Source organism: Vigna angularis, chromosome 1, assembly GCF_016808095.1.
Source record: "Vigna angularis cultivar LongXiaoDou No.4 chromosome 1, ASM1680809v1, whole genome shotgun sequence".
In the NCBI taxonomy this organism is placed as follows: domain Eukaryota; kingdom Viridiplantae; phylum Streptophyta; class Magnoliopsida; order Fabales; family Fabaceae; genus Vigna; species Vigna angularis.
In genome coordinates, this window is record NC_068970.1 from 4536912 (window position 1) to 4681090 (window position 144179).

Sequence of the window (144179 nt, forward strand, 5' to 3'; positions counted from 1 at the left end):
GGAAGCGTGGGGGTGTGTCAAATGGAGGGGACAAAATCAAAGGACACATTACGGCCTTCTAATTAAGGGTTTTTTTTTTTTTTATATAAATAATTTTATGCAGATTTGTTAATTTCTAAGGACATTTAAAAAGGGAAGGTTCCCTCCAACAGTTGTTCGTGCCGTGAATCTGGCTTCGTGCTAGCTTGGAAGGGCTCCATAACTGAAAATTTTTATTCCATGTTCACTTTAATTACAATTTTATGCTATCTTGCATAGATTTTTTTGCTTAACGAGGTGAAGTTGCCGGGAAGGATTTTCTTAATAAATGTTAATTGTGTGTGTTATTATTTGTTGTAGAGTAGGGTTTTAAAGATAGAATGGTGTTAGTTTATTATGGAGAGAGGTAGGGTGTGACATAAGAAGAAGAGATGCAAATGGATGAATTTGGAGAGATTAATGGCATTGAAATGTAGTGTTTATCTTGGAGTTGTTGGATGTTAGGGAAAGGAAATTGATTGATTGAACCCCACTTTTCTCATGGTGCCATTAAAGTGGCTACTCAAATTGGACCTACAATGGACAAAAATATTGTGTGCTTACTCTTTCCTATGTATCATGATTAAAACCCAAACCATTTACTTCACTCTGGAGTTTAATCACATGGATATCATGTTAGAAATATATAAGATTAAAAAGGTTTAAAATTTCATGAGGTGTTATACTAAAAAAATTCAAGTTTTTTTGAAAAGGAGTACCAAGTTAATTTTTTTTAATATTTTTCTTAAAAAGAGTTAAAAGTATCAAAAATATAATTAATTATAAGTAAGGTTATGTTTACTTTTATGATTAAGATTTATATCTAGTTACATATTATAAATGTAAGATTTCTAATCACTTCTTTATATAGTTTGTACGTGAGATAATAATAAGTAATCTGACAGTTAATAAAATAATTGATTCAATAAATAATATTTTTATTAGGATAATCTTTAATTTATGATTTTAATATTATATTAAGAAGTGATTTTAAGTTTAATTTAACTTTATATAAAATTAATTGAAAAAAAAAAGATTTGTAAAGTGTGAATGAATCTTATATATATATATATATTTGATATACGACTTTCAAAACAGTATTTAATGTAAAACTGTAATTTTTATTATAGATTTATTATTGTTAATTGTGTTCTAAAAGTATCAGGTTACAATAGATGTGAAAATCTATAATCACGACTAATGGATTTATTTGAAAACGTAACAATTTTTGTGAAAACAAAAAATAACGTTGTAATTTGTTTGATGCGTCTGTGTTGTATTGACATTCATTGGTGAAAATACTAGAAAGCTTATTTAATTTTACTAGATGAAGGCGCAGTGATGCACTGAGTCTCATTGAGTCGATACAAGTCATAGAATACGTTACGTAGTTTTCAACAATGACCTAACATTAACTATTATCCCATTGATGTTGGCCATCCAAAAAAGTCTTATCTTTTCACATTTTATTTTATTTTATTATAAAATCATACCAAATAAATCCTATATGATATTATAAAAAATCTTAACTAAATAAATTGATGAAAAAAATACTTTTTATAGACATCGATAAAAAAAATAAAAAATTTGGTGTTGAGGGTGGATAAGGGAGTGTATCCATCAAAGAGATATGGATGTCATGTCATTGTCTACGCAAATGCTAACATCTCATGCATCTCTTCATGAGAAAATCGTATTCATACAATAGTGTAATGAAAAGAAGTAAATAAAAACAAAATAGCATATAGATTATATTATAGGCTTCTTTTTTATCTTGTTTTTTTAGTGGTGTTGTGAAAAGACTTGGTGCTTGTCAATCTAGTTTAATTAGACTGATAAAAAAAACGTCTAATTATTTGAATTTTGAAAAAACAAATTTTTAATTCATCAAGCAATTTACAATATTTAACACACTTGTGTGGCCACAGCCATTAGAATCATTCCATTTGCTTTTCATTGCTAAATCTTTAAAGGCTTAATTATTTAATTAAAGACTTTGTTTTGCATGCCCAAGCTTCCATTTTTATATGCAACCAAAATATGCATAGGTTTAATTTAATTTATAAAATAATTTGTAAAATAAAATTTATATTAACTTTATTTTTTTAAGTTGATGTTAGATTCTCAACTTATAATTATCTCATACATAAAACTAAATATTATTTAATGGTATGATATTAATTTTGTGGTATGATATTTCATTTATTGGAAAAAGAAACTGTGAATTCTGGAGTATTAAAGAACACTGGTGATATTTAAAGTGGTACAAATTGAATTTATTGTGCTTCAAGTACATATTCCTGAATTGAAAAGGATATAAATTAAGTTCATGAATTTGGAAGAGTTTCTTGCATGCACGTGAATTATTTTTTCCTTTCTTCTTTCTCTTTCATTTTTTTTTTTGTATTCATATAATCTTATTATTATCTTGAATGTGGATAGATTAGATTCTTACTTTTTGTCATTCTACCAGTCATATTTGAATCCGATCTGAATTGTGTCCCAAACTAGATAATCATAAATCCATTATTTCAACTGGAATCAGATTCTTGCTTGTCGTTTATAATCAGATTTGATATAAGAAATTAAGGACAAATTCTGATGAATAAATTTTACTTAAGAAATTTAAAATGTTTAAATACATTGGACTAATGGAAAAATATCTAACTGGTATAGTTATTAGTTATTCTCAGGAATTATTGTTTAGTCATTATATTATTAGTGAAAAATATTTAGTAATTTCATTATTGATAAATAATTTTCTTTACAAAACACGAGTCAATTCTTTTAATGAATTTTTTATTTCAAATAAGATCAATACATATTGTTTTGAACATTGACATCTTAATAATTTAGTGAGATTTCAAAATCCATTAATATTTTATTGTCGTATGAAAATTTATTAAAAATTAAATAAAATAAAAGAATATAAAGATACTAAGACCGTACCTGTAACATCCCAATAATTATAGCATCAAACTATAATAGAGTTCTTACATTATTGATACAATAGAACAGTTGATAGAAGGAGGAATAAGAGTTTTCCTCATTATTATACAAACCTTCACTGATAATTCAAACTAATTAGACTCCACACCTTAAAACAGAAATAAAAACATAGGTTTCATTATTAAAACTATTCTTCAGTCGATCCTCCATCTAAGGCTTGCTCCACCGGCATATCACCGACTTCTGCTCCCATCCACCGGATGATCATCGCCAATCAAAATACATAACACAAAATAACAACCAAACAACAGACAAAGCAAGGGTGAGCTAATGCAATACAAAACATCATAGTAAATTAAATTAATAACCAAACTTCCATCTTATAAGTTAAATTACTCAATAATATAATAAACATACCATTATCATTCGTAAACTCCACTCATTCGGATAATCGTATGAATATTGAACTCTTAGCTAGTTCTCCACTTACAGTGGTACTTTACTCAGCTACATCCTATCCTACTCTGTCCCCAAACTGGATCTTCGGACATGGATGTACTTATTCGCTAGCTCAATTATTCTATCCTACTCTGTCCTCCAAACTGGATCTTCGGATATGAATATCACCACTGAAGCTACATCCTTCCTACTCTGTCCACTCACATTGTGGATCTTCGGTAAGGATTTTCCACTCTCCACCACATAGCTTTCTCTCTAAGTGAGATCGAGACTATTGAGAGCATAAGAATGAACCCCTAAGTCGGAGTTCCTATATTCATACGTACAGTACTTGACACAAAATCAATAAGGAGTTCCTCCTTGGAACTCTATTATACACTTTCCATTCATAAATACACATGTCAACATATTATCATCTTTAGTCATATCTCAAGAAACTAATTTTCACATACTCAGACATTCCACATCCTCACAGAAACATCACTTATTAACACATAACTCTTTATGGTCTATTAATTCGAACCCTTAAGTAGTTCAAACAGTTTAAATACCCTCACCAATGGCTCTGGAAGGGTCAAAAACCCCCATATCGACCTAAAGAACGTCTAAAACGGACATCCAAAACTCTCAAAACGTCAAAAATATCAAAACACTAAATTTGTTACGCATAACTCGCTTCAGCGAGTTAACTCATTCACTCAAGCGAATTTACTATTCCAAAATTACGAAAATTCACTTCCCGGACTATAACGACTATTTCTTCCATCATACAGATTTTCTAGACATCCAAAAACTTATCTCCCATCAACAACCCATATTCATCCAAATCTTATAAACATCTAAACTAAACATATAATTAAAAAGGCAGCGGATAATTAGTACAATCCAAAATTTCCGATCAAGACCTAGTCTCCTTTTAAATCCATAAACAGATTCAAAATCTTCGATCTATACGTATACCTAAAAACTTCCACCGATTCAAAATGCTTAATATGAACAAGATCTCTTCAAAACCATCAAAACAGAAACATATCCAAATTCCAAACCGTACATCAATTCAAAAGATACAATAGAAGTAGAATTTCATTCTAAAATCATAAAGAGAATCAAGATCCTAAACATATACCAAATTTAGATCATACAGAAACAAAAAGACTCAAGGTTAGCTCCCCTTACAGTTTTCTCCTAAGCTTGCTTTCAAACGGTTCCCCGACGTTCCTCTGCCTTAGAATTCCTTCTCGTGGCTCCAAACTTAGCTCTAAAACTTCTCTGGTCCAATGCTTTTAGGTAACAATTCTCAGATTCAACTTAGGAATTCTCTCAGCCCCAAAACCCTCTTAAATAACCAGAAAAACGTGTTTAAATAGTAAAACGCGTTTACTGAGTCAAAACGCGTCCAAAACGCGTACAGCGAGTGAGTCTGATTTTGACAACTTTGCCAGTCCGGTTGAACCCCTTCCCGATGTCGGAATTACGCGTATAAGTACTCGAATCGAAACTATTCGAGTCTACTTTCTAATGGAAAAAGAATCAACTTAATATCTAATTTGTACAATTAAATATAATTAAAATACCAAACCATGTCAAAGTTGACAGCATTGTATTTTGCATATAAACTTTAACTTTTGTTACAACTTGATACATTTTTGGTTTCTACTCTACTAATGACCCGAGATTCACATTTTCCTTTAATTTTTCAGGGTCTTACAGTACCAAACCCATTAAATAGAAAGTTTTTGTTTTAAACTAATATGTTTTATTTATGAATATTAAATGATTTTTTTAATTGAAGTGAACTATAAAATAAAAACAATATTAAAACTGCTGGAGAAACAAGTACACTAAAATTAAACAAATACGTATAAATTACAAAGTAAATACATTTAGGTTAAAAAGAATGCTTTTTTAAGAAGTTTTAAAGTATATTAAATGTATAAGTAATCCAGGTTACTTTTTCTCAACCCAAAAAAGTAATCAAGAGATTAAAATTTACTTAATTAGAGTTGATATTTGAAGAAATAACAACAACTTTATGCATTTCAACAAAAAAGAATTATGCAAAGGATTTTTTAAAAGAGTAAATAATACTTAAAAAATATAAATAATTAACAGTGTTAAATTATAGGAAAATAGCATGACATAAAGAGATATAAAATACAATATGTTATTACAATCAATAATTATATTTAAAATATAAGGGTACAATACAAAGCTAAGTTGATGTCACCAACATCGAATGGTGGATCTTCTAAGGGACGGGTGTCATGGCCCCCAATTTTTTTTAAATATTTAAAATTTATATATTCAATTTTTTAAAGTTTTTTTTTTTAAATTACATTATATGTAGTACGTATTGGTGATGGATGAAAATTAAATTAAGTATCTTTGTATTTCTTTATAAAATATAACATTTAATATTAATAAATGATAAAGTATAATAAATAATAAAGATATTTATTAAGATATATATGTTGGATTTCAAGTCCGTCAAGTGATATCGTTAAGGTCAATCACTCATTATCTAAAATATTGTTCATTTTGGAAGAATTCTATTACGATTTTGTCTTTAAAAGACATTTCAGAGAAATAAATATTTAAATTGTTTTATAGGTTTCAACTCCTAAGCGATGTAATACTATTGACCTAGTAGGAACATAAGCTCCCAATCGAGGTCTATGGAAAATGGTAGTGCATCCCCAATAAATGACTTAAGGGACCAGTGGTTCGGGTTAGAACTTCATTATCAGCTCCATGGTGAACGTTAAATGATCTTATCAGGATCTTAAGCGTAGATCTATACTGATGTCAATGCTCTTGATGACCGGAATGAAATTTCTTACTGCTTAGAGGGAAAATATTCACTTACAAAAGACTATCCGACGCTCATGTTAATATAAGAAGTTTGAATATTTATAAATAATAGTAAGTACGAGTGATTATTAAGTAAGTATTGATTCAAAAATAATAGTTGTATTTATATGATCAACGCAGGTCGTTGACCTATGTTACCAATTAGAATAATAATTATTTCAAGTATATAATGACAGAGTAATTAATAACAATATAATCCTATCTTATCATAAACAATAATTATAATACCAAACTATTAATATTAGTTATGATATGTGAATATTTTTCTAATAAATGAAAAATTGGACTGTTCAATAAAGAAACTTAATGGACTTTGTTGCATCATGGTTTTTAATATATCTATTAAGTCGAGTATAAACAAATATTTGTTTCTTTTCTTTCATATTTGTCTTTTAACTTTCACATATATCATTTTCCTACTACTCTCTTTTTTTTGTCTTACTTAATAGTAAAATATTAGTTTAATAATTAACATTTTTTATTATTATCTCATGAGTCTTTCTATATTATTTTTTATGAATATAAAATAAAATATAATGCACTGTATCTTTTTCATAATCATCTTTAACTGTGACTAAATTATTATATATATAATTATGTGATTTCTTTCTATAGTTTCAAATATACTAAACTATATATTAATATTTATTATATTAATGACACTAATTAAATATATAAATTTTAAATATATTATGTTGACTTTCTCAAAATTATCAATTAAAATATATTGTTGTCAGCATCGTATAGGAACAAATCTTTAAATAAGATTATATAGACACTCTAATTAGAAATTAAGACATCTTATTAAATCTATCTACAACCTAGATTACTTAGGTAAAGATCCATTTGAATATTATAAATAAGGTTTGTTTACAAAGTAGAGATTGTTAATTGATTATCATATTTATTGAGTATGTTATACCTTTGTTTACTTAAATATAAGAGTATATCACCTCCCCTTGCAACACGGTTAGAAGAGAATGAATATCTAAAGAAATTAACACCTTAGACATGTAGTGAATTAACAAGGAAGACAGAGATTTTATAAGGATACAGACCCTATCAAGAAGAGTTATAAAATATAAATATAATGTTGTTGGATGAGTAATTTTAAATTTTGAAATTTTTTAAATTTAGATTATTCTGTTTATATTTTCAATATCTTTAAAAGTTCTATTTGGATAAAACTATTTTTTAAAAAAATTCAAATTAATTCTTAGCTATAAATATGTTTTTATGCATGCGTACATATAAAGTGAGAAGTCTTTGTTGTGATAATGAGAGAATTATATAAAAACAAATTAAGAGCATATCAAATTCTAAACCCTTTTTCTATAAAACGGTATTATTTGCATTTTAGATGCAAAGAAAAGCACATTGGAAAAGCCAAACCTAACTCATGGAATCACTGTAATACAATATAGCAAGAAATGTGCACCATTCATTATGCATGAAGTAATAGACATGCTTAAGACTATAATAACAAACCAACCCAAATTTTGCAATTTTCCTATGCAAAATTGGTCTCTCCTCAACTTTAATATATTTTAGTCTCTAAAAAATAAAAATGAATATATATTTATTTTAATTTAGTTATGTTAATTTTAGTTTTTATTATCTTTTAAAATTGAATTAAAATTGTATTTATAAATATGATTTTAGTTTTCTTTTTAACATAAAAAAATCATATTAAATAAGAAAATTGTATTTGTAATGTGTTCAGTTTGAAATCACATTTGAGGATTTAAGTTTTTAATTTTATTTTTAATTTAAATTTAAAGAAGGCGAATCGAATGGGGAATGTGAAAGGGGTTAAGGGTGCTAAAAATAGAAGTTGGGTATTGGAGTGAAAAATGAGAAGTATGATGATTACATTATGGAAGAAAATATTATTGATGGAGACCTTTGTGTAAACAAATTGTGACATGTGTTTCACATTGTCGAAACTTTGAAAAACTTTGGAAAGAAAATCAGTTCAAAGGCCATTGAGTATAAATTGTAGAAAAGTTGAAATAAGATATACAGAACAAATAACATCACTTTTATTTCCTCTGTTTTTTCTTTCAGATAACTTCAATTCAATGTATACCATTTCGAATAATCTTTTTAGAGAGATTGATTGCATCTCTATTTTAAGATCAAACTTGCTTCATATCCTTTCTTACTTCAACAAATAACCACATTCATTCATCGTACAAGTAAAGTAATATTATTTTTTGGAGGATTCGTTTCAATCTGTTTTTGATGAACTAAATCAAATCATATATTGAGAATTTTAGTTTAACGAGCTTCATATTTTTATACTATATTCATGTACTAACTATTTTCACAGTCAATCTAACTCTTATTTCAAACTTCTAACGTAAAGGTACGTATGACATCCTTGTTTAATCAAACGCAGTGGAAGAAACGAGTTAATAGGTGTTTTTCGATCTGCGTCATGAAACAGTAAACGTGTGTTAAAGTTGAAGCAACCATCACTAACTTTTGTTTTTTTGATGAAATTAACATGAAATTTGACTTCAAACATTAAAGATTAGACACATCCCAACTTAAAATGGCTTACATTCGAAGTTGGAATTCAGCCTAAAGGCACATCCCACTGCAAATAGAGAAATTTTCGTCTGTGTTACTTAATAATAATAATAATTTTTTTTTTTTAAAGAAAGAGTTTGAATTTGTTTTCTTCATTTAAGTTTGGGGAGATTCATGCTATAAAAGAAGAAGACATAAACTATGAAAGCATTTAGGGTATCCTATTTTTTCTCAAAACTCATGAAATGTTAACGTTTTGGACAATTAAGGTATATGAAAAAGGATTAATTAAGGTAATACGATTTTTGAAGCAGGAATCAAGCTTTGACATGTGAATCTCCAGCTTTTTGGATCAGTGGCTGCCGTAGTCTTGCATATAATAATCTTCTTTCCATTTTCTTTTTTCGATACTTTTTCATTTGCCAAGAATCAAATACTAATCATGAATGGCATGAAGCAAGATCGAAAGCCTTTCCAATTGAGTTTTGAATACTCGAAGAAAGTAATTTTAAAAGAAAACATTACCATAATAATAAAAGTAGTAAATTTTGTTCTTAAATTTGATCGAAAGATAATCCCAATTTATTTCTGTTAGTCAAAAGTGTAGAGTAGAGGTATTTCGTAAATGACTTTTTTGGCCTCGTAGGACCAAGCATCCACCAAGAATCTAAAAAAGGGGCGATGCAATAATATTAAAATATTCCATAATTAAGGAAATTAAAACCTGAACAGTGTTACAAGTTCTTGTAGCTGTTCACAGAAAATGTTGATAAAAACGTTAATTCCTCCTCACATGGACCCCAACTTTTTTTTCTAAGATCAGTCGCTTTACCAGTTCAACCTCCAACCATTAAAAATACTAATATTTTTCACTCAAAATTTACCCTCACAATTTACTTCAACCATGGTAGCCAAAAGGAAAAGGCACCACACGCTGGAATCTGAACTCTGCACTGAATATTGGGCCCAAGTTTTCTAATCACGAGGAGTAATTTCACAGAAATGGGAAAAAACAAACGGAAGAAAACGTCTTACGATAAATTTGTTATTTTTATAATAATTATATACTAATAAGTTGTATTAGTAGTTAATGCCTACTTGATAAATGTGTATCTGTGATTGGTTAAATTGGTTTAAGTTATAGGGTAAGTTTAGAGGTGGAAGATGTTGTTTTCACCTTATCCGATAGCATTAGAATGTGTTACTGTTATGGGAGTTTTTGGCATAAAAGAAGAAGATTGTTTTATGTATCGTAATTGAGGAGCGTAAATACGTGTGTCTGCGTTTATTGCAAAGCCTTACTTAGCTTTAGCTTAGTTGTTTAACCATGTCTGTCTGTGATTGACTGCTTTGGTCTATATTTGATGTCGGCTTGTTCAGTTCACATACACAGAAATAAAGCTGTCTTGCTTTTCCTTGCCCTCTGCTTTCTCTTTCTCTCTCTCTCTCTCTCTCTCTCTCTCTCTCTCTCTCTCTCTCTCTCTCTCTCTCTCTCTCTACTTTGATCTCTGCTGCATCACCTGTTGTGCCACCTCAATCCCCAGAAACAACAGTGCATACCCATTTCGTGCTTTTCCATTTTGGTCACTTCTTCTCTATGTTCTTTTGTCCACCCTCATGAATATGCCGCCTGCAAGTGCAAGGTGATTCTTTACGTCATACTCGGACATAACTGGGGCTTCATCACTCTTTTTTCTTTTGCCCCTTCTTTTCTTTACTTTCAAACTGCCCTTTTCTGCTGTTTCTTTTTTTCTTCTTTTGTTGTTTGGTGGGGTTGTTGAGTTCACTTCTTTCGGTTGCACAGGTTTTGGCTTCTTCGAAATCATCACCTTCACTTCTTTTCCATTCTCTGCTGATGCTTACGGTTTCGGCCGAGAGTGCTGGTTTTAGAGTTTTGATTTCTTTGAGATTTGGCGCTGACATGTGTGGCTGGAATCCTCGGATGTTAAGCTGTTGAATTTGGAGTGCTTGAGCTTTGTGGAAATTGGAGCTAGCAATTAGTTGCATTTGAGGGAAAGGGGTCAGCTTTTTTCTGTTGATCCTTGTGTTCGTTTCTGGGGCAGTGCTGGATGAATTGAAGTTAGGATTGCCTTGTTATGGAAAAGCTTTGGAACAGGGGCGAATCTTGGTGCTAGAAAAGGCCATGTTGTGAATTTGTTTTGGGTCATTTTTTATAGGTCGCAATGAAGGTTCCATCCAATGGTTTCTTGCCTAATTCTGGCGAAGGTGGATTTTTCGAACCTTACCGCTTCACCATTCATCTTTCTCTCTCTTTCTCTGCTTGTGTTTTCCTATTTCATGATTCATCAAAGCATAATCCTCTTCAGAGGCTCCTAGGATGATTTTTTTTTTCTTTGAGAATACTACTTTTGTGCTGTTAAATTAAACAAATGGCATTTTCGATGAAATATGTATGAGCATTTGAGTTCAAAAGTTGGGTGACTGTCAAATGGCTTTCTTACATATGCAATAAATAACTGACCATTTTTTCTCCTGAAAAATCAAGAGAACCGTTTTCATCTTGCGGTGTATCCTTTAGCTTTATAGAGTTGTTTACTTAGTTTGGTTTGTTATCGGGTGTAGAAATAATACGGCAAAAATTGAGCAAAAGGGTCACTTGTTGCTTCTGCAGTTTCATTACAAGTAGAGAAACGGTGAATATGTTTGCGTGACAATCTTCAGAGAGAATACGATTCCTGTGTAATAAAATATTTAAGAAAAGAAAAGGGTTTCGATTTTATTTATTTACCTTCTCTGTATATTCTCACGAGAGGAATATGCAAGATCTGTTCCTTTGCTTTTTGCACTAAAACTGCTTTTTGGCAATTGTAAATACATGTTAAAGCTGCTGCCTCCTCAGAAATATTGATTATTAAAGAATTTTGTATGTCTTTATTCTATAATAATATATCCTTTTCAAATCTGCATTTCTTGTTCAATATCAGGCTTGAAGAAATTGTACATAAATGGATTCAACAGATTTCAGTATTTTTCTCTGTTTCAGACAAAAAAAAAAGGCATTTAAGAAAACAAAGAGTTATAATAATGTCTGTTAAAAGGTTTGTTTGTTTTGTTAGCAGGGGAAAGGAAGCCGATCAATTCAGAGTTATGGCATGCTTGTGCTGGACCTCTGGTGTCTTTGCCTCCTGTTGGAAGTCTTGTGGTGTACTTCCCCCAAGGACACAGCGAACAAGTATACTTCATATATCATGATTCTATTCTAAGAGCTTCGTATTTCTGTATTTTGAATTCTGCTTTACGTTCTTTGTGATACTGTAACTTGCAGGTTGCAGCTTCCATGCAAAAGGAGACTGACTTCATTCCCAGTTACCCTAACCTTCCCTCCAAGTTGATTTGCATGCTTCACAATGTTGCATTGCATGTACGTGAACTTCCCACATGTGACTTGCTGATTCGACACAATGTAAATTTGTCTGATTTAAAATGGTTTTGTTGTGTATTTTTTCCAGGCTGATCCTGAAACTGATGAGGTCTATGCACAGATGACTCTTCAACCTGTAAACAAAGTATGTTTAACTCTTCAATCTTTGTTTATTGCATGTGGGATTTAGTTCCCAATAAATATTGTTTGAATTGGCTGGCTCTTACAGTATGAGAAAGAAGCAATACTGGCATCAGACATGGGTCTCAAACAAAACCGGCAGCCTACTGAGTTCTTCTGCAAAACACTTACAGCTAGTGACACCAGCACTCATGGTGGATTTTCTGTGCCACGTAGAGCAGCTGAGAAAATATTCCCGACTTTGGTACGTGCATGACATTTCCGTTTTCTGTTTATCCTTTGGAGCTAGAGCTATAATAATCAGAAGAAGTTTGCATGCTGATCATAACTGTGTTTGTTTGATAGGATTATTCAATGCAGCCTCCAGCTCAGGAGCTTGTAGCCAAGGATTTGCATGATAGTACATGGCCATTTAGACATATTTATAGAGGTATTATCTATGTGACATGTTTTACACTTATTGCCATCTTTCTTAGATATATGTCACCATTGAAATCTAGTGCTTTGTAAAATAAACTGCTATGGCTTATATTATCGCTTTACTGGTGCAAATCATTTTGTTTAAACTAGAAAACCTTCTTAATGTGGTTTTACCTTATTGAGAACATAGAAAGTGTGTAATTGATTTTTACAGAGTTTGAATGCTAATTGCTAAACTTGGTTGCACATGGGCTACAGGACAACCAAAGAGGCATCTATTAACTACTGGTTGGAGTGTATTTGTCAGCACAAAAAGACTGCTTGCAGGAGATTCTGTTCTTTTTATCAGGTTAAGTATATATTTTGTTTTGCACAGAAATTTCTGGAATATTTTTGACCCTTGTCGCTGAGGAAATTGTTTTGGGTTATTTTTAGAGATGAAAAGAAGCATCTTCTTTTAGGTATAAGGCGTGCTAACAGACAGCAACCAGCACTCTCTTCATCAGTAATATCCAGTGACAGCATGCATATTGGCATCCTTGCTGCTGCTGCTCATGCTGCTGCAAACAACAGCCCTTTTACTATATTTTACAATCCAAGGTACTATTTGGCATGTGTGTTGTCATGTCATAACATGGCATGGAATGCATCCATTGAATAATGGTCCTCTGAATTTGACAGGGCTAGCCCCTCTGAATTTGTTGTTCCACTGGCCAAGTACAACAAAGCCATGTACACTCAAGTTTCTCTTGGAATGAGATTTAGAATGATGTTTGAAACTGAGGAATCTGGAGTACGCAGATATATGGGGACAATAACTGGGATCAGCGACTTGGATCCTGTACGATGGAAGAACTCACAATGGCGAAACATTCAGGTATTGTTAAAATGTTTGTATAACATTGTTATTTATTTTGTGGAATTGGTTAAGTGCCTTATAACATCCATTATGCAAACCTCTTCATTGGCTTAATGAGATGGTGATGCTTTGAATTATTTATAGGTTGGATGGGATGAATCAACAGCTGGTGAGCGCCCCAGTAGAGTTTCAATTTGGGAAATTGAACCAGTAGTTACTCCTTTCTATATTTGTCCACCTCCTTTTTTTAGGCCCAAGTTCCCCAGGCAACCAGGAATGCCAGGTAGCAACTAGTTTCAGCTTTCCTGTAAAGAATTCCTTCCTTGTTTGTTTCTCTGGTTCATTCATTACATTCAGAGAAACTTTCCTTAATTTAATTATTTTCATCTTCACATTAACAGAAGTATCATTTTAGCAGTAATTTTCTGTAAAAAAAGCTGGCAATGACTGTGTTAATGAATTGTTGCTTAGTATCTTGGTAGTCTACTGTTCATAGAGTCAGGCTTATTTCTGTTCTGAATGTACAGTCTCGTTTGTAATATCCTTTTTCAATAGTATCACTCATAAAACCTGCATTTTGTTCTTATTCCCATCTTTGCAATTGATTTTACAGATGAAGAATCGGATATGGAAAATGCTTTCAAGAGAGGTATGCCCTGGCTTGGAGAGGAGTTTGGCATGAAGGATGCCTCTAGTTCAATCTTTCCTGGTTTTAGTTTAGTTCAGTGGATGAGCATGCAACCGAATAATCAGCTCTCAGCGACTCAATCAGGATGTTTCCCATCCATGCTTCCATCTAATACTCTTCAGGGTAACCTTGGCACCGAAGACCCATCCAAGTTATTGAGCTTTCAACCTCCTGTTCTCTCTTCCCCAACTCTTCAATTAAACAAACCCAATCTGCCAAATCAAATCAACCAGTTGCAACAGTCCCCAGTGTCATGGCCTCAGCAGCAACAGTTGCAGCAGCAACAGCAGCAGCTACAGCAACAACAACAGCTGCAGCAGCAGCAACTACAGTCATTGTTGCAAATACCAATGAACCATCTCCAGCAACAGAGGCAACAGCAGCTGCCTGAGCCACAAAACCTGCCATTGCTGCAGCAAATGCCTCAACAGCTAGGACAGCAGCCCCAGAAACCGCAACAGCCAAGTCAGCATGCTACTCTTATGAATAATGGGGTAGTTTCTTCTAACCAGATTACAGGTCAGTTTGTACAACCACCAATGGCATATGGTCAGCTTCAGCAGCAACAATTACTCTCAGGAGGTATCCAAACCCAGCAAGGTATCCAATCAGCTAGTAAGAATACGTTCCCATTGACATCCTTACCACATGACTCGCAATTTCAGCAACAGTTAGACCAGCAAGCTAACCTACTGAGGCAACAACAACAACAGACACAATTGCAACAATCTCCACTGCAGTTGTTGCAACAAAACCTGCCACAGATTGCATCACAACAACAACCGCCTGCTACTCAAATGTTACAGCAAAATCCCTCAGAGCAACAACTCCACCTACAGTTGCTACAGAAATTGCAGCACCAACAACAGCAACTTCTTTCTACGTCCACCCCACTATTGCAGTCTCAGCTTCTACCGCAACAAAATCCTCACCAACAAAACCAGCAATTACCACTGCCCCCACCACCTATATCACATCATCAGCCTCAACAGCTTGCCAATAATGTATGTTCAACAGAGAAGCTTCTCAACAGCAACAACTTCTCTTCTTCATCTCTTATGCAATCACAACAGAATCCTATGAGCCAATCCCAGAATACACAGAAATCACTTACCACCACCAGAGCTCCCTCTACACTAACAGATGGAGATGCCCCATCATGCTCAACTTCTCCATCTACTAATAACTGCCAGGTGTCTCCTCCAAACCTCCTGAAAAGAAATCAGCAACTACCGGCCCCATTAGGGGGGAGTTTGATGGTTGAGCCCACTAGTAATCTGTTACAGGATCTTCACAGTAAGCCTGACATGCAGAACAAACATGAGTTGCTCAATCTAAAAGGACCTGACCAGTTGAAGTATAAAGGGGCAATCACCGATCAGCTGGAAGCTTCTTCTTCTGGAACATCTTACTGCCTTGATCCTGGAAATGTCCAACAGAACTTGCCACTTTCGAACTTCTGCATGGAAGGGGATGCCCAATCACACCCAAGAAACAGTTTACCATTTGACACTAATCTGGATGATCTAACCCCTGATACCATGCTTTTAAGGGGATATGACTCTTCAAAAGATCTTCAAAATTTGTTGTCTAACTATGGTGGTGCTCCTAGAGACATTGAAACTGAGCTGTCAACTGCTGACATCAGCTCACAGTCGTTTGGAGTGCCAAACATGCCTTTCAAGCCCGGTTGCTCAAGTGATGTTGTCATCAACGAAACTGGTGTTCTGAATAATAGTGGCTTGCGGGGCAACCAACCTCCACGAATGCGAACATATACTAAGGTCTGTCGTTTTGTAACAATAGCAATTTCGTGTAACAATAGCAATTTCGTATATCTATAGCTTGAATTGTGGGTGTGTGCCTTCGTTAAAATTTTTATTAAATTAGATGATGAATTGATATTCAGATGATGTGCAAATTTTGCAGGTTCAAAAGCGTGGCTCTGTTGGAAGATGCATTGATGTTACCCGTTACAGGGGATATGATGAACTTCGGCATGATTTGGCTAAAATGTTTGGGATTGAAGGGCAGCTAGATCCTCAAAGGACTGACTGGAAATTAGTATATGTGGATCATGAAAATGACATCCTTCTTGTTGGTGATGACCCTTGGGAGTAAGTAGCTAACTCCTTAATGATTTGTAAGCCTACTTACTACAATTCTGGTTTATTTTTCTTGACCACCAACCTGTAATTCCTTGCAGTGAATTCGTAAGCTGTGTGCAGAGCATAAAGATATTGTCTCATTCAGAAGTGCAGCAAATGAGCTTGGATGGGGATTTAGGTGGTAATGTTCCAATCCCTAATCAAGCTTGCAGTGGGACAGAGAGTGGCAATGCATGGAGGGGACAATATGAAGATAACTCAGCTGCCTCTTTTAATAGGTAAGGATTGGTGGAGAACCAATAAAACATGAAACTTTGGTTGGTTTGGTGCTTTCTCAAATGGAAACTAGACATTCATTACAAGTTTAGATCCTTAAAGGAAGCACCACCACATTCCCTTACTATTGGAGTCGGCTTTTCTTGCGGATGTTGGATTAGAATTTTTTTTTTTTCTTTTCGATTTTTGCCAGGTACAGCAGAATAGCCAGCTAGTTTATAAATAGTGTAAACATTAGTTTTTACTTATCTCTTGTAAATCTTGTTATGGTTAAAGTTTTATACGGAAGTTTGATGTCTAAGTGATGGCTCAGAATTGTGAATGCGTGCCAATTCTAGCTCTTCGTGCTGGCTGATTCCACGGTGGCCATTATGGATGAAGAAAATTCAGTCTCATTTTTAACTATTCAAGAGTGTAATTTATTGTTAGTGATAACTACTTTACACTCTTGAGGCTACGGAGGATTGCGTTTACAGGAAATATCCCCTAAAATATGTGCTGTCTTTGTTCATCCGTGTTCTTGATTTTTCCTGTCTTCTGTTCATTTAAACCTTTTAAAAATATTTTCTTTAATTTTTTTCTTAAATATTACGTATAGATTTCTATAGAATAACAATGAAATTTCGTTTTAGGATATGGGGTATAATGCTGCATCTACTTTAGCTTAATCTTCTATGTCTGCTTGGTCTACCATCACCATCTTAGTATATCTGAGTTCTTTCCCTGCCTCACTCCATTTATATCAATTGCCTCTTGGCTTTTTTTTCCCTAAGGGTGTTTTCATTTTAAAAGATTGATTTGAGAAAGAGTTAGTGGATGTATTTGAAAAAATTTAAAAATGAATTGATTGATGTTTTTTTTTTTATTATTATTATTATTAAAGATTTATAATTTTATTTCTCATTCCTCAAATTCTTTCATACGAGGAAAATTTGTTTTTAATTCTCATCCTTGAAATCATCACTCACAAATCTACACAGATAAGATGAAATGAACATCCTGAATCTTTCTTTTCCTTCTCCTCACAAAGTGAATTCTCCAAACTGAACACAACATTAGTATGTGGTCCGTTGAAAATAAATAACATATCAAGCCTTGCAATTTTAATTCAAATAGTCTAAAGGAACTGGGTTGCAACCACCTACATTTCATGTAGTCATGGCACAAATATCCATTTCCTTCAACATTAAGACAAATTTGTGGTTGCAAAATTTGTTACTATGACAAGATAGCCATGACTTCTGAAGCCCTCAAAGCAATGTAGTTAGAATCATCTTTGCCCTTGAAGTCATTCCCCGCATATTTGGAGTACAGAACAGTATTCCCAGGTATGATGGACAATGGTTTTCTGTTACCTTCCTCGTCCAGAGGTCCCGGACCAACTGCTATCACCTGTTGTAACATCAAAGACAGAGTACAAAAATAAAAAGAGTAAATATATACTGACAAAATAAGATTTGTTTTGTATTGTCGCCATATATGGAAAATTTGTTGACTTTCATAATAACTCATACTAAAAACTACCCTGGCAGAGTATAGACTGACTCCATACCAAAGGCAACTATTTAGGACAAGGAAATACAACACTGGCAAGAATCAATTAAATTGTTCTCAACGTATTCATCTGACAACAACATTTTTTTCAAAATTAATATTTTCTATAACTATACAAACTTTTCAACGCGAGGTCAAGAACAACATGAAAGCTCACCGTTCCAATAGATGGTTTATCCTTGGTTGCCTCCGTAAGCAACAAACCTCCAGCAGTTTTTTCCTCAGCATCAGCAACCTGCAGTATATATTTACACAAATCAGCACAGATAACTTCATTAATTAATTTTTAAAGGCACGTAAAATAAGCAGAAATCATATTTGCAGTCTTAAAGCAAAATATTGCACAAATAAGTTACTAAATGGGCAGAACAATACACCTAGAGTGTTAAAAGTTAAAAACATATAGTACATATTAGTTTAGGGAACTTATTTGAGCTTATGATTCTCTTAAGCCTTTTTAGCTTATTTCCCAAAAACTATTTAATGTAACTCATCAAAATAAAAATCTTTGTAAATTATTCAAACAATCTTTATGGTATAAATCCTAACGTCATAAAGACTAATAAATACTTCATTAATTTGTTTAGTGAAAACGCACCATAAATATGTGATTGACAGATCATCCGATGCCATTCTGGGCCTAACATCCAATATCAGAATAAACAAAAACTCAAAAGGGTAACACACCTTTATCAAGACTCTATCATTCAAGGGTTTAAGATCCTTGACCTCGTCAGTTTCAAGGATACCAATGATGTCATCGTCCTTCAGTATAAGATGCTTAGAACCATTGAACTCCACCTCAGTCCCTGCATACTTTGAATACATAACTTGTGCACCAGTCTGTATAAAGGAAATGAATCACATAAGTTCAAATTTCAAAATTAAGAAGAAAACACTCCTTTCTTCCAATCTCCTGCAGTAAAATTTAGAAGTGCAAAAATTAAATGTCAATGATTTCCTAACATAGAAAGTAAACATCACCTTTACACTAATATCCACTTTGTTCTTCCCAACCGACTTTCCTTCTCCAACAGCAACCACTTCACCCCCTTGAGGTTTGCTTTGAGCAGTTGCTGGCAGTAAAATCCCACCTGCAGTCTTCTCCTCAGCATCCTTAATTTTTACCAGTACTCTGTCACCCAGAGGGCTAACAGTGGTGTGCTGAATCGTGAAATAAAATCAGAAACACGTGGCATTGATCAGAAAAACCCAATGCAAAAACCGAAACACTGAAAACAATCCGAGGATCGGGCACAAAACTTATATCTATGTCAACAATCAATAACATGGCAACGAGAATAAAGACCTTGGGGGCGACAACGGTGGCAGCTTTGACAACGAGAGAGGGAAACGAGTTTTGCCTGAGAGTGCCAATTCTCACGTGCCCGACAGAAGGAAATCGAAGCGTTGAGGGTTGAATCCTTTCAAATGTAGACAAATTCCTCAATGATGCAGTGACTTGTGAGGTTGCCATCGGAGCTGCTCAGAAAATGAGACTCAAATTAAACTAAGGAACCTTCGACAACACAACATGTACCTCAAACAATGCTGTTAGAATCGTGCATTGCATTTTTGTGTTAGGATTTTCGTTCAGATCTTCCAATTCAGTTTTTTAAATCTTATACAGACACGGTAGTTTTCTAGAAAGAAGATTAAATAGGAGATTAGAGAGTGTACCTTATCAAAACTATGCCACGCAGCTTGGAGGTAAGAGAACAGTGAAAAGAAAGATAAATATAAACCCTAAGCAAATACTATTTTTTTTTTTTTGGATAATAATAGAAAGTTATCAGAAGTTTCTGGAATTCTATGGTGCAGTGCACGGTGCACCTCTCCACAATTTTTTACTATTTTCTCAACATTTTACAAAAGAAAATTACATAAAAAGTATTTTATATTTTCAAATGTTAATATTTATGATAAGAAATGTCATTAAACTAATTACCAACTTATAAGTAAGTCTTATTAATATAAAATTTGGTAAATTATTTTAGAATTTTTTGATTTATAAGTTAAAAGGATTTATGGATCATTTTTTCTACGCCTATTTCATTTCATATATGCACCAGTTAAAGACAAAACTGGGTGGTTTAGCTATTGCAAATCAGCGTTGCACTCCAAATTGTAGAATTAAGATGTTGAATCATGTGGTTTTATATGTACAGAGAATATAAATTAAGTGGATCAAAATAAATATGTTTATAAGTAAAAATGATGGAGAAATTATATTAACTTTAAGTTTTGGTTTAACTAACTTGATTTCTTGAGTTATTATTTTGGTGTATTTCTTATTATCACTTATGAGTGATATTTAGTAGTGGTGAAATCATTTGTTTGTTTTCGTTTTGAAGTGCCATGAAAAAAGTTGGAGAAATTAGACAAGTATCAAAACTAGTAATTACAAATTTAATACCATTATGATGCAAAATGATAGAAGTTACTTAATGAAATTAGCTATTAATTTATTTGATTAACTTAGACCTCAAATCCATATTACCTCAATGTAACTTACTTTAAGAGCTTTTACTTTATAAATCATCTTTTAAAATAATTGTATTAATTATAACCCACTTACTTTAAAATTTCATATAAATATTTATTTTAAAAAACTGTAATTATAATTAGATATTGTTATATATGTATACATATGTGTCTTGATAAAATTTGGTTCCTACATTTTTATATATTAAACATCTATCATCTACAATACATAATAAAATACTAATTAAATTAAAGTTGGTGACTTATTCACTTGAAATGGGTTGTGATTTGTCTGTTTAATATATTGGAGTGATCCTTAAAAGTTAATAAAATAATAAGGTAGGATCATATAAAAGAAAGGGATATATGTAAGTATGTCACTATTGTTATGGATCTGATTAGATTTGTTTTGGTTTTAAAAATCAGCATTTGCGCATACTTTAATGCCAAAAAGAAAAGCAAATGATAAATTATAATGTCAATGCTATGAATAAATGAAGCACTTGGTTCAAAAAGCCCATGAACTCAAAATCTTATTGCATATAATCTTATAAAAGCAAATATAGTTCCTATCAAGTTGGATTCCCAGATAATTTATTTTGCTGTCATACCCATTGCTGTGATTCCAAGATAATTATGTTAAATGGTTTAGGTTGAACTAGTTGCAAAAAAGGAATCTAAAATAAATACAAAAGCTACTAATTATGAGAAAATGTTATATTATATTAAATTCAACTATTAATATTCAATAACATAAGACCAGACCAGTTACATATATATACTAGTTATGAACGAAATTACTTAACGATAAAATAGATATTGGTTAACGATAAAAGTAACTGTTTCAAAAATAAACTATCGTGTTTGGTATGCGGACGTATGTTTATTTTCTTTTTATGATAACAAAACTAATAAAAGTATTATTATTATTATTATTATAATTATAAATATTTATCAGTCAAAAAGTTATGTAGACTGTGCACTTATTAGACAATATAATCACCAAACAAGCTATCATTCACTTAACGAAAACGAAAAATTTAAATTCCACAAAAAAATTGTTGGACAAGTCATAACTCACTAAGCTACCTAGCAAATTAATTCTAAAATTAATTATTCAATAAATAATAACTCACGCCTACCATCAAAATATACTTTAAAATATAAATCCTTATAATATATTTTTTCATAGCAATAATATTTGTGTACAACATAATAACTTGCTTCTGCATAAAAAGATATAGCTGTTACATAAACAATTTTTATTTTTGGTGAATAGCATAATAACTTATTTCATGAAATGAAAAAGGAATGGAATAAAGGGCTTACGAGAAAGTGATTTGACTTTAATATCATTGAACGCGTTGCGACTATTTTTTCATCATAATTATTCGTAACATTTAAACACCGTGTTTTTTGAGTTATGTTTATTATTATATTAAATATTTAAAGGAAATTTTTAATAGTTTATTAATGTGGACTATCTGCAATAAAAAAAGAGATCTGATTTGTGATTATCTTATAAACAATAGTCAGTGGTTGTATTTACTCTACGTTTGGGAAGTTAAGATATTTAATACGTCATGTCACCAACTTATTAAAATAATTATACACATCAATTATTTAGTATTATTATTAAGATTTAGAGAATATATTTAATATTATGTAAAGCATCCAGTAGAAGAAGCACGCGCATCTAGTGACACGTGTCGAGGGGCCCAGCTATTATTAGTTTTGTAATGTTTGTGACAAAATTGTTTCCTTTCTTTTGTTTGTTTTGTGAAGAAAAGGTCCTTTATTCATCTGCCTCTCTGTATGTGGGTCACCCTCTTTATTGCTTCCACCTCATTCATATTCCATAACACTTCAATTACCAAACTACCCTTTTCAGTAATTTTTATTTTCTATTTTCATCAAAGCTTTAGTTGCATGTCCTTTACAATTTATACTCATTCTTCATCCATATGTTTTAACCAATTTAGTAAATTTCATATAATTAGCTCACACTAATGGCAAACTAAAAAAACCTTCTTGTAAATTCTTTTTACAGTTAAAAATAATGATACCAATCATTTCTAAAACATGTGTTGTAAAATGGCTATCATCTCTCACTGCATTATATAGACAATAAAAAAAATATAATAAATAATTAAAAGCATGAAATTTTTTATTTGGTACTTAATTGAAAAATCTAAAATTTATTGAAAATTTAACACTTATTCAAACTTTAAAAAGTTACATGTTTTGAAAATAAAAACTATTAAATATTTTAATTTTTAAATATATAAGAGCTAATATTGTCTGGTTGAATGAAATGAAATAATAATGATGAAATAATTGAATCGAACTAAATTAGTATTAAATTGAATTATATTAAAAGTTGAATTATATAAAAAAATAACTAAGTGTTATATTTAATTTAATTCATACAAATTAAAAATTTAAGTTATCTATTACCTATATAAAATCGATAAAATATTCATAAACAATAATTCAAACCATTAAAATATTTGAAATAATTTGATAACACTTAATAATAGTTATATTTAATTTAGTTTATTTAAATTAAATAAAAATTAAGTTAATTTTATTTAAAATGACTATACAGTTGAGTTTACTTTTATTGAATTAAATTCCATTTCATTTATTATTTAGTTTATTTAATTTATTTTGTTTACCCTTAAGAATAATGATGATAACATTATGAAAGTACATTCTAGGATTGTAAAAGTAAACTTTTGCATCACTTTTGTATACTTTAAGTAATGCACTTTCCTATTGTGTCTAAGCATGAAAGACATAAATTAGGTGAGATATGATCATTCATACCATTCAACTAACTACCACTTACTATTCTTTTACCATTTTTGCAGCTACACATTAAATACTAAGGTTGCATATTATTAAATTATACTAAAAAAAAGACTCTTCTGTGTAATTTGACTAACTACTATAGCCATTTCTTTAAGACACGTTGTTTCTAATCACACAAAGTATAAGAAATAATTTATAAAAGATTGGTCACATTATCATTATTAAGGAACAAGTATATCTATATTTGTATTTGTATCTATATTTTTATTGTTAAAAATTTTAATTAAATTTTTTTATAAAAATAAATATTATATCATTTAATATTAAATATCAAAGATATACCTTTATTAAATATCAGATCGCACAAAGATTAAATAATTAAAAAAATAAAAACATCACATGTATATCTTTCAAAAATATGTTATAAAACTAAAAACAATAGAAAAGTTTATATAAACTTTTTAATTGTATAATAAATTAAAAATGTTTTAATAATTTAATATAGGACAAGTATGGTAACATGCAGGATATTGAAATAGATATAAGTGTGTACATTACCTATAAACATTGGGATGGATTCTAAAATTTATTTGTCCTGTTTTTTACGAAGAGATGTTTTTTAAATATTTGTTATAAATTAATTTTTTTGAATAATATTTAATTACAAGTAATTATTGTATTTAAATTGAATAAATATTTAATTCATCAGGAAGTCATTTTATAATTACCAGCTTATTATAATTTAATAGAAAAAAAAGAAGATAAAATTGATTAGGAACAAAAATATTACACCAGAATGAAACAATAACAATTTAAAAAAAAAAACAATGACAGGAATGATTTTTATGGGGTTAAATGAATACTTCTTCAAATTTATAAGTTCCTTCTTCTCATGTCTAATATGTAGGTTTATATTACAACTTCCATTCAAGATTATGCACATGAATAATTAAGTCGCATAAAGAAGTATAACGAGAAAATAATATGGTGTTAAAATCACTCTTCGTATTAAAAGATAACAAAGCACAAATAATTCATTAAAATTAAGAAAAGATACACCTAATTAAAAATAGGAATATCCAAATATGTCAAAATCCTAAATAAGAAAAAACATTATAAGATGACAAAATTAAAAAACTAAAGATAAATAAATATAATTCACTTATGTTAAATTATTTTGATATCTCAATCTATATTTCAGACTAAAGTTTGAGTTGTTTACGTTGACACATTTCAAATTCAACATTAACTTAAAACGTCATTTGACAAATAATTTCTTTTAATATAATTAAGTTAATAAAATTATATTAATTCACTTTCAAAACATCAAAATATATCAAACGAATTTAAATTTCAAGTATAAATTAAGAATTATGAACACGTTTAATCGTTATCTAAAATCTATTATAATAAAATTTATTATTTATTAAATCTAATATATTATTTCCTATTATACTATTCATTAATATATACACCATTCATTAATATTTAAAATTAACGAGTTTCAACATTATAATTTATAAATAAATATAAATTTTATCTTAATAAATTAATCTTATACGATAATTAGATTCAAAATTAACTCCATATAATATTTCTCCAATCCTCTTAATCAAAATACTAATTTCAATTGTAGTTTCTTTCCAAGTCCACAGTTTGTTTAAGTTTTTCTAAAATACACCATTCCTTTAGTGAGAACATCAGAGTCAAAGTTATTATTGTTCCAATGCCTCTTCCTGTGCATTTCACAAGCGATATTTTATAACATAATACAATGAAACCTTAACACGTGATGAAACGAGGAAATATAAAATTATATCACCATCTCATTATTTCTTTATATTTTCTTTCTTTTTATTAGTTAATAAATTGCTTAATATGTAGAAATTTCTATAAAAAAAATCATCCAAATTTTTATTAAAGTGCTTTTATTTGGAACTTTTTTTATGTTGAGTTCTTTTTTTTTTTTTTACTTCGGTTTAATATTTTAGTATTTATGTCATTAAACGGACCAGTATCATTTAATTTACTTGTAAGTAATGTTTGTGCAAAAAAATGGTAAACGATGCCTAAAAATTGGAAATAAAAATCATGAAAAGTAGGTTACTTGTGGGTCCATTATGTGTATGCTTCCAAAGTTAATTTTTCTCCACCATAGCTGTTCTATGTAGTATTTATCTCCATGCAAAATCTTACTAATAGTGATTAAAAGTTAAAAAAAAATGATCTAATTGAATAATTACGATCTAATAATACATGGAAGATATGAGCTACACTATTCTTTCAATGGTCTAAGCTTAATGATAGAATATTTTTGGCATGTTTGTTTTAGTGTAGCGTGTGATGATACAATTAATATCGATCGATTTTGTTTTCTATTATTCATTCTTAGTTATAAAAACATGATTTAATTAACATATAGACACGCAATTTTCTATAGATAAATGTAACCATTACAATTCGCAATTAATGGAAAATGGCACATGTTAGAACATGAGTAAATATAGTAATAAGTAAAAATAAATAAATGTAATAACATTAAAAATTGTATCCACCCATAAAAAAATATTTATCCATAAAAACTAATTAATAATTCATAAAATATTACTCACACACACACACACACACACACACACACACACACACACACACACACACACACACACACACACACACACACACACACACACACACACACACACACACACACACACACACACACACACACACACACACACACACACACACACACACACACACACACACACACACACACACACACACACACACACACACACACACACACACACACACACACACACACACACACACACACACACACACACACACACACACACACACACACACACACACACACACACACACACACACACACACACACACACACACACACACACACACACACACACACACACACACACACACACACACACACACACACACACACACACACACACACACACACACACACACACACACACACACACACACACACACACACACACACACACACACACACACACACACACACACACACACACACACACACACACACACACACACACACACACACACACACACACACACACACACACACACACACACACACACACACACACACACACACACACACACACACACACACACACACACACACACACACACACACACACACACACACACACACACACACACACACACACACACACACACACACACACACACACACACACACACACACACACACACACACACACACACACACACACACACACACACACACACACACACACACACACACACACACACACACACACACACACACACACACACACACACACACACACACACACACACACACACACACACACACACACACACACACACACACACACACACACACACACACACACACACACACACACACACACACACACACACACACACACACACACACACACACACACACACACACACACACACACACACACACACACACACACACACACACACACACACACACACACACACACACACACACACACACACACACACACACACACACACACACACACACACACACACACACACACACACACACACACACAACATATATACTTTAACATAAAGAATCGAGATTGAATTTTATACTCAGTGTTTAAACTTTTAGGTTTAAAACTAATCTATATAAACTTTCGTTTAGAAAGATGTAAAGTTACATTTCTTTAATTGAATTTTATTAAATAATAGATACAATATTAATATTGATTTCATGTTCTAATAAATGTTTATACGTTATACTCTTACGTATGTATTTTATTTTATTGATATCACTTATCGACTCACAAATGTTCAAGAATGATGGTCTTATCATTACACTCATTAGTTAAATTTTCAAATAATTTATATGTGACTCACATCTTTACAATTATTGAATTTATTAAGATGTATTTTAAGAAATAAACATAACTTTGCAATACCTTTAATTCTATTATATTTGCATGTGTATCTCAGGGTAAGAATGAAACATAACATTTATTCAAATTAATTGATATACTTTAATTAATAACAATTTTATTTTACTTTTGTTACTCAATGAATTTCATTCCATAATATCACTATTTTTTTTCGTGAAGACAATACTTTTATTACAACTAATTTATGAAATTTAACATATTCATAATATTTCTTTACCAATATAATCAAAAGAAATAATATCACAATTAATTAGGTTTTTAAAAAAATTGCATCTAACTCTTAAATATTCTTTAATTAAATTTTTTGTTAAAATTTTTAGATATAACAACTTTACTATCAACAATGAAATATGAAATACGAGATATAAACTAATTTAATAATGATAAACACATGATTAATGACAACTAAGATCTTTTATGCTTTGTTCACATGTGAGGATTTGTGGGAGATGATTTGGAAGAGAGTGATTGAATGGATTTAAGGAAATTTGAAGATAAATTTTTTGTTATTTGTTTGAGTGGATTTTGAGGTAATTGAGAATGAATTTGGAGGTAAAATTTATGAGAATTAGTGTATAATTTGACCGATGTGACAAATAAAAAAAATGATTTAATTGGTAGAAATTGAAGATTATCAAAATACCCTTAGTAATAAAAATATTATATAAAATAATAATAATAATGATAATAATAAATAATAATATTATTATTATTATTATTAGAAGAAAAAGAAGAAAAATATAAAAATTATAAACTATAAAACAAGAATAAATATGAAAATTGATTTAAATCCTTGCAAATCTTCTTATTCATACGAAGATTGAAAATCACATACATCCTGCAATCTCCTCCATTTTCATCCGTGCTAATTCTTGAAAACATAACAACTTCTTATTTTTTATATGGGCGAATTCACGTAAATAAGATTTTCTTTTCAAACGATAATGTTAAAAGTACTATTGTTTTAAAAATAATATAAAACAAAAAGACAAAAACATTTTTATATAAATTTTATATGTAAATAAGTTATATTTATATATAAAAGAGAAAATAAATAATATTAATCATTGTGGAAAATGAAATAGTTAGTATGAGAACTTTTTTTTTCACTTGTAGAAAATAACATCCACTAAAAACAAAAGCAGTTGGATTCATATTAGCAATAAGTGTTTTCTTTTTTTTTTCTATTTGGGAACAGTGAGGGTCTATTTAAAAGGAGAGTGAGTATGTCTCATTTTTGGGCTTGAATTGTTTTGTACAGTGTCTTGGTGACGGTAATATTGATAAGAAAACGACATATTATTTTTGGGATATAAATGTAATTTGACTGCAATAAGTACACTTGTGATGAAGTGGGTCCACCTGGTCACTTTCACACGTCAAATCAGTGGGCCCGTTGATGTTGTTGCAGTGATAGCTGTCCCAAAACATCTTGCATATCGCTTCAATCCAACGGTCAAAATATCATCAAATCCTTTTCAACCAGAGAGGTAACGACACTCAAACTTTTCTTTGGTCGGAGCAAACTCTCGTACGAAATATTAATGAAAAGAATAATGTCAAATTTCATTACATCGGTAGAGTAAAGATAAAAATATAATTAAAATAATATGTTTTTGCTTTACTTATACTTTTATATTCTTTTAAGAAAGATTTAGTTTTCATTATTAAAAAGATCATGATTTGATATTTACTTATATAACTTTTCATATTTTGTTATATTTTTATTGTTTAGTTTTAGGAGTAAAATGAAAAAAATTATATTAACGTTAATTAAATAAGATATTATATGAAATCATTTTTAAAAATATATATTGAATAAAAAATATTAATCATTGAGGAAAATAGAAAAACAAAAAATGTTAGTAAACCTAAAGATTATTTAATTCTATTATATATATTTTTTATTAAAACAAAATTATTATTTTTATTACATAAATAATGAAAACTTTCTTAATTGAGAAGGAATTGTTCTGGTATAGGTTTGAGCAATTTGTTTTTTAGTCTTACTTTAATAATATAAACATGACAGCAATTTTTTTTGTATAATTTATGTAGGAAGTCATTTTACTTTATTTATAGCAAAATAACTACATCTTCCCATTCTCTCTGTGCATATGATTCCATTCATTATATATATAATAAATTCTGTGAAATATCTTTGTTGCTTCATGATTTTTGCCAACTGATAATGTGTATGAGAACAATAATAATATTGAGATGAAAGCATTCACGTGATTATTGAATTAAGTAGTGTATTACGAGGAGTGGTTACTGATATAGGGAACCTAACATCATAGAGGGTGTTAAACAAATGTATGTATTCCCTGTAGTGTATCTGAATAATTGAACATGACAAAATTTTCAGAGAGTGGGACCCACAGAGAAGTGAATAGAGACATAATTAAGGTTAAATAATAGATTATTGAATAAAATAATAAAGCATGAAATATAAAAAATGAATTGTTGGGTATTTCTCTAGCAACGATGAGAGGCATAATTCCAAAGAAAAGCAGGGGCTTAGGCCCAACCACTCCATGAATTAAAAATCATAACTTTCTCTACCTCCTCTTATAAACACACCAACCCCTCATACTTTCTCTCTATTCCAACCCTCCCACTTTCCCAACCAAATTCTCATCATGTTGGGGAAGAGGCCCCGACCCATGATCGGAAAGTTGTCGGAGTTGTTGGTCTCAAGGGGTCGTGCGGTCACGCTTCCGGACGCCGCCACCACCACCGTCGGAAGTCCAAGAACTCCATCAGGCCCCGTGATGCAGTCTCCAAGAGGCTTCAAGAACTACCACCCTGGTGGCGTTGGTCTTGGAATTGTGGTGGCTCTTGATAAACAATCCAACGAGGTTTTGCCCAAACACGCAGTTTGCACCTCCAATTTGAAAATCCAAGAGGAGTTTGATGTGGAGGAATACACCTATGTCACACGCCATGTACCTAACGAAACATTCACCAAGGTATACTACGATGGGGGTCAAGGCGAAATTCAGAGACATGACTATTCTAACAACAACAACAACATCAATAAGAACAACCTCGGTGTGTTCAGAAGAGCCGCACCACAACCTTTATTTGAGTCTGAATCATCATATCCCACATCGAATTTTCTCAGTTCGTGCAACCTGTGCGGAAAGAAACTCCACGGCAAGGACATATACATGTACAGGTATATATATATATATATTTATATATGAGAGCTTCATCCCGACAAAACTTTGATTAATCAAAGGTTGGTGTTTTAGGTTATGATAATAATTGGGTGTGGTTTTGTGATGCAGAGGAGAGAAAGCGTTTTGTAGTCCAGAGTGTCGTTCGAGTCAAATAATGATGGATGAACGCAAAGAGAGGTGTGGATCGGAAGCATCGAGGTCTGTTGAGATGTCAAGTTCGCCTTATACCAGGGAACAGATATTTTCAACTGGGATTCTTGCACTTTAAGGTTTGGTGGTGACAAACAAGAAATCGATGATGCTACCACTCTACGATGACTCTATGAATAAGCAATACTACGTACATAAAAATAATATATATACGAGTATACTGTTATTGACCATGATCTGGAATTAATAAATATGATTACGAGAGTTAACCAAGACAGCTTGATCTGAAACAAAAACAAAAGTTTTGATCGGCTAAAGGGTAAAGGGTAGATAGAAACTGTGATGTATTTTTGTCCTATCAAGAACAAGGCAAGAGTTATGGAATTTTCAGATCTCAGTTCCTCAGATTAAGTTTCTTTCTGTTTCTGAGTTCTGCCTCTAAGATGAAATAACTCATCCTGTTTCTGAGATTTCCTTCTTCTTCTTTTTCCTGTTGAAACATCGAATAAAGCTTCAATTTTGTAACATCGTAGAAGTATGTGGGTATTGTATCAGACCATCCAGAATTTGGACCACAAGCTTAGAAATTTTAATTCATAGTTCTTCTTTCCTATGAACTCAGTCTCCTATAATTTAGCATTTTTTTATTGTGAGATTATATTCTCCTAAAATAAATTTCATGATAATTTCTTTTAAGGATTATTCTGAATACCATATAAAATACAGTTTTGGACCTGTGAATATATATATATATATACATATACAGAGAGAGAGAGCGAGAGAAAGAGAGAAAATAAGGATTTGTATCTTTATAATCAGACTGCCTGTCTTAATATTTTATTTAAAAATCACGTTTGTTGAACTTTTAAACCGAAAAAATCAGAATCTGAAAAAGAAAACAAGACTGAGATTTTAAATAATTTAAAATTAATTATTTACATAAGGTTAAAACTAAAATAAAATTTAAAAATTTGGAAAGAAAGGAAACACGTGTTTTTAAAGTTTAAACCATTATTGCAATAGAAAAGAAGAAGAGTTGAATAAGAAGACGTATATGAAGCAAATTCGAAGCGTGACACGTATAGAATAACTTTTTCGATGTGGGATGAGATGAGTATGAGAAGGAATCCAACCATCCCCACTAAGAAAATAATGAAAAGGAAAAAAAGAAAATAATGAAAAAAGTTAGGATCTTTTGAGGGAATCAAATAATGGTTCCCAGCTACTTTTTTTATGCCTTCGAATCCCTTTTATTATTCCTCACCATATGCCCCATTTTCTCTATTTCTCCTCCGGAAACTTATTTAATCTTATAAATTTTAATCAAATTAAAACCTTCTCATCAACCTACTTTTTTAAATATTTGTTAAACATTTGAAAATGCTCAAGGCTCTCTTCAAACAGACTCCATCACCGCCAATTTTAATCCATAAATCAAAATAATATATTCAGAATTTTTCATTGTCACTGTTACTATGAAAAATAATATATAATTTAGTATAATTATAATCAAATCTTCAAAAATATTTTCGGGTGTTAAAATATTTGAGAGGTAAAATATAATAAAATTAAAAAAAAAACTTATTTTTATATTAACTTTTATGCATGTAAAAATTTATTCTGAAGGAGCCAAAGTCCTCTTCAAGGAGCATTAAATTCTGACACATATTATAACTAAACAAAAAAGTACTTTTATTTTTTCAACTAGAATTGAAATTTGTTTATATTTAAAACTACAATGTATTTTGAGATTGAAGTAAAAGTCATAACACATTTTAGTTGGTTTATCACCTAAAAAAAACATTAATATAATTGGGTTAAAGAAATTATTTTCATTCAAAGTTTGGGTTAAAAGAACTATTTTCACTTATTTTTTAAGTTCGAGAATTAAATATATTAAAGTTTTAAACATGAACAAATTTTAATTTTATATCTAAGTTCAAGGACTAAAAATATATTTAACTTTAAAAAAATTACACATATCTAAATGATTGTTTTTCTTTTCTTCAAATTATTGTACTCATTAATAATTGGATGAAAACTAAAATTTTAGGTATTTTTTTAATGTAACTAACCATATTGTTTATAAGAAAATTATATTTCATTTTATTTTACAATCTTGTTTTGATCATTTTTATTATAGAAAATTATCTTTTTGAGGGACTGATTAGTATCTAGTTTGTACAAGATTAGTGAAAATGTCAAGACTTACTTAAGTTGGGTGAACTTCTCTTAACATCAATCATTCCAAATAAACTTAGTGGACTTATTCAGTAACTTTATCACAGGTCAAATTTTGTCTGTTAACTGAGGAAGGAATTAGGAAGTAGTTGTCAACCTTAACATTTTGGACTTGATTATAATCCTTTGAATTATTTTTTTTAATTTTGAAAATTTCAATAAAAATCAATGACCATTATGGATGTAAAAGAAATAAAAATAAAATTGGTCAATCCCATAACCATGGTTGTTATTGAAAAGAAGAACCTAAAGTTAATCATTTTCAATAAAATAGTTGTTATTTAAGAGAACAACTGAATTCGACTATTTCCACCAGAAAGATCGAAATCTAAAAGAAAAACCTGAATCCAATATTTTTTTAAGATTTGTCATCTAAAAGATCAAATTACCATAATTAGAAGATCTCAAATTGAGCTTGAACTTCAATATATAAATTTAATAATAAATAATAATAATAAAATCTATTTAAAGACCTTATTAAAAATGAGGACATACTGAGACGTTTTTAAAATGGTTCCATTATACTTATAAAGAAAAAAAAAAAAAAGCACAAAAGACATGACATGAATACCTCAAACTTAAATAAAGTATTTTTGTTTGATTAGTAAATTGGCTTATTAGTTTACGTAAAAATAATCGGTCTATTTAAAATTGGGTCGTTGACCTAATCATAGGTAACAAAACACGTATTTAATTCTTCTAAAAAGTCAAACCAAACTGTAGGAAATTCATATTAAGTAAAAAGATATATTTATTTTATATGAATTAGAGATTAAAGATGTTTATTATAAACTTGAAGGTAGGAATTTTCTCTAACGAGTTTGAATAAATTAAGGTTTTGAATACTTATTTTGTCAAAAGTTTGTTAGTTTGTTTTGTTAGTGAAGAGTTGTTCCCGATTCTCCTCACTTTCCTATATTCACAGACTTAATGTTTTCCCTCTGCTTTAGCACTTTTCCATTAAATTTATGCTCTTCAACTTAATTTGTTTCAGAATATCCATAGAGTTAAGTTTAATCTAATTTTTAATTTAACGTGATTAAATTTATTTAACGACTAAATCAATCATTAATTTTTTTTTTAAAATTAATGTTTAATTTAGTGACTAAATTTTCAGCCACAAAGTCACTTAATTATTTCATAATTTAATTAATATATTAAAAATATTTTCCTCTCTTTATTTTTTTTATTCCGTTAAATTTCCTCAATATCTTTTCCTAAGTCTAGTCCTAAATTTTCTTCTAATTGTTTCTAAAGTTATTGTTCATGTGTAGTTTAGAAAATGCGTGAATGGATTAGTGTTTATTTTCTCAATATTGTAGTTTTTTTTTGTTTGCAAGTATTGTCAATCTCTATTTAAGTGACAGATTAAAAAATTTACTTCCAAATCTATCATCATTCACCTCCAGATTCACTCAAATAAACAACAAAAAAATTTATATTCAAATTCTCTCAAATCTTTTCAATTACTCTCCTCCAAATCATTCAAGTAAACAAGACCTTAAAATTTACTATTCTAATAATAAGTGAAACAATAAATTATGTATCATATCATGTCATATAATATATATATATATATATATATATATATATATATATATATATATATATATATATATATATATATATATGATCCAACAAAGATTACCCACAAAAACTACTCAGAAAAAAACCAAACGTGATGCATAACCTAATCATACAGAAAAAAATTGTTAGAATAATTTATTCAGTATATAACTATATTTTTAAACCTAATCATGCAGTAAAAACATATATTAGAATAATTTGTTCATGTTTCAAGTTTGTAAATGAATGTTTATTCTACTATTAGAAGCAAATTGAATGATGAAATTATCTTTTTAGATATCAATGATTAGTTTACTTTTTAACTTTATAAATAACCTTCTAAGTAATCAAATGAAGTAAAAATCATTAAATATAATTGAATTAATGTTTTAGGGTATAATAATTTTTTTAGTTAAAATTTGCTGATAAAAAGATTAAAATTTTGTTTTATTTAGTTCAAAATAAATTAACATGTAATTTGTTTCAAGATATAAACTTAATCTACTTCACTTCGTGTATCAAGTCGTTCATAAAATTAAATAAATAAAAAAACATATGTTTAAAATATTGAAGAAAAAAAAATACTAACCAACCATATAATTGCTATTGATTATAGTTCAGCTAATTCGGTGAATGGAATGAAACTATAAGAGGAGGCACAGTTCCTTGATAAACACTTAAGTTTGAAATAATGTGTAATAATTCTGTAGTCTCTAACATTGGTACCTATCTCAAAATCACCCATAGTATATAGTTTACAACAATTTCAAAACCAGATACCAAAGTCTTTCTAATAGAAGCATGCATTTTTTACTTCCTTCAACAAAAATAAGGACAAAGGAACTAAAATGTAAATTAACATGAACTTTAATATTCTAAATTTGTAGATAAATTTATTGAACAATGTTAAGAAAAGTGAATTTAAAATTTTATAAAATTTGTAAATTGAAATTTGCACTAATTTATATATTATAAATTTAAACTATAATTATGATATGATGTTAAAAAATAAATTTTAAACATAATTCAATCTTATAAAATCAATTTATAAATAAATAAAATATTTGTATTTATTTATATATATAAGTTATAGATTTTATTTCTATCTATGTGAAGCTTGTTAGAAACCTCTTCATTCTCAAAAAACTATATAAAAGAAAAAAAATATATCAGGAGAATGAACCATGTGTTAATGAGGAAGACAGTGTATTTATACTTTTCAAAAACAAGTTGAAAACTCGCCCAATAATTATAAAATTAAACTATGTATGCAAATAGTACTTTTTCTGCATTTAATATTCTCGACATACAATTTAAACTTCTAAAAATGAGGAAACTAAACATGCATTGAGAATAACTTTTTGAAGTTCTCATGAATGTGATATGAAAAACTTTCTTGTAATGGGTTTTTATAGATATTATGTCTGAGCAAAACAAAATTCTCGAAATCAATATTTTTTTTTATAATTCTTATACTAGTTCTAATACATATAATACAGATATAAAATAATAAGCAAAATAATATCATAAGTCTGTTTTACAAAGGAAATCAAGGAAGTTTCATTAAAATATTAATATTTATTTATAATAACACATGTAAAATATTTATTTAAAATACTTATAGAACATTATTTATGTAATAAAAACATTGTTTTAAGAATAAACAGTATTCTTTTTAAAAATACTTATAAATTTAATCAAATACATTGGACTTTAAAACTATTAGAATTCGATCAAAATATATTCCATACTTAACAGATTACACTAAAATAAACACGATCTAATCTGGCAAATGAATATAACGAGCTATTTTCTTTTGCTTGGTTGACGTACAAACTAGAAAAACATTACACTGTAAATTCTAATAACGTTATCTGGAAGTTTGATAAAAATCAATGTACATTGTAACCTAAATGCCAAGTATACATATATACTTTATTTAAATTATTGTTCTTTCGTGCCCATATCGTTAATTTTTCATGCTTTAGAGAGATGACTAGCTTACTTTTGTGAACAAATGCAAAGGGCATCATTTCCTCTCTCCGAAATATGAAAGATAGACAATCTGATCCTAACTTTCAAGAAAAAATTGCACAACTAAAATTGTAAAAAATAAAAATTATCTGCGTATTGATAAAGTTAAATAAACAATTAGCAAGTCTTAAATTCTCTGGTACTTCAGAAAGAGGAAAGGATACTAAAAAGACAGAAATACATAACTACGCAAAGTTTAATATCCCAAACCGCAAAGGTTAACGAACAATACAACCATCGAATGATCGTCATTAGAAAATACAAGACACACCATTCATGCACGCAGCGGTAGCATTAAAATTGTACGGACCATAAATAAGAACATAAGAAAATTTTGGAGGCTAAAGATAGAAAAGCAGACAAGGAAGAGGAAGACATAAACGGGTATTGTAGAAATATTCTTACGGTTTTAACCCTCCCTTTTTTATCGCAGGAAGATTACACAACACATTTTACTGATAGTACATTAGGTGCTGGGTGGTAGCAACATTCTGAAACCTTGCATCATAACCAGCCCCTGGAGCACCCATTCCCATGGCTACCTGTTTTAGGGCATGCTGTCCTTGCTGATGCAGAAGGGCGTGTGCACCACCCATTTTACTCAAAGCCATTTGGCGTTCATATGCTGCAAGACTAGCAAGAGAGAAACCAGGCACATTTGCAGAAGTAGGAGGCGGAAGAGGAGTAGAGGCAGTTCCTGGAGGAGTAGGTTTGCTACCCCATGAACACTGTAAAATATCAATTGACATGAGTGGATACATTTCCAGAGCCTTCTGATAGGAGTTCGAAGATCAAATTATGTATGGTTGAGAATCTTAGGGAACAAGGGATTCTGTTCTGACTTCTGAGAAATATAAATAAATTGTAGGCTTTTTACATAATTTAAAAAAATAAATAAAAAATCACAGATGACATCAAATACGAGTTCAATTATGCCGACACTACTTTTTTCCATTGGAACCCCCAACAAAGAATATTTGCCGTACGAAAAGCCATTAATAATACACGGCTAACATACTAGAATTCAATATACAAATATCCTGCTAATTAGCAACATACCTTTATAGGTTTGCCAAAGAGAATTCGAGCATTACCCATCTGTATAGCAAGAGCTGCTTCAGCATGGGTACTGTATCTCACAAACCCAAAACCTTTGTCTCGTTGCACCCTAACATCTTCAATAGTTCCGGCACCAAGAGAATGAAAATGGTGATGGAGATCAACAGAAGTGACCTGCAGTTTCACATCCTAAAATTGAGAGCTACCACAGCCATTTTACAACAAACAGAATTTACAGGACTAAGTTATACATACACACACACACACACACACACACACACACACACACACACATATATATATATATTAATGTAGTACGGAAACATTTTCCATCTATGCACAAAGCTATAAAATTGGCAATACAAAAAGGTAAAAAGTCTCAAAAATATATCCTTGCCTCCGGAGCAAGATTGCCAACATAAACCGTGGTATATTGAGGATTCTTCTCGGGGGGGTCATCATTGGTTATTTCCTGGCCTTCTTCTACAATATATAAATAAATAAAAACGCAACCATAAGCATAGATCATTCCCGAAACAATCTACAATCACATCATTATGATCAATAGATGGAAAAGTATCAATATAACTGCAAAAGATACATATATTTGAAAAAAGGTCAATCATGATGCACGTATACCACTGCTTGAAAAAATATAATATTTGAAATAAACTCATGAGTTTAAAATTTACTTTCAATTCAAATAACATCAACCAATGAATTGGTAACTTTTTACAACAGAAAATATTATAGATTTCATATTTACATGATAAAAACATTGGAATTCGATTGACTCCAAAAGAACAGCAAACCACAAAAAGTAAAGGGTAAATGAGGAGTCACTCTAAAAGGAAGTGTATTTCGGTAAACTTATATACTCACCTGATGTTCCATTAGTCAACTCCACGATACTTTTGGAATCCGAACTCTGCTTTTCATCACTTGCACTGGCCCCTTTTGTTGCCCAATTACAACGAATCTGTCTGCTTCCAAGCCATTTTCCTGAAGAGTAAAGGGGGAATTAGAACTTAAGAAACTATTGAAGCACCAAATCTTATACAGTTAACAACAAAAAACTTAAATACAATTGACGCGTCTAATGCAATTAACAAGGTTATCAATGACAGAAGACCAAAATCTTGCAATATAAACACATCACTGCAGCCTATGGCACCACCATTGCAGAAATTTCAATACCAGTGGGGCCAAAAAGTGCTTTATGTAGGCATTATGGTGGGGAGCAAGAACAAAATTATTAAGCAACAATAATTGGTGAACACAAATTGATGAAACGGCAATATAATGGGTCAAATAGCCCAAGGAAATTTATGTTCAAGGATTTTATACCAAAAATGGTTATTTGATCGGTAGAAATCATAACACCCCATTACTACATCCCGTTATGAGATCCCCACATATCATGTTTTTATTACATCATAGGAATCATGCACATACTAGATTAGTATGTAATTGTATATATAAAAAAGAAATGAACTGTGAGATATGGTTATTGCAAGCTTTAAACAATTTTTAGATTAAACAAGACAGAAAAAACATAATATAGTAACAAAGATTTGATTGCCATACACAACACTTCGCAACATTCATCCATACATCATGTGAAGAAAGGTAAAAAAGGAAAAACTAGCATTTACATAACGAAATGATCTTACCAGTCAAATCATTTATAGCACTTTGAGCATCCTGAAAAATTGAATCGTAGAACCAATACATCCTAACATTAGAATAAAAACACAAAAACACCCAAGGCTGAAAGATAAGAAACGTAGAAATAAGGAGATGATTTCATGCCTGCTGATTCCGAAAAGAAACAAATCCAAATCCCCTGGAACGGCCTGTCTTTTGATCCCACATTACCCTTGCATCACTGTAATAAAAATACCAAAATTATCATCATCATACTACAAATATGAATTTACATATACATTCACGTAAATGCACTTCTCAAAAAATATCCCTAGTAAACCACAAAACAGTCAAGCAATGAGAAGGAAAATAGAAGGGTACATAAAAACTTACGAACAACTAGGATATACAGAGAAGCAAGCATACAAAGTCGCATCTGTGACCTCAGGACTAAGGTCACCAACAAAAATATTGAAGTGACCTGAATCCAAATGAAGAGAAAAAGTTCAATTTTCTTTTCCACAAAACAGAGCACAATAAAATCACCTCAGAGTACATGATCAGCAAGAACATAACCTGAGGTATCCTCTCTCTGGCTGCTAGCATAAGCCCAGTTAACCTTAATAGGCTGCCCAAAACTGCAGGCCAAGGGTTTGTGTTAAATTACAAAATTAATAACATTTGCACCATAACTCAAAATTAGGATCCCACATACATATTCCTCCCATTGAGAGTTACAATAGCAAATGCAGCAGAACTGCGATCGAAGTAGTCCACAAAACCATAGGATGACTGCAGAAGACAAAATCATGCAGAGATCATCATCACTGAAAATTGAAATGAGACAAGAAAAGCAGATAACGTACAAAAACATATGCCTATCATCTAGCCAAATACCTTTTGGTGAATATACTACTCGTCATGCACTACAAGAAGCTAACGGGAATCATGAACTCTATCATACACTATCAATCCTTCACTTTATCCTCTATTTAAAGATAACATTATAGAACAAAGCTGACCTTCTCTTTCCTGATAAGCTTGCATCCTTCAAGGGCACCTGCAGCCGAAAAAAGCTCTTGAAGAAGTGGTTCTGTAACCTGGGGATGAATGTTGCCGACATAACTGCATATCCTCAAAAGTGGTTAGATGTATAAATGAAACATACAAACCAAAAGCTTAAGTCATTAAGCTCCGAGGACACAACGAATTGGATTCACTAACTACAGAAAACAGAGACCAACAGATGAAATTAAAATAAAAAATAAAAAATTCAAGCTAGGCATAATCTCTTAGAGGCAATGAAGTCAACAAGTTACATAAGGCAACCTAAAGTGGAAAAAATGACTAAACCAAAATAAACAAACAGTTGAAGATATTAATTTAAAAAAAAAATAAAATGTCTATTAACACTCACACACTGCGGCATGTACTCGAATCAAAGCCAGGTGGCAGATTTCCACTCAAGATAGGCTCTATCTGCAAAATAAAAATGTAAAAAGACAAAGAAAAAAAAAGAAAAAAGGAGTTCCTAAAAGCAAAATTATACACTCACCTCTCAACTAATCTAAGCAAAAAAAAAAACATTTACAAACCAAAGAAATACCAAATGTCTCAACGAGTAAACAAACACCAAATCGACAAAAAAAAAGTTTGCACCACAAAAATTACATGCATATATCTAGCAAAAAAACTGCAAGTTTATCATTAGTGGGAAATTGAAGAACAATCATTAATCAGGGATATAAAACGATAAATACTGAGGAGAATTAAGCTGAAAAATGTTAAGAATAAGTACTAAAGGAAAATGAGAAAATTAAAGGAAGAGTGGAACCTGAGGAGGAGTAAGGAGAGCGGGGTGGTGGTAGAGAGAGGGTTGCATCATGGCATGCTGTCTTAACCTCTGTTGCTGCATCTTAAATTCTAGGGTTAGGGTTGCAGAGGAAGAAGAAATGGGATTGAAAGAAAATGGAAGGAAAACTGAGAAAGAAGAGAAAGAGAAAAAAGAAAATAAAAGGAAAAATTAAAGGGAAAAAAGAAAAGAAAAAGAAAAACCCTCGAAAGAGAGGGGAAAGGAAAGAAGAGAGACCAGCGAAAAACGAAGAAAGATGGAATACTGGATTTGGAGGGACCTAGTCTCACACACACTTCCCCTTTAAAACTTAAGTTTAAAGCCTCTTTCTAAAATATTAATTAAAAAACATTAATTAGGACACACCAAGATAAGCTATTCAGAGGACCACCATTCATTTTGTTTCCCAAATTAGCTTATGGGCTTCTCTCCCTAAGCCCATACCTCACAAAGCCCTATTAAATACATTTTCTTCCTGCACCCACCATTAACTCACCCTACACACTCATGTCACCGTTATTTCTTTTTTATAACCCTTTGTGAATCGTTTCCGCCGTCGACGACCATGCCCACTGCCGTTTATGATATCATCGTGCACCCCTCAGTTATTATACCTTGCACTGACTATACTAGAGAAGTTATTTGTTTAAATTTTTTTAGTGTGATTTGAAATGTTGAGGTACTTATGTTAATGATTAACATATTATATATGGTAAGAAGAGAAATACACAGCTAGTGCAACAAGTATCATCATTTGTCCTTGTAAGACGCACAAAATAATATCTATTAAATAATAACCATTTGTTTGATTGGTTGGCTTTTTTATTCATTTACTTTGTTAATACAATATTTTGAAAATCTAACCCATACCTCAAGTGGTAATTATAAATACAACACACCTACTTCATTAACCATACTGCTTTCTTCTTTATAGTGTTCTTTGGAGTATAAAAGAATAATGTTAACTTATTTTGTAATCACAACCCTTATGTTTTATAAGTATTTTTATTATGTATTCCATGTTGTTTGTATGTGTAACCTAAAAATAATAATAACAAATCCAAGTAAAAGATAATTTAAGTTATAAACATTCAACACATACAATCAGTATGACGATGTTAATTTTATATATATTAAAAAAACACTCATGAGGTTGTGAAAATATAATTATAACTCTAAATCAATTTTAATATATAAAAAAAAAAATCATTTCTCCACCATCATCCATGTTATGTCAATATTCTATGATTAGAAACATGTTTATTTCATCTAATATCTTATTCGCATAATTCTTATCCAAAACAATTTCTAAAAAATTAGTTTATTCACAAATAAAGGAAAAGGTTAGGTGTATGCATAATTATGATTTTTTTACTCGATATCTTTTAATCTTTCAAAATGCATAATTTGAAAGGAGTTTCTAATTAGTTAGAAATATACATTCCAGAATAATTATGTTTTTTACTCCATATATTTATTAAATATTTTAAATAATAAAAACATAAAATTATTGATAATTTAAAATAAAATGATGAAAAAGAAACATACTGACGGTGAAGGAGGTTACACTTGTGACCTAAAAGGGTAACACAAAACTTTTAGGAGTACACTATGAAAATGTGGGGTGTAGAATATAAAAATGACATCAAAATCCAAATGAAAAATGATGTTATACTTTATATTATATACCACGGGCAACATCCTTAGAAAAACAATATTTTATTGTAACTTCAGAAATTAGAGTAAATATTTTTATACAACTATCGAATCACATATTCTATAATTAATATAACTTTTTTGATTCATTGATCTCATATAAAAAATTTCATGCTAATAATATATGTTTTTAATTTTTATATAACTTAACACATATTATTAAAATCAACCAATGACACATATAAATATAATGATCATGGAGAGTAAACCTTGACTTTGTTAACACTGCTATACCATATTGAAAGTAGGTCTCACCAATAAACCTACCCTAAAGTTTTAAATGTACCAAAAAGAAAAACTACTTAGAACTTTTAATACATAAGAGAATTTTGAAAATGGTGTTAATATTAAAAAAGAGAGTTTATTCTGCTAAATATCACCTTGGTTTGTTAGTTTAATAAAAAAAATGTATAAATTATAGTCAAAATGTTTACAATATTTTAGAAATCATGCACTAAAAACCTTAAGTTATATAGTCAATAGATATGCTGTTTACAACTCCCACGTTTTCCTTTTTTTTAAACATTAGGATGATAAACAATTAAAAGTAGTAACTAACACCTTAGCAATAGTTTTTTATAATTAATTAAAGTAAAAAAAGAAGAGTGTTTTTAGTTGGGTTGTTAGACGTGTGCTAATTATTAATTTTTATATGAGAGACGTGTTCACTCCGTCAAACTCCATCTAAACAGAGATTATGCAAGTTAAGCGCTACACGGTTAGCAATATATTTAATATTAAAACAGTGTTAAGTGTAAACATGCCTTTTACTTTCAATCTTTTTCTAATTAAATAAAGTTTAGGGAGTTGTTTTCATTACGTAGTATGAGAAAACAGTTTGGCATACGCGTTTTCAGTCATTCTTTTATGTTGATTGTTTGTTTTTTTCAAATCAGATATGACGGAAATTTGTTTGCAAGAATTTCGACGAAGCTAATTTTAAATGAAATCAATTCTGCAAAAATAGTGATGAATAAAACTGATTTTTCTTTTGGATATTTTTATAACAATAATGTAAGTTAATGTTAAAACTTAGTATAATTTTTAATGTAATTAAGATTGTGTTACTTTAATTCAATTATAACGTTTAATATGTTTTTTTTCTCTAAAATTATTATAGTCAGAACTTGATCTTTATATTTATCTTAAGTCTCGTCGTTATTGATCGCTTGATTGGTTATATTCTTTTGTCTAATCTTAGTTATAATACCATTTTATTTAATTCCAGCAATAGCTAGTTTTTATAATTTTTTTATTAATTTTGTTTGATTGATTCTTTTGTCTAAACTTTTTTTTTATTAAAAAAGTTTATGAATTGATTTCGAAATCACATATTTCGGTGTAAATAAAAATGGAATTTTTCAAAAAAATTAGAGGTGTAAGGTAAGATATTGGAGATGTAAGATGAAACACCAAAAAAGGAAGATTCATACATTTTAGGTTTTTTTACATAGTATTAGAATAAATTAGTAGGATGCTTTAATGCATACATAATAATATTTTTTTTTATTTGTTGTGTTGTGTTATCTTGTGTTGTGTTCCCTTTCTATGTGCATATCATCTCAGTACAAAATTGATAACAACCACGTTTAAAATAATTTATATTTTATTGTGGCTATTTTGATTATATTTAAATTTTAGCTATAATAATAAAAATAGTACATCTATATAATTATTCCTCTTGTAAAGGAAATGTATATATTAGTCAATGAAAATTTAATTGATGATAATATTTTAAGAAAGCACAAATTAGGAAGTTACAAGCAATGTGGCTAAGAGACGTGGAATATAGTATCCAATTATAGTTGTGAAGTTAAGTAGGTAAGAAATACTCCAAGTTTTGGATGTGGGATTCCAACATCTCTAGCTGTATAAAAGAATGCACAAAGAAAGAAACTACTCAATGCAAAAACCACGTTGTAGGCACTAATTTTATTTCTGCTTGCTTTTTAGACGTGTTGATATCTACTGATACAAATTTATGCTGTAATACTATAAATAATTTAATTAAATGGGCTCGACATTTTTTTTTATCAAATAACTCATTCATAAGTTTGATGGTGAAAGATACTTATTTTGCAAGTATGATTAAGTTTTTTTATGATAAAATAAATAATTTTATTTTACACCACCCTACTTTATTTCTCATCAATATTTATTTATGGCTGTAAATTTCCATCCTGAAATACGGGCTAAGAGATTGTTACAACTAGAACATTTATCAAAATATTACTTAAAAATCAAGTACGATGAAATAATAAAATTACAATAATGAACACAATAATTAGAAACGCTACTCAGGGCAAATAATTTAGAATTGTAAATCAAAACCTTCATCTAATACTGTACTATTGTTACTAATGTTTAGATTTGCCACGGTCAAAGCAATGTGAAACTAACACCACAAAGAGCTAGCAAATCAAACAAAGAAGAAAAAAATGGTTAAAACTACTTAAAATTACAATTTTCCTCATATTTGTTTTGATGGAACACCAAATCCAAGCCATGGAATGGATTCTGCGGCATGCTTATTTGCAACAGAGTTGAGATTGTTTATTTGATATGGCGCATTGGCAGCAATTCTGCAAAACACAGTAAAAAAGAAGATTAATGGATCAGACCAAAACAACTTTTACATTATCAATTGCAGTATGAAAAGAGGAAATTCAATCTGCACAAGGAACTGGATTAATTTATTCTTTGTCATGAGACTGTTTCAGATTCAAATAACCAATCTCCAATAGAAAGCTTAAAAGTTTAGTTTTGAATTCCAAAAGAAATGAAACATGCACATGGCAAAAGTTTAGTTTAGTTTTAAATTTTGGATCAATTCATTTTCATTTCTTATTTTTATGGAAAAGAGCACATGGCCTAAACCAAACAAAATTTGCTTATTTCAAGAGTCTTACCTGTGTTTTCTCTTCTCGAAGAACCGATGAAGTGAAACTTTCCTCGCAATTGGAAGATCTATATAGAGATAAAATTATGATCAGAACAAAAAAATTTATATACAACTGATTAACTTTGTCCATCTCACAATAGTGGAGATCAAAAGAAAAAGAGAAAGTACCTCGAACAGTTGGTATGGGAGATGGTTGAGGGACATTAGCAACAAAGGAAGTATGATTTCCTTGCTGGTTTCTAGTGTGAGCATATGCCTGGTAGTTTGGGCTTTGGGGCATTCCCTTGCTTGCCAGTGCCATTATCTCCTCCATCTTTTCAGGGGGAAAATCATTAAACACAATCACTTGTCCAGCATAAAAGATTGTCAAAGGAGCAGATTTGGGCTCCTTCTCCACAGACTTGAAACCACTGTAGATGATTACAAAAAACAGGAACACTTATTAAGTATGCAGTCATGATGGTTCATTGCTTTGTTGCACACAAAAAGGGACTTGACTTGAGAATTACTTAAACAAACACAACAACACACCTTGACATATTCACAAAAGTTGGAAGCTCTGATTGGTGAAGATAAGCAGGCTCCGGAGAGAAGAAATCCACAACAGAAAGGTTCCTTTGGGTCAAGATGGTGGGAAACAACTCCATGGTTGTTGGAGGGTGACACGATGCTTCAGAAGAAGAACCTGTGAAACACGGAGGATCAACAACTCGTGTATAAAACATACAAGGAACACACATGCTACAGTTCTGTTATATATAGCCATTTCTACACCATTTATCCATTCTTATTTCTTTCAATTTTATCAGAGAAATATCCGTAACATTTCAAGGAGAAAAATCCGCACAGTTAGAATTTCTATCCAACAGCAAAACACAATTGTTTCACGTTTTTTTTATTCGCATCTTCCCTCTTACGATATTTTTGTCCTCTCCGGAAAAGAAGGGAAATTTGGAATCCATGAGTTATAACAGTTCCGTTTTTTACAAGTATCTAATACATTTTGAGAAATTGAATACGGTAGCAAACCCAGCAAAGATTTAAATTTAAAAAAATAAAATCCTAACCCACGGTTTCACCAAAAACGGAATTAATAATTAACAATTAAAAATATTGAACAAATTAGGGTTAATGGGAAATAAAATGAAATGCATCATACCGTTTGCTTCGACGGTGCGTGTCATCCCGAGAGTAAGGTCTCCGAATGTACCCTTGTCCTTGAGGTATTGACTCAATAGACTGCAAGTCTGAGAGAACGTGGACTTCTCCGGCGTCGTCTTCACCGGCCGGTTACCGGAAAATCCTGAATACTCCGAGGAGGTGGACATTTCAGGCGAGAAAACTAAAATGAAGGCAGCAGAGAAAAGAAAGGCGGTATAGGAAGAGTCAGAATTGGTGGGTCGGACAGCAGCAGAAGATGAAGAGAAAAACTACAGGAAGCTGATGCGTTGTAAGTTGTTAATGTTGGTGCGGAAGGGTTTGCTGTGTTATATATAGTGATAAGAATTTTTAATTGAAGGAGGAGGGAAAAGGAAATTGAAGCACGAGGAATAAATGGGTGTTTTTCTTTTTAATTTTTAATTTTTAATTTTTAAATTTTAAATTTTCGTAATGCTTTGGTTCTTTACTTGGTTGCCTCCTATGACCTACCATACAACCTTGCGTTGTTGCATAATGTAGGAGTGGACTTTGACGTTGCTTTATTGTAATATTCCTCGCCAGTTGCGTTTGTTTTATTTATTTAAGAGTGGTCTGAACCACGTGTTGATATGTAAAGTACGTGGTTGGGTTCCTCTGGGCTGGGCTGGGTCCGGGCTTTGTTTGAAGACTGCGTTGCGTGGGTCAGTGTCATTAATGTCGATACCTTACTTTATTGTTTTCTGACATTGTGAAACAGCTCACACAAGCGGCAAGGATCATATGAACAAACCGTGTCATCAATTATTATATACCCACATTTTATATTTATATTTATATTATATATGATATAACTTAAATAGTTCGAAATTACAGTGAAAAAATTGTCTTAGATAATAGGATTTTGTTTGGATAGTTTTCTTTTCATGAAGTGATGTTTGTCGGTATGAATTTAAATTATTATTAATTTTTTTAATGATGTTGTATTTACCTATACAATTTTAATTTATTATTTTTTAACGAAATCGTGTTGGAGGGATTTATGTGTTGCTGGTGTCAATTTTAATATGATTGGTAACACTCTTTACAAGAACAAGTTTTTGACGTATACAGTTTGAATAAGATGGATAACTTTTGCTAATTCAAGAAACAAAATTTAAGTTGTACATCTAAAGACAAATTCATTAAAAAAATGATAATAAACTAATATCGGATATGTAACCACAATTTAATTAAAACATAATTAATAAACTAAAATTGTATATGCAAATGCGATTTCATTAGAGAAAAGAGAGATAAATAAATACTAAAATAGAAGTAGTGCTATCTAGAAGATTTAAATTATCTATTTGAAAAAAAAAACTTGGTAACTTGATACCTTAATATAAGTAAGGAATATAGTATAACGTAAACGTTTTTTTTAAATGATATAAATTAAGTAAATAAATACATTTGTGAACATAAGAAACTAAAATACAATAAAAATTAACAGTTAATCAGTAACTGAATCAGATAAACTTTATACTTGAAAAATAATTCTAGCATTTATTATTACAATACAATGAACATGCGAAATTTTAATTTGAGATCGATTTCAAATTTTAAACTTTAAATCATAGTTTATGTGTTTTTAAAAATAAATTTATCTTAGTTCTAAGAGATAAAGTTAAATTGATTTAATTTAAAAAAAATATATATCAAAACTTTAATTCGTATATACTTGGGTGTATATATAAGTAAGAAAATGTGAAGTAAAAAAATTGTCCCGTAGCTAAGGTTACTTTTGTTACTATATATTAAATAAATAAATAATTTAATAAACATAAGAATTTAAGCAACAGTAAAGTACTGATAATTAATTAATAATTAAAATAAGTAAAAATGTAGCGTTGAGACGTTTACATAAGTTGGAAATAAGAAGAGAAAATTTAAATTGAAGTTATTTTCAGATTTTAAATTATAATTGTCCGTTTTTAAGAATAAACTTATGTTAGTTTGAGCATTTATTATAATACTAGATTAATTAAATTTTAAGGAACAAAAAAATGTCAAAAATATTAATTTAGTGCAATTTATTATTTCAATTTCAATCAAACTAATTTGATAACAAAAATGTATAATTTTTAAAAGATATCATATTGAAAAAGTTAATAATTAACCTTCGTTCAAGAAAATATCTTGATTTGTCTTTTCACAACATTAAAAAACATCAAATCTTTGTATTTACTCATAAACTTATGATAAAAAAACAATTTTAAAATTTAAAGTTGGAATTCATGAACCTACCTATTATAGGTATAAAAGAAGTGTCACGTGTGAAGAGTGATTGTTAAGGGACTGCTTAGGTTCTTGTTCCTTTCTATTTGACACCTACTTTTCCACCACACATTCATTGTTTTTACTTGTACACATCCACGTGATATTCGTGTTCATCACCATCACGCAGACTATAAACCATTTCCTATAATCTATTAATGCCACCTTAAAAAAGACTCTTGCTTTTTTCAACAATTATTGGAACCTGATTAATTTGTTTATATTACTTATATTACATGTAGGGACACGTTATAACATTAATTTCTCTAGTATTTATTTGTAAAGAGGAGTCAAAAGAAATGAAAATGGAAGACGGGTAAACATTCTCTTGTCAATGATTAAAGTTTAAACACGCCTTATTATGAGAATTAGTTACAGAAGTAGTTCAATTTACACACTGATTATCGACATGCTATCATGTTTGTCATATTTTCATAGGGTAGTTGGCCTATCCTACCCTCAAAATATCTTCCAACTATTACTGACAGCGATATTAGAGGAGAGATCAACTTGAGTTGTTCTGATATTTTAACTCCGCCTTTTACTTCTTGCAGCCCTACAATTGCTTTGCGCACTTCCAAACTTTTAAAATGATATTCTACCTTTTGCAAATATGATTTTCAAATTATATATTTTAAAAATTTTCCAGAAAAAAATTAATGTAGTGGAATTTTCAGAATGCATGAAATATATTTTGAAACAAAATTTTCAAAATAAAATTTTCGGAACAAACTTTTCAACAAATATATAATATTTTTATTTTTTAAACATCTCTACATAAAATGCGGCTCAGAGAGAGTTTTCTAGAACACAAAATATATTTCCGTTTTTTTTTCTCATTTTCTCTCTTCTCCTTGCTTTCACGTGTTTTTCCTTCTCTTTTCTTTATCTGCAGAAGGGTTGATAATGGAAACATCAGTGATAAAGACAGTGACAGTGTTAAGAGCTTTTGAGTATTTTCTCGTTAACGTGGGAGCGCAGGAAGCAATGATTTCACCTTTAAAGTCACCGTTAAAATATATGTATATATACACACGGTAATATACGTTAGATGTAAAATACATGAAAATATATTTTTTACTATATTTATACTGTTGTTTAGTTTTGACACAAATAACTAAGAGTATGTATGTTAAATTGAAAAAGATACATTCTATATAAAATTATCTAATAAAGTGACATATGATTGAAGCTTGAAACAGGACTGCACTAATCTTCCTCGGCAGATAAAATGAGAGCACAATGAGAAATAAGTGTAAAGATCTAGCTTGCAATAAACTGGCCAAAGCACAAGGACTACGCAATCGTGTAATCTAGTAAACTTAGGTAAGCATATGAAAATTTTCTGTATTTACAACTCCACTTCAGAAAAGAAAAAAAGTGGGACTTGACTTCTCCAACCTCCTAAAAAATCATGTAATACAGACATAAATTGAGGCCTACGTAAAAGGAACAAGGCCGAGATTTAATGAAGATGAGACCTCAAAAATCATAATCTATATCTGTGACATTCTGAGACGAAGAACGCTTAAACAGATGTCCATGCTCATTGTACCGATCAAGGTTCTCACAGGGAGCAGGAAAGATGGTCCCTATTACACGGCCTTCAACAAAAGCACACTGAAAGATATGCTTCTTCTTGTAGGTTAGACCAACTGACATGTCCTGAAAAGTCACATTTTTCACAGGAATTTCTTCACTGCCGTGTATACGTACTGGCACGCGAACCCCATGGCCATGGATCGTGGTAAAGCTTATGTCTGTCAGAATTGGGAGTGCCGTGGGTTCATACCCATCATCAGGGTGTTCATTGTAATCTGTCTTCATCACAATCCCAACACGGACATTCTCAAACGTCAGATTCCGATAAGTTATTTGGCGCACGTATCCTCCTCGTCCAGGGGCTGTCTTGATCCTCACACCACGTCTAGAATCCCATACAACAACATTCTCCACCGTGATATTGGATACTCCGCCAGACATCTCACTGCCTATTGAGATGCCAGCACTGTTTCATTTCATAACAAAATTATGAAGATATGAAGAACTCAATACAAGTTATTATAGACAGACAGACACAGACTAGCAACCAGTTCTCCTCAACATTAACTGAGATTGATTTATGCACAATGGGAAAAGTTGTCATCAGTTTGACAGCCGTTAACTAATCCGGAGCTTATGAACAACATATTATAGAGATCCTGTGAGTGAGGTGATTTCAAACCAATCACAAATTACACACGGTTTCATGCTGGTGGAAGAATAAACAAATCTTAAAACTAAATCAGGTATGCCACAATGGCAAACATGTAAATGCTGGTTGGTTGATAATTAGTAGAATTGCATAGCTTGGCATACACTGTACTGCTATACGTTCAGGTGATTGATAAAGCCAGATAAGACATGAAACCCGAGATCCTAGGGTATTTATATTACAACAGTATGCAGAGATGAGAAAAAACAAGTTGCATTCTATCACAGACCAGCAGCTATACATGGAATTCATTTGCACTTAGGTTCTTAAATTTATGCAGGCATATAAGAGCAGTTTATTTTTATACGTTTGGAAAAGCTCTCTCAGGAAGCTTCCTGAAGTAGGTGATTATTTTCCCAAATAAAAAGACGCTGAAAGGTTAGCAGATTATTTTCATACGAATTGGCCTTGCTAGGGTTTTACCTGACCATAGAGCGAAGAACAAGGTTTCGGATTATTATATTCATGGAAGGCCTTCCATATGAAATTCCATACTGATCCCAGCCACTTTTTATTGCAATTGCATCATCTCCCACACTTATGTAACAGTCCTCTATCAACATGTCCTCACAAGAGTCTGTTCATATCATAGAAAGTAGGGATTACTAAAATTCTTCACACAAACAATAAAATTAGATGAACATTACAATTAAATTTAGATTCCTCAGTTTGATAATTGAAACACTAACCAAATAAAGTATAACCAGTGCCAGATAAATTGTGAATCATGTTTGTGCACAACCAAACATCTCACATATGTTATGCAAAACTAAGTTCTAAAATTAATCACCCACATGTTTGAAACACAATTCCCAAAAATCCGACATCTCACACAAGCTTACCCAAAAAAGAAGAAAAAAGATCAATTAACCTATTCCTGCCAGTATAATAATTTTCCCACTGAATCAATCCGAGTACATATTCATACTTTGAATGGTTCAGTTAGACATAAAAATCAAAATATTTCCAGGATTAAGCTTCCACCCTTTTTTCCACCATACATAATAATACTAATTCCCTTCTATGCAACTTCCTAAACATGACGTCTCTTCAGGTTGGTTTCTTTGTTATTTCCAACTATCAAGATGAAGCTACCCTAACCCCATTGTCGAGATCTATTTCCTTATTGATAGGATAGAACTAATTACCAAATTATAGACCACACAATTAAGATATGAAATAAAGTTTTGTATTCGGTAGAAGATACTTGCCAGGATCTATGCCATCAGTATTTGGAGCTTCAAACACTGGAGCCAGTATAGTTACACCTTTTATTGTGATGTTTTTGCAGTCATACGGATGAAGTGTCCAGAAAGGAGAGTCACGCAAAGTAATGTTAGTGATCACAATGTCACTAGACCACATGATCTGAACAAGTGGCCCCCTAGTGTGGTTGAGACGCTTCTGGCGAAATTTTTGCCACCATGCTTGTCCTTGGCCATTTATGGTACCGTTATGCCCTGTCAGTTATGACAATAGATGGAATCAAATAAATTTATAAATAATGCTTAAGCAACACATTAGGTAAGAGGAGGACGAGATAAAAGAGGAAAACATTGCAGTTCTAGGATTGCTTATCCTGATAATTATTGCCTCCTAATTACTGTATTGCTCACAAAAGACTTCTATGCTAAGCCTTTTACCTTAAATGAGGTATAGGGTGCCAGGCTGTTTATCAATCACCAAACTAAAATAGATCAAGGAAGTATTAGTAAATGCTAAATCAATTCATCTCTCTTCAAATATAGAAATATAATTGATTCCAATTGATATGAACACTTAAAACAATATAAGTCAATAAGGAACTATTCTGGTTGTTGTTCACCAAATGCTTTAGCCTTTGAAAATATATCAAAATCAAATAAACTTTAAGGAAAAGTTTCAACAATATTAATTTCATTGAGACTTTAAACTTTAATGTGCTTACAATGACATTAGATATTGTTAGAATTGCTTAACTTATGGGAAAGAGTTAACTTGCTAGAATACGTTAACTCATCTTTTGTATTACCTATATGACATCTATGTGTAGATCGTCATATCATTTTTGTTTCTTTACTAATGTAAGCATCCACATAAATGAATGAATAAGCTAAGAGACCATTGAACTCTCTACACTTTTCATATTTTTAAGCCTCAAGTTGGAATCAGAGGAGGTTGATTCAGCTCTATTCGTCACTCTCTGATGCATTCACTGTTGTCCACTACAGTCCAACGTTACTGGCTGTTGTCTTTCAGTTGTCATGTTCATCTCATCAAGCAATGCATTCACTGTTCAATCATTGCCATCCCCTACTCATGACACTCCAAATCAAACCACTTCTCAAAATCCCTCTCTTATTCCAAGTTCACCCAAGCTTTCATCACCTCCTCTGTTCTATCAATGCAGGACACAGGATATTGCTCTATCGTTACCATGTAAGTTCCCTTCTTCCAATAACTTCACCATCATCGACCCATACCACAACTGTTAGGAAGTGGAAAGTTTATGAAAAGAGGAAATGTTGAGGATGGGGATTATTCGGCCCAGCACTAGCCCATATTCTAGCCCAGTCATCCTTGTCAAGAAGAAAGATGGAAGTTGGCGATTCTGCATAGATTATAGAGCTCTCAATAGGGTGACTATACCAGATAAGTTCCCCATTCCCGTGATAGAAGAATTGCTTGATGAGCTGAGAGGGGCAAAATATTTCTCTAAGATAGATCTCAAAGCCGGCTACCACCAAATCAGAATGGGTGAGGAGGACATCCAAAAAACAACTTTTAGGACGCACCAAGGGCATTACGAGTTCTTGGTGATGCCATTTGGACTCACCAATGCCTCGGCCACGTTCCAGAGTGCAATGAATGCCTTGTTGAAACAACACTTGAGGCAGTTTGTTTTGGTATTCTTCGACGATATTCTGGTATATAGTAAGTCTTGGAGAGATCATTTGGAGCATGTGGGATGTGTGTTGAATATATTGATGCAGCAACGATGGGTCGCCAACCACAAAAAATGTGAATTTGGAAGAACTCATATCAGGTACTTAGGCCATCTAATATCTGAGAAAGGGGTAGAGATGGATCAGGAGAAGGTGGAAGCAGTCTTAGGATGGACAGAGGAAGAAAACTTTAGGATGTTGCAAGGGAGTAGTGTTACAGATGGGAGAAGTAGAGATCACAGAGCAGTATTATGTGTTTGAATTAGGGGGTGTAGACCTAATTTTGGGTATGGATTGACTAGCTAAGTTGGGAGAGGTGGTAACAAATTGGTCCGACCTGCCGGATCCTTATGAGAGATGGAGGGAAGAAATGAGGGACGCTTGAACGTGGTAGAGAGCCGGCTAGACGCGGTGGAGGTTGCTATAGATGGATTAAAGGTCGAAACAGTGTCATTGAGACAAGATACGGCGGCCATCCGCCAAGATCTTCAAGAAGTCATTCATATGTTGGGAGGCCGTAATCGCGATCACGAGGGCGCATCTGATGGTAGTCAGTCTTTTCCTTACGTTTTGTAAACAGGTCTTGGACCTTGTTGAGGGGGATTAGGCTCTCGAGTTGTCATTGTTTTCGTTTTACAGTTACAGTGAATACATACGATTACAGAGTTTATACACATTTCCTTTGTTTTCTCTTGTTATTGGCGTTGGCGTGAGTGGGTGTTGCGAGAATAGTTAGGTCTCTTACGCAAAAACCTAACAACAACTCTCAATAATGAAGATCTTGCCTGACCAAAAGCTCTTTGGAAAGGTAGTTGCTCTACCAAAATCCTCATCCTATTTACAACTTTCTAAGTTATCATTTGTTGTCTCCTTTTTTCTCCTTTGTTTTAATGTGTTCTCTATCATTATTCCTAAGAATGTATAAGAAGCACTTTGACTAGAATCACACATGGGAACTTGTTTTTCTCTTCTACCTGAGAAGACAATTGGACAGAGGCGAGTTTATGCTATTAAAGTTGGGCTAGATGGTAAAATTGACTGCCTTAAAGTGAGATTGGTTGCCAATGGGTACATACACATATACAATCTTGATAACGGTGATACATTTTCTCCTATAACCAAAATTTACTATTGTTCAACTCTTCATTACCATGGTTGTTATTTGTCATCGGTCCCTCCATTAATGGATATCAAGAATTTCTTCCTAGGTTATTTTGAAGAGGAAATATATGGAGTAGCCTTTTGAGTTTGTTGCTCAAGGGAGTGAGTTAGCTAGTAAATTGCATCAATTTCTCTACAATCTTAAACAATCTCTCCGTGCTTGGTTTGACAAATTCAACCACATTGTACAAACTTGGCTTGAAATATGGTGAAATAGATCACTTAGTCTTTTATGGTCATACCTCTCTTAAGAAATGTGTGTACTTAATTATATGTGTTAATGATATAGTCATTAGAGGGAATAATGCCTCTAAAATTTTTCAATTGAAGAAGCATTTATGCAATCATTTTTTAGACCAAAGATCTTGACTGTCTTAAGTATTTTGTGGGTATCAAAGTAGCTCAATCAAAAGAAGGTATTGTTATTTCTCAGGAAAAAAAATGCCTTAGATATTCTAAAAGAAATAGATATGAATTGTAAACCTGTGGTTAGTCCAATCAGTTGTGATATTGATTGGGTAGGAACTCTTATAGATCGGCATTCCACAACTATTGTATTTTCATTGAAGAAAATATTATTTCTTGGAAAAGCAAGAAATGAAATGTTGTTAAATCTAGTGTCAAAGTTGAATACAAGGCAATCACATCACTCATTTAGACCAAGTCCTTGAGAGAACTCTGAAATTTATGTTTCAAGCTTGGTACATACTATTTCAATGCTGCAACTTGAGGAAGAGCATTAGCATTGCTTAATTTATGTGAAAGAGTTAACTTGATAGAATAGCTTAATCATCTGTTATTACCTATTTCACACCTATGTGTAAATCATCATATCATTTTTGTTTCTCTACTGATTCAAGTGTCAGTATAAATATAAATCCACAAAGAGATCATTGAACTCTCTTAGATATTTTTCATATTTTCCAATCTCAGTGATACTAAGTAAAGAACTCAAGAACAATGATGACTTTTTAGTCCTTCAAACATTGTAGGCACGATAAAAAATCCTAACCTGTTATCACAACATCTTTAAGATTTTGACCATGAATCAAACTGCCATATCGTGGACCAGGATGCTCCCTCCCATACCCATATGAAGGCAATGGAGCCATCAGTGGCCAATATTTTTCATCCTGTCATCCATCACATAAGTGACAAATATAGTGTAAGTAAAATGTTTAAATATGAGAGTGGAAGGAATATACAATGTAAGAGATAGATTTATCAAGGAGAAAGACAAAACTACAAATATAAGTAACTATAATTGAAGAGCTCAATGATGTGATTTGGAAAAAAAGAATCGATAGCACTCCTCTAAGCTAAATTCAACAGTGATAATATCTAGATCATTGATATTAAGTTCAACTGTCCAAATTCTCCCTCTCAAAGCTAAGTGCACAACGTAGACCGGTAAATTTATGATGGGTATCAATGTTTCCAACTGTCGATACATACTTTACAGAAATGTGGCTCGTATGAAGAAATTCAGCAAACCAGAAGACTGACTCTTGACAAAATCAAAGTTTGTTATCATCTAGGTACAATAACTCTTCAAAAAGATAAATCAAGCAATATTTTACTCTTTAAATCTTAATTAGGACTTCTTATGTTGTACAACAACAGCATATGACCTAAACAGAAGCCTATCTGTTATTATTTCATGTTGTACAACTCTTTATATCAATTTGATCACCTATAATTCGAGGACCTCTTCAGTAATCCTACCATACTTTGCTCCAAGCTTGATCATTACTCTTGTACTAAATTGAAGTATATGTCTACCACAATGGAAATTTACATATCAAAACAGCAATACAGGAACAGATTATCCTTTTCCCACTAGGTAGGGATCAGCAACATAGATTGTAAAACACCAAAAGTTTTATCATGTATAAGTGAAAAGATAAACAATTTAGCTCCAAATCTCGCTTAATGATTTGGCCAATAGTTTTGCTTGGTCTCCCACTATCACTAACCATTGAACTATCTTCTACATGATAAATGTTCCTCACTGGTGCTTCTTCAAGTGTTCTCTAAAATAGGCTTAAACCATCTAAAGACGAAATTCTACCATTTTTTTCTATAATGGGAGGTACACAAGCTTTCTCTCTAATGACCATCTTCTTAATCCTGTCTTGCCTTTTGTAACAACTCCATCAATGTAATACCATCTTTGCCACATGTAACTGCATTTCTTTGCTCTCTCTTTACTATTCAACACTCAGTCCCGTACAACAACACAGATCATATGGTTCCGTGATCGAAGAGCTTGTGTGGTATTTTTCTATCACATATCACAAGATTTGTTCCATTTCATGCAAACCTTCTTGGATCTTGTGGATGACATCACCTTCTATCTCCCAATCATTTGGCAAGATGGACTCAAGGTATTGTAATATTCAAGCTAGAATAAAACCCAAGGTTATTTTAAAAAGAAAAATTGTGCCAAACAACTGCCGTCACAATAACCAAAGTGCCAAACTACAACCACCAAGCCTTGAAAAAATCTATAAATGACAAAGCAGTTCTACTCTTACAATACATCATTTAATAACATTAGGTAACGTCAGCTAAATAGACAGCACAACGCTGTTCGATCAGGCTAAAGACATTTTTCCAGAGAAATTGTTTACTACTAGATCCCTTAACAAGTTACCCCAATCTCTCTCCGTAGTTTCACAACACTAAAGATCACACAATCTACTCTCTTCACTACTGTTTCTTTTGTTACACGTGCAAACCACCTTAACAACTTCCCCTAATATCCTTCATATTAAAAATAACAACACAAACAGTACAAAATTAACAGTAAGTTAAAAAAAAGGCAAAGAAGGGAGAACGATAACTGACATCAATGCCGAGAATAACAGCATCTTGAGCTAGAAACAAAGTCATATGGCTGGTGAGATTAAACGGCGCCGTAAGCCAGCGTCCGGGAGGCACATTTAACTGCGCACCGCCTTTCTTCCCAAACTTCGAAATCGCGGAAACCGCCCTCTCGAAGGCCTCGGTGTTGATAGTGACGCCGTCACCGACACCTCCGAAATCCGTCAAATTGAAGGCGGTGGGGCGGAGCTTGGGCATGGGCCTGGCCGGAGGGGCGCCGAAGACGAGGAAGCCGCCGACAATGTTCCTCTGCCAGAGGAAAAGGGAGGCGAAGGCGGCGATCCAGAGCACGGTGAAGAGGGTTTTGTGCGAGGTGAGGAAGGCGGGGAGCCAGCGGCGAAGGTCGAGCCTTTGGTGGTGGAAGCGCCCTAGCGTGGAGGTCTCCACCATTTTGCGAAGCGGGGTTGGATTTGGCAGGTGACGGAGACGTGGGTCAATGGAAACTCATGGATTGGCTTGGTGGAAAAAGGAGGGTCTGATCGAATGATGAAATTGAATTTGATTTGGAGTGAATTGAAAGGGAAGGTCTCAGAGTGGAAATGGAAGCTGGGTCCGAAGACAACGATACGGAAACAACACTCTCTTCAAAATCTAAGTTACCATCACCTTCCACATGGATCCTTCGATTCTTCCTCCCTATATTTTTCTTTTTTTACAATTTCACTGCCTCCACACCCACATTCAATTTTTTCTCTCTCCGTAAAAAATAAACTTTTATGCTTTTTATGTAATTTTATATACACTTGAATCAACAACTTTCATAAACACTCTAAGTTCATTTTCTTAATCACTTCTCTCTTTTCATATCAAATTCAAAGAACATCTTTTCTCATTTGTTTAGCTCCTACGATAATGTCTCCATCGGGGGTTGTTGATCAAATGTTGTCTAAACTCTAAAAGGTAACACATTGATGGATAATTAGCTTTTTCTTATTTCATTAACTCAAATCAAATTAAATTTATATTTAATTGTTTAAATTTTTTGATTTAGATAAGTAAAATATGGAAAAAAAATTATTTAACTATACATAGTTATTGAACTCTAAAAAGTTAAAGAGTGGTAGATTATTAACTCTTTTTTATGTAATAAGTATATTTATTGTGTCTGGATAATATTTGTAACACTTTTGTTTTTTATTAACATGCACATTTGACATGTAGAATGCAAAATTCATTATTCAAAATATTATTACTTTACTTTGAAAGTAAGAAGAACATCGCAGTGTGACAATGAGGTTAACACAGAACTACACCCTGATGAGTGATTGATGAATGCGTGTTATTGAGTGTTACTTTCAAATTAAGGTTGGTTCTCTAAACGTGAAAATAATCAATGATTTATAAGGACATTTTATTTTGTTTTTATTATGTTTCTTTATTAGGTGAAGATATAATACAAAAGTTATGTAATAAATCGTTTTTGTGCCTTTAACATATAATTAAATTGCTATAAATGAGGGCTCCTTATATAAACATTCTATTTAAAGTCTCAATTTATAAAATCAAATAGTTTTAATAGTTTTGTTGAATTCTGTCTCCAACATTTAAACTTTGTTTATAATCAAAGTTTTTCAAGAATACTTCATTGCTGATGATCAAGTGAATGTGTCTCAATTCTATCATAAAGTGGTTTTCTATCTTAATGGAGAGATGTTGTGACTTAAGAGATTAATAAGAGATTAAGAATTTGGAAAATAACTACATATTAATTCCTTCATCCGAAAGCAAACATTGCATAGGGGTGCAAATATGTTTTCAAATCGAATACAGTGTTGATGGTTCAATCAATAAATACAAAGTTTGGTAACCAATATTATAGACATAGGTTGAAATAGCTTTTGTAAGGTTTTATTAGTCATTATCACTGTAAAAAAACTTTATAATAATTAAATATCAATAATACATTCTTAATTTCTTAAATGGTGAATTATTTTAAAAAAAGTATATGCATAGATAACAAAATATCAACAAAATAATTAGTTTGGAAGTAAAACAAGTTTACATACGAACTTAAACAAATCTATAAACAATTATTTTACAAATTCTTAACATTTTATTGTAACATGATTATTTATGTTTATATATAGTCCAAAATTGATTATTCTTTATGATATTTGTTCAGAACAATTATATAACTTAAAGCCAAGATTAAAATTCATTTAAACATACACTTTTTTTTATATATTTAAAGAATAAAATCATAATCTTAGAACGTCTTATATCAAGACAAAATGATAATTGTTTCTGTTCAAATGGGACGAGGATAACCGTTTATCCTTCTTCCGAACGTTTTCCTAACTCTGAGCTCTGACAAACCGACTGTCCTTGTAAACTTGTAACGCTTAAGTCAAAATTTTTCTCTGAAGATATATTATGAGTAATCATCAAAAGTCAAAAGGTCCATTTATCTCGAAATTAAACCCTTATTTATAGAGTTTAAAGGAATATGACAAATTAAATTACCTCTTAATGGTTATTAATGCAAACCTTAACCGCTTAACAGTAGCTGTTATGACTTTAATTGCGCTTAACTGTGATCATCGGGCCGAGCGGCTCTAAGACATTTTCGAGCGTCTACCACTCGGTTTTACTCAGCGTCTATCACTCGATTTTACTCATGTACTTTGCAACCCTTAGATTCGGGACCATAGTAAAAGTAATGGAGTTCGAAACTTTAAAATTAGCAATGTTTCAATATATTTCACATCAAAAGAACATTAAAATGAGTTAATTATACATAAAGATAATATTTTTAATATGATATTTTGTATTATAGTTTAAATAGTTCATAATAGTTTTAAAATTGTTTTTAAAATTTAGTTTAATTTTATAATAATTCAGGTTAATTCATACATTTTTTTTCTTCATGAAAACTTGATGTATATTTTTTAAATTGAAATAAACCACTTGATATTTGAGAAGAAATTCTAATGTATACGTTGTTTTGGGGAAATTTTGTTGTCTAGATGAAGAGAATCATGTGATAATTGACTTACTAGATTTTGCTTAAAATACGAACAAATATATCATATCTGGTTATGTTTATGATTGTTTTTTTATTCTTCTTAATATCATAATTATTATTTTTTATTTTATATTCCTCCTCTAAATCATTCCATCACATTCTTATTTTTTGAAAGGTAAACCTCTTCTCCTAACTCTCTTCCTTTCTTTATAGTCTAGTTATTTTTTATGTCTTTCTTGTTTTTTTTTTACAATGATAAATTAATACATATCTTTTTATAATATTTTGATTTAACATACGTCATTTTCTCATTAAATTTAAAATACATGAGTGCAATGATAAATAAATAATGAAATTAATGAAAAAATAACATGTGTTCAAAATATTAGATGGTGTACCGACTTTATAGTTCATGAACCATCAAACACCATGAAACACCATCCAACATGGTTGGAGCTTGATGCAGATGAGCCTCCTTCTTATGAACCTTTCCAACATTCATATCAGCACATACACCCTAAGTTAAAAAAATTAGTGAAATTCAGTGTTAAGCTTTACGCTCAAGATGAACTGTTACTGGTGTAAAATTTGGTTAACTCAGTCTAGTCTTTACTACATGTACTTTGCAAGTTGAAACCAGCTACTAGTTTGGAGATGCTATTTTTAACATTGATGGATGGAAAAAATCTAACGTTAAAATAATAAAAAAAAAGAATAGAAAAGAGATAATATTAGAGAGGTATGTTTGGTTTATTTATATTGTAGATAGAGTAGATAGGATGAGAGAAAGAGGTAGGGATGCATGGGAGGTGGAGGGAAAATACGTGCATGGATGAGTGGTTGACAGCCGCAAAAGGCAAAGGCCAGAAATGAAGGTGACAGGGTCAAGAGTGGGCGAAATTAATGGGAAAAATTTGAAGGAGAGAGCGAGGTAGCTATTGTTAGAATGGTGGTAATTGTGGGAGCTCCATCTCTCAAACACGCACGACAACCTAGCTAGGTAGTTTTCCATTCCCGTAGGTGGGTACCCAAATTCAACAAACAAAACAAAAAAAGGCAAATCCAAAACAATCAGAGAACCTCAATCTTTCCGAGCAGCGGTCCATTTCTCTCCCGGACGCATAAGATTTCCGGCACGGCGATGGCCGCTGTTCGCCTATTCTTCTTCCTCCTCCTCCTCTCCCTCCTCCCTCTCTCCCATCCTCTCTCGGATAACCAAGCTCTCCTCAACCTAAAAAAGTCCTTCTCCGACCCCCAATCCCTCTCCTCCTGGGTCCCCGACCAGAACCCTTGCTCCTCCCGTTGGGTCGGCGTCATCTGCGTCAACAACGTCATCAACAGCCTCCATCTCACCGACCTCTCCCTCTCCGGCACCATAGACATCGAAGCCCTCTCCCAGATCCCCTCTCTCCGCTCCATCAGCTTCGTCAACAACAACTTCTCCGGCCCCATTCCTCCCTTCAACAAACTCGGAGTCCTCAAAGCCATCTACTTGACCAACAACAAGTTCTCCGGCCCCATCCCCTCCGATTTCTTCTCCCAGTTAGCCTCCTTGAAGAAAATATGGCTTTCCAACAACAAATTCTCCGGCCCCGTCCCCCAATCCTTAACCACCCTCCGCTTCCTCTCCGAGCTCCATCTCGAGAACAACGAGTTCTCCGGCCCCGTCCCCGAACTCAAACAGGACATCAAATCACTCGACTTCTCCAACAACAAGCTCCGAGGCCCAATCCCCTCCTCCATGTCGCGCTTCGACGCCAAATCTTTCTCCGGCAACATTGAACTCTGCGGGATGCCGCTGGATAAACCGTGTGAGTCCGCGGCCAGTGAAGGCCCCGGTTGGGGATTAAAGGTGGTTATTATCATCTTCATTGCCGCTGTTCTCGCCGGCGTTTTCGTCATGGCGCGATCCAAGCGTCAACGCGACGATGACTTCAGCGTGATGAGCAGGGATAACGCGGAAGAGGTGGTGCAGGTGCACGTGCCAAGCACCAACCACAGCAGGGGAACCTCCGATGGGAGCAAGAAGGAGTCGACGACGTCGAAGAAAGGGGCGGGGCGGAGTATTGGTGACCTCGTGATGGTGAACGACGAGAGGGGCACGTTTGGGTTGCCTGATCTGATGAAGGCTGCGGCGGAGGTTCTCGGAAACGGTGGGCTGGGTTCGGCGTACAAAGCCGCCATGGCCAGTGGGTTGTCTGTGGTGGTAAAGCGGATGCGGGAGATGAATAAAGTGAGCAGAGACATCTTCGACGCCGAGATGAGACGTTTTGGAAGAATCAGAAACCCTAACATCATCACGCCTCTCGCTTACCATTACCGAAAGGAGGAGAAGCTGTTCGTCACAGAGTACATGCCCAAAGGAAGCTTGTTATACGTCTTGCACGGTACCACCTTCATTTCTAACTATTCATTTTCATTTTCAAAAACATATTGGAGTAATGAAAATTATATGCATGCATGCATGCAAGGTGATATATACAGTGATATGTATAATTAAAGGAGATTCGGTAAAATGTTTTTCAGGTGACAGAGGATCGAGTCATTCGGACCTGAACTGGCCAATCCGTTTGAAAATCGTGAAGGGAATAGCACGAGGGTTAGGGTTTCTGTATAAAGAATTTTCTAGCGAAGACCTGCCACATGGAAACCTGAAATCAAGCAATGTTCTGCTAACTGATAATTACGAAGCTCTCCTCGGAGATTTCGCCTTTCATCCTCTCATGAACCACAACTACGCCGTACAGACAATGTTTGCATACAAAACTCCAGATTACGTAACATACCAGCGTGTGACACAGAAAACCGACGTCTACTGCCTCGGAATCATCGTTCTTGAGGTGATCACCGGGAAATTCCCTTCTCAGTATCACAGCAATGGCAAGGGTGGCACTGACGTGGTGCAATGGGTGCTAACTGCAATCTCAGACAGAAGAGAGGCGGAATTGATCGATCCAGAGTTGAAGAGCAGTCACTCTAACTCCCTGAATCAAATGCTGCAACTTCTCCAAATAGGGGCTGCTTGCACGGAGAGCAACCCCGACCAACGACTTAACATGAAAGAAGCCATTAGGAGGATAGAGGAGGTTCAGGTTTAATGGTTGTTCTGTCAATATCTCTAGCTTAGTACAGAGTTGCCTTTTGTAGGTGAGATTGTGCAGGCCTAGGAAACATTGCTCTTCAGCTTCTTCACATATCCGACAACTAATGACTCTGTGCATGTGATCCAAACACACACACACACACACGCTGGGTGAAAGAGAATGAATGATGAGAGAGAGAGAAAAAAAGGCACGAGGGGGAGGAAAATCGGAGGCATATGCATGCATGGTGACATGTTTTTAATCAACTTTATCATGTCATGTATCTGAGTACAAATATTACGAAATAGGGCATAAATTGAAAGATGCTGAAGCTTGGAGTTTTGCCCATTTTTTTGTCCTTGTCAAGAAAGAGAAATGTCAAAGTCCAATGCCGTGCCTCTTTTCTGCTGATAGCAGCCCTTGTAAATTATATGCTATTCTTATAAAATGAAATCATTTTTTAGACAGCAGCATCCCCCCTGTATTATCACAATTTTGGGATTTACCACTTCTTTTCTTTCTCCTATATCAAATCCAAGGGATTGCTTTTCATTTCTCCCCTTTCCTTTCTTCTTGTACATCTTTTTTTTTTCTTTTAAAGTTAGTTAATACAAGTTCCTTCCCAAATGTCTAATGTCCTAAGTTTTATCCATATGTTTTTGTTTATATGTTTTTATTACCTCTTTTTGTGGTTACACACTTGTATATTACGCATGCAATTAATAAAGTGTCAATGGTTTTTTTTCCTGAAAATTAAAAAGTTCGAATACATATTACAATATAAAGATTACCCATGACTCTGTATCCATAATATAGTCATAACTTACATAATTTTTTTTTATTTAAAACGGCACGTGTTTGACCGAAGATGCATCTTCGATATCTGTGAGTGAAACCGTAACTATAATGAAGAATTATTTCAAACCCCATAAAGAATAATGGAATGTATGTTTACGAGCAATGCTTCAACGTTTAAATCAACAAGTTAGTCAAATAACGACAAAAAGAAATTATATTATATGAGACCTCTTATCGAAGTCCATCAAGAATAGGTTTTGATAGTCCTATCTTTTGGTTAATTATATGATCATATTAAGACTTGAGATATTGTAATTAAATAATACATTAAATATATAATAAAATACATTTAACCTAATTGTGATCTTTATTTTGATATATTAATTGTTATGAAAAAGTGTAATAGTTCCATAGTCATGATATAATTATTTTGATATGTCATTACAACCAACTTGCAAGTCTAAGATGGATAAATTAAATATTTCTAAAATAAGAGTTATAAACAAATAACGACAAAAAAAACTACCACGAAGCACAATCATTAACCACCACCAACCACACAAATACACACCCGAAAATCATATAGAAATGTAAAGAGAATGAATGAAAGTCACAGAGTGAGTGAGAGGTGCAATAATATATGAAATCCATTGATATAATATATGAAATCCGGTTACTTTTCTAATATTTTTTTCTTTTAAAGTATAAGGGTATATTAGTCATTTTGGAGGTGTAAAAGGAAAGGATGGAGTTGCAATGAAGCATTATTTATCTCCCATCATTCTGTACTAAGGTGGAATGAAATCAAATAATAATTCAAATAATAATTCTTGAAGCCTAAAGTTATAGACATGTTAAATAAAAACGAGCATAGTCTTTTATTCTCAATCTAGAATACCATAAATAAATTTAATTTTGTTTAAAAAACTATGTTCATATTTTCTTAAAACTTTTTTTAACATATTTATGAACAAGTTAAAACTTCTTTCATATTTATATAAATTCATTTTTTATTCTTGTAATTATACAATTTGATTTATATGAAAATTTTAGTTATGTATATTTAATCCTTCAATTTACTAAAATTAAGTAATTTTATTTATTCTTAATATATTATTCAAATATTAGTATATTCAACAGAATAATATATATATATATATTAAATTTAATTATTGACTTTCGTTATAAGTAGTTTATGTGAATAAGTAATTGATATTATTATTATTATTTATAGACGTAAAAAATTTTAGACAAATAATTAGATGATAAATTATAAGAAAAATAATGTTATTAAAAAAAATCTCTAATTAAAATTTTGTAAGATTAAAATTGCATTTCTAGAAAAGGTAAGTAAATTTCAAAACTATGATTTTATTATTCTTGGCAGATAGTTGGACACGTGGCACACATTTTCTCTGCTACGTGTCAATTCAAACTATTTTTGTCCTCTTTCAAACGAGAAAACCCATCTATCACTCCTTCATGCGTTTTCCAAACACACTGGTGGTGGCGAAATGTATCGAACGGCGGCGAAGCGGTTGTTGGGCGGTGCAAGGTACTACTACAATACCAACTATGGCCTCCGATGCCGGCCTCCTCAGAAGTTGGTACTCTCTTCGCGCTTTTTCACATCAGAGCCTCAACCATTTCCCGATCCACACTCTATCAACCGTGGCATTCCCGTCGTCACAACCACCGAAACCCCTAACTCTTTAGATTCAGCTTCTTCCAGTTCGTCAACGGATGAAGATGCCGCAAACCCTAAAGCCAACTACGAGGACCAACAAGCTCGCGTGCTTCAGGCCTCGCTCCCTTACGTCGTTCGTTTATTTATCCTATTCCTCTTCTTTTCAATTCCGTCCTCGTTCTACTATATTTTGATAATTCAGTTTTCCGAAACTCATATCCACGTGTTTGTTTCTTATCGTGTATATAAATTCCAAGGGTTTCTTCTGATTATAGCGACACGCCAAAGTGATTTTGAAATTGTGGCTTTTCAGATAAAGTTGGGATGGACCGAAGCAGCTCTAATTGCTGGAGCTAGGGATGTTGGCCTTTCCCCTTCTATAGTCGGATCTTTGACCAGGAAGGAAGCTGCACTGGTCGAGGTGCATTTTCCTGTATTTTATTCTTATCACATCTCACTCATTTTCACTTTCCTTTTGTGTGTGGTATTTGTCATAGTTTTTCTCTTGTTAGTGATTGTTATTAGTATTTTCTGATTATTAGATTTGGAGTAGTGTAGTAGAGTGGTGATATCCTGTTTGATTGTTGTGACTATTTTGAGCAGTCGTTTCCTGTGATGATTGAAGTTAGAGGTGTTTGTTAAATCTTCGTTAGTCATTGATGCTTTTAGGTGTTTAAAAGATGACTACAGCTGCTCTTGCTGTTGTTATTCTATGTCAGGTAGAATGCAGGATGGTACTGTCTTCTGTTGCTTCATAATGTTTCATGTTATTACGATGGGATTTTTAATAATTCTTTCAGTACCCCAATCACATTTTGAGTTGATGTTATGCTGCTAACCATCTTCTCTAACGCAATAGGAGAAAAGTGTTCCTCGCCAAGAAGGCAAGAACAATTTAAAAGCAGAAAATTTAGGAGTTGAGTTTGCTGTCTCCTGTTGCCTAAGTGATTTAGAAAATAGTTGAAAAGCTCAAAATTCGTATTTTTCTCTGTTAATATTCAAGTGACTATTTTATTTTACTTTCTTTCTGAGGTATAACGTGTCCAAAAGCATAGTGAATGTTTCATAATCTGTTTAATAATAGTTGTATACACTGTGATTGTCGATAATGTAATAATGGAAGAAAATTGTTCTTGCTTTTCTGTTTTTTTTTTTTGTATGAAATAAGTGGCTCATAATAATTACCAAGTTATATATCCCTTTTCCTCACTTTCATTTTGTGCATGTGTCTGCACATATTCTCACTCGCATCCTATCATTTTAAGACTTGACCATTTTTGAGCTACTATTTCAAGAGTTGTAGATCGTGTTTATTAGTATTTTCTGGGTTGCTGTATTCAGTTATGAGTTCCTAATGGATGAATTCTCGCCAACTTTTTAATTATTTTTGGTTTGTTTTATTCAGATACTCCGGCTTGTTTATTATACTTGGTATAATTAAGTATAATAAGTTTAATGGGTTGCCACTATTAGTTTATAAGAAGTGACCATTTTTGTCTGCTGTTCTAAAACTTTTTTCAGTATTTCATGGATGACTGCTTACAAAGACTTGTCGATAAAATTGAGTCTGATGAGAGTTTAAAAAATTTGACACCAAGTGATTGCATCTCTAAGCTTATCAGATTTCGATTAGAAATGCAAGCTCCATATATATCAACATGGCCTCATGCTCTTAGCATTCAGGTAGCCTAGTCCTTTTTCCCTGGTTAGAGGCTTACAAATATGAAGTGTAGATCTGAAAGAGTTTCTGGGAAATATTTTCTTTACAGGCGCAACCTGCAAATGTTCCTACAAGTTTTAAGCAGAGAGCAGTTCTTGTGGATGAGATCTGGCATGCTGCGGGTGATAAGGCCTCTGACATTGATTGGTATGCCAAGCGCACTATCCTTGGAGGAATATACTCGACAACTGAGATTTATATGCTGACAGATAGCTCTCCTGGTTTGTTTTTCTTGACTTCCCTTTTAAAAAGACACAAGCATTCTTATAATTTGCCAAGCGCACTAGTGGTTTTCTATGATCATTCATTTGAGTCAACTTCTGGTTCTATGATTGTAACAACCATTTGTTTTCTTGAATCAAGACTTCTGTTTTCTCGAATCAAGACTTCTGTTTTCTCGAATCAAGACTTTTGTTTTCTCGAATCAAGACTCCCCTGTTTGCTTCCATGACAATTTATGAGGATTAATTTGATAACTTAACTGTTAGAAAAAAAAAAAGAATTTTATCGCCGTTCCATTCATATTTTTTTTGGTGGCATCTGTACATTGAATAAATGGGGTTGAGACCCTGCTTATAGCTTGATGTGGTAAAGCTGTGACGACTTTTCTCAATTTTGGGGTTCGTTTTCTGGTAGATTTCCGCGATACGTGGGCTTTCTTGGATGCTCGAGTGAAAGATGCCTTTAATATAAAGAAAACCATTCAAGAGGTAATCCTCATATTGTTACAGTGATTGGTCCATAAGTTTTTCAAATTTCAATTATTTCGAAATATTATGCTTGGTGAATTCCAGGATTCTCAGTCATCATAATTTTCAGGCACAGTCTTTGGCAGAAGCTGTCAGCGTCGGGCTGGGGAACTCCTTTCAAGGATTTTTCGGGAAAGGTTTCCAGAGATGAGTCATGGCGGGAAGATGTGCAGGTGGTAGGCACTTGTTCCTTGTTTCATCAAACAATGTTTCTGAGGCATTGATTCTCACTTGAAGGAGATGCTATATTTACACTAAACTTACCACCTAAAAAAAAAGTTATATGTCATGTACTTCAAATTTATATGCCGCCTTGGGCCCTTCACTCAAGGCTTGAGTTCCAGGGTCGTCACTGCTCACAAATTTTAGGCTTGTAAATAATCTCATCATTTCATAATTAAAGAATCTCCTTTCTCACCCAAAGAACTTTGCTTATTTCTGTGAACATTATTTAGGAAGTGTTTTGGCTGATAAATAAAATTTCATGTTCAAGAATCATGAGTTCTGACTTTCTCGAGATCATTAAGTTTTGCTATTGGGTCAAAAAATTTCGTCAGATTGTTTACCCGTTTCCTGAATAGAAGATTTCCATATTTGGGTTTAACGTAACTTTTTGTGTATATACACACGAGGAATATTTCAATTATATTGATATAACTTAATCTTATTATGATTATTTAAGTAAAATTTTATCAAGATTAATTAAATACTTTATATTTTTGAATATTTGAAAAATAATATATTGTACCAGTTTTAATTTATTTGCATGATATATTAAATAGTTTTAAATTAATAGAAACGTTTAATTTATTAATAATTAAAAAAATATAATCTTTCTATTAAGTTACGTAAAATCTTATTATTAATATTTGACTGATCATATGAGGAAGATTTAAAAACTCGACTGGTAATCTTTCTATATTTTTCATTCATTATTTTATGCTTTATTTATATGTAATGTTAATTTTTAGAATATGCTTTATTTAAGTGAAACCTGGATTGAATTAGATTATTATTTTTATCTTATCGCGTTTTACTTATGATAAAATAGATTTTGGCCAAATTAACTGATTTATAAAATAATAATTATATTTAAAAATTAAAATATTGTAATAATAATAAAGTATTATATTAATTTTCTTAATTATTATAGCTTATATATTAAATTATTATATATAAAATTAAAGTTAGTTTCATTAATATGACTTAAATTTTAAATATTTTATTTTATTTTTATTTAAAAACATTTTTTACCATTTTAAAATGAAACAAAATGATCGTTTACAGCTAAATTGAATTTGAAAGTTTACAACTCATTTTAAATACGTATCAGATTAATTCTAAAAATAATAACTCCATTAGAATTAGAATATAAACCTGACCACCTTTTTTACCATATCTAGTTGTTGGTATCATTATTTCTTGGATGCCTTCTTAGTGTAGCAAATCAATGAGTATGAATATCACTCATAAAATCAAATTTAAAAAAAAAATAAAACTCCTATTTTATTCAGTAACAATCAATCAATATATTTATAAGTTTAACTTTTGTTCATTTCTTATATAAACTTTATTCGGCAAAACTAGATTGTATATCAAGTAAAGGTTTATAAGACAAACTATTAAATTATAAGTATTCAATAGAGTTAGTTCTTGAAATAATTTATGAATGCAAAATAATATAAACAAAAATATTTGTATAACTTCTATGCAAAAAAAAATATTTTTTAAAATTATTATAGTTTTTTATTTTCCTATTAACTTATATTAGTATAAACTTGTTTAAACATTAAATATTTTATTAAAATTTAAGATAATAAAGTAAAAATAGAAAGAAAAAATATACATCAAACAATTTCAGTCGTATAAGTTATTATAAGTTATAACTAAATATCTATTGAAAGAGGCAGAAACATTTAGTGTCTGAGAATATCTTAAATAAAATTATCTTCAGAAGAAAAAAATTATTATACAGGCTATAATTATGCCACAACTAATCTTCCTGTAATCACTGTCTGAATTTATGAAAGATTAATAACGTGTAATTTAGAATTGGTCAACATCAGGTGATCGTATAGGACTTAGTAATTTGTTTTAAAAAAAGGAAGATTCAGATGAGACATAAGCTTGCATATCCAATCCAATAAATTTATAGGCTAATTTAATATGTAAAAAACTACTTTATTTTAAGTTTAATAGTAATTTCGGTTCTTATATTTTACAAAGTATATAATTTTAGTTTCTAAGTTTTTTGGTTCTTGAATTTCTTTAAAAGCATTTCTTTTTTATTATCATAACTTATTTTACTTTTAGTTAACTGCCTATAATCTTTTTATTACTTTTAACATGATACTGTGAGATTGGAGAACACGACTGATACTAAAGACTTGAACCAATGTAACTCATTCTGATTCAATGTATTTTTAAAATTGAAAGTTAAATAAAGTTAAGATAACCAAAACTTAAGGAATAAAAATTGCGTAGAAAGAAATCCAGAGACTAATAATTAAAAATTAAGCACTAAAATTTAAAATAAAATAATGATCAAAATTGTATATTCAGTCAATATAGAAGGTAAAATTACAATTAAATCTTTATTTTAGATGTAAAACATTGTGTTAATTAGGTCACTTATTATGAAACCTTACTGATAATTCTTCTTCTAAAGATTTTGTGATGCATTTATGATTGTGAATAAGTGGATATTACAAAAGTTAAGAGAGTCTGAATTTGTCTAAGTCATATACTCTTAAAGGATTTATATATCAAAACACTTCTTACACTTCTAAAACTAATAAAGAAAAAGATAGGTATAGGATATATAAAGTTTTAAGTTTCATTTAGATTTTGAATGCACAGTTTAATTCAAATCTTACCATTTGTTTCTCCTAATGTATCCATCCATGACTTAAAATCTATATCGATATCAAATTTATTTTAACGAGATTGAAGATCCAAATTGGCATGAATATGCTTCGGTCTTAGTAATTATGTAATTATTGTAAAGAAGCATCTGAAAAAAAAAACATATGCCTAAGTTTAACAGCTATAAAAAAAAAGGACACTTAGACCAGGACAAATACTGTTCTGGAGCTATAAATGTCTGGATTTAGGAACAAACTTTGTTGGAGGAGGTTAATATCTCAAATAGCATAGAAGTTCAACATGGAATGTACGAAAAAGGTTGGAGGACGAATCGGGAAAATATCTATAACCTTGCTAGAAAAAGAATGACAAAAGAGGCATAAACCAATTTCTTGCTCGATGAGATAAACGCACCAACAACTCATATTTTCCTAGAGTTTGAAAACATGAAGGAACTTCTATATGCACTAGTATAATCTCATTTGAAAGAGAATGGAAGAGTAAGCAATAGTTGCACAATCTGGAAACAAGAGGGATTGAAAAACCAGAATAGTTGATGATCAGAACACTAAATTCTCTTGCATGCATATACTACTACAGCCTAAAATCAAAAGGAAATTGAGAAAAACTGTTAGCAGAAGAAAGATTCAGAAAGGACGAACATAAGTTACCATTTCCAAATTATTCCCATGAAAGTGAGAATATATACATTCATATATATATATATTCATAATTATTGGATTCTGAAAAGCAGTATAAAATACATATTACCAGAGACGGTATGAAAGAAAGTGAGAATGGCGCGGTGAGGGAGTCACTCAGGGAACGTGAGAGTGGTGATGAGAGGCTCGAAATGGGGGAAGCGAGCGAGGAGGTAAGAAGGTTTAGCGAGCTCGAAGTCCTGGTACTGAAACGCAGGTGCACAGGTGCATCCTACAAGAGAGTAGTTCCTCTCACCGTCTCTGGGAGGTGCAGCAGCAGTTTTGAAGACACCATCGGTGGAGAAGGAGTAATCGTTGGTGGGAAAGGAGCCAAACCAGACGTTGGGAGGGACCGTGTACTGCGGCATCTGATTCTCACCGAGATCCGATCCAAGGCAAGTGAACTTCACACTCCCATCTTTCTCATCCAATTCCACAATCTGGAGAAGGGTTAAAAGAATTTAATTAAAGTGAAAAATTGAATTGATATTAGGTTAAAGAGAGAGAGAAGCATGCGTACGGTGAGAGGGTCGCCGATGTAATGATGCCATGTTTCGGCGCAGGGTATGCGATGGAGGCGAGAAAAGGTTCCGGAGGGAAGGAGGAAGTAGATGGAGGTGGAGACAGGGCGATCGACTTTGTATTCCGGCGGGAGCTGAGAGGTGGAAAGATGAACGGAATGGTCTCGAAATGTTTCGATGTAGAAGCCACCTTCTGGGTGAGGCTGCAGATTCAGCTTCTTCGTTATCTCTGATGCCGTCAAACTCATTCTCCTTTCTCTGCCGATCCGATCAACGCCCTTCTCAATTCTCTCTATATTTCAAACACCTTATCTGCACAAAATTCAACATCAGAATTCAATTTTCAAACTTTGCGATCGCGTGCGTGGTTGGTGAGGAATGGGTTATCGCTCAATCTGTCTTCCAAAAGGTTTACTTCATTCTCACATTATTTTAGTTCTGTTGTTAGAAAATTCTAATTACTTGGACTAAATTGATTGAAAGTTTCCAAAAGAAAATTATTTTAATTTTACTTAACTAAGAGATAAAAACATATTTAATTCAATTTCTAAATATAACCACATTCTTGTAAAAGTGACTTTCGAATCATTAATTCCAGAACAAGCTTTCTGGAACAACAATGGCAGTGTCAGCGGCGACAACAATGGCAATGGTGGTATGGTGTAATGGTGAATAGTATTTGAGTATTTTCCTTTTATTGTGAAAAATTTTTATGGTGCTTTTCATCACCCAACTATAATTTACACTCTAAAACTTAAAATTCAAAACCCAAAATTTTAAAAGACCCGCAAGACCCAGAAAACGATTTCATGCATAAGAAAATTTAGAAGAAGATGCGGGAATGGAAGAAAGGAGAAGAAAGAAGCTTACCATAAGCAAAAGAATAAGGTAGGTTTCACGCTTCCAATGAAACAGAGTTTGGTTTGTTTGAAAGAAAGAGAAAAGAAGATTTTTAGTTGCACCCCTCTGTACTAAGCACACGCCCTCACTGTCATTATTTTTGTTTTATTGTTTTGTTTTGAGTCAATAATTAAGGCTTTGTTCACTTTAATGAATTTGGGGAAGAGTCTTTGAATAAATTTGAGAGAATTTGAAGATAAATTTTGTTATTGTTTATTTGAGTGAATTTAGGATAAGTGAGAGTAAATTTGAAAATAAAATTTGTGAGAATTAATGTAAGATTTGATTGATCTGACAGATTAAAAATTTTTACTTCTAAATCTACTTTCACTTACCTCCAAATCCACTCAAATAAACAACAAAAAATTCACCTTCAAATTTTCTCAAATCCATTTAATCACTCTCCTCTGAGTTCATTCAAGTTAACAAAGTGTATAGACCGAATTTCTATTCAGTGACGAATCGATTCAAGTGAACAAAGTGTAAAGACCGAATTTCTATTAAGTATCTCCGTCACGTAAACAAATAAACCCCATAAACCATATAATTAAAGTTTAAACATAAATTATATTTAATTATAACTTTTTAATAAATTCACACACACTTATATACAATACAATAAATAAAAGAAACCAAGTACTTAAAGCTTTAGTTTATGAAAATATGATTTTTAATTTCTTTTTCTTTGGTAAAAATATATTATAACAATATTTATCGATAAAAAACCATATAAAAATAGAATATTTGACATTTTGTACAATAATCTCATTCAGCTTTGCCGACGTGTTTCCTTGCTTTTCTCACATGGTATTTGAAAAACAAAGAAATTATCTTCAGCATTGGTTGACTTTGAAAACTCATGAGAAGTTGAACTCAGCTACTTCCCTGACAAAAACCAATTGCATTGGTTGAGTTGAGAAGGAGGAGGGTTGATTTCTCTATCAGTCATTATGGCGAATCATGGTGATTTCACGTATGATGTTTTTATGAGTTTCAAGGGCGAAAACGGGACTCGCTACTCATTCACCGATCATCTCTACCGAGCTTTGCTCCGTCACGGAATCAACGCCTTCAGAGACGAACAGAGTCTCCGAAGCGGGGACGAAATCCGTCCTTCTCTGTTTCAGGCAATCGAAGCTTCCAGAATCTCTTTGGTCGTGCTCTGTCAAAACTATGCATCTTCCTCTTGGTGCCTTGACGAACTGGCCAAGATCCTTCACTGTTACGAAAACAAAGGAAAGCATGTGGTTGCAATTTTTTATTTGGTGGAACCTTCCGATGTACGGTACCAGAAAAACAGTTACGCAACTGCCATGAGTAAACATGAAAACAGATATGGAAAAGACTCGGAGAAGGTTAAAGCATGGCGATCAGCTTTGTCCAGAGTTTGCGACCTAACCGGAATACACTACAGGAACCATATGTAAGTTCAGATCCTATACTGATCACGAACATACTAGCTCTTACGCTTGAAAATTACTTGTTATAATTTTTCTGGATGTATTAAACAGTTTAAGTTTCTATTCGAAATTATAGAGATTAAAATGGAAAATTATGAGTAATAAAATGAATTTAAAAGCGTAATCACAGGACTAAAACAGGTAGATTTTATGCGTAAGTGCTAAAAGGTATTGATGATGTGCAGATGAAGCGACTAAATTGTTGGAAAAAACGTGACCCAAATAATAACATTTTTCAATTTATTAGAATTATTTTTCATTGAACCTTGACAACTTTTAAATAGGTGTAAATAGGATTTTGGGTCAAATACAAATAATGAAAACTAACTATAGAATATCAACTAACTTAAAATAAAATCTACTTAATCTATCTCTATCTTATATCAATAAAATAAAATAATACTCTCCTAAATAAAAGGAAAATCAAAACTACCTATATCTATTTTATCTCTATCAAAATCAAACCAAATATTACTAAAGCCAAAACTAATAAAATAAGATTTAAACAAAATTATTAATAAAATCCTAAAATTTAAGTTTATCCCAACAAACTTCTCCATAAACTTAAATTCTTCCTTCCTTTAGTCGGCTTTTCATGTGCATCATCCCACTCCGGGTTTGCATCTTTTCTCCAAGATTTTCAGCTCTAGTTTATACAATCGGTTCTTTTTTGCTTTTACTTGGGTTGTTAGACGATCATGCTTATCCTTTAAATATAGTATCTGGTCTTTCATAAAAACTGAATTACCTTTTTCAATTATCTGACACATGCTTAAAATATTGTTCTTCAGCTCCGGAACATAATAAACATCCCTAATCTCTCCAACTCGTCCATTCTTTTGCATATGTCGGATTGTTCCACTCCCTTTCACGACCACCTTGGAGTCATCTTCGAAAGACATAAATTTGGCCTCCACCTTGGTGAGTGAGTTTATAAAAAAAGTTTTCGCTTCCACACATATGATTGCTTGCCCCAGTATCTAGATATCATACCGAGTTAGTAGAAATCTCATCAACCTTCATCTCTTCTTCATCTTTTTCTTCCCTAATTTTATCTGGTTCATGAACGCTATATGCTTTCTCTTCCTTTTCAAGAGTCACCTTCTTCAGCTCCTCAAGTTCAACCCTCTGTTCATCTAGAAGCCTCCCTATCCGCTGAATCTCTTCATCTTTTTGTTTGAGTTCTTTCTCTAGGCTTTTCTTCTCCACAATTGTTGCATCCTTTACCAAGATCACTTCATCCATTATTGGGATTGGGCCCTTCATGTCCACTGCATCCGAGCTCTTTACCAGCAATAGTTCTTCTGCATCTTCAGTAACGAAATTAGTCTCCCCTTTATCTCGGTCTTGCAATACTTTGCAATATGGCCAGCCTTGCCACAATTGTAGCACTTGTTTGATCTATACTCATTTGCATAGTGGCCGTACTTGCCACACTTAAAACACTCCACTGTTGATCGATCTCCTCGGCCACGTCCACCTCGTCCTCGGCTTCCTCGCCGTCTACCTCCAGAACCTCGGCTCTGAGTAATCCGAGTTTTATTCGAGTCAAACTGTACCTATAGTGTTTGGTCGTCGGGTTCAACCTGATCATCCCAACTCTTTCTCCTTTGTTCGTGGGCTTCTAATGAACCAACAAGTTCATCCATTGTGAGAACCGACAAGTCCTTCGATTCTTCGATGGCGCACACGATACTTTCGAAATCTTTTGTAAGAGATCTCAAAATTTTTCCCACAACTCGGCTAGATAGCATTTGTTCTCCATTCCTACCGAGTTGGTTGGCCACCTTCTCCACCCGAGTTATGTACTCGATTATATGCTCTTTGGGCTCCATCTTCAACTGTTCAAACTCTCCTCTAAGAGATTGTATTTGGACTTGTCTAACGCGGTTGTCACATTTATACGCGACCTCCAATATCTCCCAGGCTTCTTTTGCTGATTTAGCATTCATTATTTTTTCGAATCCTGACTCATCTACTGCATTCTAGATAAAATACAATGATGACCCGTCTCTTGCACGAGTTTTCTTCAACGTTGTCATTTGTGCCACTGTCTGATGTTCATCCTCATCAGGTTCAACATACCCGTCTTGGGATCTCAATAACGCCTTCATCTGCAGGCACCAATTATCATAATTGGTTTTTCTCGTCAATTGTGGCACACTCATACCATTGACAACCTTTGTCATCTCTCTCAAAAAAAATCAAGCACTCATTTTTTCTCTCGCAGTGTTTGACTCTCTCCTCTCTCTTTCTCTCTCGGTACTCAAAACATAAAGCTCTGATGTCACTGTTGGAAAAAACGTGACCCAAATAATAATACTCTTCAATTCACTGGAGTTACTTTTTATTGAACTTTGACAACCTTTAAAAAAGTACAAATAGGGCCTTGGGCCAAATACAAATAATAAAAACTAACAATAGAATATCAACTAACTTAAAATAAAATCTACTTAATCTATCTCTATCTTATATCAATAAAATAAAATAATACTCTCCTAAATAAAAGGAAAATCAAAACTACCTATATATATTTTATCTCTATCAAAATCAAACCAAATATTACTAAACCCAAAACTAATAAAATAAGATTTAAACAAAATTATTAATAAAATCCTAAAATTTAAGTTTATCCCAACACAAATAAGTAATTCAACTTGACTATAATTATCATTATTATTAGTTTAATAGGGATATGACTTGTTTTTGTTCAACTCTTGTAGCTTTTAAGATACTTATTACATAAGTCAACAAATTTACCATGGATAATTGTTTTTTATTGCATGAGAATGTTAAAAAGTATATATATTATTTATTCTAGTATTAATGGAGTAATCTGGTAAGTAGAACATTTTCATTTGTTAGTTCTAAGTTAGTTTCTGTTCTGTGTTTCCAATTGCAGTCTAAGATTTTAATTAGTTATTACAACTTTCTTTTGCCGTTTATTATAAAATGAATAGGCCTAAGTATTGTGTGTCTATGCAGGTATGAAACTGAGGTTATTGAGAAGATTGTGAAAGACACCTCAGCTAAACTGCCTCCCATGCCTTTACAAATCAAGCACCTAGTTGGACTTGATTCTCGTTTCGAACGGGTGAAATCTCTAATAGATGTTGAATCAAATGATGAAGTTTGTATACTGGGGATCTATGGGGTTGGCGGAATTGGCAAAACCACATTTGCTGTGGATCTGTATAACAAGATCAGGCATCATTTTGAAGCTGCAAGTTTTCTGGCTAATGTCAGAGAAAAAACAAATAAAAGCATTAAGGGCCTGGAAGATCTCCAAAGGACACTTTTGTCTGAGATGGGTGAAGAGACAGAAACCATTATTGGCAGTACATTTAAAGGAAGTTCTGAAATAAAGTGCAGGCTTGGACATAAAAGAGTTCTTCTGATTGTGGATGATGTTGATTCTGTAAAACAATTGGAAGCATTAGCTGGAGGATATGATTGGTTTGGTCCTGGTAGCAGGATCATTATAACAACAAGAGATAAAGATGTTCTACATAAGCATCATGTTGAAATTAAAGGATATAAAATGGAGGAGCTAAATTATCAGGAATCCCTTGAACTCTTTTGTTGGTATGCCTTTAATAGGAGCAGAGCTGCAGAAAACTTTGCTAACATCTCTACTAGTGCAGTAAGATATGCAAAGGGTATTCCGTTGGCATTAAGAGTAATAGGCTCCAATTTGAAGGGTAGAGGTCCTGAAGAATGCGAGACTGAATTACAGAAATATAGAAAGGTTCCAGATTCAGAGATTCAAGGTGTACTGGAAATAAGCTACACAAGCCTATCCAACTTGGACCAGAAAATTTTCCTGGACATTGCATGTTTCTTCAAAGGGGAAAGGTGGGATTATGTCAAAAGGATACTAGATGCTTGTGATTTCAACCCGGATATAAAAGTATTTGTTAGTAAATGTCTCATAACTGTTGATGAAAACGGTTGCTTGGAAATGCATGATCTAATACAAGACATGGGTAGAGAGATTGTTCGGAAGGAATCCCCATCAAACCCTGGTTACCGCAGCAGATTATGGTGTCATAAAGATGTTCATGAAGTACTTAAAGAAAACTCAGTGAGAATCTTGACCATCTTATATTTTTAGTTACCTTTACATGTTTGTGTACTTTGGCAAATGTATTTTGTGTGTGTTTTTTTATCAGCTGCAAATGTATTTTATGTTAATTCTTTTCATTTACACGCATTTCCACAGGGAAGTGATACAGTTGAAGGAATAATGCTTTATCCCCCAAAACAAGAAAAAATAGATTATTGGACTATGACAGCCTTCAAGAAGATGAAGAACCTCAGAATTTTGATTGTTCGCAATGCAATATTTTCGTCTGGTCCTAGTTATCTGCCAAATAGTTTACGGCTAATCGATTGGAAGGGGTACCCATCAAAGTCTTTTCCGCCAGATTTTTATCCCCACAGAATTGTTGACTTCAAGTTACCTCATAGTTCTCTGATATTTAAAAAGCCATTTCAGGTACACACATTTGCTTTCTCCTTATATCCCCCCGAAGCATGTGGCAAAACTGTCATGATTTAAAGCCTAATGTAAGGACTATGCTCTAATCACTTTAGTTATACTTTGTTTCGCAGAGATTTGAGGATCTGACATTCATCAATCTTTCCCATTGTCAATTCATAACTCAAATTCCTGACCTGTCTGGAGCTAAAAGCTTGAAGGTATTTACACTTGATAAATGCTATAGACTGACAAGGTTCGAAAAATCCATTGGGTTTATGCCTAACCTTGTGTACTTAAGTGCTTCAGAGTGCACTCTGCTCACAAGTTTTGTGCCAACGATGTATTTGCCCTCTCTCGAAGTGCTTTCATTTAACTTTTGCAGAAGACTTGAACACTTCCCTCATGTAATGCAAAAAATGGATAAGCCATTAAAGATATACATGATGAGTACTGCCATTAAAAAGATTCCGGAATCCATTGGTAACCTTACTGGACTTGAGCATATAGACATGTCAGTTTGCAAAGAGCTTAAAAATCTGCCAAGTAGCTTCTTTTTGCTCCCAAAACTTGTCACTTTAAAAGTTGATGAATGCTCTCAACTTGGAGAATCATTTCAAAGGTTCCAAAAGAGCCGCCATTCCGTGGCAAATGGCAGTTCAAATTTAGTGACACTTCATTTTTGTGAGACTAATCCATCATATGAAGATCTTTGTGCCATTCTTGAAACTTTTCCAAAATTAGAAGACTTAAATGTATCACACAACGGATTTGTAGCCCTACCAAACATCATCGGAGGATCTTCTCACTTGAAAAGTTTGGATGTTAGTTTCTGCAGGAATCTTAAGGAAATTCCAGAACTTCCCTTAAGTATTCAGAAAGTAGATGCAAGATACTGTCAGTCCTTGACTTCAGAGGCATCAAGCATGCTATGGTCTAAGGTTTAATTACATTCACCGTACCATTATTCTTATGACGCAAGATACTGTAATTCCATAAAAATGGTATGTTGATGCAAACACACTAATGTCTTTCGTTGTGACAGGTCTCAGAAGAGATTCAAAGAATACAAGTTGTAATGCCGATGCTGAAAAGAGAAATACCTGAATGGTTTGACTGCATAGGCACTAAAGAGATTCCACATTTCTGGGCTCGCAGAAAGTTTCCTGTTGTTGCTTTAGCATTAGTTTTCCAGGAATCGAAAAAGAAACTGTCTGATTTTGAACATGCTTTCCAGTCAGCTGTAGAATCGTTCACTGGATTTGTGAACTGGCACACTGTAAGCCTCCACTTGTTTATTGACGGACAAGAAATATGTGGTAGAGATTACCACTGTTTCAACGTTGGAGAAGATCATGTGTTATTTTGTGATCTGCGAGTCTTGTTCAGGGATGAAGAGTGGCAGGGCCTTGACGCAAGTCTTGGAGATGATTGGAAGGCCATTCAGGTTCAATACGAATCAGACCTGATTCTGAGTCATTGGGGAGTTAATGTGTACGAGCAAGAAACAAACACGGATGATATCCAGTTCAGGTTTCCCACTCCCAGCTCCAGGAGGAACTTAATTCCATCATCACTTTTGGTTCCAAAAGGTTGTCCAAAGCAGAAAATGAAACATATGCTGGAAAGTTTTGATCCACGAGACATCTTTAACAAGAATCTGTCTCTAATAGAGTCAGAAGAAGGTCCAAGCAGGGCTGGAAAAGTACTTTTGAGGACCTGGAGGAATGCTAAGGCTGAGATTACCGAGGAAGCTTCAATTTCAGTCTACGGGGCAAGTTTAAAGCAAGAACACGAAGAATCTGTTGACGATGTGGTACAGGTTTTAGAGATGATAAAGGAGAATGTACCCAAACATTTTTCTGATTCAAATCCTGAAGAAATGCAATCGTTTGGTGGATTTGTAGAAAGATTATTGAGGGCACGGGTAGAAGTAATGAAGGAAAAGGGGTTGGACATGGGTATGCCTATTCTTCTAGAGTACACTGACGGAGGAGGATCTAAATATCGACGCTTTTGGGGAGTGTTGCAATTAAAAGTGGGAGATCCATTTTACAAAGCAGTGTTGAGGAAGTATATCCAACTTTCATTGGAATTTTCGGCAAGCAACAAAGCCGCCTCCAGCTCAGGTTCGTGGTTTGAAAACTTGAGGATAACCATTGTTTTATTGAAATGCTTGGATCCAGCCATGGATGAAGCTTTGGGCTTTGGCTACGAGGAATCCTTGGAGGAAGGATACTACGATCCTGAATTGGAAGAATTAATGATGAGGATTGAGCAAGATGGTATGGGGTTTAATAAATCTTACGGCAAAATGAAGGCATCTATTGTTCGAACCGATGAATCGGTTTCTCCAGAGTATTTATTTGAGACATTAATCTTCAGAAGACTAATAGCTTTGGGGAAATTGTCAATGTTTGGATCTGCAACTAAGTTCAAGATAACACCGTATGGGAATATAAGGGTTGAGGACGATCCTTTCCGCATTCCGAAGACGTGCTTCTGGAGTTTGATCTTGGTTCTTCATCTACTTTTCTTCATAATCATATGGTTATTTTGTTCGGTAGGATATGTGGGGCTTTTGATTTGTAGAATACCAGTAATAGGAAAGATATTAGTGTGTGGTTGGTGGCTTGTCATGCAAATTCTTGTATCTTGTAAATACTTGTATCATAGAATGGGTAAGATTATGAAAATAAAGAAGAAGGACTTGTAAAAAAGTAGTAGCAAAGCAATGCTGGGAGTTAAAAGTTATTTTGGTAAAATGTTTGTCCACAATTATCTACAATGGTTGAATTGGGAGAGGACTTTTGCTGAATCTCAACCAGGTTTGATCTTCATCCTCTACACCCATGCAAGAGTTAACGTTGATTTTTATTGTTCTTTGCTTGCATGCAACCCCTTTTACCTTAATGAAATTGTACAATTTCGAGAGAAGAAGAGTACAAGCAAGCAAAGATTGGTTCTAACTATTATGTATTTTGTTCAATTGGTGGACAAAAGCAGATATTTCCATTTATTACAGCTAGTTATTAGGTATGTAAAACGACAAACTATAATATTTAATGTGTTTGGATTGGCGTGAAAAATTTAGGAGGAAAGAAATCACGTATGACATTTTTTTTTTAAGTTTTGTCGATGAAAAAGTGAAAAGAAAAGGAGAATTTGAGTTTTATAAATACAATTTTTTTTAAATCGTTTCTATCTTTCTTGCCGCCTCAAGGTAGACATACTGAGAGATGAGAAAAATTGAAAACGTAAAATTAATATAGGATTATTATTATATATATATATATATATATATATATATATATATATATATATATATATATGAATTGATAAGAGAGATGATTTTAGAAATTTGCAAGATTTTCGAAGTTGACTTTTATTTATTTATACTAAAATTTTCATTATTTTATATATATATATATATATATATATATATATATATATATATATATATATATATATATATATTCAACAAAATCTTTAAATTTTCCTATTATGCAAATATACGAAATCTCTAATTCTTTTTGATGTTTTCAACAATCTTTCTTATAGAAGTAGTAACTTAAATGTTTTCCATCAATTTAAAAGAAATGAGATAATGTAAAACATTGATTACAACATTTTTTTAAAATAAACATGTTTAATGATAGCCTGATTAAGACATTTGGCTGTTTCCTTTTAAAATTGTTTGAGAAGTATCAAATGTATATTTAAGCTTTTTTTTTAAATAATTTTATGTATATGTACGTTTAAAGCTTATTTTTTCTCAATAGCTTTGTAAAACTTTTCTGCAATCTATTATATGATCTGCTTTTCTTAATTTATCTCAATAAAACTATCTTAAAATTACTTTTGAATACAATTATTCAAATTAAAACTAATTTTAATTATAAATTACTATGTTAATAATGAATTCCTAAGACTGGAATTCCTCGGCAAGTGATCCGATTAAAAACTTACAAACCTAGGCGAGATGGCTTGCCGAAAAAAAGCTTAAAGTTGTTTTAAAAATAAATTAGAGCAATAGAAATCGGCAGAAAAAACTTGGTATAGGTCCCTTTCTTCTTTGTTGATAGAATGGTATAATTTGATTTGATATCTATTGCAAATTTAAACTTGCAGGACTATTATCAGAAAAAACTATACAATATAACAAGTATGACCTGCTGATATACATTCCCCAACTGACAACTATATAAACAGTGAATTCTATATGCAGTAGTAGAATACAAAAATCATACAACAAAATTGAGATTCTAGCCTTCATTTCCAGAACAGCATATCTCTGAACAACAAGTGATGCAGCCAAAGCATCCTAGACCAATGCAGAGTTGTGTCAATGCAGTTGCACATTGGTTGTTTAACCGAGCACAGCACTGGATGCAGCACATGCAGCAGCAGTAACTTAACAACGTTTCACAACAATTTGTGGCCGCCTTGAAGATTTCAGGAACTTCAGGCAATTTCGATTTATATCCGGGAGGAGTATTTTCAACAGTTGCACTTAAGTTGCCAAAGCCGATACCCAAATGTGGTAGTAAAATCATTCTCTGCCCTTGGACGCCTGTCTCAAACCGACCATTGCTCTTTTTTGACGCCTGTTTGCGATCAATGAAAAAACAAACATCAATTGAACAGTTTCTACGTCAGATTTTATCCATGTTTGATTGCAAAATATATAAACAAACCATAATGAACAGGCATGGTTCTAATTACCGAAGGACGTTTAAATGAAACCGTTATTTAGTATCTGCTTTATTGAAAAAGATGAGTGGAGTGATGGTATACATACTTCTTTCGTTCCGGCTGATTCCTTGACTTTCTTTAGATGATCGGTCTCAAGTAAAACCATTCGTGTATACTCGGAGATAAAGCCCGTCTGCAGGCTCAGTTTTGCAACCTGCAATGTTTATGAAGATGAATACGACAATTTATTCAACAATAAAAGAAACAAAAAATCCCCTACACATTGAGTGGAGTGATGGCATGCAGTATTAACAAACCTTCTGTTCTAGCTGTTTATTTTCCAAAAACCATGCTTGAGCGGTGAGATGTTCAATTTGATCTCTAGCACAAACCTGATAAGAAAGAAAATAGAGCCATATAAATGAATAATAATAATAATAATAATAATAATAAATAAAATGAAACACAAATGTGAAGTTGTGGACATTAATATATTAATTTATAAACCAGCGTCTGATCAAAACATGTTGGGACCATGACTGAAAGAATAAGATGAAGCTGCATATATTTACGTTCACTGACATACTAAACAAAAGAGACAAAATAAACCATGATTCTGTATGTACCCATTTCAACAAATCTTACTACAATTATGATAAATTTGACCGAACAAGTTTGCTATTTGAAAAACAGATTTTTCAAAGAGCTTGTTCATGTAATGTAAGCACTAAATAGCTCAGCATCACCGACAAACAAAACTTAGAGCCTCCTCTAGGATATTGTCAGTCGCAATTTATATACAATAAAACTTGGATTGCAAGTATGCCAGACAGAAGACTACTTTACCCTTTGTAGAGGCATGTCCTTAGCATTTTGTATCTTCATATCTACTACAAAATTACTGAAATCAGCCAAAATACCTTCGACTTTAAGAGTTTTAGGGAAATTTCCCCTGTATCTTCCAGATAAAATCAGTGGACCTTCTGATGAAAGATCTGGAATATGAGAAGGGTATACCTATAACATACATTGAAGATAATCCCGTAAGAGAGAGTAATAAACTCAGGGAATGTTGAACATTCAGCATATTTGCAACAGAAAATGAATTGTCATAAAGGCCAGGACATGTAGATTCACAATGGCATTCATATCAATCTTCGTTTTCAAATGTCACTCTAAAGACAATATAAATAGAAAAAGACATGACAAAAGATATAGGTAAAAGCAGAATTCGACGTAACCACTGTAGAATAATAATGAAATGGAGCATAACGGCACATTTTATCGTGCAGAGTGATCAATACAGCACTGATCATAAAATTAAGACAGTAATTCAGCTTAAAAGCTGAAGGGGTGGCCGTGGCAGACGAACTGAAGGATGAAAAAAAAAAAAAAACTTTCAGTGAAAGACAATGGTTTTGTACATGTCAACTTTTTTGGAAAGAGTGAAAAACAGGTAGCAAAATGTTATTCTTCAAATCCAATCTAACAAGGTATTCTGTAAAATTGTACCTCGAGTTCCCCAAGATCATCCAATGAATCCACTTTGATATTTGCAAGAACGAGAGATGAAGCTTTGTCAAACAGTGTCAGCATTCGAGACTCAATCAAATCTGGCATTCAAGAAAGAGGGCAAATTAGGTTTTAATGCATCAAGCCTTAACATCCTTCTCCCGTACTATCCAATTGAACCTACTTTTGTTAAATTTCAACAATTCCGTAATATACCAGGCAAGGGTACTTTAGTCATTCAAACTCCAATGTTAAAATGTAATAATGAAATCCTTCAGGGTTCAGTCGTGGTATTATTAAATAGTTTATGGACCGTGTTTGGAAATAATATAAAAGTTTAGGATCTATCAGCAATTATTAGATAACTTTAGAATAAATATCAGAACAAAAATGCTATCTCACTAAATGAGATTAGATTTTAAAATATATAGATCACATAACCCCATGAGACTTAGTTGAAAGAATCTTGTTTTGTTCATACAACACTAAATTAAACAACGACGTAAGGATGAAATGTGTTGAGCAACCTATAAAAAGATTGTCCCTATTGCATATTTTTGGTGAATGAAACAGTTTTGATCCCCAGCCGAAGCTAAAGTAGCAGAAATTAAAGATTGATTTGCACTTGTGAATAATCCAAGGAACATGACACATATAGGAAATACTAAAGGTACAAAAGAAACAAGAACAACACCTACTGATTCATGAGCAAGAACATTTCCGAGAAGTCAAAACCTAAGTTGTCAATAGGCAAAAAGGATTGAAGTTGGTTGGATGTATTTAGTAAAATAAGCTAATCCATTTTTATAAAACACTCTCACAAACATGCAACTGACAACGGTAGTATTTATATCATTTGTGGGTGTAACTAACTGTCCATGAGATAATTGTATGATTTACCAAAGGTAAAAGAGCCCCAGACCAATTAGAAACAATAATAAAATTACAGTCAGTTGTTTATTTGATTTCTCAAAAATACATGCAAAGGCCGTAAGGCTGAATTTTGATGTAATCCTATTCTTTTGGTAAAATCATAAGTCTCGCGCATCCTGAAATTTTCAAGCTAGTTGTTCACTCCCATCATACATACCTCACACGGTTCAATTATAAGTAACACCTTTCTTTAAGTAGTTCACTCATCATACATATCTTACACAGTTCTAATATAAGTAACAGCTTTACTTTCTAGATTCTTCCGCAATACTTCTCCATACTTGATCATATAAAGTCAAGAAAAACTATGTAAAACTCTCATATTTGCCTTGTACCTTTACATCAACTCTCACAACAGAAAACAAAAATTAAGTTTAAGACACATAAGTACAGTGATTTTAAATTAAAAAACTCTAGACTCGTCTTAATCGATATACTCAAACACTTATATTCAATCACAGAGATTTATCATCTCTCAAGAGAAAACTCAGGATTTATCGAAAACCTTTCTAATCCTCTTAGATATGTCATAAAAAATAAGACTAAACTACCTCGTAAATCCTAAAAACCTTGTTATAATAATTTATCCATAAGAGTCAAATTTAACTCCCTTAATCTGCCAGAATTTGATACCAAGATAAACTTGTCCCTTAAAACAAACATCAATGATCAGTAACTGTGTTGCATTGCATTACATTATTACTTTTGGAAGCATCTTGTAATCCTTACAAACTCTGTTACTAATACGAGTAGCCTAAAGGAAATCAGTTTGTGACCTTAAACTGATGTTTCTTACGCTCACTAAGTATTTAAAATATTGAAATCATAAAACATAGAGAAATCCAGAATAATCTGTCTTTCCTCATTATTTCTCCGAAACCAAAATCACTTTCTCTGGCTACAAAGTACTAACATGTCCACTTAGATGCTTGCCTATGATAATCTTTTCCTCTAGGATACAATACCCTTCAACAAACCCCTCTAAATCTATCCAAAGAATACCTAGTAAATGTTCTTCCAATCTTAATTGTGGTGCACGTATTGATGATGTGCATACAAATTGATGATTTCGGCTGTATTTGACAAAACCATTAATTTGATATTAAATATTGTCCCCAAACCTTTGGAATTTCAGTCCATAGTAACACCCGTGTCATTCTTCCTCTAATATACTACTTGTTACTTACGAGAAACACTGTCACTCAAGTGTACTGATGAGTAATGTTGGCTGTCAATGACCTAAGACAACCCCTCTCCTTCTTTAGAATGAAAATTGTGAATATAAAGATAAAGAAAAAGATAAATAATGCCAATGATATGTATTTATTTAAGTAAATTTAGAACATACCAACATCACTTGCAGCATCGTATTGGCCCCTACCAAACATTGCAAGGGTCCGCAAGAAATAATGATTGCAGAATAAACCTGTGGTTAAACGAGTTTAAGATGAGTGATAAAATGAAGAAATTTTCCCAATACTTACAATGAATTAGAATAACTACGAGCAATATCTTAAACAGGGTTTATGAAAATTACAAGAATGTCACAGATAAAATTTATGACAAGTAGCAAGTTTTGATCAAGGCTAAAAATACTAGGAATCGTACCAATGCCTAAAGTGTAGATTCGAGGGCATATTGACTCTCCATTGATCATACGGTTCTTTACCATAGCACAAATTTGTCTCTCATTTTCAACGGTTCCATCTGTAACTAGGAAAATTATTGGGACCGAATTTTGAGCATTGGATAGCATCTCTATTGCCTGAAAAGAAAAAAGCATAAATAAATAAAAAACAATTACACTGATAAAAATACGTCAAACAAGTCTTAAAACACACAAAGATGCAACGAAATCTAAGGAATTGGTTTGCCCTGCATCAAGCTGCGCAAAGATTATTTTTTCTCCAAAGAAAACTGATTAATCTGCTAAGTATATTGCATTTCGTATATCTTGGTTCAGTCTAACCAGTGCTCCATTATAGTTATATTAGTGAGAAAGAGTCTTTTATAAGCACAAGTACCGTGTTTAATGGACGTGAAATATTTGTACCACCTCCAGCAACAAAGTTCACGTTAATCCACTCAGTAGCCCTTTCGACAGCATCCTCGGAAGCCAATTCCATCGATTTGGAAAATAGATAAGTCTCTCCATTAAAGGCTATAATATTAAATGAATCGTGATTATTCAACTTGGAGAGAGCGGTTAACAGTGCACTTTTTGTGTCTTCAATTAGCTTTCCCTGCATGCTACCACTGATGTCAATAAGGAATATTATTTCCTTTTTGAATACCTGCAAATTAAAATACCAGAAGTAAGGACAAAAGACACCAATATGTGTGTGTGTGTCTATATATATATATATATATATATATATATATATATATATATATATATATATATATATATATATATATATATATATATATATATATATATATATATATATATATATATATATATATATATATATATATTAAACACCAGAAGTACACCTACAAAGTTTGAAGTTATAGTACAAACCTTCTCACTTTGAATATCTCCTGGAGAAAGATACATGTAGAACATTTCTCTTTGATCAAGATCATGCGCGGATGCAGATTCCAAAACAACACCACCAGTCATATGACTTGAAGAAACCTAAATGCAGACAGTGAGCCAATAAAATATCTTGTCAACCTCACAAACTAAAAAAATATTGATCATGAATCATGAGTCCTTACAGCGTATGAAAAGCTAAAATCAACTTTAGACCACGCGAGAACATCGGACTCATACACGAAGTCCATACTACCCGCATGACGCCTCACTTGCTGGACAGTCCCGAGAAATAATCAATCAGTTAGTACGTACGTCATAAGTAAAATTCAAAAGCGTTACCACAAAAAAAAAAAAAAAACACGAACCTTCATTGGGTGACTTATTGTCTTGCACAGAAGCTCGCCTCCAGTAACAGCATCCAAATTAATTCGTATCTTTTCTCTTTTAGGTATCTTCTTCCCCGCAGGGTTGACAAAATCAGGAAAGTTAAAAGGTACATTCAAAGAGAACAGGCCATTGGAGTACGCTATTTTCTGAGACCAACGAACTTTAATCGACAAATTGGAACCCCCATCAATCTATCACAAACAGTGAAAATCCAACCACAATCAGCACCACATCAAGGGAAAAAGAAAAAAACTAAACTATAAAAATCAAGTAATCAAAGCAACGCATTAAGCCTAATTACCTGTGGTATAGTTAAAGTAAATATATTAGGGATAAGAAACCCTCCATTTTGAGGTGGCGCGAAGTTTTGGTTCCCTTTGTCATCTTCCAGAACAACCAGTTCAGTAGTATACGATTTTCTGGGCACGCTAACCTCAACACCTAGAATTGAACCCTGTTAGCCAAATTATATCAGAACACAAAAGTCTATAACACGTTAAAAATCTCATTACTCAAATTAAATTAAAATTAAACCAAATAAACCTCCATGATTGTATACCACAGTACCTGGAGGCCCATGGGAATAGCGACACGGCAATCGCAGGAGCGGCTTCCCTTGATGCAGTGGAGTCTCCAGGTGCCGGAAACGGTGACAAACGCGGTGTCGTGGTGACAGTCAACTTCCATCTCAATTGCGTACATCTGAAGCGGAATCAGCGCCGGGGGATCACATCTTCCGTGCACGTGCGGCTGGTAGCTAGGGATGTCGGGGTTGTCCACGATTCCTGGATCGCAGATCACCGCGTAGACCATCGCCGCGGAAGGGAGGAACGCCGTGGCGGAACGGACCATCGAGGGCGGAGGTTTCGGCGGCGCCACCGCCCTATCCTTCCCGAAGTATATACGCTTCGAGAGCCTCAGTCCGTCGTCGACCGCCTTGGAGAAATCCTCCGCCATGACGGAGAAGAATAGAGAACAGACGCTTTGGAATGTGAAGAAGAGAAGAAGAGAAGAAGAGTGCAGAAGAAGCAGAACGGTTATCTTGCATATTCGCATTTGGATTTATTTATATAATTGCAAATAAAAAGTAGCACGAATGAGTGTGGGGCCCCCTCATGCTGCCCAGCCCCGTTTTCCGTTAGGAACTGCGTGTGAGCTTTTTACCTGTTGCCACGTGGCCTGATTCTCTGTCGGCAAATGGAACGCTGAATCGGATTACTTTCTGGCTTGGTTTAAAGTTTTATTATTATGATTAAAGTTTAATTATTATGATTGATTTACTTCTTTTATTTTATCATAATTTGATGTTATATACTACTTAATTAGGATGGCACAATTATAAGGACAGTAATGGTCAATTCAAAATAAATGTCATGCACTGTTGCATTAATAAGACGCAATTAATAAACCTCTCTCCTCTGTCTTTATCCCCATTCCCTGAAACTTGACCGTTGCTATGGCCCTGCTGATGAGATATATATGTAATTTTAAATTTGATAAGAAAAAGATGAGAGAAATACGCTTGAAATGAAAACTAAAAATAATACATTTAAGTTAATAAAATATATCTGAAATTATTATGCTTTGGGCGGTGTAGTCAACTTGCGAGGATGTATCAATCTTCGGCATTACTTTGAAAATTATATTTCGCTGTAAAAGAGGGCCCTAAAATAATAATGTAAGATATGTTATAGTTTCTTTAACTATAGTTATTATTTTCAATTTATTACAAAATGAATAGCACTTGGTTAATTGATATAAAGAGTATTTGGAATCATAAATGAAGATATGTTATATTCTGAATCAAATTAGATGGATTTTGAACTAAAATGTTATTTAATCTAGATATTAAATTAACTTGTAGCGTGGTTTGATTTGGATGGATTCTTTAAATTAATTTGATTCAATCCAATCTGGACATCCTTAAATAGATATATTTGTTTCCAACATCGTGTTACAATATGGTGATTTCATTTCTACGATGAAGAACAATCATACTGGACGCATACAAAATCATATTATGTTGTAATAACTTTATCTTTATAGTGGATTTATTTTCACTTACCAAAGGTTGGAGTATTTGATACTAAACACTTTAAACACTTACTAGCAAAAATAAATAATATGAATGCTTAATTAAATTGACAGATCCTTATTAAAGACTTTACAAAAAATAATATTTATTTATAATCTTCATAATAATTATAAGTCATGTAATAATTTTGTAAGCATATAAAAAATATAATAATGATAATGGTCATAATACTTTTTCTTTTTATCTCAAAATTGAAATATTTCTCTTTGAAACCATGTTTTTTTATAACTATATCATTTGATTCCTCCATCTTTAGTTACTCACACGTCATCTTTATTAAAAATTTATTTATATAATTTAATTTATGTTTAGTTAGATACAAATTCTCTTTATTAAATTATAATTATATTATTTAATCATATTTAATTAAACATTCTTTCTCTGTATTAATTTATATTTTGTTATATTAAAACATAAAGAAATACATGTCACTGTAAATAAAATAAAAGTAATTTTTATTCAATGAACTTAGAAAAAAAAAGTCACCTTATTCCTTTAATTGTTTTTACATATTTTTTATTTATTTGGATGATTGATTCTTGAAAATCTTACCCATTGAACAAGAGTCACAAATTTTATTGTAACGAGTTAAAATTATGTTATAAGTGTTTCTGTTTCAAAAGTCATACCTTGATACATAATGAGATTTAAAAAAAATATATATTTACAAAAATATTTGAATAATTTAGAATAATTTAGTAGTCAAACTTAAGATTATTCAATATTCAACATCAACATTGTAACGGTTAGATAATAGATATGTATCTCTTTTATGAATTGATGAATAACTAGTATAAACAAATTATTTTATTTTATTTTTGAAAATTTAGAATTTTCTTGTTACTTCATATTTTTTCATTTTTATTCTCAATTTACAACATTTATACATATACAAAATTCTAATAAACAACTCAATATAACATATATTATTACTATGATATTAAATTTGATTATTTCTTCTCTATTCTTACAAACCTCAATAATTAATATTTCATCCATGTTTTCAAACCACTCATCAACAAAACATATATTTTAACTGAACATTTCATAAATCCACATACTTAGAAAATCCACAATTATACGATATTAAAAGTCTCAATGAACTTTACATTTTGAATAAGAATACTTTTCGTAATAACTTCCTCATAAGTCAATATATAACAACAACATTCATATCTAGTTTTTAAATTCAACCAAATGACTTTAAGAAGGAATTTAGCTCTTCTTACCTTATAGAATACACTTATCACTTCACCTACACATCACTTAAGATTGTTACAGTCACACAACAAAAATTTCATGATTTAGAATCACAATCAAAAGAAATTCATCTAGGAAATAAGGAAATTACATGTTCAAGGAAAAAACGCATCTATTAAAAAAAAGCATATTAGTTCTACAAAAATGAAAAAGACTTAAATTTACCTTAAAATTGTGTTATATGGTAAGACTATTTACATTAACCACTAGTTTATGAGAACTAAAAACAATAGAGGTTTCAGAAACTGTTTTTTAAGTAAACCTCCTAAATCTTTAACTTTTTATCATATATAAATTAATAAAGGAAACAAAAATTAATAATAATATATAATTTTATTATTTTTAAAATTTATATCTAGGCTCTCACGGTTTTCATTTCTTTATTTTTTTCTCTTATAAGAAATAAAAATAGTATGTTAATTTAAAAAAAAATATTTATCAAATACTAACCCATTTATATATAAAGACTTCTTATACGATAATGTTATATATATATATATATATATATATATATATATATATATATATATATATATATATATATATATATGTATGGGCCTCAATAATTATAAAATAATCAATAATAGTTTTTTTCTTTTTATCTTAATAAATGGTCTGAGCAGCATAAAATCCACATGTATACAAAAGAATTTTAGAATATTTTTCCTTCTTAATTTACTAATATATTATTAAATTAATGATATGATGAAATTGGAAAGAGGAAACGTATTATATAAAAAAAACTCACGTTTTTGTGCACGTCCGAGAAAAAAATATCTCTACTAAAAAGAATTAAAAAAAATCATTATAAAAAAATTACTTTGGGAGTGGGCTTTCACAATGAGAATATACAAGAAGATGTAACATATCTTTCAATTTTATTGAATTATTAATTTAGTTATATTATGATACAGTAAGAAGGAAAATGTTATTCCATTTTTATTTTATTAAATACATTGATATAACTTAATTATGCTTTTCTTTCCTTTCATTTCGCAATCGTGAAAGAATAAAATATAATTCAATCATTTTAGTGTGTTGGTAGCAAAATTTATTAAATATTTGACAAAAGAAGGACGAAAGACTAGAATTGCAAAATAATAATATCTGCAAACTTTGAACAATTCAAATCTATTATACTAAAATGACAAAAAAATGCAACTAATTTTTATTCATGTTTTTTGTTATCGGAATGGTCTAACAAGCCTGAATAAATCCCAGGAAGGAGACATATTGCGATCAGCATCAATTTTAAGGATTAGAGGTGTACATATATAATTTTAATTGTATTATAGAGAAGATGTACATGCCGTCTTAAAAATTAAATTTTAAATTTAATTTAATTTTACAAAATCAGGTGAGATGTCAAAACATGTAAATCTAATACTAAATATTAATAGATTATCCAATAATAATCTAATAACAGAAAATTTATACCTATTTTATATATTATAAATTCATCAAAGAATATCTGAGGGACACTGTTAATAGACAAACACAAATCATGCTAGTAAATATGATGGCAAGGTATTGTCGGGCGTGCAAATATATCCATGACCACATGAATGCGAGTCAACATAACTATAACGCTCAATGACCCCACTACAAATATTGTCCTGTATGAACTACAGAAGATACATGCAATGATGCATATTACATTCAGTATGACATGTATCAATATACGCCATATAAGCTTTGAAACTCCATTATAAAAAATCCAAAACTTGTAATAATACACTATTCTCTTCCACCCTCCCTGCATGTTTCGTTTTTAAATAGAGAGCACGGGTGTTTCCTGTTCTATCTGATTTAAATCTAGGCTACAATAAATTATGAAGAGCTCACTTTCAGTAACAGTCGAATGATCCTATCCTATACTGCAGCTGTTTATCGATCCTCTTTTCTCCTGAACACTCTATATGTGTTGGCCATATAAAGGAGTAACTAATTTACGTGTCAAATAAGTCATACAACAAAAGACCAAAAAATTTGAGTATTCAGAGGTATTTCTAAGGCAATACCGTAAAGCAAATCTTTGCAACGTACGACTTCAGATATTTCATCAGATCTTCTCTGAAGAACGAACTCAGTTAGCACATGTGGCAAACCTCCATGATTGCATCCTCTGAAAAACTATATGGTTTTGAAAGTGAATGACCCTTTCCAAGCCATGAAATGGTCGTAACCTTTTCAACGCCAACCAAATACTCTTCGAGCACTATAGTGCAAACTAGATTTGAGCAAAGAGTACTTCATTCCATGTATCAGGAACACCAGGCAAACACCAGTGTAAGCAATCCTGCACACCGGGCTTTGCTGTAATACTGAACCGTGATATATGAGCCTCATCCCTGAGCTGAGAAAGAGCTGTTATGTCTAAGAGTTTAACACCTGTTCCCTTTACTGCATGTGCAGCGCCTTGATCACTAGACTCTTCTTCCAATATTTCCTTTCCAACAGACATTGGTTTGGTGTTGTCACAACTGCCTCCTGTGTTCCACTCCCCACCAAAAAAATGCCTAGGAGAGATGGTCCGAAGGAATGCTTTAAGACCTGGATATTTTGGAAGCTGTGAATTCACCCAACTAACAATGCTGTGGATTGTAAGATTCTTGGCACCCCAAATCACTGCTATCTTCCTATCAGTATTTGGCACACCACCAACATGCATTACCCATCGGTTAGCATTGAGCTTTCCCCGATTCCAGTGGTGACCTGTGTTGAGAACCAATACATCGAACTTGTGGAGATACTGGCGCAAGAACGCTGGTGGTCGATCGAGATGCATTGCATAATCCGTGTTAGGGTTGTTTATATCAATAGGTTCAACATCGCATAGGCTTGCAGACCAGTAGTACAGGATGGTCGTATTAGTGCTTGAGAAGCGAAATGCCCACCCATTAGGACGGGCAGAACCATCAGCTATAGTCAATCCATACTCCCTCCCCACATCCTCAACATGAAGCTCATCCTTACCACCAGAGATCATGCACATTAAAGACTGGAACTGTTGTCGCCCCAATGAGTCTCCAACAAAAGCTAGAGTTTTGTTTTGCATCCTGAAAGCACAAAAATTATCATCAATTGATCATTTGTTTATTGACTTTTTCTCTGTTGAACCAAAAAACAAGCCAGTAAAAAAACTGAATGTGGATGAGAAAGTTGAGGGATATTTGTTTTCGAATTCAGAGGAAATCTACAAAGGTGAAAAAAAGGGCATTGAAAAAAACATCAGTCTTGCGATAATGAGTAAACACAATGCTCAAAATCAAATAATACAAAATTACACATGCACTCAACCAAAGTTGACTAATCCAATCCTCCTTCAAGACAATCGAGGAGCACCCTATGCCTGAATAAATTTGAATGAATCTAAGGGTAAAAGGAATTGAAAAAACACAATGTTCAGTACGAAATCATACACAATTACACAAAAGCTCAATATATACTTCTACATATGGATGAATGAAATACCTTCTCAAGAATTTAGAACCTTCAAATTCCTCCATTTGACAATCCTTGGGTTGCCATCGAAGCCTCTCATATTCAAAATCGGTGCGCTGCATCAAGCGACAAGCCCACATTGTTGATAGCCACTGTTTGCAACCAAAACCTGAATAAAAAGGTCGATTGTTGTCTGGGACCCATTTTCCTCTTGCATAGTTACAGACTGGATAAGGGTCAACAAGGAAACATACATTAGTTATCAATACTTGCAAATATTGTTCATAGTCTAACAAATGTACAAGGTATGTCCCTCCAGCAGAATAATATTTTTCTTTTGGATGATAGGGCAAACAGGAGCAGTAATTTAGAAAGTTTAAGTCAGGTTGTTTAATACGTGAAATTCGTTTTCGCATGAATAATATATAACTATACCAACCTACTCAAAAGTTGTGACTGAGAATTACCAAAATAATAGGTAATTCTCTTGCAAACAAGAAAAAAAAGTCAATAGCCTAATTACAAGATAATTATAAATTTTTTCAACAATTCTGAAGTAAAAATGGTTTCTTATAAGTTAGGAGATGCCCTTCATTACGAAGTTCATCATTGGAAAATAAGTAGAATAACAAAAATCAATTTTTCTCTACCAACCTGCCTATTTGGCCCATCTCTAGAACCAATTCCTCTTATCGTGACACATTCTAACCTACAATCAGAACCATTTGAACGCGCATTCTAATTGTGTTTAACAGTTCAAAATTAGTTCCATAAAATTAATTTTATTCAACCTCCAAACAAATGGATCAAATGTTTTGAGTTTTCTTAGAAAAAATTAAATAAACCAAGTTACTAAAAAAAATCCAGAGATATTCTTTAAAAGGAATATCATTTTATAAAACGAGTTTAAAAGCATGTATTGACTTTCGTGCAACTCATACCAAGGAGAGAAACTCAGGGAAGAGTTGGGTAGGTGATTAGCAAAAAGACCTCTATACCTTTACTTACTGTAGAATTTTCCCATTTGTCGTCTTTCCCAACGATTGAAGAGCTTGTTTGTGGAGAATTCATCACAGAATCATTTCTATGCTCCTGTTCTTGTTTCAAAGTTTTCTCCTCCTTAGCTTCATTAGTGGTCTTTTCCTTTGCCAATGATTGGTCATCTTCACCCATGTTTTTCCCAGAAGAGGTTTGTGCAGGAACCGTCAGTGATGCTCCCTTGAGATGCACTTTTTCTGGATCATTAGTGGTCTTTTCCTTTGCCAATGATGGGCCATCTTCACTCATGTTTTTCCCAGAAGAGGTTTGTACAGGAACCATCTGTGATGCTCCCTCAAGATGCAGTTTTTCTCCTTCATTTACAGTCTTTTCTTTTGTCAATGATGAGCCATCTTCTCCTTCATAAGTGGTTTGTGCAGGAATCTTTTGTGATGCTCCTTCAAGATGAAGATTTTCTGGTTCATTAGCGGTCTTTTCCTTTGGCAGTAATGGTGGGCCATCTTCATCATTGCTCTTCCCAGAAGATATTTGTGAAGGAATAGTCTCTGATACTCCCTCCTGATCGAGTTCTTCTTTGAACTCATTGGTGGTCTTAGTCTTTGCCAACAATGAGCCATCTTCACCCAAACGAGGATCTGGTGATGGCACCTCGACTGAACGAGTAGTAACTAAATGATCTGCATATATGTAAAACAAGCCTCCCAAAAATCAGTACTGAGATCAAACAATGCAAGGGGCTCTATTTAGTATGAACCTTCAAATCCTGGGTACAAAACGAAAGCCTGATAGATGTTTGGTCTGTAAAATATTAATGTTTAAGAAACATTAACAAGTCACACACCTTTACTTTCATAAAATAAATATTTATATTTTTTTCACATTGACAGGGTATAATATTAGTAAAAGTATTTCTCAAAAAAACAATTATATAAATGGAAGTAAACCTGAAGAGAACTGCAGTGCTGGTGTTTCAGGAGGAAGAAAGGTATTAAGACCAGGCATTTTCTCCCATGACCAAAAAATGATAGTTGCAGACATGAGAACAATAGAAATAAGTGAAATTTCTTTACCCCTTAATCCATTAAAGCCTACCTTCATCCTGCATAACCATTAAATTACAAATAAAAAAGAAGTGGAAAAGATAAGGACAAACTCCCAGTTATGAAAATGAGTTGAAACTCATCAGTGGCCTAGAATCTATGGCAGAAATATGAAAAACAATGTTCTAACAAGACAGAACAAAAAAACTACATTCAGTCAACACATCACATAGACTAGACACTAAAAGCATGTCCACGATGTTAGCAAATCCTAACAAACTGCTAAGTCTAAAGCAGTAACTATTTATTTGGCAGGTTAACCCTAATCTTGCGTTGTCAATATTTCACTTTTCACTCTCTCCTCCCTACGCAATTTAATTTGCTTCTAGTCCAACATAGCACACAAGAAACCGATCCAAACTAACACTTCCCACCGCAAAAGTGGTTCTCTTCCCCGTCTATTGTGCGCCACTCACCATCCCAATTGTGAAATTCAGATACGTTACTGCGATCCATATCATGCACTTACTTTACATTTGTAAGAAACACAATTTTACAAAGGCACTAGAATAGAAAAAGAAAAGCAAAGTTTGATGTTGTGTGGGACTATTTTCTGCATCAAAATCAGGACAAGTACATGGAACTACGAACATACAGAGGAACCCTAAAATAAAAACACCAAAAAATCAAAAAGTTGAAGAGCTAGCTAGCAATCTATCAGAAACGAAAATAAAATAACAATGGATGAGGCGGGTTCGTAAGAGATGCAGATGAGAATTTCACCTGTTTGGGATGAACATGGAAAGTGTGAATTTACAACGTTGCTGAATCTCCAAGAGAAGCCAAAATACCAGAATGTTTGAATGAAGAAAATAAAAAGAATTAGGAGAATGAAAATTTTGGGAAAAGAGAAGAAAATGCGAATCTGTGGATGACTAACAAATCGGAACAGCGGGGATCGCGGCCAGACATTAAGTTTAAACTCGGCTTATTTTTTTATTAGCATTGATTAATTAAGTTAGATATATTATGTTATTATGTCACTCGTGTATTAGGTGGACTCATTAATCAACTTTTAGTCACGTGACGATCAACGTTAATTCGGCGATGATGGCCTTGCTCCGTAACCCAATTCACTTTATTGAATAATTTATATAAATTAGTTCTCTAATAATAGTAAAGCTTCAATTAAGTTTTAATTTTATCATTTTTATATTTTTCAATTGAAAATATGTTATTCTACTTTTTTTTATTAATTAAATATTGTGACTGTTATCTAATTTTACTTTGGTTTTTTATTTGTAAGTGTTAAAAAGATACGTGATTTTGTGGTTAATAAAAAACATTATTATATAAAATAATTATTTTATTATTTTTCTTAATTGAAAATCAACCTAAGTGATTATAAAAGTAAATTTTATGAGAATTTGGATATTCAAAACGCTCTTTTGAACACTTAAGCAAGGAACAAACCAAATAATTTTTTTCTTTTCTTAAGAATTGTTTATTTGATTGAGAGAAAGTTGGTGTTAATTATCTTTTTTCCAAATATATATATATATATATATATATATATATATATATATATATATATATATATATATATATATATATATTACTTGGACATTGAAATGATGTTCAAACCACATATTTCATCACTCAAGGGTTAATTTATTATTTAAGAGACAATATTAATTTTGTTTCAACTAGAAAAAGGTCGTTTAAGTGAAGATATCTCGTTAAAATTATTCATCTTCATTTTGAAAACTTATGTTATAATTTTTAAAATGCATGTTTAGAGATGGTGATGGTTGAATGATATGTTATTTGTATAAGATGTGAATAAATTTAATGTGTATGGATTGAAATATATAATTATTAAATTGGATGAGAAATGATAAATACTTATTATGGTTGTTTGACTTGGTTTGCGTTTTGTATTATTTAAATAAAGTGAATTAAAATATAAGATGGTAAAAAGGTAAATGATGTTCTTAAATCAAGTTTTGGTAGATAGAATCATAAGTGCACTGAGTAACGGTTGATAGACTATTAGACTTTCATATAAGTCTAAGTCATAAGTTAGTTTTTTTTTTGTAGAACTTGCTCTGTATGTCTTTAGGGAGATGTCATAACTATTTAATTATTTATTGATGTAAAATATGAATGTATGATGATATAATCCTTTGAATCTTTATTGAGATAACGAATATATGAATTTATATTTTTTTTCTTAAATATTTGTGAAACTAATAATATATGCATGTATGATGAGAATATATTATATATTTATAATTTGTAAGGCTTGATTAGTAATTGGTATTTTTCCAATTGTTTTTATATTTATTTTTTATTTAATTGAGTTTTTATTTTTATTTATAAAAAACAATTATTGCGACAATTTCATTAAATTGATATTAATATAGTTGGAACCTCTTAGAATTTGAATTATCTCCTACCTAGAATCTCTATATTTATTTGTTTTTATTTTCTTTTTTGTTTTCTTTCTTCATCTTCCTTCACTCCTTCCACCTTCCACCTTCATCAATCGCCCATCACTTTCCTGTACCATCTACAAAAGATCACTCCGTCTCATTCCATCTTTTTAAATACTATAAAAAAATTCCTTAAACACCTTATACACATTTCTATGAATCTAAATTTCAAGTGGATAATAACCCACACACAGCAAACAAACACATTCAACTCTAACATGATTTTGAACAATCCATGAATAATAAAAATCTTAAGAGGAAAAGAAATGAGAAAAAAGAGAAAGAGAACGGTGGAAAGTGAAAGGAGGCAGAGAAAGATGGAGGGAGGAAACAAAGTAAATGAATTTTCTAAATAAAAAATAACCAAAATTCTAATTCATAATACTTTCAATCATTAATTTAACAAAAGAGACACGTTAAATTTTTTTTTTCAAAATAGAAACTCAATTTATTTAAAATTGAATATAGAAATAGTTGAATGAAACGTTAAATATAAAGATAAAAATAAGTTTTTAAGCTTAACGTATGATTAACAAATAAAAACATACTATATATATATAAATAATGTTATATATTATGGATTCTAGGTTTTAACGTTAAGGGTATTTGAATAATTTTTATTTTTAAAACTAAAAAAAAACAAGAAACCCTCACATCATTACTTACCTCCCTCCTTCCTCTCAACCTTTTCTTTTTCATTTCTCTCACTCCAACATTTCTCTACTCTATCTCCAACTAAAAAATTCAGAAACACTCACATAACTTTAATCCACCTTCGTCATTTATCCAATTTGTTTCTCCCTCATTTCCATACTCTCTCACACTCACACACATCAACTCGTCGCAATTTATTGCTCTTGCTCTGTTCGTTCATTTGTTTTCCACTTTAATAATAAAATAATTGATGATGTTGATATTGATTTTTTATTGGAGGGTTGTGTTATATTTTTTCCTTTGTTATTGTTATTAAATTTGTTTTCCACTTTAATAATAAAATAATTAATGAGGTTGATGTTGATTTTTTATTGGAGGGTTGTCTTATATCTTTTCCTTTGTTATTGTTATTAAATTTCATTTTTAAATTTTAGAATTAGTAGTTTATAATAATCCAGGGAGATTTGATATTTTGACTATTAAGTTATCCGAAAATATTTTCCAAAAAAGAGAAAAATCCTTATGTGAAAAGATGATTTCAGGAAGGGGTAAGTCATTGTCTAGAAAATAGAATATACTTTTGACCTTCCTATATATAACCAACGTCAAAACGCAAAAAATGAAGCTCTTGCACATCGTACTAAATGATTTAACCTGAACAAATTATTGAAGAGAGTTATGAACGGAGAAAATTGTTGTTGTGAGAGAGATGAAAGAGAAAAGGTTGAGAGGAATGAAAGAGGTGAGTAAGGGTTTGAGGGTTTCTTGTTTTTTAGTTTTGAGAATGAAAATTATTCAAATATCCTTGACCTTAAAACTTAGAAAGCAATGAACGACTCGGTAATGGATCAGGCCCTAGCCAAAGGCTAAGCTCATTTTTATATGTTTAACAGATGGTCAGGTAGCGAATTCTGGATACTCATGTTGATTAAACATTATTAAGTCAAGTTACTAACTTGAGTGTCAGAGTATCTTCTGCAGGCACCTTCCCCTACGACTAGGACAAGGAGAGGAGAGAGAGTAGCGTAACTGGATGATGCAAGTTAGCAAACCCATATATATATATATATATATATATATATATATATATATATATATATATATATATATATATATATATATATATATATATATATATATATATATATATATATATATATATATGCTAACCGTAAATTCTACCATAAATCCATATTTTAGCAATGTGTACCAGGTTTTAGTAGACAAAAATACCCTTATATATCATGGATTCTAAGTTTTAAGGTTAAAGGTATTTTAATAATTTTCATTCTAAGAAAAAAAAAAGAAACCCAAACCCTTGCTCACCTCCCTCATTCATCTCAACCCTTTCTCTTTCATCTCTCTCACTCCAACAATTTCTCTATCATCCTATGGTAGCCTAACTGAAAAAAATCAGAAACACTGGCGGTTAAACAATCTTACAAAAAATGATTTTATAATGAGTTTTCATTTTATAATTTTTGTCTTATCTAATTTTATCCAATTTTCACAAGCATAAAGGATTTGGTAATTGACCTGGAAAAAAATCAGAAATACTTGCGATTAAACAATTTCTTACAAAAAATGATTTTATAATGAATTTTCATTTTATAATTTTTGTTTTATCTGATTTTATCTAATTTTCACATGCATAATGACATCAAAGGAATTGTTAATTGGCCTGGAAAAAATCAGGAACACTCGTTGTTAAACAATTTCTTACAAAAAATGATTTTATAATGAGTTTTTATTTTATAATTTTTCTCGTATATAATTTTATCTAATTTTCACAAGCATAATGACATCCAAAGGAATTGGTAATTGGCCTGGAGGGTTTTTTTAGAGATGATGATTCAACATATGAAGATGATGAAATTAGAGAGGTTAGTGAAGATGATGAAATTAAAGAGATCTTGAATGAATCTTTACTTGAAGGTGAATATGTCAATGACTCAACTCTTTACAAAGGCAAATTGTTTAACGACAAGTGTTGGGGTTTCTTTTTTTAGTTTTGAGAATGAAAATTATTAAAATACCCTTTAACCTTAAAACTTAGAATCCATGATATATACAATATTTTTGTCTACTAAAACCCGGTACACATTGTTAAAATGTACCAACTGAAAAGCGTACGCGCGTTAACAAACCCATATGTATATATATATATATTAAGATCGCCGCTATATATAATATATATATATATATATATATATATATATATATATATATATATATATATATATATATATATATATATATATATATAGAATAAAACAAGATATTTAAAATTATGAAAAATGCGTCTCAATTATTTAATTCAAAAATAAATTTTAAAAGTGTGTATGTCATTCATAAAAACATGATACTATAATTAATCTTTGAAAATAAATTTGAATTTAGTTATATAACATTAATTTTATAAAAGAGTCATGTGCCATTATTTCTTCGTGTCTCCCTTTCAGTTGGCCCAATCTACATTTGGTGAGATTTTTCTGCCACATGTGCTATTGCGTTTTTTTATTGTTGGATCTCATTAATGTTACATGAGAAAATTCACAAACCTTAGGATAATATGCAGCTATTTATCCTTCATGGTTTCTGATAACAAATTTCTCCTTATTTATTTTGAGGGAATGCATTATCAGATGATTGTGACAGAGTTTCATTTCACATTTCTGGAGGGTAGAACGGAATTAGCAGGTATGTTATGGAATATCACTGCTAAATTTACATTATCTAATTTTTCTTGTTACAGTGAGAAGTAATAGCAGTAGTATTAAGTGATGTTCGAAATCTACAAACTCTTTCACTACAGAAATGTGGTTCCAGATCTGACGAGGGAAAAAAAGGGCACAAAAATTAAGATATCAAGGACACTACAGTATACTCCTTTTTTTTCGTGCAGTACATGCATCTTTTTACATATCATAAGATGCCTGATACAAAGTGAACACACCCTTATTAATGAAAAGCTGGAGCTGTCAGTTACCAAATCTATGCATGCTGCAATCTTCTTTTTAATGAAGTAGAAAAACTGAGTTCATAGAAAACATTACCTTCCCATATGATCACCAGACTTTCTGATAATCATTGCAATCAATTTCTATACACCTGCATAACCATTTCCTTATTGACTACTTTGTCCATATATATTAATTATCCTTGGAAATGAAGCACTAGGTGTTTGGATACCATGGAGCTGTGCACAGATCCTACTCCTTTAGAATCACAAGGTAGGCATGGAATTGATATTGAAGAAGACTAATTCAACATCATGTTTATACTGCTTGAATCTTCTTGTTTAGTTACTATAAACCCTTTACTTTGTAGATATGCTTATAATCCATACTCATATTACCTGATGTAAAATGACCAGAAAGACTCGTCAGAAGCATCATAGCCAAATAAAGCTTGATGGGTTGCTTCCCGATATAGAATAACACACAGAATAGCACTCCTTTTGAGGCGTCAGATAACGAGAGAGGACAGGGAAATATCATCAAGAAATAAGTCTGCCCATTTCCGAACTTCATTGTGCACACTGTCTGTTTGAAAAATCGTTGAAAAGTAGTGAGAAATTACGTTTAGACGAAGTGTTGAAACTACATTAGTTTTTCAGTTAGAAGTTACATCTTAAGTGAGAAACCAAGTTAACATGCTTGTAACTGCATCTATTATTAGCACACCAAAATGAGAGTAGTTGAGAGAGAGACCAAGTTTGATGCTAAAAGCACTCTCAATAATTAAACAACATCATATAGTCTATAAACCTGGTTCAAACCTTGAGATTATAGCCGGTGGCTGCATTCAAAATAGGAATATTCAAGTGTCACCTTAAAAATCTGTACACCATAGCAGATTGCCAGCAGAACCCTTTGGTTCTGGATATGATGAGTGTTGCAGTCATGGGGCCAACCACATGGACCAGGGGTCTCTTGGCCTTCAATTTTATGCCTACTGGCAAGGAAATCACTAACTCCAGATTTTGACTCAACCTAAAATACCATGTTGAAAGGGACCAGTGCAGGTTGCTCACAAATCACTAACAGACACTACTTCAATATTTTGTCTCCAACCATGTACAAAAAGTCTTGAAAGTAATATTAATGCATGCATCTCAAAAGGCACCACTCTTTGATGTATCATTTGTAGCACTGGTCCCAATAGGAAAAGATTCCTTCCCTTCTTATCGATTACAGTCTTACTCTTGTTAGTGAATGCAAGTCCAAAGTCTATTTTCTTTCAGAGACAATTCTGTTTGAGGAATAATTGAATAAGAAATATATACACTTCTTCCCATGGGAGACTTGTACTCTGGTTTGTCACGTTAACCTCTTCTGCAGGTCCAGGTCTTCTGCAGAGAAGGAGTAGTCTCACCTAAATATCACGATGGCAACTTCTCAATGTGTCTACATCGATCTAGAATTGCACAAGGCTAATTTGAAGTCGCTGTGATCGATGTCATTTTCATACAATGAATGAGATACTCACTTAGGAGCAATCTGATTCCCAAGCTTCAAAGGCCACATCTGCCACTTGCTTAAGGCATGTTTAACGAACTGTCGCATTTAAAGATGAACTACAGTAAGTAAAATACCCCTCTAGTATCAACTTGAAAGGAAAAAAAGCTAACAAACTGTCAAAAAATGAAAGCTCCCAGCTCATAATGAGAATTATGCCATGTCTTTTTGTCAGTGAGAGTTTCATGCATGAGAACGCCTTATATTCTTGTAGCGTTTCATTGGAAAGATTGAGACAATATAATATGCAATTTGTAGTAGTAGTTGCTTCTGGTGAGCAAAATATAAAAGTGAATGTGCATCTCGAGTAAACTTGGATTAATATGTAAGAAGTCAAATATTTTGTTGACAACTTACTTTGTGAATAAAACTGATTCACTTGTGTTATTGTTTTGTTATTCATGCAATCAATAATACAATTTATCAACTATTCAAAACTCTAAGAGCTACTACGTTAACTATCCATAAGACTCCAAGATATTTAAAATGTGGTATGACAGCAAATAAAACTTGCAGTTCTCATGTAATTTGGATGTTGGTCCTTTGCCACATATAATGAACTTCTGTCTCAAGGAAAGTCAACCAATGATTCATTAACCAGTTCATGTTTTTCCTACCTCGGAATCTACTAATCAACAGTTAAACACATGGAAACCACTTGATTTTGGTGTGAACTGTTTTCCTCTAATAAACTTGATGGCTGGCTGATATCTACATTAATTGAACAACGTGACACTTTAAAAGGCAGGTGAATAAACCAGAATAGAATGGCGGGTGCAGTTGAAAAATAACCATACCAAGTGCAGTTCGACATTTAATAGCACTAACTTTGTAACACACGTCACGCCTACCTTAAGGGTCAAATTAAAATTATAGTCACTGCTTCAATAGTAAAGACACAATCCATCCTTCCATAAACACACACATAAAGAGACATATATTATATTATATGTATGAAATGTTTGATCGACGCCTGCATCAGTCGAGAAGAGACATTAAACAAGTTAAGACAATAATCTGTTTTTCACATGTGAAAATATAATTGACAATGAATGCCTACAAGTTAGCAAATAACAATGAATAATACGACCACGGATCGAAAGAAAAGAAACTTCCTTGGCATATACGTACAAGTAACTATATTGTAATTGGCGACCAAGTGAAACGAATTTCGATCAAAATTGAGTCAAATGCTTCCTAGAGTGGACATTAAACTCATTTCTTGCCCAGAGAAAAAGAAATGCACCTAATTACACTATAGTTTCCGATGAGCAGTGGCAATTACCAAAAATGTACGAGACAGAGAGGAGTGAGATGGCACAAGTTTGGAGGCCTACATGTAAAAGTCTCATTATATTTTTCTAAGTTTCTGTTTATCGGATTAACAAGATAAACTAAAAGGGTTAAAAAATCAGAAAAATGTGGCCAAATGAAACAAAGTGACAGCGATCTACTACCAGACAATCTCGCTGGTTGTCCATGCTGCGATATGCTTGGAGAGACACGTGGCAACAGAAAACACCAAAGTGACAAGTTAAAAGGTGGTGAGTGACTCATGTCTAATCCATTTGAAGGACCCTGATATTATATATGGACGTATTTATTTATACTAAGAAATAAGTTATTGTGTGACACAGTTTTCTAACATTAGTGTCTTAGCATAGGACAACAAAAATCTGTGTTGACTCCCTCCCTTCCTCCCTTCACCATATCATTATTAAGAGAGAAACAAAAAAGAGAAAGAGAGAGAGAGAGAGAAAGAGAGGGTGTGTGTGATCTTGCAAGTTCTGTTCCGGCAACACCAACAAGGCATGGCGATTTCAGGGTCGGAGACTCAGAGTTCGTCCTCACTGAAAATTGTGTCTCAGGTGGAAGTGGAGTGTGTGAAATGCGACTCGTGCGGGTTCACAGAGGAATGCACGCCTGCGTACATCTCGAGGGTGCGTCAGAGGTACCAGGGTCGGTGGCTCTGTGGGCTGTGCGTGGAGGCTGTGAAACACGAGGTGGTGAGATCAGAAAGTGTCATCACCACCGAAGAAGCCCTGGACCGCCACATCACTTTCTGCAGAGAGTTCCGATCATCCACCGTTCTCAACGAAACTGAGCACCCCATCTTCGCCATGGGACGCCTCCTCCGCCGGAGCCTCGATTCTCCCAAGCCTCTCCGATCGAACTCCACTGGAGCTCTCGGGGTTAAAGCCCTGCAATTGATTCGATCGGAGAGTTGCTTCTCTTCAATCTCCGGCTAAAAGGTCTGTTCTTTTTTCTGTTTTGTTTTAGGCTCTTGCAGTTGCAGGTTAAGCATGAAGCATAGAATTGAATACTCTGTGTGTAAATGTTTTTCTGTGACTGTGACAGGTTTTAGAAATCTACAACAAAGGCTCTAACACTGCCCCTTTATGCTTAGATTGATTCAGGGATTTATCCCATGATGACTTTAATACTAGCTCCTTTTTTCTATGATCTTTAATGTATATACAGACTGATTATCAAATTCATAAATTGAGTTCTTCTAATCTGTTTCCCTTCTCGGTGTTTTCTTGAAAAAGCAAAATTTAGATACATTTTTCGTGTGTTTCTAGTACTGTTTTCTGATGCTAATCTTTACTATGCCGAAGATTATTAAAGTAAAACTGAAATTTTGATTGAAATATAATAATGAAAGCACGTAAGAAACCATCCTAAAGAGCATAAAACTTGATGAATATTTCGAGCGGATTTTTGTTTCTCCATTCTGGTTCAACGTATTTCCGTATGCTGTTAATTTGTTATGTTTAACTTTGGCATTGAGGTTGTAAAGGAAATCTGCTTTAAGGAAATAAAGCTGAAAAGTCTTGCAACTGCTGAATTTGAATCAGAACAGAACAAAAAGACAGCGCAAAGTTCCGATTATGATGGCTGGCTCAATGCTCAAGCAGTCCTGAAAAGGAACCATTTTTTTCTTTCATTGGCTATAGCTGTAAGCTTAAAAGAATATGAGAATCTTCAACCTTTTCCAAGCTAATAATTACAGGTGTGCTTAGCTGTTTGTGTCAATTTGCAGCATGGCCATTTAACAGTGATGCCTTCATTTTGATAATAATAATAATAATAATAAAAAGAAAGATATTAAGGAAAGTTGTTTAAATGGGGGCATTTTGCATGAGATATATTTACACAAGAGGAAGGTGCAGGGAAATTTCCCTCCAGTGAAAGAGCCATCGCTTTTGTTGGAAAAGTTTAGCATTTCCAAGCTACAGTTAGTATGAGTATGCGAGCCAAAGTTTAGATCAGAATTTGGGTCACAGAAAAAATACACTGGACTGGATTGAAGCTGCAAAAAGTTGCACATCTTTCATCTTATGTTCCTTTTCTTGTGCTTCTATCGGAATGTCTTGTGATGCATTGCTTTTTTCATACCTGAATTGCATTGCTTTGCATTTCATGCGTTCAGGGGTATAACTTTTTGTAACTTTTACAGTGTGATCGTCCACTTGGATCCTTTGGCATTAGAGCTCTTTATTGACAAAGAACAACATGGTTGTGTTGTGTCTGATGTGAACCTTCGGGGTGCATCTTCTTCTCCAGGAGTTTTCTGCAAATTGTAACATGATATACCCCGAAACTGACAAAGAAAACAAGTGGGGTCAAGTATACACATCCAACAAATCGGAACATTATTAATTATATTATATGTCGTTTTATTGCCATTTGCGTGTTTTTATTGAAGACTTGGAGCTCATTCACTCGAAGATAAAAAGATAAAAATATTTAAACAAGAGCTCGTTCACTTTACGTTTCTTCCAGCTAGTTAACTTTGCTCCAACACATTTTCAAAGTTTGTGTTTACGTGTTTCTGTTAGAGTAAAATACCAAAATCATCTACTATTTTACTACATATAGGTACATTAAAAAAAATTAAGAGAGTCAACGACTTACAAGGTCGCGTATTGTGGTGTCTAACCACAATTTCTCAGTGGCAGATCTTGAGACATACGTGTAGACAGCATGAGGATTATCTTAATTTAATGCTAGAAAGTATAAGATAAACGAATGTCAGAAGCAAATAAGCATTGAGATGAGTTTCCAATGGTTCAAAACCAGAATCAAAGGCAATAAATGCAAAGTATTATTCTGGTAACAGACTAGAGAGAGTTTGAAGAAGTAGTAACTTTGAACCTAAAGGTAAGATATTATTTAGACCAAACCAAGTTCTCTCGTATTTGTTTTTTGTTTTATCCTAACAGTAACTTTCAAGTAAAACAAGACTGAAAAATATACACCCATATAAAGGCACTGGTTTCCATGTGAAGAAGAGTATTTTCAAAGAACCAAATTTGGTACATTAAACTTGTTGTCCCTGTTATTGTATTGCCTCATAAATTAGCACCATTGCTGAATAAAAAACAAATGGTGAAGTGTTTTATTATTGAATGGAATCCATCATTTCATGGGTCACCGAAATGATTTCCAATTATGCAGTTTGTTTAAAAGGTCGTTTACCTAACCCCCTCTCTTGGTGCTCATGAAATCAATCTGCGTTCTATTCCTCGTGCACGTCCACCCTCAGTGAAAAAATACCTAATTAATTCCATAAAATAGAAATAATGATATTTTAATAACATTTTTTTATAATATTTTAACATAATATATTATTGATTTATGTTAATATTTATGATTATTATTATTAATTATAAATAATTTTGTACCAATTATAATATATATTAAAATATTATAAAAAAAATATTGTCAAATACCGATTATCCCTTCTCAAGACCGTCATAACCAACTTCTGTCCCCATTTTTCTACTCGTACCTTACTGCTAAACAGGAACTAAACGTGGCAATCATCATTGGTTTTCCTTTACGTGATTTTTGTGACCCTACATTGACCACAACGATCAATAACATTAAAGAGCTTCGAAATAAGAGACTCTTCTTTCTCTATGACTTGAGCACACTTGCATATGCAGGAACAGTACAAGGACAGTGTCAGTGCCATTATATTCAGTTTTTTATTCATCATTCAGAAGGGAAAAAAGGGGATGTCTAAAATAATACATAAAATAACTTTATACCATTCTTTTCGTGACTCTCGTTGATGTCGAAAAGAAATTGAATCTTAGCAAATTGTTTTCAAAAGGTGAACATACCTTTTTATAAAGGTATATTAATCTCATTTTGTGATATGTTTATGGGCAGATAAATTGATGATGTTGTAAAATAGTGACTCTCTTGTATACTTTTACAAGATTAATTATATTAAGACTATACTATTTCTGTACCGGCAATTTACAGGAAAATCTCAACCCACATAACTCAATTCTTGGTGTGCCACTATTTATAGGACAATTTACTTGATGTTGGTGTTGAATGTTGATGTTGTTCCTCTTAATATATGATAAATGTGTCTTATATATCATACGTTCTCATGTCTCAAGACATATTATTCGAACATAAGATTACACATTAGTAATGGTCTAATAACATGTCAATAACAGTAATACAACAAACCATAAAACATGTTTCATATGATTTTGATGCATCTTAAATAAGTTTGTCAGTATAATTTAACCATACTAAAATATGTTTATACATCTTAAGAAAAAGTTTGTTTTAAGTTTAACTTAACCCGTTGATATTTGTCTTTAATCGACACCATGTTAATCAGTGTTAGAATGAAATTTGATGTGACAAAAGCCTGCAATTTATACTTGTAATGATCTAATTTGTTTGATTTGGGTGGTATATATGTTGGGCAACGTCAATGGATTCTTTGATGATGATCATATAAATGTGAAGACCATGATGAAGAGTTTGACTTTTCATTACCTTCGTTTTCACTGTAAAATCAAAATCAAAGCCCAATTTTCAGCGCACGAACAGCGCTGGATCATCTCTTCAAGGCACCCTTTTTCTTTTTTCAAGAACTGGTATTTAGGCAAAAGAAGGTTTTTAAGAAGCTAGACCCAAAGCAAAAAATTAAAAAAAAAAAAAAAGATCAGAAAGATGGAATCTCTGAAGTGGAGTGGAGGCCACCATATTTTGTCGTAGAACAGCATATCAAGTCCAGTGATTATGAAACATTTGAATGCAATATAGAAAAACCAAGATCTAGTTGTACGGAAAATTATTCTAATAATTACTTTTGTCATTTAGTTTACCCATTAATTGAGCATTTAAATCTAACACCTATCTTTAGTCAATCTTCAAACATATTGAACGTAGGACTAAAATAAATCTTAGAGTATGATACAATAACTCGAAAAACCTCGTCAGGTCAGGACAGACTATTTTTCTATATTCATGATACTACAGAAAAATAGAAAAGTGTAATTTAAATCTAATTTAACTCTAAAAATAATCTAGCTTATAAAATAAAATTTGCATACAGACTTCTAATATATATAGGAAGTCTCCCAACTAATATGAATGGAGTTTGACGAATTATTTGAAAATATTGGTTTTTCTAAAGATATAGAAATGAGAAAAAAAAATATAGAAATTAAAATTATTTCCAGAACACATTTTATGTGGAAATATTTTTTAAATCTGAAAGACTTTAAAAAGTTTATTTCAATTTTTTTTCCATAAAATTTATTCTGAAATGTATTTCATGCATTTTAGAAATCTTGTTTTGAAAATTTTGTTTCAAAATTTTTATTTCGAAAATTTTGAAAAACTTGCTTTGAAAATTTTCAGAATATGTGATGCGGAAGTAACTTTTAAAAAGGTAAAATGTCATTCTAAAAATGTGAGAATCTGCACAAAGAAATTGTTGAGATGTTGGAAGTAAAAGCCATAAATACAACATCAAGCAAAGCCCTTTCCATGGGCCATTAAAGTAACAGCCCACATTGCTTGGAGCCCATTTCCCTGCAAGCAATCGAAATCATGGATTTTGGGAAGCATCTCAAAACTCAAAACGATGGGCGCTTTCTTCTACCACTTTCAAGTTTTCTTCGTGCACCTCTAAGCTTAAATGTGAAAATAAAGTTAACCTTCGGTAAACATATATAAAAAAAAATAAAAATTAAGTAAGTAGTCATTACTTTTTACTTCTTTAGCTTTTTCTTTCGTTCAACAGTAGTACTCGTGGGTCTTCATTTCATCTCATTCATCTTTCAGGTACGTATGTTTCTTTTTGTTAAGTTTGGTTCAAAATCCAGTTAACATGTTTCTCGATTTTCGAAATCCAGGAAACATCTCTCTCGAATTTCGAAATTTGATATTTATTCTTTTTAATATTTTGTTTTTATTTTTATTTTTTTAAAAATTACTTGTTTTGTTTCAATAGTTTTCTATCTCTAATTATTATTACTATAAGGTATTCATTCAAAGGTGATATTATGTGATAAGTGATTAAATTCTAAAATAAAATATTATTTTTAAATTTGATGGATCCATGAGTAAATTTTAGTTTCACGTCAAAATTCTTTTCTTTATAAATGAAATATGTGTGAAAGATTACACAATTAATTTACAACTTATCAAAAAAATTTCACATATAACGAGTTCATTGAATGGGTTTGAGATATTACTCTTTTTTAATTTTGGTTTTATTGTTTTCATTAGAAGATCTAATAAAACAAATGTTCAATCTAAGAGAAAAACTCTTGTATTGTTATGATATGAAATAAATGAAAAGTATAAGAAATACAAATTTGATGTTCATCCTAATATATCTTAGATAAGAAAACGTGAGTATTCCTTTAAATTGATAAACAAACCAGATTCTAAAAGAAAAAGATGAATATTAAATATAATGTGTTTGATATTATAACTATTATTTGATGTAGACTAGACTTGGTCACCATTTTATTGAATAAAAATTATAAGAGAAAATAAAAAAAAATCTCCGGCAGTTTAATCATTTAAAACAGGTTGGAAATACAGGAAAAAAAACTTGAAGAAGCAGGAAAAAAGCCTCCAAAACAATAAGTACGTAAACTAGCAATAAAAAATAATGTAGTCCTATAAAAAGTATATAAATAATTTGCACGTGTCATATATTTTTAAATTTCTTATAATATTATTTTATAATTCTTCTTATCATTTAATAAACTATTTTAATATTTAAAAATAGTAAATACATTATTTTCTGATTAGAAAGCAAAAAAGAAAAATATTAAGAAAAAGTTAAGAATATTGTTACCTTTTCAATACCCTGTTCCCTTTCTACAAAGACCGAAACGAGAAAAAGAATTAAAGAAGGATGTTTCTTTTATTTAACAAGACAACCTCCTCTAATTAATACAAGGAAAACCGCCTTAATAGCCACATTTTTCCACATTATACAAGACAAATTCTTCAACCACAACTTGGTTACACGATTCGACATACAAAAACAAAAATCACAGAACTCGGAGCATATCTGATGAGTTCTGAATTTAGCAGTGGGTAGATTCTCCATAAATGTGATCAAGAATAGCTATGACTCCAAAAACAAAAGCTTGATCCATCCCAGCTTTCACCACCACATGATACAAATCCTTGTTTTGGATCAACTCCTCCACTTCCTTCATCACCCTCACCTAATAAACAGATCATGAATCAGCACATTTAATCAATGCTACTTTTATCTGATACTGTATTATGCGTATTCTCAACTGAAGAAACCAATACCTGTGCTACCTCGTTGCCTTTCGAGTCAACAATGCTACAACACTTGTCCGGGAAATAGCCACTGATCTTAAAATCACAGCCTCTGTTCCTAGTGGAGATTCTGATTGCCTTGTTCTTAAACAAACAAGAATTCGGTTCTCTCAAGCTGAAAACCAGCTTCCGTGATCCTTCGTAGTCTAAACTGTAACCTTTCCACTTCTTGTAAATGCTCAAGGCCTCCACTATGCCTCCCTGCACATTCCATCAAAATTAACCTCTTCAAACACGACTCTTGACGCAAGAAAAAAGAAAGAAAGTAAAAGTATAAATATACCTTCCGAAGCATTAGAAGCAAAGCGTCTCCATCTCCTTCTCTTAGGATCAAGTCTCCCTTTTTGCCACGAACACCACAACCATCGACCCTGAACATAACCCTCTGGGCACTAGAATCCATCACCACAAAACCACCACCATTCACCACGTGTGGCCTCTTCCTCACCACATGCACCGTCTGAGACGATGAACAGTACAGTTTGCCAACGATCGGCATCGTGCTTGCGTTCGTAGTCATTTGATCGTTTCAAAAAACAAAAACCGAAACGATCAAGTTCCTTCTTTGTCTTAGCTTTCAGATGGAAGAATCTCTACCAGTCATGGATTGAGATAGCTTGTGGAGTTAGATGGAAGTGTGTGGCTTTATTTATGCCACCATTCTCGATGATGATTATGATGTAGAAACACCTTGGGGAATATGAGTGTTTTAATGCAATCTTGCACGTCTCAAATTTAAAAAAGTGAATGCCTTTAATGGGTGCATAATAGTGATAGCAGAATCTAACAGAGTGGCCAATTCCCTTCACTTTCAGTAAGCCCAGCTCAATATCTCTGTCTGTGTATGATGATGTCGTGTGCTACTTCATTTCATTTTCTCTTCTTCTGTTTCTCTCTTCACTTCTTCATCTTCCTTCACCCGTCCGAATACAATGTAATGTTACCCTTCTGAAATTGTATGATTTTGTTATCTTTTTTATTTGTGTATACTACTCTAGGAAGAAAAGGAGAAAGTAAATTTAGATTTTTGTTTGTAAACACAAAATGTGAAAAGTTTGATCCATTCTCTTTTTTAGTAAAGTTGACGCAGTGACGTATGATTCATGCACACGCTTAGTTTCGGGATTCTTGTCCACGTGGCTGCCTTGGGTAGGTTGCTTTCAGTTATCTAAACCTTGGACCACAAACACAAAAACGGCTAGGTAGCTTATATTTTTTTGTTGGATAAGGTCATGTGTCTTAATCATAACATATTGATTAGATGATCCTATAGCTCCAGAAGTCCATGCCCTCTGTAATTAATTAAATATTAATCCTTTTAGTTATATCGGCATTAATAATGATTCGTTATTACACTTTACAACTTTTACTATAAATGAGACAAACCACATCAATAATCAATAACGAAGATTCCTTTTTAAAGTCTGTTTACCTACATTATTTTTATGATCTGCATTTTTGGGTTGATGGCATCGTCATTTGAGTCGAAACCTTTATAGCGAAACTAGAAATTACTTACGGTGTGTTCATGCTTTCTAGATTGATTCTTACCCTGTGTAACCATTTTTAACGTGAAAAGGGTAGAAGATGCAAAAATTACAGTTCAACATAACTATTTCCAATTCATATGTTCAGTATCTGCATTTAACAACTCCTTAAAACTATGATGCAGTGCAGAAAAAACATTGCAGAAGAATATACAGCAGAATGCACACATGCTGCAAAATTAGCAAAAACTATCCTCCATTGATTATTTACAGTCCCTCAACTAACCATAAGTCACACGCACGTAACGATTATGTTTAGTTGCATTACAAATAATTAAAGTAACAGCGCAAATTGTCCACGTATCAACAAAATTTGTGAGAGGCAGATTTTATATATATATATATATATATATATATATATATATATATATATATATATATATATATATATATATATTTATAAAATAAGGTTTTTGATATAATTTAAGTGTTTTGAGTTTGAGCCGTCAAAGAATTGAAAAAGCATATAAAAGGTTTCGAAATTTAAGTTTTATGAATGAAAAAAAAAAAGAAAATTACTGGTTTTTTTCTTTATGTTTTTAGTCTCCAGCTTGGGTAACCAAAGTTCAAATTTGCTTTTTTGGATAGAAAATAAAAGAAAAAGGCATACGTCAATTTTAAAGAAAATATATCTTTAGTTACCCGACAAAGGCGATTTAATAGGGCGTGTGTGATTCAATTTGATCCGATATGATATTGACCGATTAAAAACGAGTTGGATTGAATTAGTCTGAATCGAGTTGGATTGAATTAGTCTGTTAAAAAAAATATGTTATGAAACACCTAAATTTTTTATATTTATTTGATATTATTTTTATTTTTTGTTATGTTATAAAATACCTAAATTTTTTATATTCATTTGATATTATTATTATTATTTTTTTTGAAAAATACAAAATTTTATAGATATTTTACTCTTTTTCTTATTCAAATGAATATAAAAGTATTTCATAATATTATTTTTTTAAACAAAAATGAGTTATTTGTAACAACCTGTTATGCACATATTGGATTGACAAATTGGACTAGTTTGTCTCGTAATTTTATTTTATTTTTAAATTTTTTAATTTATTTTCAATTTTTTAAAATTTGTTTATATATATATATATATATATATATATATATATATTAAAAGTATATTTAATCCTTTAAAATATTTTTTAAAATTTTAATTAATTAGTTAATACTTTTTAATTAGACATATTAAAATGGCTACTATATTTATATGTTAAGTTATTTATTATAAATAATAACTAAAACTTAATTGGTAAGTGGTTAATGATTTAAATTACAATTTTATTATATAACTACATTAAAAAAATAATATAAAAAATTAATTTGTTAAATTATTTTTTATCTGTTGAATGAATAGACTGAATTAATCGAAACAAAACGAATTGATAAGATAAAGAAATTTTCAATCCAACTTATTTCATCTTAAACAAGTTTATGGATGGACTCGTCAAACCCAATTCCTTATGTAATTTTTAAGACTAAGTAAAAGAGAAAAATCTTAAATTATATATTAAAATTGAAGATTTTGATAATTATATTAAAATAACTAGACAACTTCTTTCTTCAAATAATTATCTGTCTCTTTCTTAAAATTTTTTAATAAAATCAAATTTATTAATAAAATAATATTAATACACATACTTTCTTTTAATTAGCTATTTCTATTATTTCCCCCTTATATAATTATTTTACCTACTTTTGGAAAAGTATTGTACTGTTTCCACTAACGTACAATAATAATTTCACACAATTTCACAATATGAAATGGTTTCTGCATAACTTATTGGTTCAGTGCAATTATTCTTTTGCTAATTAAGTTCTTAAAAGTTTTCTCACATGACTCGACAACTTTACTGTATGTATGTACTGCAGTAGCTATATAAATTTTTTTGTACCAAAATAAAAAATATTACTTTAATTTTTTTACTTTTATACTTTCTAGAATTTATTGTTTAAAGAGATTAATTTACAAGTATAAGAGTTATTCATTTCCGTCTATTTGCGATAAAGAGAAACGATGGTTTGTGTGATAAGCAATTATCACTATCCGCTCATAGCTGAACAGATACGTAAGTAAACAATACACATGTTTTGCTAAATCGTTATAAACAACAATAGAACAAATAGTTAATTAATAATAATAAAGACATAATAATATAATAATAAAGACATAATAATAATATAATAATAATTTTAACTATAATTATAAAATAATAATATTACATTCTGATCTATTAAAAAAATTTATTTATCACATTAGTTAAATTATTCACTTATTTCAAATCTATTTATTTTCTTCAAGTTTCTTGTAATGTATTTGTTTGATGAAAAGTTTGTGAACCCAAAAATTCAAATAAAAATAGAAAATCGAGGTAACAAATAAAAGAAAAACAAAACAAAAATCTTCATTCTACATTACTCTTTCACCTGAGAATATTTGAGGGAAAAGTATGCTTACTTTTATCTTTTATATTAAAATCCAATTTCATAATTATTAAATAAATAAATGTAATTGATTAAAATCAAATAGAATATAATAAATCAAATAATAATAATAGCATGATAAATTAAATTATAATTATAAGTAATATAATAATGATAAAAAAATAAATATGATAATAATAATAAATATAAATAATAATAATTTTCCATTTTAATCAATTAAAACATTTTTTTTAATTTATTCAATTTATCACATTATTCACCATCTCAAATCTCTTCATCCAAATAATTTCACTCTCACAGTTGTTTGCCTTCAAATCTTCTCCTTTACACTCTAATTGAGTCACTTTTTTTTTCCATCAAATTCACCTTATATCTTTATTTTATTAAAGAGGAATTGAACCTACAACTTCCCTCACTCTTTGCTTTCAATTTTACCCATAAATTAACCTTATTTCATTTATATTATTTATCACTAAGACATCCTCCCTTCCAACTTTAGATAATGTTTTATCTCATCTGTATTCATTTTTTTTTCTTCTCTCTTTTCTAAACTTCATTTCTTTCTTTATTAATTTAAAATGTAATAAGAGATTGCAAAATCATAGATATTAACATTTTCTTTTCTTATTCATGTATCTATGTCAGTATATTACCCTAAATTTAAGTCTATTTTACTATAAATTATTTGATAATTAAGTTGGACAAATCTTAAATTCATGTTAAGATGTAATTTAAGTTAAACACTCTCTTTTCTAATTAGTTACTTTTACTTGTCCTTCAATAACATAAATTTATAATATTATTAATAAATATATTATTCTCATTTTTAATTTTAATTTATATCACTTATTTACATCGTATTAATATTTGTAGTTATTATTATATTGAAAGAAAAAAATGAAAAAATATCATATTCATGTTTGTTGATGAACTAAGAAAAGGAAAAGATAATTTTATAACATTAGTTTTTTCGGTCACTTTTGTTGTTAAGATAAAAGGTGAAAAGTTTTTGAAAGTCAAAATAAAGGTGATTTTTATATATGTCGGTTTTGTAAGACTGTGTGTACTTAATTATTTTTAATACGATATTATAACTATTTAATTTGTTGAAGTTTGTTGTTTGTTTTGTTTATTATCCTAACATCAATTAATTTTTAGTTTTACACTAAGGATTAAAGCTCATTTCACAATATCATAATCACGTTATAATCTATCTTAACGAAAATTACTATTTAGTGGATATACTGTACTATCTATTATAATATCTTTATTAGGCCTTTAATCAATTTTATAAAATTAAACTCAATTTAACATTCACTCCTTAATATTATTTTATTTTATTTTACCGTAAAGGTTTTACATGCAGAAAATGGTATTCGTTTGATTGAAAAAATAAGTAAGTAAATTTTCAATCTCGATGAACATTTTTAATGAACGATTACAGTTGATCTACATATAAATTATACAAATAAATGTACAAAGCATTTAAAAAAAAACACAATGCATTATCTGTTATAACATAATTAATGATGTTGTTTTAGTACATTGCCTAATTAATCACATAATAAATTATTTTATAATATTGTTATAATGGGTATATAACATAATAAGTTCTTAATAAAATGTACATAATATTAAAATAACAATAAAAATATATGAATAACTATGATAATATTAGTAATAAAATATACAAAATTTAATATTGCATGAAAAAATAATGTATATAATAAATAATAAATAATAAATAATAATATAAATAATAAATATAATTATTTAAGGACAATAATAAAAATAAATTCATATCAAACCAATAATAAATATCAAAAAATAATAATATCAATAAAATTAAATTTTAAAGTTAAATTATTTATAATAAGAAGAAGACTACTATTTTTTTTATCAAAATTTATTTTATTATATTGATAAAATCATTCATAAAAATTTTATAAATATTTTCACTTTATTTTCTTTCATTTTTTGGTGTTTTATTCATAATCAAATAAGTCAATTATTCACTGTTTTTTCTTATTTTTTTTATTGAGAATCAAAGTTCGAGTTTAAATTCTAAGGTGGATAAATATAAAAAAATTGAGTACATAATGTACAATACCCATAAACTAATTATTTAAGTTTTGGATTGAAAGTGGTATTAATAATTTATGTGAATTAGACTCGTGTCTCATTGATGTTATGCTTTTCTAATGAATTCTGTTATCGATAAACACATCAATGATATGTGATGATTAATATAAATAATTGGCTCATACAAGTATAATATCGTTTTTACATTAGAAGACTTCTTGATTAAGGGTTCAGGTACGTGTGTCTCGTTGATGAACCATGATACGAAAAAAATATTCGTAGTTATAAATATTTTTGCTCAAGAGAAAATAAACTAATGTAGAAGAGACTTACATTTAAGAGAGAGATTGTTTAAAATTCAAGTGTAAGTTTAAGTTTGAGTAAAAATGAAAAAATTTAACACCACATAAAAAGACTCACAAATCTATTGTCTTAAAGTTTTGGTTAAAAATGATATGAATCCTTTGTGTGAATTGATGTCAAGACTTATTTATATTTTGTCTCTTTAATAAATTCACTTGTCATTTTTTTTTTCATTTATTCAAATTCACTCTACGATCTAAACTTCAATTTTAACGTGAGATCCGACAATATTGTGTTTTTAAAGTCTCGTTCTTTACTTTTAAAGTGGTTAATATTTGAAGAATTGAAATTTTAATTATTTCCATCAAACTTATAATTAATTGAAAAATAAATAGAAAAACAAATTAAATAAAATAAAAAATGTAAAAATGGAATGGAGAGTATATTAATATGAAAATTTTTACTTTAATATTAAGTTAATTTTGGTCTGTAAATATCTTTTTTTTTGTTTTTATTTTATTATATATATATATATATATATATATATATATATATATATATATATATATATTAGTTACATTTTTTTTTATTTTTTAAAATATTTATAAATATCTTACTTTTAGTTTTAAAATATTATGGATATCATATCGAAAATTTAACAAAATAAAATAAAAAAACAAATTAAACCATGACAATAAAGACACATATTTAAGGCAAAAATAAAATACATCTTTACTATTTTTTTTTATAATCAAATGTGGACTTATGTCTGTATTAAGTCACAGAAATAAAATAAAAAATAAAGAAACTCTTTACAGCAAACAGTGGAAACACACGCGTCTCCACGTATGTCTGTCCGTTTTTATCTTATGACTATAAAATAAGTAAAATAAAAAACATTATTTTAATTATAATTGAAAAAAAAGTATTATTAAACTTATAAAATATATTATAAAAAAATAGATACAAAAATGAAGTAATAAAATAAAGTATATTAATAAAAGTAAAATGAATAATAAAATGTGTAGAACAAAAGCAGAAGTAATTCCCTCCTTTATTCATAATCTTTTCCCGGTTTCATTGGTATCAAACAAAGTTAAAAGTTTAAATAGACTAATTATAAACAAAGTTAAAAGTTTAAATAGGCTAATTATAACATCATGTAATCTTACACTTCATAATTCATAATTGATATATTGTACTATTACATTTAAGCTAACATCCCTTAATCATAGTTGATATATATATATATATATATATATATATATATATATATATTAACCTCAGATTTCAACTATAAACTCATAAATATAACTCGAATTCTTCTAATTTATTCTTCTATCTCTTTCTTCATTGGCATTGAATCAGACGACATTCCTCCATCTGCTCTCGTATAACGAATTATACGATCATCGCACATACACAAACACATGTATAAAACATGTATAATTACTTTGATACACTCAACAAACCTCATATAATAATTATGTCAGACATCCTCATACCATCATACAACAATTGCATCATAGATACTCATACCATCATACAACAATCGCATCATAAATACTCATCCATTACTTTGATACACTCAACAAACCTCATATAATAATTATGTCAGACACCCTCATACCATCATACAATAATCGCATCATAGATACTCATACCATCATACAACAATCGCATCATAGATACTCATCACACAATACCACAATTACTAATAGACACTCAAACCACAATACTTAATAGTCACTCGTTCCACAATACTCAATAGACACTCATTTCACAATACCCAATAGACACTCATTCCACAATACCCAATAGACACTCATTCCGATTATATGTTGATGAGCGGTCACGGGAGGTTATGCACTTGTGATGTCTTCTACTTCCTCTTACAAATACACTTCCAAAATACTTCATACCATCCACAAGGTTAGTCCTAAAACTATGTCAAAAACTGGCACATAGACCAGGACCTCCTGCCCCTCTCACCACATAATTCATCATTCTCTACTTGAGACTGGATGATTATTAAAGTATTAGGATAACCTCAAACTACAGGACCCTCAACATCAACATATACACAAATACCATATCATTACTGAATCTCTCCGTGAGACTCATACCATACTCATATTCCTCAACTCACATTATACCCTTACAAAATCTCCCCATAATACTCATATCATGTTCGGATGCATAAATTCAAATCCAATATAATAAAACCCAATCATCCCAAAAATCATATAAAATGAATATATCACAATAAATTAACAATACTAAAATATCACCATAAATGGTCATCGAAGAAGAATCAAATGTTTGACGAATCAAACTCACCATAAACGTCAGTACATATGACTAGTCACAACTTACTGGATTTGACCAGGGCTGCTCTATGATCAGGGATGTACCAACTCCGGTTTTTAAGATCCTACCATCACAATTATAATTCATAATTCCATATCTACCACAATAACATGAATCCATCAGACATTTTCATTCTAACGAGATATATTGCACAATAACTTAACAGTACTCAATCTGTTCAACAAGATTTAAGTTAAAAACCTATCGAGTAGACTTCCAAGAAAGAGATGTGTGTCACAATGGACAACTTAAGTACCAAGTCTTTCCTTAGCCAAAGTGTTCCTCAACTAGTTTTTAACAAATTTCTTATTTACAGATTCAAAACAACAATTATAATATTAGCACAGAAATTCACTATAGATAGATATATAGTAAGCACATATGTTTTTCATTAACAGTATTCACACAAAATTTCAAGACATGAATAGTAATAAAACAATACTAAATCATAATATAAAAGCTTAGAAAGGTTGGCTCCCCTACCTCTATTCCAGACTTAATCTCTTGCTCAGAATTTGTTTCCCCGAAAACCCTCCAGAGCCTCTACTCTTCTTGCAACTAAAAATTTCTTCATAACTCTTTCTTCTCTATTTCTCAAGGTTTCTCACTTGATTCTTCCTCTCTTTGTGCAAAATAGTCTCCCTTCTCATGGCTATTTATAGTCCAAAAATTTTACTATTCAACAATTTTTTAATATTATTTATTATTTTATTATATTAATATCTTGATTACCACTTACATAATGGATTTCTCAATAATGCTTTAAAACATGGAGTGTTTTATCCACTATCAATATTTTAATTTTTTTTTAACAAAAAGGTAGAAAAGAGTTTGAACCCATGTTCACAATTTTCTACCAATTAAACTACCAAAATTTCTTATTTAGTTTTTCACATTTTATTTTTTACATAAACTTATCATATTTTTCATTCACAAAGAAATTTATTACTACTAGTAATAAAATTGTTACTATTAAAGTAAATATTTTTCATAATCTTACACTAATAACAGCGGAGAAAGTTTTTGGTAAATTTGAAAGAAAGGGTAGAATTGAGTTAAGCAAAAGGTTTTACGCCTAAGAAAACCAGACCAATAATCTTGAGGAATTTTGTTTTTGTATGTGCTTTTTGTCTTATCTTAGTCTATCTTTTTGCATCATGTTTTGTACTATTTGCGTTGTCATGTTTTCGGACCCTCTCGTATCAATTTCATGCGCACACTTACGGCATTGCAGACTTCCACTCTTCACCCTTTCCCGTATTTCTGCTTCCATGTTTCATTTCAAATTTCACATTCCATCTTAAACGGTCACTCAAATCAGTAACTACATAAAACCATAAAAAGAGTTCAAATAACCGTTTTTTTTCTGATTGGTGCACGTGGCGCGCTGTAGGCAGGTTTTCGAAGGTGTGGAGGTGACCCACGGGTGAGTGAAGAAAGATAAAAAGTGGGCAATGATTGATTGCCGGAATCCCAAAATTCACCGCTAGGCTCACGTTAGATTGAAGGTCGTTGAGGGATTCTAAGATGCGCCGGAAACACGGTTAGACACGTCATGAATGAGTTTTACTTTTAACCCTTTTTGGCGAATAAGTTAGAACTTTGGGAAAGAGCGGCAAGTGCTTCATGACATGTCTGTTTCATCCTGGCCCCACCCTTCCCTCCTTCTACGCGCTACTCCCCAAATCCTTCATTTTTTTCAATTTATATTAATAAATGAGTTAGGAGAAAAACAAAATATTACAATCAAAATTAAGATTAAATGTTAAAAAAGTACTAAAAAAAAAATAGAACGGGCTAAGTAAAAAGTATCAAAATTTATGAAATGTCTACTACTTACTAATTAACATTTACATAATTGTTTAAACGAATAATTCCACAATATAGTTAAATTAATCTAATGTTTTCGATACAAGCAACAAAAGTTAATTATTCAGTTTTAACTTTATTAGAAGCTTTTTTTTCTATTTTAATTTATCTTAATCTACTCTGATGTAGATTTATTTATTATTAAAATAAAGAAACAATTAATTTAATTAAACACATCACATTATGGTTTTTAGTTTAAGAAATACTGATATACAAAGGTAATGAATCTTCATGATTAATTATCGCGATTCGTACGGTTTGGCATCCAGCATTAAATAAATAACTCGTATTGTGGATATTTATACATTTTCTGTTTTACTCAAAATTACAATAATATATATTATATGATGTAAGCATAATAAAAATATCATTTTGAAGTCATAAATTTGTACGAATGATGTATTAATTTTTATGATTATTATTTCAGAAAGAGATATTAGGGTTTAGTAATTATAATATAAATTAGGTCTACGCTAGTAGTACGGAAAAAGAAGGCAACATTTGGGGAATTTGAATGACAGCTGATTGATTGTTCTCAACTATACGCATTCATTTGTTTCTTCCGTTTCATCAACAACGTTTACTTCTTTCCTCCTACATTTTGACTCTTCGTTTCTGCAAAGTTATAATTTTTAACTAAAAAAGTAACAACAATTAATACTATGACACTATATATGCTTGTCTTGTTACCGTCAAAACAAATGTTATGGATAATTATAAAAGAATTATTCCATCGTCTATACTGATGATAGAAATAAGATATTATTTCTTTTGTGTTAAACTCTCGTAATTAAGTTTTTAGTATTTATATAGTACGGTTTAGTGTGTATCATATGGTGTAGTCGACGGGGGTTAAGCAGTACTAAGATGTTGGATCATTTAGGTTGTTTTTTTATATCGTTGATCTATTGTTGAGAATTCAAACGTCAATTTAAATCCTTTATTAGATAGAAATAAAAAAATAAAACATCACATAAAATTGAAAAATTCATTAATTTATTATCTTAAAATTTTGGACAGAGAGTAATTATTAAAAATGATATCAATGTAGAAGAGACTTATCTTGAAGAAAAGATTATTAGAAATCCAATTATGAGTTACAAATAAGACAGTGAAAAAAAAAAAGGAAAATAACATATATTTTTTGTTGATAAGATAACGTTAGAGTGGCGTCATTTGTGCATAAGAAAGTTGTTTTGTAGCAGCAACATGAGGTGAAATATGTTTTAGACATGTCACATACGAAATTGTATGAAAGGGAAGTGAATGTACAGTGCTAAATATGGAATGATGGAGTAGTGTGATGGGATAGAACAAGAACAACATGGAAGACAACTTATCTTGCATTAATGCTGAGTCTAAGCTGCATGGCCCAATCAGCAATTATTGATTTTATTCCATTCCAAATCTCATTGTTCCACCTGTGCCTTAAAAACTCAAACCCATGTATACAATTTAAGCAAAACATTGCTTCTGCTTTTTAAAAAATTCCCACGTCAATGTGAGCTTCTAAGAACCAACTTCTTCTTTATACTTCCATTATCTAATTTTATCAAATCATTAAGTCGGAGATGTAGAGTAAAGTTTGACTAATGTATCTAATCTTTTAGCTTTTATTGAGATTAACAGTAACTCTTTAATTAATGTTTTAGCTCAGAAGTAGAGTACTCTTCACATTAAAGTCAAAATTTAACGATATTACTGATTATTTAATGTAAAAGAAACATATGTTTTTTTTAATGTCAAATATAAACATTAAAATAAAGTATCAAATGACAACTGTACAAATGTCAATTATAGAGAAGAGTAAACAGTTACTTATAATTGAAATTTCATGACAACTATCTTATATTATTTTTGTAAATGTTATGATAATATTAATAATTTATGAATATCAAACAATTAAAAAAGATAATAAAAAATAATTTTTCAAAAGAAGAATTCATTAAAGAAACCGCTTAAGAAGAAGAAAAAATTGGTTGTTAAAAAACTAAGGACTTTGGGATTAAACGCTTTAAATTATGAGTAATCTTTTTTAAATAAATAAAAATAACAAATACATATATTAGAAACAAATATAAAAGATTGCTTGTATTTCCAACAAATCACATAATTTAATGTGAAATTCCAGCTTCATTTTCTAAAATTATGAGAAAATATATATGAATAAACAAAAATATATTTTTTAACACTTCTACACTCATTTCACATACTATTTCTCATTCTTTTATTATAAAAATAATATCAAGTGAAGGTAAACGTGTCATCCTATCGTTATGAATAAAATTTTAATAAGAAATTTTAAAAATCTAACTGGAACTTTGTGATATCAATGGAGTTGAAGTCAAATAAAAAAATACTTTGTGATAACAGTTTTAAAGGTCGATTTGGTTGAGAGAAAAAAAAAAGATTTTGTAAAGAAGGATATGGAGAAATAAATTGGTGGAGCTTTTTTTGAAAAAAAAAACTTCAAATATGAGCAAAAGTATTATTGCTTCAACATAGTCGTGAGTAGAAAATTGTGGCATAATATAAGAAATTTAGACAAACTTATTAGTTATTAAATTCTATATTACTTTCCTAACTTATTTGGCAGCAAATTCATTTATAAATGTTTTATAATGAAGTGATGCTAATATTTCAAACTTAACACAGATAATAAGATGAGAGATTCATTTAATATATATTGTAACATTGTTAATCTTTTACGTAATTTTAATTTTGAAAAAACTTTTAGTAGCAGCAATGTTACAGGTTTTGTTAAGCATATTCTTTTAAGAAATTTCGAAAACAAACAATTTTGAATCTTAAGAAAAGTCAAGATTAATTCAATATTCTTTAATACTCTTCAGTTTAAATCTTTTGAACTAAAAACTATTTTTATTTGTAACAAATGTTCAAATCGAGCTTCAATTGAATAAACGAAATGATTTACTACGTATAAAATATATTCAATACAAAATGATTTTTCCGCCTAATATGCAATTTCATTAAAACATGATCTTTAATGGATTTTACAATTTTTTTTATGAAACTTAGATTCCAATTTTTTATAATACAAGTACCACTGTTTTCATTTTTGGGTGAGACATTATCACCTCTTATTAGTTGAACAAAAAAGGGATTTAGAAACTTAACCAAAAAGCTGTTACCTTCAAGAATCAAATTGTTCATTAGGGATTTTTTTTATAACTTTTGTCATTATTTTTATTTTTATAAATCTGGCAAGGAATCAAACATTAAGTTTGCTTTGTACAATTTTTTTTCGTAAGGATTTATAATAGAGAAAAATAAAAAAATATAATAAAAATATTGTTCATAAGTTAAAATCAATTTAGTATAAGTTAATTAATTAAAAGTTTCTCTTTAACTTTTATGAATTCATAATTTTTTTCTAGTTAATCATTTAAGCCTGACTGTTAAAAAAAATCAATGGGGTTTTCTCTACTATAAAAAAAAAATAATTATTAGAAAACTCTCTTAATTGTTTGGAATTAATTAACCTTAACTTTTTTGTGTGTGTTTAAGTTAGTGGTAGTAAAAACTCCAAAACATGTTATATATATCACAAAAGTAATGTTTAATTTAAAAAATATAACAACAACAACAACAATAATAATAATAATAATAATAATAATAATAATTAATATATGAATAATTTAATATAATGGATATCAAATGTGAAGATAATCAAACATTCATATTTAGTATAACAGCTAATTATTTTGGAGAGAATTTTCAAAGTTAAAATTAATATTGCTCCTATATTGGTTTGTCTCTTAATTATTCAAATTGACATAGATCTCTTACAATATTTTATTCAGTGGAGTATTGGAAACTTTTACTTTCAACTTAATTCACAAAACCTTCATCTACTCTTCACCACATATGATACTATTATCTAAATTTGCCACCAAATTAGTTTGTTTGGTAACTAACCACTTTAATATATTTCACATGATTTCTACATTTTTAGTTGAGTATTGATGAATTTCACTCTCAACTTAATGTATCGTTAAAAGTTAAACATTACTATGTGATTTGCAAAATTATTATTCAAAACATACATCATTCAACATTTAACATCGTTAAACATTTTTCAACTCATAAACCTATGAAAATCTAAAATTAAAGGAAACGTCGTATTTTCAACTAATAAACCTATGAAAATCTAAAATATCTACATGAACTTAGAACAAACTAGATAAGACGTTTATAAAGTAAAAATGAACTTACTCTAAAAAGAAATTTTGTTGGTCATATTGATCCTCACTCTACCATTGTCACTATTACTGATGCACAACTTAGAAAAATGGTAGGATCTTGGTCTTAAGAGGTTTTGTAGAGCCAATATGAAAGACATGATAAGCTTGCATAAGCATGCATTGGATTCAACTATTGATTACAACGCAAAAATAAGAACTATTTGCAAATAAAATAGAAAAATAATTAAATAAAAATAAAATAAGAAGAACTACCTTTAGTCCATCAACTTATATATGAATTTGGAATTCGTTATGCCAAAAAAATTTCATATAAAATTTATCTCTATGCTTTAATAATGCATAAAATATGCCACCCAAAATCAAAAGAAAAAATGTACAAAGAAAAACAAGGAAATGAATATTTTTTTTAAATTACATGTGACTGACAATGTTATGGCATTTTAATTCAATTGACATAGACATTAGACACATTACTTAAAAAATGACATAGTTGATTTTGAATAACCTATTTCATTATTAAAATATAATGATGAATTTTATATAAACAGTTAGAAAAAGACTAATTTTAGCTTTTTTTATGAATACAAAATCTAAAATCATACTTACTCCTTTTTTTTTTTTAAATCATCTCTACTAAAGAAAAAAAATGGAATCTAATAATAATTACTTTAAAAATGTTACAATATTACAACTTGAACTGTAACTTTTATTATTAACTTGTAGTTTATTCTTATTTTTTTTAGTTAATTTTTTTCTTTAATTCAATATCCAAGACAAATTCTCCTTTCCCCCGGTTAGTTTAATGAACAAACAAAAGTCTTGGTAGGCTTTGTAAATTATATTATAGTCTGTACCACTCTAAAATTTAAATTTACAATTTCAAACACGGAGGAAAAAAATATTTTTAGAAAAACTAACTCACAATAATTGAATATAATAATAATGGTCTATTAATTAGGAATTATTATTTAAGTTTATTCTTATAAAACAAAAAAGACTCTGTTCAATAAAATAATCACTTGTTAAAATTTTTTATATGAGGTTTTTTTAGGAATAGTAAGAGTCTATTTGTTTTAGTTTTGAGAACAAAAAGAGTTTTTTTTATGATTTTTTATTTATAAAAGTCTTCCCATAGGAATTTTGTAATGAAGAGTTACTTATTTTTAGGGTCTCACTTTTCCTTTTCTCATTTATGTTTACTTACTAATTCTTTATAACTGCGATTACATTCTTCTTTTTGAGAAAGTGATTCTTACAATTTTAAAGAAATACAACAATTTATACTTTTATATAACAATTATTTAAAAACAAATCATTTTATGATATTTTTCAACACAAAAGAAAATACCCGTAACTGAAGACATAAGCGATTATTTTTCATAGCTTTTACTAAAGTTAAAAGATTATACAATTAAATATGAATTATTTATCTTAATAATTTATTATCCGTCCATAAATGGGATTTTTAGCGAATATAAAATGATTCGGTTAACAAATTGAGTTTATTTATTTTATTTAAATATATCAATTAAGGATTTCAAAAATAGTTTTGTTTTGTCATTGAAACTCGTGATAAAAGAAAAATATATGTGTAAACCATTAGTTTGAATGGATGGGTGGAAATTGGGATTAATTCACACTTCTTTAACCTCTTTAGTAGTGTTTGTAATTCAATAAGCAGCTTCAATGTGAGACATGTTCACTTGAAAGAGACACTTTTACAACATTTGATTTGTTGTTTGGTAAGAAAAGGTATGTTGTTTGAAATTGACTGAAACACCCATACAATAAAGATGTCGTGGAGAAGGGTTGGTATGTCATTACACGATTTCTATTAAATGTGCATCAACATTGTGTTTAAGAAATTCTAATGAACAGCTTCTTCTAAAATTTAACTCTTAAGCCATTTTTATGATTGGGATGGTTTTCTTATGATTTATTTATATATGTCTAAAGTCAAGTACTAGCTTATTTTCCATCAAAATAACTTGTAGGTTAAATTATAGTTTATATCCCTTTATTTATTCCTCTATTTTCAAAATGTTTAATATAATTTCTATAATTGATTTTATACTGTAACCTTATTTTATACAGCAATAAAAAAAAGTCTGCAAAAATGGACTTAAACACTTTGAGTAAAAATCAGGATATAAAAATATGTAGGTGAAACTTGTGATAAATGATTAGTTATTTATTTATTAAATTGAATTTTCTAAATGAGAACAACTATGATTTTAACACTTAAGTAAGAATAACATCTAAAATTAATGACTCAATAGATGAATATCGTTCAAACGAGATATTTGTCACTTACTCAAGAGTGACGACAATTCTAACTTAAGCGAGGTCACCCTCATTTAAGTGAGAATATGATAGAGACTAATTCTTTAACTCTTTATCCCAACTTTCTTAATTTTTTTTTACTCTTTTAAGTTTTTTCGTCTAATTTTATCTTAAATTTCATGAAAAATAAACAAAATAGAATCAAATTATGTCATTCAACTCAAAACTTGTAAACAAATAATTAAATTTCATATTTCTTAGATTAAAGAGAATTAATATCAAATAAACACAATTTAAAAGATAAGTTTCATAATTTTACGTGAAGTTTTTCTAATATTTCACACTTATTATTAATCTATTTTAACATATTTGTATACAAACCTTAATTATATGGTATAAATTTTAAGTTTATTCAATTAGTACAAGTTTAAGTATCTTGTTTGTATGATAATATTAATTCAATAGATAAAGAAAAATCATATTGTTTTTGGACTTTTATTTTATATATATATATATATATATATATATATATATATATATATATATATATATATATATATATATATATATATATATATATATATATATATATATATATATATATATATATATATATATATATATATATATATATATATAACATAGATCCACTTGTTAAGCATATTTTTAAGGAATATCAATTTTCGTTTTTTAGAAAATCACATTAAATCAGAAAAATTTAATATCTAACCTACTTTAGCGTATTTGGTATACAAACCTTAACTATGCTGAGCTTATTCAAACGTCAGCATGCAGTCTATTAATGCATTAAACCTACATTCTAACTTGTTATTACTTGGTATCAAATTCAATTCTTTAATTTGCAACAAAATTATTCAAGATTGTAAAAATGATTCAAAACTTATTGTTTACAGTTATTTTCTCAATTTTTTTATCACACACACACACTAAGTTGCTGTATGCTTTCTGTTTTTCTTTTTAATATTACATTAACTTACTTTAATAATAACAAATATAATTTAAAAAAATTTTTGAATATATTATCCATATTTCTTAATCCATACAAAATATAATGTTTAACATTAATTTTGAATATTATTGAATGATTTATGGTCAATAATAAAATTGGTAAGTAAACAAAACACAAACAAATCTAATCAAATATAAGTCTATTTGGTTTAAGCACAAAACAATATTATTTTCTTTTATCCACTGAACTAACACTAACAGACAAGCAAGATGCTTAATCTTGTACAGATTTTAATATGAAAATATTGTTTTATAATCAAAATAGTTCAAAACTATACATCACCATCAAATTTTACTTTTAAATTTATTTGTTTGAAATATGCGTTTTTATGATGGAAAATGTTAAATCTATCATGGATATATATTGAATTTTGAAACCATTGAGCGTTCATAAATATACATCACCATGAAAATGGCTTTTTTTTCTTTGTATTGATTTTTATAGTTTGAAAATTATTTAGACCAACAACAATTAAAATATTGTAATTGAGATAAATTTCAAATCTAATTATCCAAAAATACTTCTGAGAACTCAAACATTTAAAAAGAAAGGAGTACGTCAATCATTATTTTGTCAGTAAAAGAAATTATACTAAATTTATTGCTACCTATATATATTGGTATTATGATTTAAAACAACTATCATTCAAAATCGCGGTTATTATTCTTTCTAACTAATTGATAATGTATAAGAAACATTTTAAATAAAATTCATGTTACAAAGTAAGTCCATTAACAACATAGCTAAAATAGTAACGTCATCTAATTTGCCCATATATTATTGGCTAATAATAATCAAAATATGTTGTTAACAAGTGAAAACAACCAAGAAAGAGATGATTTAAAATCTGAATTTCAGTTGATTTAAGAAGATAACCAAATCAACAAAAGAACAACAAGAGTCTAAAAACAAGAGGAGGAGACAAAAATGAGTGAATGAAAGAAACTGCATAATATGCAAAATAAATAGAAAGATGGAACTGAAAGAAATAGAGTAAAAACACGGTGAGGATGCTATTTACTAGCCCAAAAATGTTGCTTTTAGCATAAACTGTTCAAAGTGTTTTTAACCAAATATGGAGGTAATACCTACAACAATAATTTGGATTAGATGATTTGTTCAATATAAATAGCAAATATCTACAATTTACTTTTTTTTTAACTTTTACCGAAATAAACAATGTCCAGATAATAGAAAAACGGAGAATGACCACTATTAATAGTAAAATAAAATATGTTGAAGGTATAAAAAAAAAAAAATCTATCATGTAAGTCTATATGATGATTTGAGGATTTGTTTTTCACTACATAATTTATTATATTTTTAAAGTGGTGAATTATATATTAGATAAATCCTTGTTAGAATACCTTTTACCAAATTTGAATCCCATAACTAATTATGCAAGAATCATGATCAATTATTTAACTTTTAAATCGCCCATAATAACAATGTAAAAGCTGAATCACAAGACTCAAATTTTAATGTTCATTTCCGTACAAATAGTTTGGTACGAAGAATATAATGTTATATTATCAAACCAGCAACTGAGAGCAATTTGGAAAATGAGAAACATCAATCTATATTTTTTTTCTCTGTTCTTTTCTGTGCATTTCCGTTCAACCAAATGGGTAGATCTCTTCAAAATATATTTGAAGCTTTGGTAAATTTGAAGCTTTACATCAAAGAAGAAGTTTGTTGCTTTTATATTCAGTGAAGCAGAGCAAAGAAAGTTTTAAATTAATGTAATAGTGGGAAGTTAGGATCTGAAGAAACGTAGAATTAATTATGGACATGAAGGATGTGTGATTAATTTAGTAAAGTCGTAAAAAATAATAATATTGTTGTGCATGTCGGGTCGGGTAACAGAGAAAGGAGTCTATGATTCTGAAAATAAGGGCAAATTGGTGTTGTGGTGGAAGAGTGGCGCCTAAAACAGAAGGATTTCTCTTTCCTACGCAGCGGTCACGTGCGGTCTGAGGTATTCCCATCGTGCTTTTCGCTTGGTCTCTGCAACACCACCCCCACACTCCTCACTCTCTGCTAGCTCGCTGCCTCCACTGAACCACCACCACATCACAAAACAAAACAAATACATTAAATAAACAAAACAAGCAAAACCATTTTTCACTGTGACACTATCACACTCACACACACACCCATTGCATTTCTCACTTGATTTCTTTGCCTAAACGAAACCTCAAATCTCAATCAAACCTTCAATCAAAACCCCTTCAAATTTGCTAAATAGGTTCGTACAGAAACTTGCAGTGGCAGGCTTTCTCTCAGCCGTCTTTACTATTTATAATTAATACCCTTTACCATTATTATTACCTTACATACCACACCATGCACAAAAGATGTGCCTCTCTCCATTCTTCTCACCCTCTTCTTCTCACATATTCTTCTTTTTCAATTTCTATTTTCTCTTTCTCCCTCCCACACTCGTGCCCTCTCTGCCCACTCCACAATAATGACTCTCTTTCTACCTTCATTATCACTCTTTTCAGTTACTGCTTTTTTTCCTTTCCAAATTCAATTCAACTCAAACCCCTTAACACAAGTTTGGATTTTGGTTTAATTATTAGTTTATTAGTATTTTTCTGGGTTCTGGGTGTTTCTTAATTATCCCTTGTCAGAGGCCCTATTTACTGCCCCTGCCACAGTCTTTTCGTATGGTATTCACACCTAACCTCATTTGCCGCTTCTTCTTTGTCACTTACCATTACTGTTACTTGTGCCCCCTTCCTTAGTGCATCAACAAGGACTTCTGCTATTACTGCCTGCTACTCCTGCCATTTCTTGTTCTGTCCATTTCACCCTCCCTCTCTCTCTCTCTCTCTCTCTCCTCTCTCTCTTCCATGGCCACCACTCCCACTCTGCGTTCTTCTTCCGTCCCCTCTCTGCCTCCTCCTTCCCCCAAATCCCCGCCGGAGTACCCAGATTTGTATGGGAAGCGCCGTGAAACAGCCAGGGTTCACATGCTCGAGAGGGAAATCACTTTTCTCGAGGTGAGTTTTTCAGTTTTTGCTTCCTTTCAAAATTTCAGACCCCTCTCTTACAGCCTTCTTCTGTAACTTCAGTCTTCAGTTTTTGAGAATGTGAAATGGGGGGAGTGTAATGTAATGTGACATGTCTTTTGCTAACATCCTTGATGACAAATTGGCATGGTTTTTTTGTGATTGCCTTTGAGCAAGAAACAGAGTAATTAATGTGTTGATCTCTGTCAGGATTCTGAGGCAGTTTTTAGTTAGGTTATCTGTGAATGTGACTTTTTCTTTAAAAGAAGGAAAGACGGTTTTGAATCTTTTTACAAATTCATTGCCTCTTTCAGTGATCTTCTGCCTTGGAGGTTTTCTAATGGTTTGATCAATAATTTACTCCTTTACTGTGGCTAATGTGAGGAGTAGCTAACCTTACCAATTTACACAAAAATGCTGTTTTGGCTAGTGGAATCTTTTAGCTGTGGATGCTGATTGATTGTTTGAAAACAATAATGAAGATGAAATGGGTGGTTTGAAAGCATTTTTGTGTAATTATTTGTCCCCTTTCCCCTCTCAGTGGTTAGATGTGGTGTTAGAATAGTATTAGCAACTTGTAACATGATGACACCATGAGTGTACAGTCAAACCTGCCAACTTCGATTGGGTTGAGTTTGTGCAGTTTCTTTCTGACATCTTTTAGTGACGAAATCAATTTACTGACAAAATCTTGCATCTAGCAGGAAGAATTGAAATCTGTTGAGGGTCTTCAACCAGCTTCAAGATGCTGCAAAGAGTATGTTTGTTTGTGGAGTTGCTTGAATGCCATTTAGATTATGAAACTTGAGAAATTCCTCAGGACGTTTCAACTATTATAGCTGATTGAATGCCACAATGTTGCAGGGTTGCTGATTACGTTATGGCAAACGCAGATCCTCTGTTACCTACGTAAGAACTGTTCTCATCATTCATCATTTGTTACTGTTTAAAAGAGATCGTATTCTTATGCTTTCTTTTCTTTCAAGCAGAACCAAGAAGAACAGCCGGTCATGCCGCTTCTGGAAGTGGCTCTGGTACCACTTTTTTATGCCTTTACTTTATGTGGATAACAACCTTATCAGTAGAAGAGTTTGGTCTCGGTGCAAATAGATTAAAAATTTTAATACAAATATAATAATTATATCAAGCACAATAACTAGCTGCCTTTTTATACTAAATGATAAGTAGGATTTTTGAATTTCTTGATATGTATTTGATGCAAAACTGTTTAGTTTGTTTTCCCACACCTTCAATTATTTGTTGTAAGGAATGAATGACAAGAAAAACTATAAGCATCAATCTCAAACACCCTTTCTGTGAAGACTGATTTAGTTTTAAGGAACAACACACTTGTGCTGTTCAGAATTTTTACAATTATTATGTTATCTTTGTCTTCTTTTTGTTTTCTGCATCAAACAAACTTGTTTGAATGTGGCTGAATCATGCATTATGCTAACCGTAGTGTGTGTACCTGAGCTGAGATAAACCAGGGTTGCTATCAGAAAATGATTGATGATTGATAAGCTGGTTAAATTTCATTTATCGAAGCAGCACACCCTTTCATAGTAAGCCTTATTTGATAACTATCATGATTCATGAATAACACAAGTAACCTGTTTATGTGCAGTGGCATGCCCTGTTTTAACCTCTCTTGGATCTGCTGCTGCTGTTGCTGCTGTGAAGGATTATCTTTACCACTAAAATTGCCACGCTGCTGTTGTGACTGCAAACCATGCAGTTGCAGTTGCAGTTGTCTTCCATCCATCAAATGCTGCTCCTTACCAAAGTGGAGCTGTTGCTGCTCTTGCTCCAAATCATATTTCTGTAAAGAGAGCTGTGGTTTTGGAAATTGTTGTACTCTCCCACGTAGTTGCAATTTTGGGTGCCCAACTTGTCCATCTTGCCCCTCTTGCTGCAGTTGCAAATGCACCTGCACATGCTCTTGCCCAAGCTGTCCAAAGGTAACCTCATGTTGCTGTTGTACAAAGTCATGTTGGAGACCATGTTGTTTATGTTGCTAGTATATTCTTTCCAAAAGGAAAAGCAAAAAAAAAAAAAATCTGAAGCTTTTGTTATCAAAATTGCATTCATAATAGCTAGAGTATAAATTTTGGAAATATAAAGGGTTATAAATGTTGTAAGTTAGATTGTGCGCTATATGGATACTCCAAGCAAATGTAGTAGCTCCGTTTGTAATTGTGGGTCAGATAAGTTCGACCCTCTGCTGTTGTCAATCTCCAATGTTGTGCGAGTGAAGTGAAAGACCCAAATAGTAGAAAATGACTATTGATTACGATTGCATGCTATGATCAGCTTAATCAATGTTTGTTCCATTTTTTTTAAATGCAAAAAGAAGTGTAGTATATGTGTTATAATATCAAACTCTTCGTTTTAATGGACCTTGATGACTAAGCTAAAGGTGGTTGAACTCTTGGTACATGCTGTAACCCCTGTAAGCTTCCTGAAAACACGATAAGGATAAAGCGTTTTATCTCCGAAAACAGAAATGAAAAAGTGTTTTCTTTTTTGTCTTATTGATTTTTTTTCCTCTAAGTTTCAATCCCTGTGGTCCTACCAGAAAGTTGATGATCGACTAAATAATCAAATGGCAAGGCAGAAAAATAAGTGATTGCTGTGAACTACCTTTTTCTGCATAACTGACAGAGGACACAGGACACAGGAAATGTCTTTTCATTTGGTACACCGATTAGTAGCCATTCATGGCCGAGATCGTTTGGAATAAGACCCTTCGAAATAACTAGTAATTAGTAATTCAGAGGAAGCGTTAACTTTGAAATGACCGTGTGTAGTATGTACTGCGGTAGAACATGCCACCACCTTTAACTGCAGGCCTGTACCAAACAGGAAGAAAAAAAATGCATCAGTTGCACATGGGTGCTCAGGAGCGCAAAATTGTCCGTGATCTGTTTCCATATTTGTGAAATCGGTCACCAGATCCCGGGATCAGTGAAAAACTCAAAAATATGGTCGTTACTTACATCTCCCTGTCTTTTTTACTCTACCTCTGCTTCAGTTTGAATGCTTCTAATCACTAAACCTTTGGATAAAACTTATATATTAAGGAGGGAATTTAGATGGTGAAAATCTAAAACTTTGACATTAATAGTGGAAGGAAGGCGTTGTTGCATTATGGCACGTGATGAGGTGTTGTGTTAACGACTGTCGTGTTGCAATAGCTTGTAGAATATGTTATTACAACAAGTTCGGTCTGGAGTGATGGCAACAGCAATGTGCCTAAAGACTGGTAAAGTCATGCATGCAGCTTCTTTGCTTTAAACTCTACAGCCTATGGCCTACTAGATAATAATAAGTGTGCACATTCACAATAAAACCTCAAAAATATGTCCATGTGAAAGCAACCGGGCTCCTAACTTTGTGTTCTTCATTGCTCCACATGATGCTACCAAATTCAGAAGCAGCCGAATCATTAACACTCCTATTCGACACAAAGGTCACCGTGTACGTTTGTCGATCCCCCACTTCTGTAAACGAAACCCTGTAAGGATTCACCGTTATCTCCACAGAGGATGGCGCGCTAACCTCCACGTCATACACAGATGCCGCCTCCCCCACGTTGGTCAACGTGCGCGTGTACCGTACAACCTTATTGGTTCCGAAAACGACCGAGAAAGATGGATAATTGAGGTCACCCGGGTCAGCAAATTTTGTGGAACAAATGACGTTGGGATTCTTAACCACGAGTCTGAGATGGTCGAGGGTGTAGTTGAGGGAGCACAAAAAGGCAATGTAGTCCTGTGTGGAGGCATCATAAACAAGGCCAGGAGATAGGGCCTTTTGTGGGTTCACATGACCGGCCCCATAGGCCCATGGTGTGGAGAGGGCTTCTTCTCCCGTTGCATCACGAAGCGGAGACTCTGTGTTGTCGTGGGTATAAGCCGTTGTCATGAGTGCAGATTTGATCGCACTTGGACTCCAATCTGGATGCGCTGCTTTCAACAGCGCAGCCAACCCACTTATGTGAGGACAAGACATGGAAGTACCGGACATGATGTTGAACCGCGTTTTGCGAGTGTCTTCAGACCCAGATGGCCCAACTGCACCAGACCAACCTGCTAAGATGTTCACTCCAGGCCCAATAATATCCGGTTTTAGTATCTGGGCCGTCACACCATTGGGCCCGCGAGAGCTAAACGCCGCCACCACAGGCGACGGCCTCACGTTCAACACGGTCCCACCGAAGGTCAGAACAGCGGTTGGATTAGGATCCAACGACGCATACTCTCTAATCTCATCACCCGCGTTTTCCCCCACTGCCACGGCGGCCACAAGATGACTGTCCGCCACCAGTCCCTCGCCGCTCATCGCTGTGTTCGCCAGTATCATCCCCACCCCGCCCGCGTCGCGCACAACTGTGCCCTTCTCTACGCGCGCGTTAAGCCCTCTGTCACAAACCACCACCTTCCCGCGCACTGTCTCCGGGTCCAGTGAGCCAGGCATGCAAATGCTGCTCGAAGAGTTCGACGGGTCGCTGAAATAAACCAATCCAACCGCTTCATCTCCCATACCTTCACCACTGTAGAGCGAAACGCCGGCAAAGCGTTTCCCGTTCCCAAGAGTAGCGTATGCCGGAAAATCACGGTCCAGTGTTCCGGCTCCGACGGTCATGATCCACGGAGCGACATTAGCAACAGAACCGCTTCGAGGTCCAGTATTCCCTGCGGAACACGAAACGAATATTCCTCTCTCCACTGCCGCGAAGGCTCCAATAGCAATGGTGTCGAAATAGTAAGGAACGGAGGAGGAGCCGCCGAGGGAGAGCGAGAGGACATCGACTCCGTCCTGGATTGCCTGATCCATTCCGGCAAGAATGTCGGAGGCGAAACAGCCATCAGTCCAGCAGACTTTGTAAGCCGCCACGCGCGCCTGCGGCGCCATCCCGCGTGCGGTGCCGGTGGCGTAACCTAGAAGCGTGGCGTTGGAGACGACGGAGCCTGCTGCTGTAGAGGCTGTGTGCGTGCCGTGGCCGTCACGGTCACGCGGCGAAGCAATGTCTCTGGGTTTTCTGGAGTTACCAGAAGCCATGAGGTAGCCCTTGGAGAAACTGCGAGCTCCGATAAGTTTGTTGTTACAAAGAGAAGGGTCGAAATCAGGTGCGGAGTCGCAGGTTCCCCGCCAGCGCGTGGGGGTTTGAGGCATTTGGGAATCATCAAAGCTTTGGGATTCTGGCCAGACGCCAGTGTCAAGGACCCCAATAACGACGTTGTGTGATGCGTGGTGAAGGTCTTCCCAAAACTCAGAATGGGCCTGGAGGCCCAGGAACTCAGGGGTGCGTGTGGTGTGTAGCTTGTAAAGCGTGTCTTCGTATACACCCAAAACTGAGTCGGAAGTTCTGAGCGCGTGGAGTTGTTGAGGGTCGAGTGTGGCAGCAAAGCCGTTGTAAACAGAGGTGTAGGCATAAAGGAGAGAGTCTGGAGAAGAAGAGAGCGTGGCAGTGTACCAGTCAAGGTGCGTGGGGTGCACGCTAGGATCGTGGCGCTCTTTCATGTGTACTATGTAACTCTTCCTGGCAGACACCGGCGTGAGTTGGAGGCCGAGGAGAAGAGAAAGATAGAAGATGGAAGAAAGCAAAACTGAAAATAATTCCATGACTTGCTGTTCCTTTTGCTTAATCACACCATTAGAATGCAATGCCTCTTCTGAGCTTTCATTTATAAGGAACATTTCATCATATCTCTTTGTTTAAAAATCCCGGGCTTTTCAGTTTTTACAACGGCTTTGCCCCTTCATCCATCATCAAATCAAACTCTCTTTTTTTATTAACACTTCCTCTTTCCTTTAGCTTAATCTACTCGTTTCCAACTTTCACATTTCTTGTTTCAACAAAAGATTTTAAAAGAATATGGTTTTTCTACAAGTTCATTAAAGTTGTACTTAGTATATACAACTTTTTACTCTTTCAAGTAATTAGAATTCTTTTACTTTTCTATGATTTTAGGATAATCACTTTAAACATCAATAAATTTATATATGACAAAATATAATTAAGTAATAAATTTAAATACTATTTTGATTCTTATTTTCTTCTTATTTAAAATAAATAATAAAAAATTATTTATTATATAAATATTGTTATTCTGTATATTAAATTTTAGTGTATTTTTTTCCATTTCCTTTTGGTCTTTTTTCCCGTTTAAAACATACGACCAAAATTTAATCCATCAATGTTTTGTCTGGTAAATTAGTCAAAGTTTATACTTACTTAAAGATATTAGAGTTAAAATAACAATATGACAATAAACACCACAAGTTTATTTATGGGAATAAAAAAAATGGCATTTTTTTATTTTTTAAAGTAAGATAATAGTATTTGACCAAAACATATACAAGATTATAAAACTAAATTTATTTTGAATGGTTATTTTTATCTTTTACTTTAACACATACCATAATCAACATATGTCCAATAGATTTTAGGTAAACAAAACTTTTTGAATTTTTTTTCTTCAATTATACTAATTAGTTTATAAAATCTTTTCACTTATATTAAAAGTTAACTTTAATTTGTAAAAAAAGTGAGAATATTGATGAAAAAGGATATTAATACAAGCCATGTCATTCACTAATTTTGTACTATAGGATTTGAGTTTGTGAAGGATGTAGATTTGGAGAACATATTTTTGTCTTCATCAAACCACAAACATATATATATATATATATATATATATATATATATATATATATATATATATATATATATATATATATATGTGGACATGGATTTAACAGCTGGAAACGCGTCACCTTTCGCAACTTTTTCAATCTATGCTCGTCCAAGATGGTGTTTTATTTTACTTTAAATAAATTAGGTAAATTAAATTATGTAAGTAAGTCTTAAGCTAATTTTTATTAAAGGCTTTTGGGTTAGAATGAAATGACAAATATATATGGAATTTTTTTTATCCAAATGAGCTTAAAATATGAATTATCTACATTAAAAAAATGTATTATATGAAATTTTAAGGTTCAATCTATGTCCAGTTTTATATATTAATTTTTTTTAGGTTTATTCAATATAAAACTTTGTAACTGATACTTAAATTTATAAGATTCTCTGGACTTCATTTATGTATGTCATGGTACAAATCGCCATAATAGAATGTGAGTGGTAATAAGTTATTCATATTTATACAATTATACTGTGTCGGAATCAATTTTAAATGAAAGAATCTTGGGTATGTATAGGTTGAATAAAATGATTTTTTTTAATCTTTAAATGTATAATCTC

General features: G+C 31.7%; 16 protein-coding genes across 21 annotated transcripts; 7 read left to right on the plus strand and 9 right to left on the minus strand.

The window, feature by feature from the left end:
• The first annotated feature begins 10130 nt into the window (after positions 1 to 10130).
• On the plus strand, positions 10131 to 17111 carry LOC108336737 (auxin response factor 19). Of its 2 annotated transcripts, none has more exons than XM_052871806.1 (14): positions 10131 to 10475; positions 10637 to 11058; positions 11910 to 12025; positions 12119 to 12214; positions 12303 to 12359; positions 12444 to 12599; positions 12701 to 12785; positions 13034 to 13124; positions 13211 to 13375; positions 13457 to 13652; positions 13779 to 13917; positions 14248 to 16106; positions 16252 to 16439; positions 16529 to 17111. In XM_052871806.1, exons 2-14 carry the CDS (start codon positions 11016 to 11018, stop codon positions 16710 to 16712), a joined length of 3375 nt encoding a protein of 1124 aa, XP_052727766.1. In that variant the 5' UTR covers positions 10131 to 10475; positions 10637 to 11015; the 3' UTR covers positions 16713 to 17111. The 2 variants fall into 2 exon arrangements, with proteins under 2 accessions (XP_052727766.1, XP_052727767.1); XM_052871807.1 differs by having other exon boundaries at positions 10133 to 10475; positions 11913 to 12025.
• A 581-nt stretch (positions 17112 to 17692) lies between these two features.
• LOC108337269 (20 kDa chaperonin, chloroplastic) lies at positions 17693 to 20028 on the minus strand. The gene is made up of 6 exons (XM_017573757.2): positions 19941 to 20028; positions 19570 to 19742; positions 19245 to 19424; positions 18948 to 19103; positions 18418 to 18495; positions 17693 to 18098 (listed from the first exon to the last, which is right to left on the minus strand). Exons 2-6 carry the CDS (start codon positions 19735 to 19737, stop codon positions 17925 to 17927), a joined length of 756 nt encoding a protein of 251 aa, XP_017429246.1. The 5' UTR covers positions 19738 to 19742; positions 19941 to 20028; the 3' UTR covers positions 17693 to 17924.
• Positions 20029 to 30042: 10014 nt separating this feature from the next.
• On the plus strand, positions 30043 to 31296 carry LOC108337059 (FCS-Like Zinc finger 13-like). The gene is given in 3 exon segments (XM_052871808.1): positions 30043 to 30737; positions 30850 to 30968; positions 30971 to 31296. Coding segments are annotated over 3 exon segments (747 nt in total). The 5' UTR covers positions 30043 to 30198; the 3' UTR covers positions 31060 to 31296.
• A 5597-nt stretch (positions 31297 to 36893) lies between these two features.
• Positions 36894 to 41578, minus strand: LOC108338519 (oligouridylate-binding protein 1). The gene is made up of 12 exons (XM_017575439.2): positions 41273 to 41578; positions 40856 to 40917; positions 40461 to 40563; positions 40154 to 40230; positions 40015 to 40076; positions 39832 to 39919; positions 39604 to 39679; positions 39465 to 39495; positions 38674 to 38793; positions 38189 to 38274; positions 37792 to 37965; positions 36894 to 37460 (listed from the first exon to the last, which is right to left on the minus strand). Exons 1-12 carry the CDS (start codon positions 41351 to 41353, stop codon positions 37185 to 37187), a joined length of 1236 nt encoding a protein of 411 aa, XP_017430928.1. The 5' UTR covers positions 41354 to 41578; the 3' UTR covers positions 36894 to 37184.
• A 3712-nt stretch (positions 41579 to 45290) lies between these two features.
• LOC108337421 (protein TIFY 10A) lies at positions 45291 to 47405 on the minus strand. Its single transcript, XM_017573945.2, has 5 exons — positions 47068 to 47405; positions 46440 to 46593; positions 46077 to 46318; positions 45916 to 45973; positions 45291 to 45588 (listed from the first exon to the last, which is right to left on the minus strand). Exons 1-5 carry the CDS (start codon positions 47234 to 47236, stop codon positions 45477 to 45479), a joined length of 735 nt encoding a protein of 244 aa, XP_017429434.1. The 5' UTR covers positions 47237 to 47405; the 3' UTR covers positions 45291 to 45476.
• A 3235-nt stretch (positions 47406 to 50640) lies between these two features.
• On the minus strand, positions 50641 to 59256 carry LOC108338282 (probable polygalacturonase). Its single transcript, XM_017575068.2, has 5 exons — positions 58551 to 59256; positions 56713 to 56833; positions 52827 to 53075; positions 52039 to 52192; positions 50641 to 51369 (listed from the first exon to the last, which is right to left on the minus strand). The coding sequence occupies exons 1-5, from the start codon at positions 58974 to 58976 to the stop codon at positions 50844 to 50846; spliced, it is 1476 nt and encodes a 491-aa protein (XP_017430557.1). The 5' UTR covers positions 58977 to 59256; the 3' UTR covers positions 50641 to 50843.
• Positions 59257 to 62692: 3436 nt separating this feature from the next.
• LOC108336738 (pollen receptor-like kinase 3) lies at positions 62693 to 64649 on the plus strand. The gene is made up of 2 exons (XM_017573204.1): positions 62693 to 63938; positions 64078 to 64649. The coding sequence occupies exons 1-2, from the start codon at positions 62693 to 62695 to the stop codon at positions 64647 to 64649; spliced, it is 1818 nt and encodes a 605-aa protein (XP_017428693.1).
• Positions 64650 to 66904: 2255 nt separating this feature from the next.
• Positions 66905 to 70083, plus strand: LOC108337085 (uncharacterized). Its single transcript, XM_017573533.2, has 6 exons — positions 66905 to 67252; positions 67433 to 67540; positions 68641 to 68802; positions 68889 to 69060; positions 69476 to 69549; positions 69659 to 70083. The coding sequence occupies exons 1-6, from the start codon at positions 66947 to 66949 to the stop codon at positions 69737 to 69739; spliced, it is 903 nt and encodes a 300-aa protein (XP_017429022.1). The 5' UTR covers positions 66905 to 66946; the 3' UTR covers positions 69740 to 70083.
• A 3016-nt stretch (positions 70084 to 73099) lies between these two features.
• LOC108337424 (uncharacterized) lies at positions 73100 to 74485 on the minus strand. The gene is made up of 2 exons (XM_017573947.2): positions 73675 to 74485; positions 73100 to 73594 (listed from the first exon to the last, which is right to left on the minus strand). Exons 1-2 carry the CDS (start codon positions 73921 to 73923, stop codon positions 73268 to 73270), a joined length of 576 nt encoding a protein of 191 aa, XP_017429436.1. The 5' UTR covers positions 73924 to 74485; the 3' UTR covers positions 73100 to 73267.
• A 1040-nt stretch (positions 74486 to 75525) lies between these two features.
• LOC108338498 (disease resistance protein RPV1) lies at positions 75526 to 83280 on the plus strand. The gene is made up of 5 exons (XM_017575409.2): positions 75526 to 75998; positions 79021 to 80119; positions 80258 to 80533; positions 80650 to 81456; positions 81561 to 83280. The coding sequence occupies exons 1-5, from the start codon at positions 75526 to 75528 to the stop codon at positions 83229 to 83231; spliced, it is 4326 nt and encodes a 1441-aa protein (XP_017430898.1). The 3' UTR covers positions 83232 to 83280.
• A 1280-nt stretch (positions 83281 to 84560) lies between these two features.
• On the minus strand, positions 84561 to 91636 carry LOC108338363 (uncharacterized). 3 transcript variants are annotated; one of them, XM_017575194.2, is made up of 13 exons: positions 91152 to 91636; positions 90886 to 91038; positions 90563 to 90775; positions 90380 to 90469; positions 90180 to 90296; positions 89680 to 89949; positions 89264 to 89420; positions 89004 to 89081; positions 86723 to 86823; positions 86057 to 86227; positions 85528 to 85602; positions 85317 to 85424; positions 84561 to 85122 (listed from the first exon to the last, which is right to left on the minus strand). In XM_017575194.2, the coding sequence occupies exons 1-13, from the start codon at positions 91539 to 91541 to the stop codon at positions 84781 to 84783; spliced, it is 2265 nt and encodes a 754-aa protein (XP_017430683.1). In that variant the 5' UTR covers positions 91542 to 91636; the 3' UTR covers positions 84561 to 84780. The 3 variants fall into 3 exon arrangements, with proteins under 3 accessions (XP_017430683.1, XP_052727770.1, XP_017430685.1); XM_052871810.1 differs by lacking the exon at positions 90380 to 90469; XM_017575196.2 differs by lacking the exon at positions 86057 to 86227.
• A 3983-nt stretch (positions 91637 to 95619) lies between these two features.
• Positions 95620 to 100411, minus strand: LOC108338601 (protein trichome birefringence-like 16). Its single transcript, XM_017575580.2, has 5 exons — positions 100206 to 100411; positions 99327 to 99481; positions 98382 to 99059; positions 97414 to 97609; positions 95620 to 96998 (listed from the first exon to the last, which is right to left on the minus strand). The coding sequence occupies exons 1-5, from the start codon at positions 100220 to 100222 to the stop codon at positions 96170 to 96172; spliced, it is 1875 nt and encodes a 624-aa protein (XP_017431069.1). The 5' UTR covers positions 100223 to 100411; the 3' UTR covers positions 95620 to 96169.
• An 8295-nt stretch (positions 100412 to 108706) lies between these two features.
• Positions 108707 to 110849, plus strand: LOC108337395 (uncharacterized). 2 transcript variants are annotated; one of them, XM_052871811.1, is made up of 2 exons: positions 108707 to 109343; positions 110552 to 110849. In XM_052871811.1, the coding sequence occupies exon 1, from the start codon at positions 108903 to 108905 to the stop codon at positions 109338 to 109340; it is 438 nt and encodes a 145-aa protein (XP_052727771.1). In that variant the 5' UTR covers positions 108707 to 108902; the 3' UTR covers positions 109341 to 109343; positions 110552 to 110849. The 2 variants fall into 2 exon arrangements, with proteins under 2 accessions (XP_052727771.1, XP_017429403.1); XM_017573914.2 differs by lacking the exon at positions 110552 to 110849 and adding an exon at positions 109450 to 109607.
• A 4426-nt stretch (positions 110850 to 115275) lies between these two features.
• LOC108337544 (protein LURP-one-related 6) lies at positions 115276 to 116659 on the minus strand. 2 transcript variants are annotated; one of them, XM_052871812.1, is made up of 3 exons: positions 116009 to 116659; positions 115705 to 115926; positions 115276 to 115604 (listed from the first exon to the last, which is right to left on the minus strand). In XM_052871812.1, exons 1-3 carry the CDS (start codon positions 116243 to 116245, stop codon positions 115461 to 115463), a joined length of 603 nt encoding a protein of 200 aa, XP_052727772.1. In that variant the 5' UTR covers positions 116246 to 116659; the 3' UTR covers positions 115276 to 115460. The 2 variants fall into 2 exon arrangements, with proteins under 2 accessions (XP_052727772.1, XP_017429587.1); XM_017574098.2 differs by having other exon boundaries at positions 115696 to 115926; positions 116009 to 116654.
• Positions 116660 to 135895: 19236 nt separating this feature from the next.
• Positions 135896 to 139168, plus strand: LOC108337312 (guanine nucleotide-binding protein subunit gamma 3). The gene is made up of 5 exons (XM_017573807.2): positions 135896 to 136903; positions 137617 to 137669; positions 137777 to 137821; positions 137902 to 137946; positions 138540 to 139168. Exons 1-5 carry the CDS (start codon positions 136754 to 136756, stop codon positions 138931 to 138933), a joined length of 687 nt encoding a protein of 228 aa, XP_017429296.1. The 5' UTR covers positions 135896 to 136753; the 3' UTR covers positions 138934 to 139168.
• An 839-nt stretch (positions 139169 to 140007) lies between these two features.
• LOC108336205 (subtilisin-like protease SBT1.8) lies at positions 140008 to 142758 on the minus strand. The gene has a single exon (XM_052871813.1). It carries the CDS (start codon positions 142613 to 142615, stop codon positions 140267 to 140269), a length of 2349 nt encoding a protein of 782 aa, XP_052727773.1. The 5' UTR covers positions 142616 to 142758; the 3' UTR covers positions 140008 to 140266.
• Between the last annotated feature and the right edge of the window lie 1421 nt (positions 142759 to 144179).

Excerpts from the sequence above, each read along its gene's own strand:
- LOC108336737 (XM_052871806.1), top strand. The coding sequence starts at position 11,016 with ATGAAGGTTCCATCCAATGGTTTCTTGCCTAATTCTGGCGAAG. Across the intron at positions 12,026-12,118 it reads CCCAAGGACACAGCGAACAA|GTTGCAGCTTCCATGCAAAA; the intron begins GTATACTTCATA and ends TGTAACTTGCAG. Across the intron at positions 13,125-13,210 it reads GATTCTGTTCTTTTTATCAG|AGATGAAAAGAAGCATCTTC; the intron begins GTTAAGTATATA and ends GGTTATTTTTAG.
- LOC108337269 (XM_017573757.2), bottom strand. The coding sequence starts at position 19,737 with ATGGCAACCTCACAAGTCACTGCATCATTGAGGAATTTGTCTACATTT. Across the intron at positions 19,425-19,569 it reads CCACCGTTGTCGCCCCCAAG|CACACCACTGTTAGCCCTCT; the intron begins GTCTTTATTCTC and ends TTCACGATTCAG. Across the intron at positions 18,099-18,417 it reads ATAAACCATCTATTGGAACG|GTGATAGCAGTTGGTCCGGG; the intron begins GTGAGCTTTCAT and ends ATGTTACAACAG.
- LOC108338519 (XM_017575439.2), bottom strand. The coding sequence starts at position 41,353 with ATGCAGCAACAGAGGTTAAGACAGCATGCCATGATGCAACCCTCTCTC. Across the intron at positions 40,918-41,272 it reads CTCTCCTTACTCCTCCTCAG|ATAGAGCCTATCTTGAGTGG; the intron begins GTTCCACTCTTC and ends TTTATTTTGCAG. Across the intron at positions 40,077-40,153 it reads ACTCTCAATGGGAGGAATAT|TTTTGGGCAGCCTATTAAGG; the intron begins GTATGTGGGATC and ends CTTGGCCTGCAG.
- LOC108337421 (XM_017573945.2), bottom strand. The coding sequence starts at position 47,236 with ATGTCCACCTCCTCGGAGTATTCAGGATTTTCCGGTAACCGGCCGGTG. Across the intron at positions 46,319-46,439 it reads ACTTTTGTGAATATGTCAAG|TGGTTTCAAGTCTGTGGAGA; the intron begins GTGTGTTGTTGT and ends AATCATCTACAG. Across the intron at positions 45,589-45,915 it reads TTCGAGAAGAGAAAACACAG|AATTGCTGCCAATGCGCCAT; the intron begins GTAAGACTCTTG and ends TGTGTTTTGCAG.
- LOC108338282 (XM_017575068.2), bottom strand. The coding sequence starts at position 58,976 with ATGGTGGAGACCTCCACGCTAGGGCGCTTCCACCACCAAAGGCTCGAC. Across the intron at positions 56,834-58,550 it reads CTGTTATTCTCGGCATTGAT|GATGAAAAATATTGGCCACT; the intron begins GTCAGTTATCGT and ends GATGGATGACAG. Across the intron at positions 51,370-52,038 it reads GTTCTTCGCTCTATGGTCAG|TGCTGGCATCTCAATAGGCA; the intron begins GTAAAACCCTAG and ends GAAATGAAACAG.
- LOC108336738 (XM_017573204.1), top strand. The coding sequence starts at position 62,693 with ATGGCCGCTGTTCGCCTATTCTTCTTCCTCCTCCTCCTCTCCCTCCTC. Across the intron at positions 63,939-64,077 it reads CTTGTTATACGTCTTGCACG|GTGACAGAGGATCGAGTCAT; the intron begins GTACCACCTTCA and ends AATGTTTTTCAG.
- LOC108337085 (XM_017573533.2), top strand. The coding sequence starts at position 66,947 with ATGTATCGAACGGCGGCGAAGCGGTTGTTGGGCGGTGCAAGGTACTAC. Across the intron at positions 67,541-68,640 it reads AGGAAGCTGCACTGGTCGAG|TATTTCATGGATGACTGCTT; the intron begins GTGCATTTTCCT and ends AACTTTTTTCAG. Across the intron at positions 69,550-69,658 it reads TAAAGAAAACCATTCAAGAG|GCACAGTCTTTGGCAGAAGC; the intron begins GTAATCCTCATA and ends CATAATTTTCAG.
- LOC108337424 (XM_017573947.2), bottom strand. The coding sequence starts at position 73,923 with ATGAGTTTGACGGCATCAGAGATAACGAAGAAGCTGAATCTGCAGCCT. Across the intron at positions 73,595-73,674 it reads ACATCGGCGACCCTCTCACC|ATTGTGGAATTGGATGAGAA; the intron begins GTACGCATGCTT and ends ACCCTTCTCCAG.
- LOC108338498 (XM_017575409.2), top strand. The coding sequence starts at position 75,526 with ATGGCGAATCATGGTGATTTCACGTATGATGTTTTTATGAGTTTCAAG. Across the intron at positions 75,999-79,020 it reads ATACACTACAGGAACCATAT|GTATGAAACTGAGGTTATTG; the intron begins GTAAGTTCAGAT and ends GTGTCTATGCAG. Across the intron at positions 81,457-81,560 it reads CAAGCATGCTATGGTCTAAG|GTCTCAGAAGAGATTCAAAG; the intron begins GTTTAATTACAT and ends TCGTTGTGACAG.
- LOC108338363 (XM_017575194.2), bottom strand. The coding sequence starts at position 91,541 with ATGGCGGAGGATTTCTCCAAGGCGGTCGACGACGGACTGAGGCTCTCG. Across the intron at positions 86,228-86,722 it reads ATGATCTTGGGGAACTCGAG|GTATACCCTTCTCATATTCC; the intron begins GTACAATTTTAC and ends TGTATGTTATAG. Across the intron at positions 85,603-86,056 it reads AGGACATGCCTCTACAAAGG|GTTTGTGCTAGAGATCAAAT; the intron begins GTAAAGTAGTCT and ends CTTTCTTATCAG.
- LOC108338601 (XM_017575580.2), bottom strand. Across the intron at positions 97,610-98,381 it reads AAATTCTACAGTAAGTAAAG|TCTGTAACTATGCAAGAGGA; the intron begins GTATAGAGGTCT and ends ACCCTTATCCAG. Across the intron at positions 96,999-97,413 it reads GGTTCTAAATTCTTGAGAAG|GATGCAAAACAAAACTCTAG; the intron begins GTATTTCATTCA and ends TTGTGCTTTCAG.
- LOC108337395 (XM_052871811.1), top strand. The coding sequence starts at position 108,903 with ATGGCGATTTCAGGGTCGGAGACTCAGAGTTCGTCCTCACTGAAAATT.
- LOC108337544 (XM_017574098.2), bottom strand. The coding sequence starts at position 116,245 with ATGACTACGAACGCAAGCACGATGCCGATCGTTGGCAAACTGTACTGT. Across the intron at positions 115,927-116,008 it reads TGCTTCTAATGCTTCGGAAG|GGAGGCATAGTGGAGGCCTT; the intron begins GTATATTTATAC and ends TGGAATGTGCAG. Across the intron at positions 115,605-115,695 it reads AAGGCAACGAGGTAGCACAG|GTGAGGGTGATGAAGGAAGT; the intron begins GTATTGGTTTCT and ends TCTGTTTATTAG.
- LOC108337312 (XM_017573807.2), top strand. The coding sequence starts at position 136,754 with ATGGCCACCACTCCCACTCTGCGTTCTTCTTCCGTCCCCTCTCTGCCT. Across the intron at positions 137,822-137,901 it reads GCAGATCCTCTGTTACCTAC|AACCAAGAAGAACAGCCGGT; the intron begins GTAAGAACTGTT and ends TCTTTCAAGCAG. Across the intron at positions 137,947-138,539 it reads CGCTTCTGGAAGTGGCTCTG|TGGCATGCCCTGTTTTAACC; the intron begins GTACCACTTTTT and ends GTTTATGTGCAG.
- LOC108336205 (XM_052871813.1), bottom strand. The coding sequence starts at position 142,615 with ATGTTCCTTATAAATGAAAGCTCAGAAGAGGCATTGCATTCTAATGGT.